This window comes from Populus trichocarpa, chromosome 1 (genome assembly GCF_000002775.5).
Source record: "Populus trichocarpa isolate Nisqually-1 chromosome 1, P.trichocarpa_v4.1, whole genome shotgun sequence".
Taxonomy (NCBI): domain Eukaryota; kingdom Viridiplantae; phylum Streptophyta; class Magnoliopsida; order Malpighiales; family Salicaceae; genus Populus; species Populus trichocarpa.
The window spans coordinates 44,915,011-45,033,483 of record NC_037285.2 but is presented as its reverse complement, the minus strand read 5'-3'; the positions used below and the strand labels follow the sequence as shown (position 1 = coordinate 45,033,483).

The following is a 118,473-nucleotide window of genomic DNA, read 5'->3' as shown; positions in this document are numbered from 1 at the left end:
CATCAGTGCACTTAATAAAAAGAGCATAATCATGACTACTACAAACAAATCCAGGAGACGAGATCACAACAAAGAATTTCTCAAACCAAGCACAAAGTGCTTGTTTGAGACCATAACACTAAATACACTCAAATAATTTTATTTCATAGTTTTATAATATTTTTGGAACCAACAGTTGTGTTGACTCTCAACAAGAAAAGGGGGATGAAACTATTTCCCTTTCCCTTTTAGTTTATACTGTTCCTATTTTATTTGGCCATGATCGAGTTGCTTAAGCTCCTGTCGTTTCAATTTTTCATCGCTTTCCATGTTTGTTGGTTTGTTAAGGGGGGTGCTGAGCTTCTTTCTTGCTACTTTTCGTATCAACTATCATATGATATGTGTCAGAGAGGATTTATCTGCCTTTTTTTCCCCACAAGTTTGTTTATTTTCATGGTTAGCTGCGTTTGCGAGTTCCCTGCTCTACCGTTTCGGCAGGTGTTTTGTTTTTTCAATTGGAACGGAATGTTTCGGTTTCGGAGTGTTTCGGCGTGCCGTTTCGGGATTGTACTGTTTATATATATATATATATATATATATATATATATATATATATATATATATATATAAATTAATTATAAATTATGCATTACAAAGTACAAACACAATATCAAGCAAACATAACTTTAAAATTTAAAATATTTCTAAATAGTCAAGATTAAACAAATGTAGGGTTGCAGGGGGACTCCTTCTCTGTTTTGTACTCTTATGGCTTATGAAGTGCTCTTCCAGCAAGCAAAACAGCTTTCATGACTACAGATATAACTTGAATAACTTCATCAGCCCTGCATTTGTTTCCCTTGAACGTCCGAGCACCTGTTTTGAAATTGCTCATACAACTGATGAAGTTTTGGCTACACTCTTGACTTAGATAGCTATCTGCAATATTGCACCATCAACACACAAAAACAAAAACAAAAAATTATTAGTTCTACAGTCACAAGCAACACGAAACACTACAGTCACAAGCAACACAAAACAGCAAATCTCCTATCAGTTACACACACAGGCAACCAAATTCATTGTTGCCCCATATCCCTGCTCTAATGGTGTTCCCATCTATAAAATCGGGCTTCCAGTTTTAACTTATTTTCTATATACCTCCATTGACACTAATCACCATGTTATCCCAGTTACTAAATCACAATTACTAGCCAAAAAGTTGTAGCTAAACTTTGCTGTATACCAAAATATTCCTGCAAGATAAATCGAATATCATGGAAGAGTACTTACTGTTCTTTGATTGGATACAGGCATCATGCTTCATGCAACAAGCATCAAGGCCATCACAAGGCTTCTCTCCTGGGCATCCACCGTATAGAAGCCCACAATACTTGCCGATTGAGAGATGAGGCTTATGTAATAGTTTGAGAGATGATCGAACGACCAAACCAGGGAGATAGCAGAATCAACTGTTTGAACTCCAATGGAAGGCGAGTTCGTGAAACTGAAAGACAAGATGCCGATTGTAATTGTTTTGGCTGGGAACTTGAGTCTGCGAGGAGGAAGAGAAATTAGGGATTTCGTTTAGTTTACTTTAGACTTCAAAGAAAAAATAGCGTGGGTGTACTACTGCAGTTAATGAAAATGAACCGGGTTTAATTTTGAGTCTTTGACTTTGACTCGGTGGCTTTAACCCGAAACGGAACACATGGAATTCGACCGGAACGTTCCGGCCGAAATTTGACCGGAATTTCCGGATAAAGCCGAGATTTTAAGCGAGGTAAAACTTGTTCCGTTTTGTTTCGTTTTTTTAACTGGTACGAGAGGTTCCGGGCATTCCGGCCGAAACGGAACGGAATTAACAACTCTGACCGAAAGAGATGATTCGCTTCAGTCTGTGAGTGTGAGGTTGGATGGAAAAAATTATTCGTACTGGAGTTATGTAATGAAGAATTTCCTTAAGGGTAAGAAGATGAGGGGATATGTTAGTGGAACTTACGTGATACCCAAAAATACTAAGGAGGGGGATGTTGTTATGATATATACATGGGAAACAAACAATGCAAAGATGATTACTTGGATCAACAATTCTGTTGAGCATTTCATAAGTATGTAGTTAGCGAAGTATGAGACAACAAAGGGGGTTTGGGATCATCTACAAAAATTATTCACGCAATCAAATTTTGCAAAGCAGTATCAGTTAGAGGATGACATACGAGCTATTCATCAAAAGAATATGAGTATTCAGGAGTTTTATTCTGCTATGACAGATCTTTGGGATCAATTGGCTCTTACATAATTGACAGAATTAAAGGCATGTGGTGCCTATATTGAGCGTAAAGAGCAACAACAATTGATACAGTTTTTAACAGCACTTCGTAGTGATTTTGAAGGACTTAAGGGTTCAATTCTGCATTGTTCTCCACTGCCTTCTGTTGACTCTGTTGTCAGTGAGTTATTAGCTGAAAAAATATGTCTTCAGTCTTATTCTGAAAAGAAAATTCTTTCTTCTTTGAATCCTTCTGTACTAACAGTACCTTCTAAGTCATATTCTCTAATCATCCGAATAAGCCTTACACAAAAGTTGGCTCTGACGAATGCAGTTTCTGTAAGCCGAAAGGTCATTGGAAGACCCAATATCCCAAGTTAAGACAACATAATCAAGCTTGGAAGCATGACAGTCAGTCATAATCTAATGTTCATAGACCACCTTAGGGTTATAGACCACCTCACCACAATACTGCAACAGTATCTTCATCAGGCTCTATCACAGATCCTAGTACTATGGCTGAGCAATTTCAGAAGTTTCTCTCCTTACAACCATAAGTAATGTCCGTTTCAACTTTCATAGGTTAGTTGCCTCATAGTTCCTCAGGTATGTCACATTCTAAATGGGTCTTAGATTCTGGTGCTTCACATCATATGTCTCCAGATTCTTCATCTTTGACCTTTATGTCCCCTTCACTTTCCATTCCTGTTATGACTGCTGATGGCACTCTCATGCCGTTAAGAGGTGTTGGTTCTGTTGTCACACCTCACTTGTCTCCTTCTAATGTTTAACTTATTCCATACCTCAAATTTAATTTTGCTTCTGTTGGCCAATTATGTGATTCTAGTGATTATTTAGTCATGTTTTCTGGTTCTTTTTGTTGTGTACAGGATCTGCAGTCTCAGAAGCTGATTGGGACAGGCCGTAGGGAGAATGAACTATACATTTTGGATGAGTTAAAAGTACAAGTTACCACTACTGCTACTACTACTGTTGATTTTTCTTCTTTTCATTTGAGTCTTTCATATTCTTGTTTTTATTTATGGCATTCTCATCTAGGTCATGTTTCGTCTTCTTGTTTGAGATTTTTGGCATCTATAGGAGCTTTAGGAAATTTGAAAACCTGTGACATTTCTGATTGTAGTAGATGTAAACTGGTAAAATTTTCCGCTTTTCCTTTTAATTGAAGTATTTCTGTTTCTTCTTTACCATTTGACTTGATTCATTCTGACGTATGAAAACCTTCTCCTGTTTTCATAAAAAGAGGGTCTCAATATTATGTTTCTTTTATTGATGATCATATTCGTTATTGTTGGGTTTATTTAATGAAACATCGTTCTAAATTCTTTGAGATATATGCATCCTTTCAAGCTCTTGTCAAAACTCAACATTCTGCTGTAATCAAATGCTTTAGGTGTGATTTGGGTGGAGAATACACCTCTAATAACTTTTGTCAGTTGTTTGCCTTAGATGGAACCATCCATCAAACTTCATGTATAGATACTCAGAAAAATGGAGTTGCTGAAAGAAAACATAGGCACATTATCAAAACTGCTCGTTCTCTCTTGTTGTCTGCTTCTATTCCTAGTAAGTTTAAAGGGGGGAAGTTGTCCTTACTGTTGTAAGTTTGATTAATACAATTCCATTGTCTTATAGTTCGGGTTGTCTCATTTTGTTATATGGGTATGTTCCTATTATTTCTCCTTTAGAGTTTTTTATTGTACTTGTTTTGTTCTTTGTCCTCATGTAGAATGCAGTAAATTGTCCTCTCGATCTGCTATTTGTGTCTTTCTGGGTTATGGTTAAGATAAAAAGGGGTATCGTTGTTTTGATTCAATAACTCAGAAACTTTATGTGTCTCATCTTGTTGTTTTTCTTGAGCATATACCTTTCTTTTCTATTCCATCAACTACTCATACCTTGATTAGATATGATATTATTCGTGTAAATCCTTCTTCTCTTATTTCTAATTTTTCTAGCCTTTCTTTCACTGGGTTTCATACTTTTTTTGCAGGGTGGTGGTTATTTTTGGTTTCAGCCATGATAGTTTGCCCCAGTCTCGTAAATAAATGTGTATCAGAGCATCTTCGTAACCAAAGATCCATCTCTCTTATGTTTTTCTGCATATACTTTTCGCCCACCATGCCTGCCAGAAATTTAAGATAAGTAGGCATTAATTCTCTTCGCTTGGCCTTTTCCGCACCATGATCTGTTCAAAAGCAACATGATTATCATTCTTCCAATTATATATGGAAAACCTCGGCTTCTGTTGTATTCAAGAGAATCGACGCAAGGTTCACAGCAGAATCAACTTCCTGTTTTTATCAGAATAAAAGGCCAATCCCAGATATAGATTTTTGGTTGCATGATTTTGCCATGAACACAGAGAAATGATCCCATAGCAAGGCTAGACATTATCTCATAGAAAGGGTTTCTCTTTCGAAAACCATTGACTTGAGAGGTGGGTTTTTCAATCCCTTTCCGTCATATTTTGGAACTATACAGAAAGAAATTCAACAAAGATAAGAAGACAGCTTATGGTACATCTAGTGGCCATCAATCTACGTGAATGCCGAAATCAATATACTTTGTGAGCACGTCTGCTGTCCATTAAACTTAGATTCTTTCCTACTTCGCTGGTTTGCTGATGCGGCTACGCCACTGCTTTTGCTTTGCAATCACACTCTTTGTTATCCGCCCGACATCTCTTCATACTGTGACTATGCGCCGAAAATTGCTGTTTCATATTCTAACGCTACACAGTTTGCTACGCAGAAAAAAACTATATTCAAGTCATGATAATTCAAGTCAAGCCGGGTAGCTTGATTAACGTGACTTAAAATAACAAAATTTTTTTAAAAAAAACTAATTTTAAAAACAATCAAAAAAAAATTTAAGATAAAAAATATAAGATGATGATAAACTCATAAAAATAAATATGATAAAAGCCACGAAATTCAAAACTCAATAACTTAATGTTGAAGGACTAAATCAAAAAAATTTATATTGAAAAAAAACATTGAAAAAAAACCTGAATAATCCTGGGTTAACCGGACAAGCCCGCAACCTGAAATATATAAACGGGACATAAAGGAAAGCGGGAAAAACCATGAAACTCAAGACCTAATGAGTTAAATGATGAAATTAAAAAATAATTAGTTTTTACAAAAAAGCATAAAAATAACAAAATTAAATCGGGCTAATCCTTGAATCTAGTGACCCGATTCATGAGATCGAGATTAGCCCATAGAAGAAAAACATTAAAAAATCACTAAGCAAAATCCCTAATCATCCAGAATTAAAAATCAAAACAAATAGCAATTAAAATACTGAGAATTAAATTTGACATAAAAACTAAATGGATAAAAACAACGAGGGACTAAATTAAAAAATAAAACAAATTTAAAAAACGACAAAAAAAACAATCATAAAAAGAATGGGGATTAAAATTGAATACAAAAATTAAATTAAATAAAATAATGATGGACAAAATTGAAATAAAAAATCAAGAAAATGACAAAGATAAAAAAAAATAGCAATAAAAAAGAATGAGGACCTAATTATAATTAAATGAAATGAAATACTTATGGACGAAATTGAAAAACAATTAAAGCTCAAAATGCATTAAAAGCAAAAGCAAACAACAATAAAAACAATAAAGACTAAAATAGATAGAAACAAATCGGAACACACAATTGATTTTTGAAAGAGATGACATGAATTTCTAGATAAAGAGAGAAAAAAAATAGAAGAAAAGAAAAATATTCACGGGGGCTCAATTGCACCTTCTTCTTGAACAAGCATCCCACCACCGCAAAAAGGATGACCCGTCATTTCAAACGTCGTCGTTGACAATAACATTTGACCACCGAAATGCACCGCACATATCACCTAAATAGCATGGGCACCTCCAACTTTTTTTAAAATTTTTTTCTATATATAATCAAAGACTTAATTGCCCCTCGTCCAAATGCATAATTACAAAACAGCCATATTAAAAAGACCTAAATGCCTCAAACATAAATTCTATCATTTTTTTTTTAATTTTATGGGCAATATAGCATTTTTACTATGCATTCAAAGTAGAAAGCGATCATTAAGCTCTTCTTCCCGGTTTTAAATTTAGTTACTTCTAAAAGTGTTCAAGTCATTGCACAATTTGTTTACCCCATTGGAAACGTTAATGACTAATGGATTATATATAAAACATCTTCTAACCCCTAAAATCAAGTTAAAATAGGTGAAAGGGCATGAACTCTTTTAGTTTTTTTTTTCTGCAGCTAGGTGAATTACGATTTGTTCTGCACATTTGGCTTTGCATTTGAGACTTGAACAATGCTTGCTACGTTTCTTTAACAGAAAGCTAGCATTGTTTAACCTCAATACTTCAAGTATTTTTTTGTTTCATTGTGTTTAATTCTGTCTGCCTATCTTCTTCTTCTTCGATTACCTCAGGTTATACTCAACCGAATGCTTATACCGTTTATATAACAACCGGTGGCATCGCCTGGCAATTCACATAGTATGTACTATAACTCAAAACATTCAACTCGGAACAGAGAACGCAAATCCTTTATCAAATGGAAACTTCATCAAAGGAAGAAAGATATTAAGGGAAGACTAATGCCAATACATATCTAGATTTAGGACTGATGATTTCATTTTAATAAGAAAAGACTATCAGGAGTGACTGCAAAGGCAAACTGCTCCTTGTTCTCCATGATCATTAGTCAGCCAACCAGGCCTGCCTTCCCTTGTTCCTGCTTTTCCATTTCCTCGCTGGCAACACAACGAATAGGAAACACAATGATGAAGAGAAAAATAATTATCAACAGTGCATCTTGATTCTTTTATTTTGAGTTCGTTAACTTGTGTTTCCCTCGATAGCTAGCATTAGCAAGATTAATTATGAAATCCGATATCCCAATAATTAAGAAAAGAAATGGCGAAGGGAATTTAACCAACCGGAGGAGCCCAGTAAGGTGATCAGCATGGGCAAAGTTGTTGTCTTCACGGGCTTTCAAGATGCTAAACATTAGGTTGATCCTGGTTTGGTTGTAATCACTCTGCTTGGCTATGTTCATCGTCTCCTCTTTGAGGCTGCGGCATTCAGATTCTATCTCTTCAAACTTTTGTCTTATTTCTCGTTGCCCTTCTCTTATGCGTTTTTGTCCCTCACCGATCTCTACCATATCTGTTTTCAATCGTTCCATCGTTTCCCTCCTCTCTCTGTTCTTCTTAATATATATATATAAGAATAATAATTATTTTTAATTTCTGGGAATAAGGACATGATATATAGCAACAACCAGTCAAGAAACAACAAACAACCATTAAGAATACTCTTTTTAAGAAAAACATAGAAATATAACTAGATTTGATTCGTACCCATTGTTTCCTGTGTTTGGACTTGGAAACCCTGCGGCTCGGGGCTAAAGGCTTGATCGAATCCATAGCCGCAGACACCCGTATTGACTGACTTCCTCCTTTCTATTGAAATTGAAAGTTGTGTTTACAATGACTAGGGCTCTTCACATTAGCACTTAATTTATACAGAGTCGGATCTGTAATCAATATCACGTCTTCCGTCCGCGCGAGCTTGGTAGATTTTCGCGTGGAATCGCACGATAACGCAAATTTAATGTTTATTTAAATGGGAGGTCGCTTTAATATTTTATTTTTATTTTTATTTTAAAGATGTGATTTATATTTAAAAGATATTGTACTATTAAAAAAAAATCATTACATCTCCAAATTAAATATACTTTTGGACCAGCCCATCCCTCGTGGGCCTATATATATATATATAAACAATTATTTTTTTTAATAATTTTTATAAATATTTAAATTTATTTTTTATAGGTAAAACAGATCTAATTTAATAACCAATAATAAATTTAGTTGTAGTAAAAATCTTCAATTATTGTTGTTATTTTTATATTATCCATTCCAGAATTATATATTACTCTCTTTAGAATTGAAAAATATTACGGTGATGGTTTATCATAATAATCTTTATTATTTTTTGTTATTATAATGTTTTTATAAAATTATTATAGTTTCAATTAAATATTATAATATTTAGTTAATGTTTAATTTTATAAATTTTTATTTTTATTATTATATATTTAAAAAAATAAAATTGTTAAACTGTTGAAGATACCACTAACAATTTTTTTGAAAGGTTAAACTATAAATATTAAATTAATTTTAATATTTAAAAAAAATATCTCTTTTAAAAAAAATTATATCAAAATACAAAACTTCAAATCAAGTCAAATCAAATCTTGTCAGAATCGGTGGGCAGAACAGAAAACGCCTAGTAGACTCTGCGTTGGGTCCAGCACACCTCATTTGTCTGCACACTGTGATAACTTCATGCCATGCTGCAATGGTTGCTATATTTATTTCTTTTATCCTTTTAACCTTCTCAAGATCCATTCTGAAAAGACACCAAACAAGTTAGAAGCGAATACAATAAGATGTGAAGACTGGCATCGAAGAGCTTCCGAGGAGTCATATTCAACTTCATTGGGGGGGGGGGGGGTTTCATAGTGACGCCATGCCTGACAGTCCAAAGCTCCACTACCATGTTAGTAAGCATAGCAAACAGAAGAAGAGAAGCCAGGAATTCAATCTCCCGGTCATGAAAAGCTAAAGCCCAAACACTTTCATCTGCTTCATTTGTCAAACTTGAGTTACTAATATAACTAGCAAAGCAAATAAAATCAAGCAAATCATTCTCACGAAGAAGGCTAGCTAGGTTAACAATTTAGTCTTAATCTTGCTGCTTTTATTCGTGTGATCATCTGCTCAAGCTCTTCAACAAAAGCTTCAAGCTCTATGCAATCTCAGGTCTGTTAATTAGAGCATTGACCAACACAACCCTGAAGATCTTCGTCAGTTCCGAATTGCATTGCAACCCTATGCGGTAAATACTGTTCTGAACAGCCACCTCCACCCAGCATTGAAACCCAGACGCATCGAGCCATTAATTCGTCATTCAAACAAGAACCAACAGTCGCCCACATTTCTTTTTCTCCATAAAACTTGAGGAAATCCCAGTTTTCCAGAGCTAAAACTCTCTTTATCCGAGTCTAGAACCAACGAAACATTCTCAACATCCTGTTTCAATTTATCCCACCCAGCCAACCTAGGGTACCCACTCTTCATCAGATTAGGCTCCGGCCGCTGCAGTTTTTTTAACCTCTTCCAAACCCGAACCTCAACTAATTGCATTGACGACCAAATCTTAACTGTTAAACCATCATATTTTCCCTATGGAACCCCCAACAAGGTTGACTCTGCGATTTTCCCTTTTCAACCAAGTCATATCTCTATAAATGCTGGAAAGAACAGCAGTCAGCAGGTGCAAGTGCAATTCTATTAGCTCTAGCGACATGAATTACAATAGAGAAAACAAGTTAAATGCTTCATGCTAAATCTCGCTGCCACTATCCATGAATTTCCTCATTCACGACAGATTACTGGCCTTCTTAGCAGGTGTCCTTGTCATTTCTACAGTTGCAGTCTGGAAAACTGGAACTTCTCATTACAATACGATAATTCTCCATCCAGAAATTTGATGCTTGTTCTTCTCGCTAATCTGATTGTTGTACTTCATCTTCATCTTCATCTTCCCTTGCATCTTCTTTTTTAATCTTAACCCTAGATTTCACCATGTTTTCCTTGAAAAAAGCTGGTTGTCGAAGAGCAGCGCCAGAAAAGTAGATGCTTTATAATTTTGAAAAGTTGTGTTTACAATGACAAGGGTTCTTCACAATATCAGTTAATTTATACAGAGGATTCAGATCTGTAATCAATCTACGATGGTATCAAAAGTTTTCCGCCCGCTCGGGCTTGGTAGATTTCTCGCGTGTAATCGCACGATAACGCCAGAAATTTGGACCAGTCCATTCCTCGTGGGCCTGCCTATATATATATAAAAGTAAAGAAACAGTTACTAGTTTTAGTAGCTACTTTTCGATTTAATAGAATATTTTAAGAAATTTTTATCTCATATTAAAAAAATATTATATTATTTTTTTAAATTAAAAAAAAATTTATCCTACATTAAAAAAATATAATTTTTTTCTTATGCATATAGAATATATATACGAAAGGATTTCAAATCTCACATTGAAAAAATAATTTTTTTCTTGGGAACCTGGAGTATATATATTAAAGAGTTTCAAATTTCACATTGAAAAGATATTATGTCATTCTTTTAAGTTAAAGTATTTAAACTAAAAAGTTTGTTATCCCACTTTGAAAAAACAAAATATTTTTCTTATGAACATAAAATATATATATATGAAAAGATTTCAAATCTCATATTGAAAAAACAACTTTTTTTTTGAAACATAGAATATATATGCTAAAGGGTTTCAAATCTCATATTGAAAAAATAACCTTTTGCTTGGGAACATAGAGTATATATACTAAAGGATTTCAAATCCCACATTAAAAAAACAACATTTTTTTTCTTGTGAACATAAAGTATATATATGAAAGGGTTTGAAATCCCACAACAAAAAAATAACATTTTTCTATAGGAAACTTTAAAAAGTGTTAATAACCAACTAAAAAAATATGAAAAAAAAAGAAATATAAAAGAAAAACCACATTTGAAAAAAAAACATCAGGTCTCGCCCGGATCATGGGTCAACCGAGTTTTGCCGAGTCATTGCACCGGCCAGTCTTTTAACAAACCTAGACCAGTCCAGCCACCGGGTTAACCGGGTTTAATAACTATCCCAAATTCATTCCTTTTCATATACGGACCGGTTATAACTCAATGATAAACATGTATAACGGATTCTACTTTTAATAAAAATCTTGAATTATTATTTTTGTTTGTACTTGATCATCGTAACAATCTTATTTTCAAAAAAAACATTTAAGTTAAGCTCATGATTTAAATTGTGGGTTTTACAATTTAAATAATAAAATTCAAGTTAATTTAATATATCATCATTTTAATATTAATTTTTTTTAATATTTAATTAAATTTTGATTTAATCATCATAATTTATTTGAATTTATTATTTATAATATTATCACAATATGAATCAAACATCACAATTAAATATGCTGAATTCTACTGGTTTCTATTGCCTTTATTTTAATTATTATATAAACAAATAAAAGATATTTTTAAAACATAAAATTATTAAACAAAAATACAAATCATATATTTAGGGAGTTAAACTACAAATATCATTGTTCTAAATATTAAAGAAAAATATCTCTTCCTTAAAAAATTTATATATCAAAACACACACTTCAAATCAACCGGATAAAATCAAATAAACTCTCAAGTGCTTATCTTGTCATGATTGGATGGGCAGAACAGATGGCGCCTTGTAGACTGTGTGTTGGGTCCAGCAGCACACGGCATTTGTCTGCACGCCATAGTGCATGGTTACTATATGAATATATTTATTTCTATTATCCTTTTAACCTTGTTTTGCATCTGTCGTCAATGGTGGGAGTTATCTATATAGGAACCTGCTGCGATGCCTACTACCATGCTAGTAGCATAGCCAACAGAAGACGAGAAGCCATGAATTCAAATAAAATAAAATCAAGCAAATCATTCTCACGAAGAAGGCTAGCTAGGTTAACAATTTTAGTCTTAATCTTGCTGCTTTTATTCGTGTGATCATCTGCTCAAGCTCTTCAACAAAAGCTTGAAGCTCTATGCAATCTCAGGTCTGTTAATTAGAGCATTGACCAACACAACCCTGAAAGATCTCCGTCAGTTCCGAATTGCATTGCAACCCTATGCGGTAAATACTGTTCTGAACAGCCAACTCCACCCAGCATTGAAACCCAGACGCATCGAGCAAATGCCATTAATTCGTCATTCAAACTAGAACCAGCAGTCGCCCACATTTCTTTTTCTCCATAAAACTTGAGGAAATCCCAGTTTTCCAGAGCTAAAACTCTCTTTATCCGAGTCTATACCCAACGAAACATTCTCAACTTTCTGTTTCAATGTTCCACCGAGCCAACCTAGGGTACCCACTCATCATCAGATTAGGCTCCGGCCGCTGCAGTTCATCGAACCTCTTCCAAACCCAAACCTGAACTCATTAAGTTGATGACCAAAGCTTAGCTGTTAAACCATCATGTATTCCCTTTGGAGTCCCCAACAAGGTTGACTCAGCTATTTTCCCTTTCAACATAGTCATATCTCTATAAATGCTGGCAAGAACAGCAGGTGCAAGTGCAATTCTATTAGCTCTAGCGACATGAATTACAATAGAGAAAACAAGCTAAACGCTTCATGCTAAATCTCGCTGCCACTATCCATGAATTTCTTCATTGACGACAGATTACTGGCCTTCTTAGCAGGTGTCCTTGTCATTTCTACTGTTGCAGTCTGGAAAACTGGAACTTCTTATTACAATACGATAATTCTCCATCCAGAACTTTGATGCTTGTTCTTCTCGCTAATCTGATTGTTGTACCTTGCATCTTCTTTCTTAGTCTTAACCCTAGATTTCACGATGTTTTCCTTGAAAAACGTTGATTGTCGTAGAGCAGCGCCAGAAAAGTAGATATGCTTTATAATTGAACCATGGGGCATGTTTTTATAATTTTGAGAAAACCATTTTGTAACTGTATTCATTAACTTTACATGCATTAATAGAATATATTTTATGTGTCCACAAAGAGAATTGGGCGGATGCGAACATTAATTATAATATAAATTAATTGTGTATTTGATATTACGTTGTGTAGTGTTTTTTAATTGAAAATATTTTAAAATAATTTTATTTATTTATTATTTATATCAACATACAAAACCATCCAAAAAAATTTAAAAGAAATAATTTAATGCTTTTTTTTTTGCAAAAATCAATTTTAAAAATAAATTGTAATGCAAAAACAAACATTCACTAATTAACATAGTTTTTTAAAAGAAAACAAATAGTAAAATAACACATTTTGAAAAAAATATATATATTAATGAAATAGCACATTTGATACACATCGTAGTTCTTGTTGAAAAAAAATTATTAATTCTCACTAAAAAGCATTAATTTAATGTTTTTTTTTTACGAAAAGCAATTTTAAAAACAGACTGTAATAAAAAAACAAACACTCACTAATTAACATAGTTTTTTTTTAAAAAAAACAAATAGTAAAATAACACATTTTGAAAAAAAAACTATTAATGAAATAGCACATTTAATACATGTCATAATAAAAAAATAAAAAAATAACATGACTTGAAAAATAATTGATGAAATAACACAATTGATATATATCGCAGTTGAAAACACGACATTCATAGTTCTTCTTAAGAAAAACATATAACATTTAAAAAAAAATTAAATGTGTTGTGCAAATAACAATAAGGAGAGAGAGAGAGAAAGAACAAAAACTTCATAGACACACTGAATCTTCGATTTTAACATTATCAGGTCTATAAAAAAGATTTTGGTGAAATGAATTCATTAACACCAAGAAAGATCATCAATACCAATAGTAATCGAAGTGGACCACACTCTTTGTCCAAAAACAGGTAAGCCACTCATCGCGTGTGAAAACTTCAATAATTGTTGATCACCTTTATTGTTATTATTTGATTTATCTCGCCAATACCGTTTCAAATATCATCATTGACGAAGTCTTTTAACCACCAAGAGGGGCGACACACATCACCGAAAGAGCGTGGACGCCTTCGTCTTGCTAATGTGTACGTGACACACATCAACCATTTTTTTAATCTTTTTTCTATATATGGTCAAAGACTTAATTACCCCTCATCTAAATACATAATTACAAAATAACCGTGTTGAAAAGACCTAAGCGCCCCTAAACACAAGCTCTATCATTTTTTATTTGAAGGGCAATATAGTCCTTTAACTAAGCCTTCAATCAAAGTACAAAAAGACCATAAAGCTCTCTTTGGCGATACTGACGCCATGCCTGACAGTCCAAAGCTCTACTACCATGTTAGTAGCATAGCCAACAGAAGAAGAGAAGCCAGGAATTCAATCTCCCATGTTAGGTTCGTCGTCGCTTTGGTCTTCTCTATTCTTTTATATTTTCATTGTATTTTATTTTTCGTTCAGTTCCACCTACTTAATGGAGCTGTTAAATATATAATTCACTGTTTACTATTAAAAAAAAAATTCAATCTCCCGGGTGGTCATGAAAAGCTTAAAGCCCAAACAGTACTTTCATCTGCTTCATTTTTCAAAACCAAACTTGAGTTGCTAACATAACTACCAAAGCAAAAAAAATCAAGCAAATCATTCTCACTAAGAAGACTAGCTAGGTTAACAATTTTAGTCTTAATCTTGCTGCTTTTATTCGTGTGATCATCTGCTCAAGCTCTTCAACAAAAGCTTGAAGCTCTATGCAATCTCAGGTCTGTAAATTAGAGCATTCACCAACACAACCCTGAAAGATCTTCGTCAGTTCCGAATTGCATTGCAACCCTATGCGGTCAATACTGTTATGAAAAGCCAACTCCACGCAGCATTGAAATCCTGACGCGTCGAGCAAATGCCATTAAATCGTCATTCAAACTAGAACCAACAGTCTCCCACATTTCTTTTTCTCCACAAAACTTGAGGAAATCCCAGTTTTCCAGAGCTAAAACTCTCTTTTTCAGAGTCTAGAACCAAGGAAATATTCTAAACTTCCAGTTTCAATTTGTTCCACTGAACCAACCTAGGGTACCCACTCTTCATCAGATTAGGCTCCGGCCGCTGCAGTTTTTTTAACCTCTTCCAAACCCGAACCTCAACTAATTGCATTGATGACCAAATCTTAACTGTTAAACCATCATATTTTCCCTTTGGAATCCCCAACAAGGTTGACTCTGCAGCGGTCGGAAATCCCCGACTCTATAGATCTCATGCTAAACTCTGAACTTCACAGCGTGAAAATCCTTATAGGTACTCACTTGCCGGAGATCCACGACTCTATAGATCTCATGCTAAACTCCAAGTTAGTACACATACAGCTAGATGAGATTGACCCTTTAAGATATCCAGAGGCAAAAGGAATTTCATACTCTATGACAGAATTTCAAACCACATTACTTCAGGGAGAAGATGCTGACAGTGACTCAGATGATGAAGTGTACACTGATCTGGCTTTTGACTTGGCAGGAGATGACAACATTTGCAGGCTGGCTATTGCTGATAAGAATTTTGAAGCTGATGACAAGGCACACACGCTGGAGGCAAGAAAGCACAACCCACATAGGACATATGAGGTCTACGATCATAGCTTTCCGGCCACAATAAATGTCATTGACAACACATAACAGCTACATATGGTTGTTGAAGATCTCTTTCCAGAAATAGCGGCTACTAGGACTCCCCACCACTGTTTCTCTACCAACAAGCTTTCCCAAAATCAACTCCAAGCAGAACGGGCCTTGTCTTATACGATGTGAATTCAGCAAGGCCACTGGAGCATTAAAGCTTGGCCTTCAAAAGAGACTCTTTCTCGCCACAACCTTATACCCCTGTCAGCAATGATAAATCTTTAGAATCCCACTGCAAAGCTCAAAACCTGCCTCTTACACCCAACCAACACTGGACCACAACAACCAAACAACCAAGACTAAAGAAAATATCCTCTACCGGGAGTCTCATCTCCCTGCACTCTTTAGCAAGCATATCTTCTATAGACTCTTATATCAGGGTAAATAATACCTGTAACCTGAAGGAATCTGCAGCGGAGTCGTCTCACAATGAAGTCAACAAAATGATCCATTTGGGAAAAGCTCTGGATCTTGGTAATTCAGCTCTCTTGAAAAAATTTTATGGGCTTATCATAAGGCAGCTAGAAAAGAAGAGGGAAAATTGGCAGAAACAACAATGAATAGTAAGTTTTCATTCATGTCCTTGCAGATAGATCTTTTAATTTTGTCATGAATATTCTTTCTTGGAATTCTTGTGGCTTGGGCATGATGAGGAAACGAAGAAGAATCACGAAATTAATAACAGAATATAAGATTGATATATGTTTATTGCTGGAAACTAAGCTAGCTAATTGTTTCATTGACTTTGTATCTCGTATTTGGAATGAAAATCATGTGACTTGGTTTAGTGATGATGCTCAGGGATCAAAATGAGGTTTGCTTGCTATGTGGAAAAACACTAACTTTGAAGTCTCTAATATTGAATATGGTCATGGTTGGATCGATTTATATGGTAAACATGTTCATAATGATTTTCATTGCTTTGTTATTGGCATTTATGCTCCTTGTAACTATCAGGACAGACAAAAACTTTGAGATGATCTCATTCTTCTTAAGCATGCTTTTGAAGTTCCCTGGATAATACCAGGAGATTTTAATGAAACACTCTCACAGAAAGACAGAAATAGTGGAATCTGTCATCCTGCAGGCTCAAATTCTTTTAGCAGATTTCTGCAGTCTTGTGAGCTCACTGAATACCCTTTAGCAGAAGGTTATTTTACCTGGTTCAGAGGAGGGTCCAAGAGCAAACTGGACCGTATGTTCGCAAACTCATCCTGCCATCTTCACTTCCCTAGTTTATCTCTTCGATGACTTCCAAGAGAGTTCTCGGATCATTGCCCTTTAATTCTATCTAACTTCTTGCAGGACCATGGATGGCGTCCTTTTTGTTTCTTGGACTCTTGGACTCAGTACCCAAATTTCAAGCACATTATTGAAAACTTCTGGAATGATGCATGCTCCCTTCACCCTGGCCGCTTTAAAGTTCTCAAAAAGCTCAATCATATTGCAGTCAAATTGAGGCAATGGAATAAGCTTGAATTTGGAAATCAAGAAGCTGCCCTTCAACGAACCTTTTTAGCTATCAACATACTAGAGGAAAAATGTGAAGAAGAAGGTTTAACCGACCAAGAGCAGGAGCATTTAGACTTTTTGTTGAAAGACCTTAGGTTCGCAACAATCACATTGAATCTATTTGGAGGCAGAAATCAAGACAGATATGGTGCAAATTGGGTGACAGAAATAACAAGTTTTTTCACGTGATTGCTAATTTCAGGAAGGCTAAATCATCTATCCTTAAAATCCACCATAATGGCAACACTTTTGATTCTCAGCAGGGTATTAAGCAGGCTGCTGTGGATTATTTCTCTGATCTGTATGACTCCCTCTTTGAAAAAAAGCTGTAGTTAAATCTTTTGGGTTTCAAATGCCTCTCTAAAGAATCCTCTGAGTGGCTGGAGCAGGAAATCACAATGGAAAAAGTGAAGCGCAGTGTATGGGGTTGTGATGGGTCAAAATGTCCTGGACCAGATGGTTTCAACTTCAAATTCTATAGATTAGCATGGGATTTTATTGCTCAAGACATCCTCGATGTAGTCTTAAGCTTCTTTAGAACAGGAAGGCTACCCAAAGGAATCAATACAACCTACGTAATTATCCTCTCCAAGACAGTAGAACCCATAGAGTTTAAAGATTTTCAGCCCATCAGCATGATTCATGGTATCTACAAGATCATTGCCAAAATCCTTGCATCCAGACTGAAAGCTGTTATGCAAGATATCATTAGCATTAACCAATCAGCGTTTATAGCAGACCGCAACATTATAGATGGCTTTATGATTGCAAATGAGCTGGTGAGTGATCTAAAAAATCGAAAAGCGGCAGGTCTGATTTTCAAGATTGATTTCTATAAAGCCTTCGACTCAGTCTCCTGGGATTACCTAGATTATATCATGGGTTATATGGGGTTTGGCAGAAAATGGAGAACCATGATTTATGAATGTCTTTCTTCATCAAAACTCTCGGTCCTCATCAATGGATCTCCTTCAAAAGAATTCCCTGTTCGGCGAGGACTGCGTCAAAGAGACCCGATTTCCCCTTTTCTGTTTGACATAGCTGCTGAGGGCCTCTCGGTCCTCTTTCAAAGGGCATCTAGTAGGAATATTATCAAAGGGCTGTAATTTGCATCAGGAATTTTCATCAGCCATCTACAATATGCAGATGACACGTTAATATTCATCCTGACAGATATTGATAAGTTAGTTCAAGTCAAAAGAATTTTAAGATGGTTTGCTCTGACTTCAGGCCTTCATATAAACTTCCATAAAAGCTCTATTATTGGTATCAATGTCGACGATCACTTGTGCTTGCGCTTGGCTAAATCTATTTTCTGCATATCAGACTCCCTCCCAAGAAAATATCTTGGCATGCCACTAGAAGCCAATCCATCTTGTATCTCTACATGGAAGCCAGTGATAGAGAAGTTTCGTAAAAGGCTTCATATGTGAAAAGGAAGATTACTAAGCATGTCTCATTAAAAGTGTCCTTAATTCCCTGTCTATATATTTTATGTCTGTATTCAAGATGCTAAAAGGGGTAGGCAGGCTTCTTTCATCCATCCAAAGACCTTTCTTGTGGTATGGATGTACCAAGCAAAGATCTTTCTACAAGATCCAATGGAGACTAGTGATGCGCAATAAGAAACAAGGAGGCCTCGGTGTAAGCTCTTTTATATCAAAAAACAGAGCCCTGCTGCTAAAATGGATTTGGAGACTCTCTTCCCCAGGTACAAGTTTATGGAAAATGATTATCTCTTCAATGTACAATCCAGCTTATGAGAATGGGATCCTAATTTTCTACAACCAACCCTCCAAGATCTGGAAGGATATTATGTCCATTGTTCAAACCGACGCTCACCACGTCTTCACGAATCATTGCAAATTCATGGTGGAGAATGGTAGTTTAACATCATTTTGGCTAGATAACTGGATTGGTGACTACCTCTCAAAACAGCCTTCCCTAAGCTATATCTTTTGTCTTTCTCTAAATCTGCTTTGGTGGCTGACATGGGTAGATGGAGCAATGGAATCTGGCTCTGGTCCCTACAATGGCGCAGACCTCTATTTCATTTTGAACAAGAACAACTATCATTTTTATCATCCTTGCTGGAATCCAAGCCAATGTTCTGCCACAAGATGGATAAGAAAATCTAGACCCTCAACAACGATGACCTCTTCAGTGTAAAATCTTGCTCCAAATGATGGACCAGCTGCTCTACGGTGGTGCCAAACCATTCCAATCTTCTATTTGGATAAAACTAACCCCACCAAAAGTGCAACTTTTCCTTTGGCTCCTTGTCCAAGACAAAGTAACCACAAGAGATTTTCTATTTCAGCATGACTACATCACCCTTCATGAGTCAAGATGCGCTTTCTGCAATAAAAGCTTGGAATCTTCAAGTCACCTCTTCATTCACTGCCACTTCACTTGGAATATATGGATGAAACTGCTTTCTAATCGGGGCTTTTGCACTGTTTTTCCAAAATCTGTTGTTGATATGTGCTACCAATGGTCTTCTATGGTTAAAGACAAGCAGCAGAATCTCTCATGGCATCTTCTTTTCTCATTCGTTGTTTGGAATCTTTGGCTTCACCGAAATGATGTTATTTTTAATGACGCTACCCCTAACCTTCAAATCTGTTTCTCCATGGTGCGCCAAAGTATTGCTTTATGGCTGAGGCTTGATTCCAACTCTTTAGAGCTTAATATAGAGAATGTTTAGTCGGGAGGAGTTGGTTTCTTATGATTTGTTTGCTCCCCCCATTTGTTGCTCTATCCTATTTCATACAACAGTTTTTGTGCTTTTGTTTTCTTTGCTTGTTCATCTGATGTAAGTTAGACTATTATTTTTGTAACCTTTTTCTTAATAAAATTTTAACTACTAAAAAAAAAAAAACAAGGTTGACTCTGCGATTTTTCCTTTCAACCAAGTCATATCTCGATCTATAAATGCTGGAAAGAACAGCAGTCAGCAGGTGCAAGTGCAATTCTATTACCTCTAGCGACATGAATTACAATAGAGAAAACAAGTTAAATGCTTCATGCTAAATCTCGCTGCCACTATCCATGAATTTCCTCATTCACGACAGATTACTGGCCTTCTTAGCAGGTGTCCTTGTCATTTCTACAGTTGCAGTCTGGAAAACTGGAACTTCTCATTACAATACGATAATTCTCCATCTAGAATTTTGATGCTTGTTCTTCTCGCTAATCTGATTGTTGTACTTCATCTTCATCTTCATCTTCCCTTGCATCTTCTTTTTTAATCTTAACCCTAGATTTCAACATGTTTTCCTTGAAAAAAGCTGATTGGCGAAGAGCAGCGCCAGAAAAGTAGATATGCTTTATAATTTTGAAAAGTTATGTTTACAATGACAAGGGTTCTTCACAATATCAGTTAATTTATACAGAGGATTCAGATCTGTAATCAAACTACGATGGTATCAAAAGTTTTCCGCCCGCTCGAGCTTGGTAGATTTCTCGCGTGTAATCGCACGATAACGCCAGAAATCTGGACCAGTTCATTCCTCGTGGGCATATATATATATATAAAAGTAAAGAACGCAGTTACTATTTGGACCAGTCCATTCCTCGTGGGCCTATATACATATATATATATATATACATATATATATATATACATATATATATATATATAAAGTAAAGAAAGCAGTTACTATTTTTAGTAGCTAATTTGGACTAAATGATATAGTTATGAAATCCGACCTGTTAGTTGGCTTGGTTAAGTGACCGGGTTTTAGATTTTATCGGTCAATTCGGGTTAACTTAGGTCAACTAAGAAAAATTTTAAAAAAAATTAAAATTTTTTATATTTTATATGAAAAAATTAAGAAACAATCTATATGAATATATGTTATACATATTGTAAATAATAAAGTTTAAAAGAATATTTTTTTAAAAAAAAATTATCACACATTGAAAAAATATTAAATTATCCTTTTAAGTTGAAGTATTTAAACCAAAAAAGCTTTTTTTTATCTCATATTGAAAAAATAACTTATTTCTTGCGAACATATAGTATATATATTAAAGAGCTGCAAATCCCACATTAAATAAATATTATGTTATTCTTTTAAGTTGAAATATTTAAACCAAAAAGTTCTTTATCCAACAATGAAAAGCATAAATTTTTTCTTATGAACATAAAGTATATATATGAAAGGGCTTCAAATTCCACATTTAAAAAGTAATTGTTTTCTTGGAAACATAAAGTATATATAATAAAAGGTTTTAAATCCCATATTAAAAAATACATAACTTTTTTCTTGTAAAGATAGAGTGTATATATAAAAATACTTCAAATCTCACATTAAAAAAATAACTTTTTTTTGGAAACATGGAGTATATATATTAAAGGGTTTCAAATCCCACTTTGAAAAGATATTATATCCTTTTAAGTTGAAGTATTTAAATCAAAAAGTTTGTCATCCCACATTGAAAAAACATAACATTTTTCTTGTGAATATGGAGTATATATATATACAAAAGGGCTTCAAATCACATATTGAAAAAACAATTTTTTTCTTGGGAACATAGAGTATATATACTAAAGGATTTCAAATCCCACATTGAGAAAACACAACTTTTTTCTTATGAACGTAAAGTATATATATGAAAGGGCTTGAAATCCCACATTGAAAAAATAACTTTTTTCTTGGGAACATAGAGTATATATTAAAGGATTTCAAATCCTACATTGAAAAAATAAAATATTTTTCTAATATTTAAATATTGAACTTTAAAAAATGTTAATAAACAACTAAAAAAATATGAAAAAAAGGAGTATAGAAGAAAAACCACATTTGAAAAAAAAAACACGGATCTCGTCCAGGTCATGGGTCGATCGAGTTTTGCCGGGTCATTGCATCGGCTGGTCTTTTAACAAACCTAGACTAGTCGAGCCACCAGGTCGACGGGGTTTAATAGCTATGCTAAATTCATTCATTTTCATATACAGACGGGTTATAACTCAATAATCAACAACATGTATAATGGATTCTACTTTCAGTAAAAATCTTGAATTATTATTGTTGTTTGTGCTTGATCATCTAATAACCTTAATGTTTTTTTTTTTATTTTTTTTTTCAAGTGGAGTTTATTATTTAAGTTATGGGTTTTACAAATTAAACCGTAAAATTCAGGTTGATTTAATATATTATTATTTTAATATTAAAAAAATCTTTTAACATTTGATTGATTTTAATTAGTTATCATAATTTATTTGAATTTGATATTTATAAAGTTATCACAAACATTACGATGTTTAATTAATGTTGAATTCTACTAGTTTCTATTGCTTTTATTTAAACTATTATATAAACAAATAAAATATATTTTTAAAAAATAAAATTATTAAATAAAAACACAAATTATATATTTAGTGAGTTAAACTACAAATATCAAATTGATATTAATATTAAAGAAAAATATCTCTTCCTTCCAAAAATTTTATATCAAAACAACACTTCAAATCAACTGGATAAAAAAAAAAAAAACTCAAGTGCTTATCTAGTCAGGATTGGGTGGGCAGCACAGATAACGCCTAGTAGACTCTGCGTTGGTTCCAGCAGCACACGGCATTTGTCTGCACACTGTGATAACAACTTCATGCCATATATAGTGCATGGTTAGTATATGAATATATGTAATTCTATTATCCTTTTAACCTTGTTTTGCATCTGTTGTCAATGGTGGGAGTTATCCATATAGGAACCTGCTGCAATGCCTACTACCATGTTAGTAGCATAGCCAACAGTAGAAGAGAAGCCATGAATTCAAATAAAATAAAATCAAGCAAATCATTCTCACGAAGAAGGCTAGCTAGGTTAACACTTTAGTCTTAATCTTGCTGCTTTTATTCGTGTGATCATCTGCTTAAGCTCTTCAACAAAAGCTTTAAGCTTTATGCAATCTCAGGTCTGTTAATTAGAGCATTGACCAACACAACCCTGAAAGGACTTCGTCAGTTCCGAGTTGCATTGCAACCCTATGCGGTAAATACAGTTCTGAACAGCCAACTCCACGCAGCATTGAAATCCTGACGCGTCGAGCAAATGCCATTAAATCGTCATTCAAACTAGAACCAACAGTCGCCCACATTTCTTTTTCTCCATAAAACTTGAGGAAATCCCAGTTTTCCAGAGCTAAAACTCTCTTTATCCGAGTCTAGAACCAACGAACCATTAATTCTCAACTTCATGTTTCAATTTGTTCCACGGAACTAAACCTAGGGTACCCACTCCTAATCAGATTAGGCTCCGGCCGCCGCAGTTCACCGAACCTCTTCCAAACCCCAACCTGAACTAATTGCATTGATGACCAAAGCTTAACTGTTAAACCATCATATTTTCCCTTTGGAATCCCCAACAAGGTTGACTCTGCGATTTTCCCTTTCAACAACGCCATATCTCTATAAATTCTGGCAAGACAAGTGCAATTCTATTACCTCTCGCGACTTGAATTACAATAGAGAAAACATGCTAAATGCTTCATGCTAAATCTCGCTGCCACTATCCATGAATTTCCTCAATTCACGAATGATTACTGGCCTTCCTAGCAGCCTAGCAGGTGTCCTTGTCATTTCTACTGTTGCAGTCTGGAAAACTGGAACTTCTCATTACAATACGATATTAATTTCTCCATCCAGAATTTTGATGCTTGTTCTTCTCGCTAATCTGATTGTTGTACTTCATCTTCATCTTCATCTTTCCTTCCATCTTCTTTCTTAATCTTAACCCTAGATTTCACCATTTTTCCTTGGAAAACGTTGATTGTCGAAGAGCAGCGCCAGAAAAGTAGATATGCTTCATCATCGTAAATTGTGAAGCCATTTAACAATTTTTTTTTTTTTTTTGAAAATCATGTTTTCCATAAAAACAACTTTAAAATATTAAATTTCTCAACTATTTATGTGATTCTTTTTGGAACTACCAGAACATACGGCACTCTTTTCTGCATAAGTGTTTTTGTCTCCACTAACACACCTTCATTGCTTCACAGACATAGCTATTTATAGCCAGCATTAGCCGACCTACACATGTCCTACACAGTACGACTGGTAAAATTAAAAAATAAAAACAAAAACATTGAAAGAAAAAAACTTTAATTTAACTCAGATTAGCTGGACTACCATCCGACCCGTGATGGGAGTTTCAGATTAAAAAAATTAATTTTTTAAAAAAACAACGACCTCGAGATGACGGTTAAATAAAAAAATATTAAAATAATTTAATTAACTTAAATTAATTTTACTAACTCATTATCCAGAATAACTTACAATAAAAAAAATAAAAAATATCACAAGTTGAATGTCTAATAAAATAACTTCAAATGATGAAATAAAAAAATTGATTTAAAAAAAATAGAAAACAAAAAAAAAAATTTGAGACTCAAGATTTGAGATCATGTTAAACTCATAGAAAAAAATACATAAAAAAACATAAATTTCAAGGCTCAATAACTTAATGTTGAAAGACTAAATTAGAAAAAACTAAATTGAAAAGAAACCTAAATAAACCTGGGTTAACTCGAAAAAAAACTCAATCTAAGATATAACACTGGAATAACACCACATAAAGAAAAGCAAAAAAAAAATAAAACTCTAGACCTAATAACCTAAAGTCAAATGATGAAATTAAAAAATAATTATTTTGTTTTTTAAAAAAGGATAAAAAGATCAAAGTTAAATCGGATTAATCCTTGAAAATAGTGACCCGGTTCATAAGATCGAGATTACCTCATAAAAAAACAATAAAAAATCACTAAGCAAAATCCTTAATCATCCAAAATTAAAAACCAAAATAAATAGCAATCAAAACAACAATGACTAAATCTAACATAAAAGCTAAATGAAAAAAAACAATGAGGGACTAAATTAAAAATGGAAAAAATTAAGAAAATATAAAAAATAGCAATAAAAAATAAGGATTAAAATTGAATACAAAAATAAAATAAAATAAAATAATGAGAGGTAAAATTGAAAAAACAATCTAGAAAAGTATAAAAACAAAAAAATAAGGATCAAGTTTGATATAAAAATTAAATGAAATAAAATTCTTATAGATGAAATTGCAAAACAATTGAAGATCAAAATGCATTAAAAGCAAAAACAAATGAAAATCAAAAGAATAAGAATCAAAATTAATATAAACACAAACTGGAGGACACAATAGATTTTTAAAAGAGTTGGCGTCAATTTCTAAAATAAAAAAAATAAAAAAAATAGGAAAAAAAATGTTCATAAGGAGCTCAACCGCACTTCTCATGAACCAGCGCAAAGAGGATGACCCACTATTTCAAACATCGTCGTTGACACAAACTTTTAACCATCGGTAGAGGAGGCACACACCACCCGAAGAGAATGAGCGTTTTCCATTTGCTAACGTGTCTGTGACACAAATCAACCATTTTTAAAAATTGTTTTTTTTATATGGTTAAAGACTTAATTACCTTTAATCTAAATACATAGTTACAAATAACCATGTTAAAAGACCTAAATGCCTCTAAATACAAGTTTTATTATATTTTTTTTAAGGTCAATATGATTTTTTTTCTATGCATTTAATCAAAGTACAAAAAAAAACCATAAAACTATTCCTACTAGTTTTAAATTTTTCTTACTTTTAAAAGTGTTTAAATCATAATTCGTCATTCAAACTAGAACCAACAGTCGCCCACATTTCTTTTTCTCCATAAAACTTGAGGAAATCCCAGTTTTCCAGAGCTAAAACTCTCTTTATCCGAGTCTAGAACCAACGAAACATTAATTCTCAACTTCATGTTTCAATTTGTTCCACACCGAACCAACCTAGGGTACCCACTCCTAATCAGATTAGGCTCCGGCCGCCGCAGTTCACCGAACCTCTTCCAAACCCCAACCTGAACTAATTGCATTGATGACCAAAGCTTAACTGTTAAACCATCATATTTTCCCTTTGGAATCCCCAACAAGGTTGACTCTGCGATTTTCCCTTTCAACAAAGTCATATCTCTATAAATGCTGGCAAGACAAGTGCAATTCTATTACCTCTCGCGACTTGAATTACAATAGAGAAAACATGCTAAATGCTTCATTGTAAATCTCGCTGCCACTATCCATGAATTCCCTCAATTCACGACTGATTACTGGCCTTCTTAACAGCCTAGCAGGTGTCCTTGTCATTTCTACTGTTGCAGTCTGGAAAACTGGAACTTCGATCATTACAATACGATAATTCTCCATCCAGAACTTTGATGCTTGTTCTTCTCGCTAATCTGATTGTTGTACTTCATCTTCATCTTCCCTTGCATCTTCTTTCTTAATCTTAACCCTAGATTCCACCATGTTTTCCTTGAAAAACGTTGATTGTCGAAGAGCAGCGCCAGAAAAGTAGATATGCTTCATCATCGTAAATTATGAAGCCATTTAACAATTTTTTTTTTTTTTTGAAACATCATGTTTTCCATAAAAACAACTTTAAAATATTAAATTTCTCAACTATTAATGTGATTCTTTTTGAAACTACCAGGACATACGGCACTCTTTTCTGCATAAGTGTTTTTGTCTCCACTAACACACCTGCATAGCTTCACAGACATAGCTGTTTATAGCAAGCATTAGCCGACCTACACATGTCCTCCACATTTCTTATGATACAACTTTTAGTTTTACGCTGCACAGTACGACTGGTAAAATTAAAAAAAAAAAAATTAAAAAACTTTGAAAAAAACTTTAACTTAACTCAGATTAGATGGACTCCCATGCGACCCGAGTTCCAGATTAAAAAAATTTATTTTTTTAAAAAAAACAATAACAGTAAGATCATGGTAAAATAAAAATTATTAAAAAAATTTAGTTAGCTCAAGTTAATTTAAATAACTCACTATTCACCAACTGATAATTTATAATAAAAAAATAAAAAATATCACAAAGTTCAATCTCTAATAACATAACTTTAAATAATAAAATAAAAAATCAATTTTAAAAAAGAAAAAAAAAATTTAAGACTCAAGATTTGAAATCATGTTAAGCTCAAAAAAATATAAAAAAATAAAAATTTTAAAGTTATATTAAAGGACTAAATCAAAAAAATCTAAATTATAAAAATTATAAGAAAAAACTCTGAATAAACAGAAGTTAACTTGAAAAAACCTCAACCTCATATATAACACTGGAATAACACCACATTAAAAAAAAAAAATCTATACCTAATAACCTAAGTCAAAATTTTAATTATATATTACTCTCTTTAGAATTGAAAAATATTATGGTGACTCTTCATCGTAACAATTTCATTTCAGGGGGGGGACCTCTCTTTGGCGATACTGACGCCATGCCTGACAGTCGAAAGCTCTACTACCATGTTAGTAGCATAGCCAACAGAAGAAGAGAAGCCAGGAATTCAATCTCCCGGGTGGTCATGAAAAGCTTAAAGCCCAAACAGTTTCATCTGCTTCATTTGTCAAAGCCAAACTTGAGTTGCTAACATAACTAGCAAAGCAAATAAAATCAAGCAAATCATTCTCACGAAGAAGGCTAGGTTAACAATTTTAGTCCTAATCTTGCTGTTTTTATTCGTGTGATCATCTGCTCAAGAAAAGCTTTAAGCTCTATGCAATCTCAGGTCTGTTAATTAGAGCATTGACCAAAAACTGGGATTTCTCCATAAAACTTGAGGAAATCCCAGTTTTCCAGAGCTAAAACTCTCTTCTGCCGAGTCTAAAATCAACGAAACATTCTCAACTTTCTGTTTCAATTTGTCCCACCGAGCCAACCTAGGGTACCCACTCTTCATCAGATTAACCGTATTCATTAACTTTACATGCATTAATAGAATAGATTTTATTTGTCCACAGAGAATTGGGCGGATGCGAGCATTAATTATGATATAAATTAATTGTGTAAATGGTATTCTGTTGTATAGTATTTTTTTAATTAAAAATACTTTTAAAAAATTATTTATTATTTATATCAACATATAAAATCATTCAAAAATATTTAAAAACAATAATTTAATATTATTTTATAAAAAAAATTTAAAAAACAGATTATAATGCAAAAACATACGCTCAATAAATCCCTTTATCTAGGGTATATTTCTTATCAGCATGGTTTTTTAAAAACAATAGTAAAATAACACATTTTGAAAAAATAAAATACATGTCGTGATTGGAAAAACATAAAAAGATATTTTTTAAAAAATAATAAAATAACTTAGCTTGAAAAATAATTGATAAAATAGCACAGTTAATACATGTTGCGATTGAAAAACAAGATATTTACAGTTATCATTAATAAAAAAAATAACTTAAAAAAAAAATTGTTAAATCTATTGCAAGAATTACAGTAAGGAAAGATAAAACAAAAAAATTTGGAGATACATCGAATTTTTTTATTATAGCATCATCATGTTAATAAAACAAATTTTGACAAAATGAATTAATGGACACTAAAAAAAAAAGTAAACCATGTATTGCGTGTAACCCACTCAAATTATTATTGGTCATTTTTATTGTTATTGTTTAATTTATCTCGTTAAAAAAAATTATGATACTAATAATATTGTAATTAGAGATTTATAATCATTTTTTTTGTTTTAATTTTGTTGGATTTATTTTGTAAGTCTTTTTTTTTTAAAAGATACAGGTGATAACCTAATTAAAGTCTTTATTTTATTCTTTCATCATCGTAAATTGTGAAGCCATTTAAAAAGAAAATTAAAATATCATGTTTACCACCAAAAACAACTTTAAAATATTAATTTTCTCAACTATGTATCTGATTCTGATTCTTTTTAAAACTACGAGAACATACGGCACTCTTTCCTGCATAGGTGTTTTTGTCTCCACTAGCACACCTCCATAGCTTCACAGGCATAGCTATTTATAGCCACCATTAGCCGACCTACACATGTCCTACACATTTCATATGACACCACTTTGGATATCCGGGCCGTGCAACTCGATTGATTTTATGTAATTTAAAATTAAAATTAAAATTTATAATTATTAAAAAGTAAATTTAAGATTTGACTATTTAATTTACCCTTCACAATTATAATATAACTTTTAATTTTAAGCTACAAGACTGGTAAAATTAAAATAAAAACATTGAAATAAACTTTAACTTAACTCAGATTAGTTGAACTACCATGCCATTAATTAAAAAAAAAAAACAATCATATCGAATAAAAGATTAAGGTGAAATAAAAAAATATTAAAAAAATTTAGTTAATTTGCCTAACCCACTATCTGGGATAATCTACAATAAAAAAAAATAGAAAATATCTCAAAGTTCAATATTTAATAACATAACTTCAAATGTTGAAATTAAAAAATTAATTTTAAAAAACATAAGAATTTTTTTTTTTAAGACTTGGGATTTGAGATCATGTTAAACTCATGAAAAAAATGAAAAAAAAAACATAAATTTCAAGACTCAATAATTTAATGTTGAAGGACTAAATCAAAAAAATATAAATTAAAAAAAGATTGAAAAAAATCCTGAATAAACCTAAGTTAACCCGACAAACCTCTAACCTAAGATTTAATACCGAAATAACACAACATAAAGGAAAACAAAAAAAAACATATATACCTAATAACCTAAAGTCAAATGATGAAATTGAAAAATAATCATTTTGTTTTTTTAAAAAAGCATAAAAGACCAAAGTTAAATCAGGTTAATCCTCGAAAATAATGACCCGGTTCAAAAGATTGAGATTGCCTCGTAAAAGGCAAACAATAAAAAATCACTAAGCAAAATTCATAATTATCCAAAATTAAAAACCAAAATAAATAGTAATCAAAACAACAATGACTAAATCTAGCATAAAAGCTAAATGAAAAAAAATGAGGGACTAAATTAAAAATTAAAAACAATTAAGAAAATGATAAAAAAAAATAGCAATAAAAAAAATAAGGATTAAAATTGAATACAAAAATTAAATTAAATTAATAATGAGAGGTAAAATTAAAAAAACAATCTAGAAAAGGATAAAAACAAAAAATAGCAATAAAAAAATAAGGATTAAGTTTGATTAAAAAAAATTAAATGATATAAAATTTTTAATGATGAAATTGCAAAACAATTAAAGATCAAAATGTATTGAAAGCAAAAACAAATGAAAATAAAAAAAATAAGAATAAAAATTAATAGAAACATAAATTGAAAGACATAATAGATTTAAAAAAAATTAGTGTCAATTTCTAAACTAAGAGAAAGAAAAGAGATAGAAAAAGAAAAGTGTTCATAGTAGCTCAACTGCATCTTATTTGTGAACAAGCATCCCACCACCACGAAGAAGATCACCCATCATTTCAAACATCATCGTTGACACAAACTTTTAACCATAGATAGAGGAGGCACATACCACCACACATCACCTAAAAAGCATGAGCGACTTTCATTTGCTAATATGTATGCGGCATATATCAACCATTTTTTAAAATCTTTTATATATATATATATATTTGTGTATGGTTAAAGATTTAATTGCCCTTTATTCAAATATATAATTATAAAATAACCGTGCTGAAAAGATGTAAGTGCCATCAATTTTTTATTTTGAGGGGAATATGATATTTTTACTATGTATTTAATGAAATTACAAAAATACCATAAAACTGTTCTTTCTAGTTTTAATTTTTCTTACTTTTAAATGTGTTTAAATCATTACACTGTTTATTTAAAACGCAAACAAACTAACTTGTCCCTATTAAAAATAATAATAATTAATAAATCCCATTGAAAACACCTTTCTACACATGAGACAAAGTTAAACAAGTTTTTTTTCCAAAAGAAAATAACAATTTCAATGGAATTCAAAGTGAAATGAGAATGCACGGTCAAAAAGCCTGGAGCTTTTTTTTTCTTTTCTTTTAATATATATATAATTGTAGATATTCAGTTGTTTTATATATATTTTAACTAATCTTTTAAAATTTTAATTTTAAAATTAATAATTAGATTAGTTTTCAGTGATTATAAAATTCATAATACTCAAATTAATAATTTTAAAAAAATAAACTTAAAATTTACTCAGTTGAATTAAACCCTTTAGATTAATTATAATTTGTTATACACATGTATTCGAGAATTTTTGAGATGTTTGTTATTGAAGCAACACTGTTTTTTTTTTTTTTGTAAAAAAGTGATTTTTTAATTAATAAATTAATATCAAAAATAAATTTTAATAAACAGAATAAAAAAACAACCGAATAATGCAAAGCCAGACAGGCTAGTTAAGACTTTAAGTTTCTCTAACATGAAGCATGTGGTTGCATTGTTTAACCTCCATGCTTTAGGTATTCTTTTCATTTTCTTCAATTCTGTCTGCCTATCTTCTTCTTCGATTACCTCAGGTTATACCCATCCGAATGCTTCTACCGTTTATATAACAACCGGCGGCATCGCCCGGCAATTCACATAGTATGTACTATAACTCAAAACATTCAACTCGGAACAGAGAACGCAAATCCTTTATCAAACGGAAACTCCATCCAAGGAAGCAGGATATTAAAGGAAGACTAATGCCAATACATATCTAGATTTAGGACTGATGATTTCATTTTAATAAGAAAAGACGATCAGGAGTGACTGCAAAGGCTAATTGCTCGTTGTTTTCCATGATCATTAGTCAGCCAACCAGGCCTGGCTTTCCTTGTTCCTGCTTTTCCATTTCCTTGCTGGCAACACAACGAGTAGGAAACACAATGATGGAGAGAAAAATAATTATCAACAGTGCATCTTGATTCTTTTATTTTGAGTTCGTTAACTTGTGTTTCCCTCGATAGCTAGCATTAGCAAGATTAATTATGAAATCTGATATCTCAAGAATTAAGAAAAGAAATGGCGAAGGGAATATAACCAACCGGAGGAGCCCAGTAAGGTGATCAGCATGGGCAATGTTGTTGTCCTCACGGGCTTTCAAGATGCTAAACATCAGGTTGATCCTGACTTGGTTGTAATCACTCTGCTTGGCAATGTTGATCGTCTCCTCTTTGAGCCTGCGGCATTCAGATCCTATCTCTTCAAACTTTTGTCTTATTTCACGTTGCCCTTCTCTGATGCGTTTTTGCCCCTCACCGATCTCGATCATATCTGTTTTCAATCGTTCCATTGTTTCCCTCCTCTCTCTGTTCTTCTTAACATGTATAAGAAAAATAATAATTTTTAATTTCTTGGGATAATGACATGATACATAGCCACAACCAGTCAACAAACAAGCATTAAGAATAATCTTTTTTTAAGCAAAACATAGAAATATAACTAGATTTGGTTCATACCCAATATTGTTTCCTGTGTTTGGACTTGGAAACCCTGCGGCTCGGGGCTAAAGGCTTGATGGAATCCATAGCCGCAGACACCCGTATTGACTGACTTCCTCCTTTCTATTGAAATTGAAAGTTGTGTTTACAATGACTACGGCTCTTCATAATAGCAGTTAATTTATACAGAGGATTCAGATCTATAATCGATCGACGACGTTCTCAAGTCTTCCGTCCGCTCGAGCCTTGTAGATCTCTCGCGCGTATCTTTTCGATATCGCACGATAACGCCAGAAAATGTTGTTTTAATTTCTACGATTTAAAACGGTTTCTCATAAATAATAGACTGCCAGGCTTTTAACCACCAGAGCTCGAGCAACACGCATTTTGTGTCCTACTTTCAATTAAGATTTTGAGTTATTATTATTATTATTATTATTAACATTTTATTTGTTTTTGATTAACTAGCCATATTTTATTTTAGGATTTTTTTTATATATATAATACTCTTAAATAAACACCCTAGCATCTAGTTGGTATTCAATTTTTACCAACATTTACGTTTGTTAATTATGACGCCATCAAACTAGAACATGGCAGGGCCATCGACACACACAGCATCTCATTGTGGAAAAATTGTGAATAAAGACATCAAAGATTAACAGCAATTAATCAAATTATTAAGGAGACTAGAAAGTGCGAGGCCTTGTTCTGTCAGGATCATCATGGTGGGAAGACACATCACATGCACATCGACCTTCGGGGATAGATTGGGGAGAGCCCAGAAGGGCCTCATTTTGATATTGTTAGCTGGCATGATTGTGCATTAGTTGGCGAGACATGTGTGGAATCCAAGATTGTTGTTGTTTCCTTGTACAGATAGTCTTACCTAGAATAGGATTTTAGGCCTACCAGGACGTTTTCTTACTTCCTTTATTTATATATATTTCCTGAAAAGATGAATACATTGTAGTGCACAGCAATATTTACAGAATGAAAAGCTTCGGTTGAATGTCGTAATCAACATGGTATATTTTCAGAGCAGGCTTGAAAAACTGGCGAGACAAACTATATGTTATGGTCGCAGTTGATGGAAATGCGTATTGGAACCCACAACAAGGTTGGGTATCTAACTGGAGCAGCGGTGAAACTTGCACCCAACGATCCGACCTATGATACATGGATTATCAAAAATCATAAAGTAGAGAGCTAGCTCATCGAATTAATGAGCCCCCACCTGATGTAGAGATTCATTCGCCTTGCTATAGCAAGGGAAATATAAGAGGCAGTGTCAAGGAACTTCTACAATGGATCTGATGAAACACAATTGTTCGAACTGAATCAAAAGTCTTTTTCAACCACTTAGAATGGGAGGCCTTTATCCACATATTATAATGAACTTGTTGCAATCTTTCAAGAAATCGATCATCGTAGCACATCCTATGAAGGAATCTATTGAAGGGATTGTACAACTTCATGCGGTGATGATGAGATTGCGAGTACATTTTATTTAAGCGGTCTTGATTCTGAATACGATCAAATTTATGGGGAAATTCTTTGAAAGGAACCAAAACTGGACCTAGAAGCAGCCTACGCATGTGTGAGAAGAGAGTCACAACAGTGACAAGTTATTGGAGTTTCTCGACCGGTCTCTGAAAATATAGTCATGATAGCTAACCGAAACCAGCGAGGGATAGGTTCTAGTTCTGCCAAAAGGAAAAATAGTCAAGGTTCAGGAAAGCCAAATAATTATGTTTGTACCCACTGTGGTGAATCTAGCCATTCAAAGCTGTGTTGCTATAAGCTTATTGCATATCCCGAATGGTGGGATTTTTCAAAAAAACCACGGAAGAACATTACTAAGAAAGCTGCAATGGCCAAATCAGGTGAAAGCCTTCTAATTCAAGAGGGGACTTCAATGCCTACTGCTAATTTAACTCAGCCAGGTAGTATTAGTAAGGCTAGTGTTTTTTCTGCTATTACTATGGATAATACTTGGATTATTGATACTGGTGCATCCAATCATATGATTAGAGACTCTAGTAAATTATAAAATCTTCGCTCATCATCCTAACAAGTCATATCTACAGTCAATGATGATATCTCCCCTATTACAGGAAAGGGCTCCATTGCTCTAACTACTGCCATAATCTTGATACAATATTGGTTGTTCCTATCTTGAATGTAGTTTGTTATCTGTAAGCCAAATCACTTTAGCACTAAATTGCACTGATACTTTTTGGCCTTTTTATTGTGTTCTTCAGGATATTTTGACTTGGAAGACTCTTAGTTGTGGTGTTAAATGGGACAACTTCTACTACTTGAAATTGACAACAACTAGCAAATGACAGTACATTAAGGCATGTTTTTGTGACGAAAGGTGATAAGAAGCTGTTTAAGGTGTAGCTCTAGCATAAGAGACTAGGGCATCTTTTCTTTAGTTACCTTTAGAAATTAAAACCTAATTTGTTTATAGAATTGCATGTTTTGGATTTTCAGTGTGACATTTGTGAATTGGCAAAGAGCCGTTGTAAATCTTATTTCCCCTCTTTCAACAAAAGCTCTGAACCTTTTATAGTTATTCACTTTGATATTTGAGGATTTGTAGCAATCCCGTCTATGCCTAAAACTCGTTATTTTATTACATTTATTGATAAATGCACTCGTATGACATGAGTATCCTTACTACATAAGATAAGTGATGCTAGTACTACTTTTTAGGAATTTTACAACATGGTGAAAACTCAATTTTAAAAACAGATTCAGGTGTGGCAATCTGACAATTCCATGGAATTTCTTGAGAACTCGCTTGGTGATTATCTTCGACAACAAGGAATTAGACATCATATTTCTTGCACCTGCACACCTCAATAAAATGGCTTTGCAGAGAGGAAAAATAGGCAGATCATGGAGGTGGTATGTGCATCTCTTTTTGGAATGAATATGCCTTTCTTCTATTGTGGAGAGGCTGTTAAGTCTACTGTGTACATTATCAATATAGTGTCTTCCTGGATGATTGATTTCTAGACCCTATACTAAAAATTACAAACCTTCTTTTACACACCCAATCAACCAAACTTGGAACCTAAAACCTTTGGTTGTATGATATATGTTCACATACTCAAAGTCTTGAGTAGCAAACTTGATCCTTGTGCCCAACATTGTGTCATTGTTAGTTATTTTGATTTTCATAAAGGGTACAGATGTTACTGTTCTTAAACTCACAAGCTACATGTATCTCTTGATGTCTCCTTTTGTGAAATGAATCCTTATTATTTAGCAAATGACTTAGGCTCTCCTCTTCAAGGGGAGAATGTGTATGAAAAGGGTAAGCTTTGCAATATTGTTTTTGATAAAAGTGAGGGTGATGGTGTTTTTATGTAGTTAGTGGCATTTGAAAAAAAGGATGAATAACAATGAGCATAATGCTACTTCGTTCATTGATACCTAAACTATTCCAAATGAGAGGAATTTATCATTGGACAATGACCTTTGTAAGGATTATATTGGTGACACAGAAGTTGTAAACCATGATGGGGAAGAAGCTGAGATGATTGAATTGTGTGCTGGTGACATAGAAGCTACGAACCTCAATGAGGAAGAAACTGCAATGAGTGACTTACTCGCACCATCAACCAGAGAGTCTTCTGCCCAAAATATCCTGGATAATCCCACCACTAAGGATAGGGGTGATCATTTTCAGTTTGGTTCGGTTTTTATAAAAAAAAAAATAACCAAATTGAATTTAAAAAAAAAAAAACGAAACCGGGTCAAACCAACTGGTTTCGGTTCGGTTCGATTCAGTTTTTTAGGGAAAAAACCGGTTCAAAATGGTTTGGCTCAGTTTTTCCGATTTTGCCTCGATTTTTTTCGATTTGGCTCGGTTTTTCCAGCTTTGCTCGGTTTTTCCGGTTTGGCTCGGTTTTTTTTTCTAGTTTTTTCGGTTTCGGTTCGGTTTGGTTTTTTCAGTTTTTTGCTTATAAAATCGAACCCGAACCGAACCGGCTGGTTTTTTCAAAATTTTAATCGGTTTTTTTTCGGTTCGGTTTTTTTGGTTATTTTTTTCTGGTTTTCTTGGTTTAATTGATTTTTTGATTTTTTTGCTCACCCCTAACTAAAGATACATGTCAACCCACTCCCAGGTATTCACAAAGACCTAATAAAGGTGTTACAAAGAAACAATATTAGCCGGACATTAAAACCAATGTTAAATATCCTATCAATAACTATGTCTCTTTTCATGGACTTTTGGAATCTTATGCACTAATCATTAATCAATTATCCAAATTATCTATTTCTAATATTGTGCAGGATGTATTGGCAGATTCGAGGTGAAAAAAGGCCATAAATGAAGAGATGGAAGCCTTGTAGAAGAACTCCACTTGGGAACTTGTTGTGTTATCAGCAGGAAAAAAAAAAGGTGATTGTGTGTAGATGGGTATACATTGTTAAACTTAAAGCAGATGGAAGCATTGATAGATATAAAAAGAGACTCGTGGCCAAGGGGTATGCCCATCAATATGGTATCGACTACCAAGAGACCTTTACACCAGTAGTCAATCTCACCACCATCTGTATTCTTATATCCATTGCTGCAAATCGAAATTAGCCCCTACAACAATTCAACGTAAAAAATACTTTCTTGAATGGTGGTCTAGAAGAAGAGGTGTACATAAAACTTCCATCTGGAATAAAACAAAGTTCCAAACACGAAGGTAGAGTGTGCAAACTAAAGAGATCTTTGTATGGTTTAAAGCAATCTCCTCATGCTTGGTTTGGGAGGTTTACTTTGGCAATGAAAGCAACTGGTTATCAATAGAGAAAATATAGATCATACGTTATTTGTAAAACATAAACATGAAAGGGTAACGACATTGATTGTTATGTAGATGACATGATTTTGATAGGTAATGATCCTAAAGAAATGAGGACACTGTGAGAGTACTTGTCTGTAGAATTCAAAATGAAATATTTGGGACAACTAAGGTATTTTCTTGGCATTGAAGTAGCAAGGTCCAAACAAGGAATTTCCCTTTCACAATATAAATATGTATTGGATCTTCTAAGTGAGATTGAGATGCTAGCTTGCAAACCTATTGAAACACAATACAAATGAATCATCGACTTGGGATCTTTCCAGATCAAGTCCCTACAGATATGGGTCGGTATCAAAGACTTGTGGGTAAGTTAATTTACCTAACCCATACTAGATTTGATATAACATATATTATAGGTATTGTGAGCCAATTTATGCATGCACCAAGTGAGGAGCATATGGATGTAGTCTACATGATCTTGAGATATCTTGAAGGTGCGCCTAACAAAGGTTTATTGTACTCAAAGAATGGTGTCTCAAATATTAAAGGCTATACTGATGCAGATTGGGCAGAAGATCAAACACCAAGGAGGTCTATATCTGGTTATCTGACCTTTATGGAAGGGAATTTGATTACTTGGAGAAGTAAAAAATAGAAAGTTGTAGCACGATCTAGTGTAGAAGTAGAATTTCAAGGAATGGCTTAGGGAATATGTGTGTTGTTATGGATCAAGAGTGTTTTGAAGGATTTAGAGATCAAGTATACGGATCCTATCAATTTGTAATGTGATAATAAGGCAGCAATTCAGATTGCACACAATCATATTCAACATGATCGAACTAAACATGTTAAAGTAGACCGTCATTTTATCAAAGAGAAGTTAGATAAAAAAAATTATATGTTTTCTGTTTATTAAATCTTTAAGTCATATAGCTGATATCCTCACTGAGGCAGTATCAAACAAGGATTTTTATAGTATGATTGGCAAGTTAGGCATGATAGACATCTATGCACCAACTTGAGGGGGGGTGTTAGCTAACAAGATTATGTATTAGCTGGTGAGATATGTATGAATTCCAAGATTGTAGGGAAATCTATTTGTTTCATTGTACATATTATTATCTTACCTAGAATAGAAGTCTAGGTAAACTAGGTTTTCTTACTTGTATATATATTTCTTGAAAAGATGAATACATTACAGTGTAGAGAAATATTTACAAAATGAAAAGCTTCGGTTGTATGTTTGTTGTAATCAATAGATATGTTTGGGAGTCTAGTAGCAGTTGTTGTTTAAAGTGTTTTTTGCTCAGCAATATATTAAAATAATATTTTTTTTTATTTTTTTAAATTATTTTTGATATCAGCATATCAAAACGATTTCAAAACATGAAAAAAAATTAAAACAAAAAAAATTATTTTTTTTGAAAAACATGGTTTCAATTGTGTTCCCAAACACACCCTAAGACAGTATTTGTCTAAGAAGTTGCGTATGCGTTTTGCTTAAAATGCAGATGCAACAACATTTGGTAACAAAAAAAAAACATAGTTTACTGTTCATGGGTCCCATGAAATGTTGCGTTTGAAACGCATGGAAAAAGAAAGCAGGTAAGAGATGCTTCTTACGGCTGCACCACGCTGCACTGTTCAATGAACAGTGCAGCATCCCTCCACAGTTGCATTGTTCACTAAAGTGAATAGTGCGAGTGAATTTTAAGTCACTCGCACTGTTCACGTGAACAGTTTTTTTCTTCGAAAAACCAGTGAACAGTGCGAGTGAATTTTAATTCACTTGTACTGTACGTGAACAATTTTTTTTTTGAAAAACCAGTTAACAGTTTTTTTCTTTTTGAAAAACCAGTGCAGTTAATTGATTTCACTCACACTGTTCACGTGAATGTGAACAGTAATATTTTTTTAAAAAAAATTAGTTTAAGGTGAATTAAATTTATTCGTACTGTAATCTCAATTTTATTCCCGATAATATTTTACCTAATTTTATTGCACGCTCAAAGAATCATGGAAACTGTAGTTCTTGCCAGATGAATTTTGTATGTAATGGAATTGTAGATAGTTTAATGGAACAATAAAAAAAAATTATATAAAGTATGATTTATTTCATGATGTAATAACAATAGTTAAATCTACAATATTTAAATTAAAAACCATAAATATTAATATATATTTTTTAAAATTATTTTATAACCTTAATTTTAAATGCATTCTTAATCAAACACATTAAACTACTTTTTGTTCAACCTCAATTTCAACCACAGTTTTAACCAAACAGATATTTTTTCAAACCAACCTAAATTAAAAGTACTTTTTATAAAAGAATTTTTTCCAAACCACAACAACTACCGCAATACCAAACACACCAACTTCTCACTTTTCATTTCACTTCAATAGGAAAGCAAACGGATGAAGGTTGAATAAATGAAGTTAATGATCAAGTTGTGTGTTTAATAGATTAAACTGCAAAACTTGAATTCATTAATATATTGTCTTTTCAATATTACAAAAAAAAATATTTTAAAAAATAAAAATCAAACAACATTTTTCTACTATTATCCCAATTATTTTTAGAGCATATTTTTTTTACTTACAATTTAAAAGTATTTATAAAAAAAATTATTTCCTTTAAATTAATTTCTTATATATATATATTTATAATTTTTTTTTTAAAAAAATATTATTTATATTTCACTTCAGGTTTTCGTTCGGTTGAACAGACAGCGCCGAGTAGACTGCGTGTTGGGTCAGCACAAGTCAATTGGTAACTGCACACTGTGACTATTTCTGGGGTGTTTTTTTAGTATAAGAGGTGTAAAGTGTCCTCTGCTGTAAGCAGCAGCCCATGCAATCTCAGGTCTGTTGGAGCATTGACCAGCACAACCTGAGAGATCTTCATCACTTCCGAACTGCATTGAAATCCTGACGCATCGAGCAAATGCCATTAATTAAATCTTCATTCAAACTAGAACCAGCAGTCGCCCACATTTGTTTTTCTCTATGAAACTTGGGGAAATCCCAGTTTTCAAGAGCTAAAACTCTCTTTTGCCGAGTCTAAAATCAACGAAACATTCTCAACTTTCTGTTTCAATTTGTCCCACCGAGCCAACCTAGGGTACCCACTCTTCATCAGATTAGGCTTCGGCTGCAGTTCATTGAACCTCTTCCAAACCCAAACCTGAACTGATGATTGCGTTGATGACCAAAGCTTAACTGTTAAACCATCATATTTTCCCATTGGAATCCCCAACAAGGTTGACTGCGATTTTCCCTTTCAACAACGTCATATCTATCTCTGTAAATGCAGGCAAGAACAGCAGGTGCAAGTGCAGTGCAATTCTATTGCCTCTAGCGACATGAATTACAATAGAGAAAACAAGCTTCCTGATGGAATCGCAAGTATATGGGAGAGTATACCTTGAAATTCTTCATGCTAAATATCGCTGCCAGCCTGCCACTATCCATGAATTTCTTCATTCACGGCAGTTTACTGGCCTTCTCAGCAGGGATCTTTGTCATTTCTACTGTTGCAGCCTGGAAAACTGGAACTTATTAAAATACGATATTTCTCCATCCAGACCTATGATGCTTGTTCTTCTCGCTAATCTGATTGTTGTACTTCATCTTCCCTTCCATCTTCTTTTTTTATTCTTAACCCTAGATTTCACCATGTTTTCCTTGAAAAAAGTTAATTATCGAAGAGAAGCACCAGAAATGGGTAGATATGCTTCATAACTGAAACATGGGACTTGTTTTTATAATATTGAGAAAACCATTTTGTAACTGTATTCATTGCTTTGCATGCATTTTAAGAGATATATATATAATTTAATATAATAGATTTTATTACTCCACAAAGAGAATTGTGCGGATGCGAACATTAATTACGATATAAATTAAGTGTTATTTTAGTATTGGGATGTAAAATGTTTTTTTAATTTAAAATATATCAAAATAATTTATTGTAGATTTTTTTTAATTTATTTTAAATATTAACATATCAAAATTATCTAAAAACATCTAAAAACAAACTTTAATTTAATTTTTTTAAGGAAAAAACAATTTTAAAAATACTTTAAAAAACATGTTGTAATGCAAAACAAAAGCAAACACTCACTAAGCCACTTTATCTAACATATTTTTCTTATTAGCACGGTTTTAAAAAATAGTTAAATAAAATAGTTTGAATTCTTTTTATAAAAAATATCACAGATACATGTTGTAATGGGAAAACACAACATATTTTTTTAAGGAAAAAAATTAGTAAAATAACACATCTTGAAAAAACAATTAAGAAATAACATGGTTGATATATGTCTTGATTGGAAAAAGTGATATTTAAAGTCGCCTCCGATAAGAAATGCAGTATTTTAAAAAGGAAATTGTTAAATGAATTGCACAAATTACAATGAGCAGAGAAAAAAGAAAGAAAGAAAAAGACCTTGAAGACATATCAAAGCTCTAATTATAATACCAGTAGGTCCATCAGAAAAATCTTGATGAGAAGAATTCAACGACACCATATTAAAAAGATCACCAAAGATGACCGGAGTGAGTCACACTTTCCGTCCAAAGATAAGTAAGTCACCCACCACGTACGACCCACTCTAGTCACCGTTTGTGACATTTCTTAGTATTGTTGGATTCTTATTATCGAGATCTTTTCAATGGTACTAATGATGTCATAATCGAGGTTTCGGTGTACATCCATGTCTCTTTCTTTCTTTCTTTATTTTTCTTTATCCTGTTTTCTCATTATAATTGCTCACTTGCACCATTGATGATCTTTTTTAGTGTCATTGGATTCTTTTCATAGAGTTTTTTCTAATAATACCGGTAGTATTGTAATCAAAATTTCGATGTGTTTCAATGTCTTTATTTTTCTTTATTTTATTTTTCTCTTTCATCTTTTCTTATTGTAATTTGTGAAGCCATTTAACAATTTGTTTGAAATGTCATACTTTCTTTGAGTGACAACTTTAAAATATGGCAATTTTTAATTGCGACATATACCAAATTATGTTATGTTTGCTAATTCTTTTTCAAAATATATTATTTTTTCAAGTGTTTTAAAAAACCGTGTTAATTTAAAAAAAAAAACTTTATCTAGCCCCTTGTTTTTGTCAATACCAAGTCCTTAACACATAACAATACTTAATTAAAAAACAAAAAGTCCATGCTAATCGCAACATGAGATATATATATCCAGATTATATGTTTACCATGCATCCTAAGTCATGAAATTGAGATAATTCAATAGAAAAGAAAATTAATGATAAAAAAAACGAAAAAAATTAAGAGATAAATGTAAATCAAGATATTTAATATTGCAATTCAAATTATTACCCGGTTGTATTTAATGAATTTGTCTATTAAAATCAATTTATAACTGAAATCGACACATATAAAATTTATTAAATAAAAAAAATATTATGCAAGGCTACACATATTAAAAATATTATAAAAATAAAACATTTTTAATATTTAAAAATAAATTTAATCTATGCAATATATATATATATAATTAAGTACAAATGAGTCATACTAACATCCTCAAAAATAAAATACACCCAATATAATTAAAAACTTATTGCCATTTTAAAAATGCTAAATAAGTTAAAAAAATAAAATAGGTTCACTGAAAAAGGGTATTAATTTACACATAAACTTAACAATTATGTAAAAAAAATATATAAAAAGATATTAATTAAAAAAAAAAAAAAAGAATGAGGCCAGGTAGTACTATGGTTTTGAAACCCATAAACCCCTTTCCACATGCATAACACATTTCAGATTTCAGAACCTAAATTATCAAATAAGAAGGGATTTCAACCGCTATGGTAGCATTTGTTTTAGATGTTTTTAAAAGTATTTATTTTAAAAATATATTAAATTAATATTTTTTTAATATTTTTTTTGATAATTTTAATATATTAATATAAAAATAAAAAATATATATAACAAATTATTTTAATATATTTTCAAAAAAATATATCTTATAATATATTACTAAACATTAAACAAGCTAGCTATCTTACCGATACGTGCCTATCATTTGTCTCCAATGACCCGTAAACAAATAAAAGATTTTAGGGTGGAGACCTAAAATCATCCTGTTTATACTTTATACTGAAAATATTCCATGATTTTACTTTTCACTGATTACAGTACTCGAGGCTGGGTAATACATCCAGAGAAGGTTTGTAATTCAAGCAAGTAATTTACACAGAAATGCAGAACTATTTAAGGATTACAAGTGTTACGAGCCTAGCAAGCATCAAAGGAAACATGCACTTAAATGAAATCATATAGACGAAAGAGTAGCTGAAAATGGCGCAGCACATCTCATACGTTTGGCTTTTGTAATTCATCAAATACTACTATGATACTGCTTAGTTCATCAGGGGAGCAGATTCTTCTGTGGGGTTTTTGACAAACATGATCTTGCTGCTTTTAACTTGGCCATTACTATCTCAAGCCTAGCAACCCGAGCATCAAGTTCATTTACTGGGATCTGAAAGACTGAGCCGTTGCTTTCTTCTGCATCTTTGTTGGTGCTCGCCATGTTGTTAGCAGAAGTCTCAACTATGCACACGTCTGCGTCTTCTAAGGCTCTTTGCAAACCATCCTTCCCAGCTTTAACCTGCGTGGTTTTTCCTTCTGGTTCTGTTAGCGACTCGATCTTTCGAAAACCTGCACCGCCTGTTTTTACAATTGAAGGACTGTGAGCGAGACCATAAGTATAAACAGATGTACCTTCCCTTCTGTCTAAACTGTTATGAAGGCTACAGTCTCTTAATATATCTTCCAAAGTTGTTTTTTCATTCTCAGCCGCATCCCCTTCTTTCACCCTGCCAGATTTGGGAGGAAAACCAGGGGGGACATTTAAATCATTGCCTTCATTCTTTATTGAAACCCATGGAACTCGATTTGATCTCTTTCTGAAACTTCGTTTCCTTCGCACAACACCTTCAGTCACATCCTTAGTCACCTCTTGCACCGACCCTCTCCACCAGTTCAAGTATCTAATGGTAACATCAGACTCGAATAACCGAGGTGGAAAATAGAATTTGGAATTGGAAAATGACCTAATGTAATTTTTCGATGCACATTTGCAGCATTCATTTGATCGAGCTACAAGAGCAGGAACATCTTGATCCATTCCGAATTGCATTGCCACTCGATGAGGAAGATACAGTTCTGAACAGCCTAGACCATCCATCTTGGATACTGTCAAGCATAGGGAAAATGACAACAAATCTTCATTAGATCCCAGGTCTAGCCATTCTCCTTTCTCTCTGTAAAACTCCGGGAAGTGCCAACCTCTTACTCCTGGGTTAGCATAAGGCCGCCATCGAAAAGTCTCCCCAGCTGAATCCAAAGCCAGCCTTGCATTCTCAACTTTGACACCTTTCACACTATCCCATAAAGCACATCTGGGATCACCATTCTTGAGGAAAAGGGGCTTCGGTTGGAACATCGGAAACCTCTCCCAACCCCAAATCTGGACTAACAGAAACGGTGACCAAATTGTTAGTGCCAATACACCATCCTCAAAAGTCTCTAACTTGGTGGTAAAAACAATTGTTTCTTTCAACAAACTCAAGTCTCTATAAATGCTAGCCAGAACTGCTGGAGCAAGTGCAATACGTTCCCCTCTTGCCATTTGAATTGCTATTGGAAAAAAATGGTCCTTGAGTGCAATATCAGAATCTCGAAAAACATACCTTGCCAGCCAAAGTGAAAGAAAAGCTTCGTGCTCGATTTCACTCCCGCTGTCCATGAACTTCTCCATCCATTTAGATTGGCAAGGCTTAATAACCTTACCCCTGCTGATATTCCTCCCAGCTTCAGCTAGTTTATCTTCAATTTCCTTCAATTCTCTGCTTTCATAATCAGAGCATGAAGAAACGGGGGAACCTAAAACAGAGTACCCTCCCAAAATGATCATATCCTCTAAGGTGATGGTTGCTTCTCCCCAAGGAAATACAAATGTGTTGGTTTTAGGACACCATTTCTCTGCAAGTCCAATGATAAAATCATAGTCTCTTACAACAATGAATGTAGAATGCATGATGGCTTCATAAATTCCAGCCTTCTTCCATAAAGACTGATACTTGAATTTCAACTTATGAACCCATGTTGCCCAGTTCAGTTTAGGCTTCTGCCAACCACTGAAGTTTATCTTCAGAAGCCATTCTTTAGGCTCGAAAGTTGAAGGTAGAGAAGATAGAGAACATGTAGGGGGCTTGGGGACTGACCTTGTACTAGTGGCCAAAGTAGGTTTGAGGAAATGGGCTGTTCTTAGAGTTGGTATGCTGTCACCAGTGAATGACACCATTTGCTCTTCTCTAATATCAAGCATAGTTTCTTTCACCTCTTCCATTCCTGGGTTTCAAGAGGTTTCCAAAGTGGTGAGTGGACCTATTATGTATTGATAAGAATCCCAAAAGTTTGTGTCGTGGGAGAATGAAGGAAACCGATTATTGCAGAAACTCTTCAAGGCGTTTTCCACAAAGGAAAGGCAAAGAGTTAGGTTTTGTTCTTGGGATCGAGAAATTGATAGACACTGAAATGTTAAAAAGAATAAAGACAACAACTATGGAGAGAGTGTCTGAAGTTTTTATTTACTTCTGCAGTGTGAGGATCAGAAAATGGTTGTTTCCTAAACCGTATGTGCTGCAAGGATGAGCAGTATTTCTGTAACAAAGCTGCAATCCATTTTTATGTTTTTGTCCTGTATTTTTGGAGTTTTTTTAAAATATAATAAAATAATTTTTTTTATTTTTAATATCAGTATTTTAAAATTATTAAAAAAAATATAAAACATTAATTTAGTATACATTTGATATTACGATACATGTATTTTTTTATTTTTTATTTTTAATATTAGTATATTAAAACTATAAGAAAACACTAAAAAATATCAATTCAAATTTTTATTTATTTTTAATATTAATACATCAAAATTATTTAAAAATATTAAAAAATATCAATTTGATATTTTTCAGGGCAAATATATTTTTAAAATACACTCAAACACAGTTTGAAACAATCTCGAAACACAGATTGAAACATTCTCAGCATTTAAAGTGTGTTTAAAAGTGTGATAGTAATTGTTTTTTAAAATAATTTTTATTTAAAAATATATTAAAATAATATTTTTTTATTTTTAAATTTATTCTTAACATCAATACTTGAAAACGATCTAAAAATATTAAAAAATTAATTAAAAATAAAAAAATTAAATTTTAATAAAAACAAGTTGAAACTCCAAACAATAACATAATACTTTTTCAAATTAAACACTCTCAGATACAATTTTAACCACAGCGTACACCATGGGCGAAGGACGATTTTGCAATAAGAAGGTTTCAAATTACTAGTTCAAACGTCAAATAAATGGGCTAACCTGTATTAATTTATTATTGATTTTCCGGTGTGCCAGAAAAGTTATGCCTTTTCACGATTACCAGCGGCACCCACCTTTGCTTTCTTCAGTCGTTGCTTTCCCCTTTTCCACTTAAACCTCGGCAAAACCCTTGCCACAAAAACCTCAAACTTTGACTTTCGCACCGAAACACAGAGTCCAAGCCCTAAACTTTGTTTTCTTCGCAATGAATGTTTCTCGAATCAAAGAAAGGCTATACTAGGCCATTTTTTTACTGGGAGCTATTGGCTTTATTGTAAATTTCTTTTCAAATGTATTAAATGAGTTTTTAGTATTTTGATGTATGATATTTTTTAAAAGTATTTTTTAAAAATATATTAAAATAATTTATCTTTTAGATTTTTTATTTTTAATATTAAAATTATAAAAAACTAAAAAATATCAATTTAATATATTTTAAAACAAATATATTTTTAAAATACATATAAATACAATTTTAAATGTAAAAAAAAAAAACACCCTCTTACAAAGCCACAGAAAGGCTCTATTGGTAATTGAGAAACGTTTTGTAGATTCCATCCCCGGTAGCATGTATTTAAAAATATATTTAAATAATATTTTTTATTTTATTTTAATATTAATATATTAAAAATAAAGTGAAAACACTAAAAAAATTATTTAAAGTAAAAAATATTATTAAAAAAACACTTTAAAAAAAATAAACAGAATCTCTTTTTATCCATTTTCAAAAGTTCTCTCCCCACTTCTTACGCATCCAAAAATTAAATTAATTATCTTATGCAATCATGATCTATGACTTTATATTGACATTTCTTCTGCCTTTATTTTTATTCTTTTTAATACATTATTTGGAAGAGGTGTAGTGGAGGTATAGATTCTAGAGGAAGCTTTGAATACTTGAAATTGTATCGTCACTTCAACTTCCTTTGCTAGTTCGAAACAATCATGTCAGCAACCTTTGGCTCTCCCTAAGCCCGAACCTCTCCTTCTCTTTCTCTGCAAGGAACTTCACCATTTTTTTCTATGGAGAAATCAGAAGGACCCATTGTTGAAACGAGAAAGGAACTCATGGTTTCACTCTCTGGTGATGCGAAGCCAACACTTAGAACGGCCCATTTTATCAAACCCTCAATTACCTCCTCCATTGATGAAAACACTCCCAAACACCCTTCACACTACAACTTCTCCTTGCCCTTTAAATTTGAACCCAAAAAGTGGCCTTTAAGAATAACATTCCATGGTTGGAGAAATGCACAAAGGAGGTGGAAAGAATGGGTTGATAAAATGGCTGCTTTGCATGAAGCAACATGGAGAAAAGTTGGAATCTATCAAGCAGTCATGAGTTCTCTTTACCAAATCGGAAGAGACGATGATTTCCTTATAGGGTTAGCAGAGAAATGGTGTTTTGAAACTAACACATTCATTTTTCCTTGGGGTGAAGCAACAATCACCTTGGAAGATATTTTGGTTGCAGGGTACTCTGTTTTGGGGTCCCCTGTTTTTACCCCTCTTGAAACAGAGGAATTGAAAGAAGCTGAACAAAAGCTTATGGAAATCGGAGAACTGTTGAGGCGGTCAAAAAGCAAAAAAGTGGACCATTCTTCCTGGATTAAATATCTCATGGAAAACAACAGCGAAGTCGAGCACGAGGCTTTTCTGTCACTATGGTTGTCAAGGTTTGTTTTTCCCAGTCTCCCAAATATGAGCATTCCCAAACATGTTTTTCCAATTGCTGTTCGTCTAGCTAGAGGTATCAAAATTGCACTTGGACCTGCCCTTCTTGCAAGCATTTACCGAGACTTGAGGTTGTTGAAGAAAAAGATTTTAGCTTTGTCCAATTTAGTGTCTTTTGAGGATGACAATGATGATCAAAAGGTAGAACTCACCATTTGGTCACCATTTCATATAGTTCAGGTTTGGGCCTGGGAGAGGTTTCCAAAATTGCAACCAAAGCCTAATGTGACTGACTTGGAAGTGCCGAGATTAGCTAGATGGCATAATGTGAATAGTTCAACCGTTAGGAATGTAAGATTGGCCCTAGATTCTGAAGGAAGTTTCCAGTGGCGCCCTTATGCCACAGCCGTGGAGAGTTTGTGCTACAAAATTTATGGTGATGAAGAGAAGTGGGTGCTTGTTGATGTTGATGTTGATGTTGATGAGGAATTGAAGTCTTTTACTCGATGCTTGAGAGCATGTGAACTAGTTGGAATAGGGTGTGTAGAACAGTACAGCCCGCATCGAGTGGCAATGCAGTTTGGCATGGATCAAGATCTTCCAGGTCCTGTAAAGAGAAGGAATGAAACTCAAGAACTTTCCTGGAAGCGTTTTGATAAGCAAATCAAGAATGCAATGCTATATATTCCATCAAGACATTGCAAGCCAGATGTTACTTTGAGATACTTGGAATGGTGGAAGCAATCAGTGTTTGGTGGGAAAGATGGAAGTGGAAATCCAAAAAGTTCAGAAATTTCGGTTCCATGTTTCAAAGGGAAGAAGTCAGATCATGATCCTCTGTATCCTCCTGGTTTCCCTCCTAAATGTCAACATGTTGAAGGCTTGAACTCTGATGAGGAGGATGATCTAACATTGAAGGAGTTGTTTACTCATAAAAAGCTCAAAATTGTTGATCATAGAATATATGGTTATCACAAGTCTTTGCCGGCTACTGCACATAATCTATTATCTTCTGCTGCAGAAAACAATGATGTTACAAATTTTGATGCAGAGATGAAATTGAAGGAAAACAGCTTTCAGAAGGAACCTAGGAGTGGAAAAGAAAGCACAGCCACGGAAAACTCCAGCAAAAACAAATTAGATAGCCCTAGTCCAGTACGTCATGGTGCTGGTTTTCTTAAAGATGATGAAAGAGGAAGTAGGAGTCGTTTTGATATTCACACAGATGGATTAGAACTTGAAGCTCGGATCGACAAGCTTAGGAAAGAAATTGATGGGCTAAAGGCTGCTAAATTTAGCCAGAAGAAGGTTTGTCTGACCAACAATATCAACTTGTAGTTAATACAAATAGAATTAACATGCCGAGTCAGGTCGATATATAAGTTCTACAGCTCTTTTGGCTTATGTTTTTAGTTACTTTTTGCACGAACTAAGTAGCAATAATTGCTTGGAGCCAACTTGTCTCATTGCAGAAATAATTGTATGTTTTATAGCTGGTATGTCTGTAATGATACATGTAAAGTGTACCAGCATTGTGCAATGGTTCATGTTTCATTCAGTTTCTTAGCTGAGTTTCTGTGTGTGAATGAAGCAAACTGATGGTGAAAATCTTTGCTTGCTTAGCCATTATCAGTGGATATAGGATCAGTTAACAAACTACAAGCAATCGCATAGGCTTGTTAGAATTATTCGTGGAAAAGGCTAGAAGGATCCTGTGAGGTCACTGGACCCATTAAATTGTGAAATTGGAAATACTAGGCAGACTCTTTTGCTGTTTTTTGTTCACAAGGCCATGGTCTTGTTTGGAATGAATAGAAAAGATGGAAGCTTGCAGTTTACACTGTGAAGTCAGTTCTAGCAAGGTACTAATTAGTATAGATCTAATTCCAATCACACAAAGGAAAAAGGATTAGAGAGAAAAGGATAATCCTATTCTCTAGCCTTCTAGCCTGAAATTCAATGGATTTCTTAATCAAATCTTATCTTAAATCCAATAAGAACTTTTTATTCAAATGGCATCATCTGTAAGAGCATCCTTTACCTAGTAGCTATCAGGCATGTAGCATTGTTGCTTCTCAAGTGCCTCCCCTGTCCTAGCTTTGTGAACAGTACACTAGATACAGCGAAAGGGATTCGCGGGAAAAAGGATAGTGGAGGGCAGCAGCAGTGTTCTTGTTGTCGGCGGTTGCGTCTTCTTGTTACCATTATAATCACCAAGAAACCACTAAACTGAAATACATTTCCTGTGGGCTAAGGACGATTTTGCAATAAAAAGGTTTCGAATTACTAGAGAGCATTTCGAAAATTGATAGTAGCTAACCTGTATTAATTTATTATTGATTTTCCGGTGTGCCAGAAAAGTTGTGCCTTTTCACGATTCCCAGCTGCATGCACTCTGCTCTCTTTTGTCCTTGCTTTGCCCATTTCCTCTCGAACCTCGGCAAAACCCTTTCCACAGAACCCCCAAACTTTAGACTTTAGCACCAGAACACAATCAGTCCAAGCCCTTAACTTTTTATCTCCTTTTTTTCTTCTCGAGAAGAATGTTTCTCAAGTATTAAAAATTACATCCATGAACTATTTTTTAAAAAAATAAACTAAATTTTTTCAAGTCTTAAAATTACATCTCTAAATTATAAAAAAACTCTAAAACTTATAAATTCTAAATAAATTTTTCAATAACCAATATCTTCTCAAATAAAAAGTACCACATAAAGCTGTTTTGTTAATAAATATAAGTTATTTTATTTGTTAAAAATAGAATAATATTTTAATTTTCTTTTCAATTTAATTTATATATAATCTCTTTGTATTTAGATCAAACTTATTCATTTAAATTATAGTAATCATAGAATATCAATGAAATCTTAGTCTCATCCTCTCTTATCTTTATATTTCTCTTTATATATTTGGATTGTTTAACATGTTTAAAGAAGAGATAACACCAACTTAGGTATAGAAATATGAATCAAATAATATTCTAAAACTTAACATAAAAACCAATCCTAAAACAACCAGAAAAATAAAAAAATCTTGGTCAGTTATTTTTTTGATCTAATTTGGGCATGTTCCCAAACTTGGATGATGTTGCCTTCATATTCTTATTAAAAAACAAGGCCTTTAGAACATTCTCTAAAATTTCAGTTTGATTCAACAATTGAATCAAACATTACGACTATTTTTTTTTGTGTAAAAAATGTCATTTAACACGTCCAAACTTCTTCTTAAGTTAAGACTTTTGTTGCACATCCCGTGTCAAGCTTCTTTACTTGAGAAGAACTCATTCACGAGTTTCACAGTTAGAAATTAAAATCTTCCATTCAAAAAAAAAAATACTTAGCATTATAATTAACATATTCACAAATTGAACCTCATTTACTGAAATGTCAACAAAATAAATTCTTTGAATCTCTTTCTTTTCATCCTTTAGAGAAAACTTTCTTGTGATTTCAGAAAGATAATATTTTTCTATCTTTTTTAATTTTAACTCCAATTTCCTGAGTAAATTAGTAACTTTTCTACATTTTCATTCGTTGGTTTAATTTCAACATATTCACTATCTTCATATTATTCCTTGAAATGTTACCTTTACGATGGTGATAATTGTGGTTCTTCTACTTTTTTAAAAATAAACTATAAACAATTAATTCACCATTAACAACGTTGGCCAATAAAGCAAGAACAATAAGTATGTTTAAGTTAGAAATTGAATTGTTCTTCAACTATTTCTTATTATTGACTCAAATAATTTTCGCCTTAAGCTACTTCTCCTCCATGTTTTGTTTCTGTGTTATTGTTGAAAGTTGAACATAAGGTAAGTAATAATAACTTGATTGCGATTATATGCCCAATATAAAATATCTTCTTATTCATCTTGTACAAACTCCAAAATTAGTATTTTTTTAAAAGTTTTTTTATAATAAAATTACAAATTTATCAATACAAGCTCCATCAACCACAAGATTGAACCACCAATCTTCAACGTAATAAGTAAATTTATGTATGGAAAATCTTACTTTTTGATAATAAAAATCTTATTCAAATAAAATAAGTTTCTAACTTTGACAATCATCTAACAAATCTTTTTTTAAAAAAAATTTCTCATCAACAAAAGGAATTTCATCAAAATTAGAAACATGTCTATGAAAGTTTAGCCATAAACGAAGTTTTTAGTTCATCGTTTATCGTACAAACTACTTTCTAAATAGACATGATGTCTTTATGAGTTTGCAAAAATAGATTTAGGGTTTGGTTCGCCTTGAGATAAGTATTTAAGTATGTCCCTCTCTTCTCCAGGTTTCTTATTTGCACCCTCCTAGTAGTTGATCCATCCCCTGAATTAAGTTTGCTATGGAATGCTCTTGCTAATCAAATATCTATATTAGGGTTATTTGTGCTACCTTTAAAACTCTTATAGTGCCCTAGAAGACCTTCATTTCTACATCATAAAGCAAAAAGTTATAGTTGATACCTCTATACATCATCAAACAATAATGATGTTGTGTTGATATTTTTATAAAGAATAAGGCTTTTAAAACGTTCTAGAAGTTTTTTATCTCGATTTAATTATTGAATTAAAAGTTATGGTCTGATTTTGTTGTATATATCATTTGATACACTTGACTTATTTTTAGAAAAGACTTTTATTATGTGTTCCACGTCAAAAACACATGCAAAGATTTAAAGCAATTGCAATTCTTGATTGTATTCATTTCAAAAGTTCACTCCTTACTTTTTAAAGAGCTCGTATGGAAGTGTGATAGTTTTTATTTTTAGATGTTTTTTAAAAGTGTATTTATCTTTAAAAACATCAAATTGATATATTTTTAGTGTTTTTCCCGATAATTTTGATGTGCTATTATAAAATAAAAAAAATATTTAAAAAAAATATTTTGATATATTTTCAAGAAAAAGATATTTATAAAAAATATTTTATATCACAATACCAAACATGTACTAAATATGATGTCGGGTTATTTTTATTTTTTCTCAACCTAGATTGATTAATATAGGATTAATTCAAGTTTGAAGTCATTTGAGTCACTAGTTAACCTATTAGGTTAATTCAAGTTTTATAAATATGATTTGTTTTTCAAATTTGTTTATATTTTTAAAAGGTGTTTGAGATTGTGGTTGTATCTTTTTTTAAAAAAAATAATTTTTTCAAATTAATATTTTTATGTATTTTTGAATAGTTTTGATATATTGTTTAAAAAACAAAAAATATTATCTAAATGTTTTTATTTTTAAATAAAAATAACTGTAAAAAATAACATAACTTTTATTACAACAAATACTAAAAGAGATCAGTGTTTCACTGTTCACCTAGACATATATTATTATGGATTGGAGTAGTATAATAACAAAATTGTTTTTGCCAAAGAAACTTGCTAAGCATGCAATGGGGGCATGATTATCTTTTCAATGAGATATATTTGACATTGAAAGAATGATTGAGGATAAAATGATTTATTCGAGTTTTTTTAGCTATAATATAGATATTGATTTGTCTTTCAGGGCACAAAATTTTAACCTTTGAATTGAAGCTTCTTTTGTCTTTTTAATACGAAGTTACCCTTAAGTTTCAACAAAAACAAGGTTGCATGTAGGGGTCTTTTTATCGTTTTCATATGGCTACCAGACCCAAGCACCTTGGGTCTGGCAGTCAGGCACTAGGGTTTTGCATGACTGTCAAACCAAAGATGTTGGGGTTTGGTATGACTACCAGACCCGAGACGCTCAGGTCTGGCTGCTAGACTCAAGGCGCTGAGTTCATGTTGGAGTGTTTTTATCGTTTTCATATGGCTGCCATACCCCAACGCTTGACTGTCAGACCTAAAAGCCTTAGGTCTGGTCTCGAGTCTGGCAGGGGCGTTAGATCCAGACATCGTGAGTCTGGTAACGATGCCAGACCCACGATCCTTATTATGGCAATGGTGCCAAACACAGGCACCTGGGGTGTGATATTGGTGTCAGACCCAGGCACCTTGAGTCTCAAATGACTACCAGATCCAGGATGCTTGGGTGTGGCAAGGCGACAGACCTCAGGCATTAGGGTATGACAATGTCTTGTCAGATCCAAACGTCTCAGGTCTGCCCCATACCAAACCTAAGGCGTTTGGGTATGATAATTATTCAAAACCCAAGGTGTTTTTGGTTTGATAGTATTGCTAGACTCGAGCATTTGAGATCTGGCAACCCTGACAGATTCGATAAATATGAATGCGGTATCCTTGTCAAACGCAAAAACTAGAATTAATCATTTTAGTTGGCCATTGTTACTGTTTAAAATTACAGGCGACTTACATAATTTTTAAATATTAAAATATTAATAAATATAACTTTTAATTACTATTAAAATAATAATTTATATTATTTACCAATCCATCTAGAAACAACGCACATGCCATCTATATAGTCATATTCAATAACACGGAGTTACTAGGGACTGGTTTGTGGAGGTTGCTTCTAGATGAAGCGAGTCTTGAAATTGTATGGTAATATCAACTTACTGTTGCTAATTTAAAACAATCATGTCGCTACCTTTGGCTCTCCCTAGGCCCTAACCTCTGCTCTTTTCTCTGCAAGAAACTTTACCATTTTTTTTATGGAGAAATCAGAAGGATCCATTGTTGAAACAAGAAAGGAACTTATGGTTTCACTCTCTGGTGATGCACAGCCAACACTTAGAACAGCCCATTTTATCAAACCCTCAATTACCTCCTCCATTGATGAAAACACGCCCAATCACCCTTCACACTACAACTCATTGCCCTCTAAATTTGAACCCAAAAAGTCACATTCCATGGGTGGAGATATCCTCAAAGGAAGTGGAAAGAATGGGTTGATAAAATGGCTGTTTTGCATGAAACAACATGGAGAAAAGTTGGAATCTATCAAGCAGTCATGAGTTCTCTTTACCAAATCGGAAGAAACGATGATTTGCTTCTTGGGTTAGCAGAGAAATGGTGTTTCGAAACTAACACATTCATTTTTCCTTGGGGTGAAGCAACAATCACCTTGGAAGATATTTTGGTTGCAGGGTACGCTGTTTTGGGGTCCCCTGTTTTTAGCCCTCCTGAAACAGAGGAATTGAAAGAAGCTGAACAAAAGCTAATGGAAATCAGAAAACAGTTGAGGCGGTCTAAAGCAAAAAAAGTGAACCAACATTCCTGGATTAAATATCTCATGGGAAACAACAGCGAAGTAGAGCACGAGGCTTTTCTATCACTATGGTTGTCAAGGTTTGTTTTTCCCAGTCTCCCATTTATGGGAATTTCCATACATCTTTATCCAATTGCTGTTTGTCTAGCTAGAGGTATCAAAATTGCACTTGGACCTGCCCTTCTTGCAAGCATTTACCGAGACTTGAGGTTGTTGAAGAAAAAGATTCTAGCTTTGTCCAATTTAGAGTCTTTTGAGGATGACAATGATGATCAAAAGTTAGAACTCACCATTTGGTCACCATTTCATATAGTTCAGGTTTGGGCCTGGGAGAGGTTTCCAAAATTGCAACCAAAGCCTAATGTGACTGACTTTGAAGTGCCGAGATTAGCTAGATGGCATAATGTGAATAGTTCAACCGTTAGGAATGTAAGTCTGGCCCTAGATTCTGAAGGAAGTTTCCAGTGGCGCCCTTATGCCACAGCCGTGGAGAGTTTGAGTTACAAAATCTATGGTGATGAAGATAAGTGGGTGCTTTTTGATGTTGATTCTGATGGTGATGTTGATGAGGAATTGAAGTCCTTTACTCGATACTTGCGAGCATGTGAACTAGTTGGAATAGGGTGTGTAGAGCAGTACAGCCCACATCGAGTGGCAATGCAGTTTGGTATGGATCACGATCTTCCAGGTCCTGTAAAGAGAAGGAATGAAACTCAAGAACTTTCCTGGAAGCGTTTTGATAAGCAAATCAAGAATGCAATGCTATATATTCCATCAAGACATTGCAAGCCAGATGTTACTTTGAGATACTTGGAATGGTGGAAGCAATCAGTGGTTGGTGGGAAAGATGGAAATGGAAATCCAAAAAGTTCAGAGATTTCGGCTCCAAGTTTCAAAGGGAAGAAGTCAGATCATGATCCTCTGTGCCCTCCTGGTTTCCCTCCTAAATGTCAACATGTTGAAGTCTTGGACTCTGATGAGGAGGATAATCTAACATTGAAGGAGTTGTTTACTCATAAAAAGCTCAAAATTGTTGATCATAGAATGTATGGTGATCGCAAGTCTTCTCTGGCAACTACGCATAGTCTGTTATATTCTTCCGCAGAAAACAATGATGTTACAAATGTAGATGCAGAGATGAAATTGAAGGAAAACAGCTTTCAGAAGGAACCCAGGACTGGAAAAGAAAGCACAACCACGGAAAACACCAGCAAAAACAAATTAGATAGCCCTAGTCCAGTACGTCATGGTGCTGGTTTTCTTAAAGATGATGAAAGAGGAAGTAGGAGTCGTTTTGATATTCACACAGATGGATTAGAACTTGAAGCTCGGATCGACAAGCTTAGGAAAGAAATTGATGGGCTAAAGGCTGCTAAATTTAGCCAGAAGAAGGTTTGTCTGACCAACAATATCAACTTGTAGTTAATACAAATAGAATTAACATGGCGAGTCAGGTAGATATATAGAGTTCTACAGCTCTTTTGGCTTTTTTTGTAGTTACCATGTTGCATGAAACAAATTGTACCAGCATTGTGCAATGGTTTATTTTTTAGTCAGTTCTTAGCTGAGTTTCTCTGTGTGAATGAAGCAAACTGATGGTGAGAATCTTTGCTTGCTTAGCCATTATCAGTGGATATAGGATCAGTTAACAAACTACAAGCAATCGCATAGGCTTGTTAGAATTATTCGTGGAAAAGGCTAGGGTCAAGTCCTGTGAGGTCACTGGACTTGACCCATTAAATTGTGAAATTGGAAATATTAGGCAGACTGGTTTGCTGTTTTTGGTTCACAAGGTCATGATCTTGTTTGGAATGAATAGAAAAGATGGAAGCTTGATGTTTGCACTGTGAAGTCAGTTCTAGCAAGGTGCTAATTAGTATAGATCTAATTCCATTCACACAAAGGATAAAGGATTAGAGAGAGAAGGATAATCCTCTTCTATAGCCTTTTAGCCTGAAATTCAATGGATTTCTTAATCAAATCTTATCTTATCTTAGAGCATCCACGTCCATGCTCTCAATTGAGGCTCTTTAGCTATAGTAACTCGCAGGTATTTTTTTTCCATCCATGGCATTGTTGCTCCTCAAATGAACTCCCTATCCAAGTTTTGTGAACACTACTCGCTACATATAGTGAGTACTACTGTAGCACTCTTTAATTTGCGTGGAGGTGACAGTAGCGGGAGAAGGAAATGATTCGCGGGAAAGGAAAGAGTGGAGGGCTGCAGCAGTGCTCTTCCTGCCATTAGCTGCTGCTTCTAGTTACTGTTTTGGTTGCTGCTCAGTCCATGGTGATGGCTGATACGGCGGCGTGGGGCTGTGTTGAGATGAGTTGGAGCTGTTTGGGTTGGGTTCTTGAGCAGCGAGGTGGTGGTGATCAAGGAGAAGAAGCTGGTGGGCTTTGTTCACTTTCTTTTACGCAGGTTTCTCCTTCTAATTCCACCTCAAATCCTGTATTTTTTTTTTATTATAAAGTTTTCTATTTTGCATAAACCCTTTTGGCTTTCTGGGTTTTCGTTTATGCAGTAACATAGAGCTTTGCAAGATGTCCCTTGCCAATGTTACAGGCTGCTACATCTTTTCTTCTTCGCAATCAGAACTTAAAGATTGAAATTATATTTTTAAAAACTTTATTTTTTTTCAATTTTTTTATTATTTTAAAATCATTTTAATATAATAATTTTTAAAATAATTTTTAAAAAATAAAAAAAATATTATTTTAATATATTCTATAATTATTATCACATTTTCGACATCTTTTAAAATTATACGAGATGCATGCCCGCGCGTTGCCGCGAGCTTATAAAACAAATATATTTAATAGTGTTATAATTGTGAACCAGCGCTAGATAAGTAATAGAAACTAAAGGTATGATGGAGCTAATATTTCATGACGAAAAAAAAAGTTGTATTGGTGATCAAACTTTAGAGACTGAACAAAATGATTTGTAGCAATCCACAGTGTTTTGAGAGGAAAGATACAGTGCTTTCGCCACATGATTTAGCTTTTCTGTTAATAAAAAGTAAAAAAAATTACAAAGTTAAATTCTCTACCAACTTAATATTAAAAAAAAACCAACAAAGATAATTTTGGAAGGAAAAAAACCCATGAGGAAAAACGTTGTAGCAATTGACAATGTTTTGTGAAGAAAACCACAGTGCTTTCTCCAATAAAATAAAATAAAAAGTCATTTAGAGAAATACTGTAGCAATCCATAGTGTTTTGTGAGAAAAACTACGACGCTTTTCCCATATGATTTAGCTTTATTGTAATTATAATTCTTAACCAACTTAATATTAAAAAAAATGGACAAAGATAATTTTGGAAAAAATAATAATAAAATCATATGGGAAAACACTGCAATAATTCACAGTGTTTTAAAAAAAAATTATAAAGCTAAATTATTAATCAGCTCAATATTAAAAAAATCAAATCGACAGAGATAATTTTAGAAAAAAAATATTAAAAAAAACACAAAAAAGGGAAAAAAAATCATGTTGGAAACACTGTAGTAATTCATAGTGTTTTGTGATGAAAGCTATAGTGTTTCTCCACATGATTTAATCTTATTTGTAATGACTTGTAATTGTAATTTTTAACAATGTTTTGTGAGGAAAGCTACAATGCTTTCCCCACATGATTAAATTTTATTACAAAGTTAAATTCTAACCAACTCAATATTAAAAAAAATAAAATCGACGAAGATAATTTGAAAAAAAATATTACAAAAAAAGAAAACACAAAAGAAGCTGGAAAATAACCATGTGAGGAAAAACTTTATCAATCCATAGTGTTTTGTGAGGAAAAACTTGTATTTACTTGTAATTGCAATTCTTAACCAGCTTAATATTTAAAAAATAAAATTGACAAAGATAATTTTAGAGAAAAACATAACAAAACATAAAAAAATCATATGAGAAAAAACATTGTAGCAATCCACAGTAATTTGCGAGGAAAGTTACAGTGTTTTCCTCACATATTGTAATTGTAATTTTTAACCAGCTCAATATTAAAAAATAAATAAAAAAAGATAATTTCGGAGAAAATCATAAAAAAAAAAAACAAAAAAAAACATGCAGAGAAATACTGTAGCAATCAACAATATTTTAAAGAAAAAAATTACAAAACTAAATTCTTAATCAACTCAATATAAAAAAAAATCGACAAATATAATTTTGAAAAAATAAAAAATAAAAAATAAAATAGAAAAACTATGTGGAAAAAAACCGTAGCAATCCACAGTATTTTAAAGGAAAAAAATTACAAAACGAAATTTTTAACCAGCTCAATATTTAAAAAGTAAAATTAACAAAGATAATTTTTTAAAAAAAAATTAAATGGAAAAAAAAGAAAAAAAAAAGCAAAGTTGGAAAAAAAAAAGAAAAAACATTGTGAATTACTGTTGTAATCTACACACTTTTTCTCCGCACCATTTAGATATTGTTATAATATTTTATGTTTTTTTGTTTGATGCGCCGACACAAACAAACAACACCTATAATCCTGTCTCTCTAGTTTTTCCACTATGACTGTATAATAAAAACCCAGCCCACGACAATTATTTTCTTCTTTAAAAGCATTGCACTGTAAATGTTCCTGAAGTCAAGTTTTCCACTCGCATCTATTTTACATAATATTTTAAATCTTTATAACTAAGACTAATTTGTTAAATATAAAAGAGGCCAGAATAAATGCAGAGATTGGTCCGCCTTTAACATTGTTGATGGACTGAGAGGGCAAAGGTTTTGTATTATTTTGAAGCTTGTTCAATGGCTGCTTGACTTTTTAAAATGAAGGAAGGAAATCTAGAAATCCAAGTTTCTTTGGAAATTATAAACATAGCTTGTTTGATGACAGTAACGGGGAGGATGAAGATGATCGAAGTTCATGCGTTCATATAGTTCATCCGTAGTGACTGACCGGACTAGACTACCATGGCTTTTCCGGTGAAATTAGGTCTCTAATAGCTTGATACAATTGCCTAGTGACATGCTAGACTATAGCTAGCATTCATATAATTTCTAATATCAAAGACGTTCTTCTCTAGCAAGCCTAAAACATGAGCCGTCAAAATAGTTGATGCTTTGATCTCATCCAATTTAACAATGCGTCAGTGATATGGAATAAGAAACGCAATTAAATGAAAAAGTAGTTGGAGAAGATCAGCATTCTTGTGTAGGTTTAATCAAACCTGTGCCCCAAGTCTTCTTGCTGCTTTCAGTTTAGCAACCTTTCTTTCAAGCAATCCAATCCAGTTTTCGAGCTCTGCTATATCAAGTTTGTAAGCATTAGCTTCTCCTGCTTCGCCATTGATGCCTACTCTATAAGAAGTCATATTGCCTGCTCTATTCTCTTGCGCAACTTCCATCTGATCCATGGCTCTTACTGATGCCCCTGTGGTAGCCTTGCTACCTGATATCTTTTGTGCTGATTGTGACGATGGTCCCATATTCCTGTCAGTTCCATCATGTGTATTTGAAGCAAAATTACTTTGACATTGACAAGGCAACTCACCATTAGCAATTACATCATTGCCAAAACTCTGCTGATTGTTACCAGTAAACATTTCCACAGCTGCTGGTCTGTCTTTCTCAGCTGAAATTCTTGATTGGTTCATGTTACTTTTGGGACGAAAACCAGGCGGCGGGACATCAGGATCAATGTTAGTTTGCTTTCCCTTTGAAGTCTGCAAATCCGGTTTTGATCTCTTTGCACTTCTTTGCTGTTGGGCAGAACCACTCACCTTCTTGTTCTGGCATAAAACCATTTGTTTCCACCACTTCAAGTATCGAGTGGTAACATCTGATTCAAAGAGCCGTGATGGGATATGAAATTTTGTATCACTAGTAGGCTTGCTATAGTTCATCCATGCAATTTCTCTCGTCTTATCAAGAGTAACACGACCAGGAAGATCCTGATCCATTCCAAATTGCATTGCGACTCGATGCGGAAAATAGTTTTCCATGTAGTCTAACCCAAAAATCTTGGAGACCCTCAAGCAACGAATAAATGACTCCACATGCCTATCGAATCCTGAATCAGCCATCACCAGCTCTTCGTTTTCTCTATAAAACTTGGGGAAACTCCAATTCTGCAAAGTTTTGGCATATGGCCGCCAAAGAAAACTCTCCTTGGCCGAATCCAAAGCCAACCTCACATTCTCGACTTCGGAAATTTTGGCTTTGTCCCATCGAGCTGATCTTGGATCACCCAAGTTGAGCACATCAGGCTTTGGCTGCAAGATCGGAAATCTCTCCCAGGCCCAAAGTTGCACCAGCTGAAACGGCGAGAAAAGTTCAAGTCTAGATTCAATATTACCCGCAACTATTGCCCTTTTCAGTTGACTCAAATCCCTGTAAATACTAGCGAGAACTGCTGGTGCAAGAGCTATTGGAATCCCTCTTGCTAGGCGGATTGCTATAGGGAAAACCTCTTTCCTAATTACGTGAGATGAATTTTGAAACACTAATCTTGATAACCACAAAGCAAGAAATGCTTCATGTTCGATTTCACTCCCACCGTTATTGAACATCTTCATCCATGAACCCTGGCATGCTTTCCTGGCTCTACTTCTTATCACTTCCTTTCTAGCATCCATCAACTTCTCTTCAATTACCTTCCATTCTCTGTTTTCAACAGAGCATGAAACAGGGGATCCCAAAACAGAGTAACCCCCTAAAACAATCACATCCTCTAAAGTAATAGTAGCTTCTCCCCATGGAAAAAAAAACGTATTGGTGTCAGTACACCATTTCTCTGATAAACCAATAATTAACTCAAAACATTTTTTAATGTGATAAGTAGAACTCAATATTGCTTGATCAATACCGGATTTCTTCCAAGCAGCTTGGTGCTTAGATTGCATGCGAGATACCCATGTGATCCAATTTTCTTGGGGGCGTGTCCAAGTTATGGATGAGACCTTCAGTGGAAAGTTATTGCGTTGCGATGTTTGTGGTGGTAGTGGAGAGATAGAGTCTGAAGGAAGGTCAGGTTCCTCCATGGAGGTTGCGGTAGGTTTCAAGAAATAGGCTGTTCTTAAAGTTGGTTTAGTATCACCAAAAGGTGAAACCATGACATCTTTCCTTTCTTCCAAGATTGTGTTACTTGAAGATGGTTCAGCCATTTTTAGTACTTGATTCGAAATTTTTTTGAGTTGGGTTCTAATAAGAGAGGGTTTTTGACATTTGCTGCGGTGAAGACGAAAGGAGAGGAGAGAAATGTAATTTCCCTGTTGGTGGGCTTAAAGGTATTTGTCTTAGCTTTTGTAGTGGAGGTTCTGATTGGATAAACTTAATTATGCATAAAATTTAATTATAAAAGCTAATTTTTTTTGTTTTTTTATTCTTTTTATGGGTCTCACATTCAAAACTCAACCTCAGAGGTCATCGTTGCCAGAGATGAACAGAGAGGGAAAAGAAAGCTTTTTTTATTATTATTTTTAGCGCTCTCTCCAAAAAGTTGACACAATTTAAAATAAAAAAGAGGAAAGCGGAAAAAATAATAAATAAAAAAGTTCAACATTAAAAAAAAAAAAAAAGAAACATGAATCCATAAAGATCATCAAGGTTTTAAAGAAAACCCTTCTCCATGGATAATGCTCACAAGCCCATGGGATATAGCTAGATGGAGTCAAGAAAACAAAATGCCATTCTATTTCTATAAACCCCGGCTAAATTCTTCAAAAAAAAATTGAAATTTAATTGAGGGAATTAAAACTTAATTTCAAGGGCAAAGTTGAATAAAATAATAAGAGAAGAAATCAATTAGAAAAAATATGGGACAAATTTAGAGTTAAATGAAGAGGAGGGGTTAATATGTAATTAGTTAAAAAAATTGACTCTAAAAACTCTCTCCCTTTCACTCGTTAAGGCCCGCCGGAAGAAAGAAGAAAAGAAGAGAGAAAAACTAATAAAATTGAAGAGAATTCTTAGGAAGAAAACCATGGAAAATTAAGGATTTGAGAGGAGATTCAGCTATTCTATTTGTTTTTGTATTTTAAAAATATTTTTGAAAAAATTTAATTTAATTTTTATTTTTTTTTCTTTACTTCAAATTAATATTTGTTTTTCATCCATAAGTAACGTTAGTTTTGAAATAAATTTTACTAAAAAAATAAGTAAAAATATTTAATAATTTGTAACTTAAAATTATTATAATTCTACTCCAAATGCTGTCTCCATTTCTTGTTATTTCAAAAAGGAAAAAAAAAATCTTGTTTAGGCCATGGTTAGAGCCCATCCATTTAGGCCAGCAATGGCTTAAAAAAAATTGTATATTCTAAGGGATTTTGGGGAGTTTGTAAGACTTGGAGAAAAAATAGCTCACAATCCCTTCTGGTAAATACTGCCTTTTAGTTATTTCATGAAATTTGTCGAGCAAATAGAGGTTTGGTGCCAGAAAAAAGCATCTCAAAAAGCCCTTTTTGCAAATGCGGCAGTAGCCATGCAAAAGACATGGCAACTGTTGCTATAATTAGCAGAATTTTGACCTAGTCTTTCCCTTTTCCTAGCTCCATGGATTTTGAGATAGATGATGAACTAAAAACAAGCATGGTGGCAAAAACTTTCTTCTGTTTTTCTGACAAGACCAGACGTATTGTTTTCTTGTGCACCTAGGCTAAGCTTTTGAGATTGGTACTACCCTTCTAAGAATTCCACTCATATTCTTATGCTGGTTGAAGAATTACAAGGGAGGCATGATGGGCTGCTTTAAATGTTGCATATCGAAGGAAAGATTATGCAAAAAGTCACTGAAAAAAAGCATTAAGGAATACCATGATGCCAGAACTTTAGCCTCATTTGCTAACATCTCATTTAAGACAGGTAAACTGTTCTGTTCTAATGATCAATCATTAAGTTTCACGAAGCCATGAATTGTCAATCATAATTTTGAAAGGTTGTAATTTGTCTGTATCACAGCCTAGATCTGATTGCTGTCAATCCATACATCTCATATCTGAAGAACAATTGTGTCCCTTTTGGATGGTATTTTTATGTGCTTGTGCTCATGATATATAATCTATCCATGTTGTAAGAGTTCCGTTTTTTTTTTCTCAGGGGACGAAATTACGAACTGAATATGGCAAGCCAAGTTTCATGTTAATGTTGTTTTTCCTTGCCAACTTGCTGTGTTCTCATATTGTGGATTCATCAACAATGTTTCCATGATATGTTGCAATTGTCCTCTTCATTTCATCAGAATGTAATTGTCATTTCTTGAAGACATTCAAGGATCTCATAATTAATATTTTGGCATCAGCAAATCAGAATATGTTGTTCAACTCTCCAAGTTATAATTCCGAAGCCCATTTGGAACTTGATAAAAATGTCTAATTCAAACTGAACATAATTTCTCCACAGATAGCAGCAGAAAAAGGTACATTGCTGAAGAAATCAGGCAAATTGGGAAGGGAAATATATCTGCTGATATTTTCACTTTCCGCGATCTAACTACGGCAACAAAGAACTTCAACCATGAAAATCTGATAGGCGAGGGTGGTTTCGGGAGGGTGTACAAAGGGATTATACAGAAAACAAAACAAGTACTACTACTCTTGCAGTATTATTTTAGCGTTCTTTCATTGTTTTTACTTTGCAAGAGACTGAGAATGAGTTAAAAGTTCTCGTGTTATTGCTGTTTCAATTAGGTTGTTGCTGTTAAGCAACTAGACAGAAATGGATTTCAGGGAAACAGAGAATTTCTTGTAGAAGTTTTAATGCTGAGTCTTCTTCACCACCCTAACCTTGTCAGCTTGGTTGGATACTGTGCCGATGGTGACCAGAGGATTTTAGTGTATGAGTACATGATTAATGGCTCCCTTGAGGATCACCTTCTTGGTATGCATGAAGTAACTTCATTTGGATATGCCCCACTTTTGCATACAAGATAGATTTCATTGCATAAATGGTTACAGGTTAAAGCAGATTCGATTCCTGTGGTGAAGCATTTCTGTCATTGTTAGAGAATAGGTTCCTGTTTCTTGCTAGTTTTTTACTCTAATCAGCTGGATTTTTCTTTCAGAGTTGGCACCAGATAAAAAGCCATTGGATTGGAATACAAGGATGAAAATAGCTGAAGGGGCTGCAAGAGGGCTTGAATACTTGCATGAATCAGCAAATCCTCCAGTAATATACCGTGACTTCAAAGCATCAAACGTATTATTAGATGAGAATTTCAACCCTAAGCTCTCAGATTTCGGGCTGGCAAAGCTCGGACCGACCGGCGACAAGACACATGTATCCACCAGGGTGATGGGGACTTATGGTTATTGTGCTCCTGAATATGCTTTGACAGGACAACTGACAGCGAAATCCGATGTCTACAGCTTTGGAGTAGTGTTTTTGGAGCTAATCACAGGAAGACGAGTCATCGACAATTCAAGACCAACTGAAGAGCAGAATCTAGTTTCTTGGGTACGTGTAGAATTCTTTTGATTCTCCATTAAATTTTTCCTCTGATGAGATTTCGTCGTGACGACACCAGATTATGTATTGGCATAACTTTCCATCCTGGTTTTTTTCTGATCCTGAACTGTTCTATGTGATTTTCCAATGCTCAATGACTAAAACATATGACTGCTAGAACCTAACAACTAAGGCCTTATCTTGACTTACATTTCTCTGTGCAGGCAACGCCATTATTTAAAGACAGAAGAAAGTTTACACTAATGGCAGACCCTTTGCTACAAGGCAACTACCCTTTAAAAGGTCTGTATCAAGCTCTTGCAGTTGCAGCTATGTGTCTCCAAGAGGAAGCTTCTACTAGACCATTAATGAGTGATGTTGTAACAGCTCTAGAATTTTTAGCAGTACATAATGATGCTGCTGAGGAGAGGGCAGTAGATGATGATGATATCAAGAAACCTTCTCCTGATAGTGATAGTGATTAAGATCCAATTGTGCTTCATAGCTCAGCTAACTGACGAACAGGGATGTAAAATCTGAAGTGATGCATGGATTAATTAAATATTGAAAAATTATATATATATATATATATATATAAACACTAACATCACCTCTAAAGAAACACAGAAATAATAGGGATCGTATTCTGCTGGCCTCGAATTTAGGAAGGAATGAACTTCTTGTTTTCGATTATGTTGGTACCACAAATGTTATCAAACAACCATTTTGATCCATTATGTTGGTATTTTAAAATGAAAATTGTGAGATTTCAACACAAAACTACTTAGTTATCAAAACTTTGATATTATATTAAATAATTAATTTAACTTAATAATTTAATTTATTAAATAAAATCTTAAGATATGATTTATATTATTATATAATAAATACTTGTTTAAATAAATATAAAATGCATGTTATAAGACTAAGGATAAGTTTAATATTAAGGATGCAACAAAGATATGTAAATATATCCCAGCACAAACATAAATAGTAAAATAAATTTATAGGTTTAAAGATCAAAACTACAATCTTATAGACAAAACATACACAAAAGAATATTATATAAAATATTTTAAATAAATTGTTTAGTTTACCTTTTTGTTGAAGCACATATATAAAATATATATAAATTATGTTGCTATCAAGAATTGTATCATTTGTTTTTAGAACTCTAGTACTCGTCAGTCACCTGGGATACAAAGAAAAATAGAGAAATGCTAGAAAAACAAGAGGAGAGAAAGACCTCAGATTTACTATTAACACTCTTTTATATTGGTTTTACCTTAATTACCCGCCATTAAAAAAATTAAAAACACCTATCACTTTTTTTATTTTAAAAACAAAATGTTTTTTTCTTGAAAATAGTTTATTCAATACAAAAAAGTTATTATTTTGATTGTTTATTCAGGCACCGGCAAAAAGATAATTTTTTAAGTGACAAAAAAATATTATAATTTATAAACTCAAGACTCATCTTTGAGCCCACGTGTGGCATAAGCCTAAAATCCACTTACTTTAGGAGCTCTTCTATTTAAAAGCTTTAGTACTTTATAAATTTAATTTTGACTTTTTAATTTCTCGTTATATAAAATTCTATAATTTTTTAATGTTGGATTAAGAGTTTTTGAGTTTATAAACTTTTCATTATTTATTTATAATTTCTTTTAAATAAGTTAATATTTCATGTTAGAGTAATGATTTTCAAAAAAATCTTAACTCTAAAAATAAGTTTGCATCACTTTAATTTAAACTCAAATACAACTATAAACTATATTTTTAAAAAATAAATTTCTAACAGTACTTTGTAAAGCTAGTCAACAGAATCACTTTTATGATTTTTCTTTGCACATTTTTTCTGCCTTTGAATGGATCTGGTATATATATATATATATATATATATTTTGGTTATGATGATCGAATATGGTGAGCATTTTTATTTAATTTGATTCAGTAATTTTCACTTAAGAAATAATTAGACCAAATTATTTTTTTAAATCAAAACTAAAATTGAATTAAAACCGGTAACCTATTTAATTTTTGTTGGGTTTTTTGTAGGAATTTATAGGTTTTTAGTTATAGACTTTCTATGGGTTTTTTATATGCTTTTTATAGACTTATTATGGACTTTTAAAAACTTTTTAATCGATGTAGAAAGCCTATTTTTATTGTTCAATTTTAATTAGCTGGAATTCTAACATATAAAGAAAGTTAATATTGTCTTCAAATAGCTTAAAAATAAAAAGAAACATAATGTTCATTCTTTTGAAACCAATTGTTTTTTTTTATTAGTTTATTCGGTTTGTTCTCAGGATTTTTTATTTTTTTTGTCACCTCTAATATTAGAATCACGTTCACTTTGCCTGGTATTACTGCATGATATTTACATATTTGAAGATGCCTTCTGCTTCTGAATGAAGAAAAGCTAGAATGCTTGACTTCAGTATTGCACATGGAAAGACTTTGGCTGGGCTTGTTTTAGGATCAGAAGGTAGCTTTTGCAGGATAAACCTGTAACAATTAGCAGCTCACTTTAATTTGAATTGAATCGTGTTTATCCACACGCATGTTCATCGCCATCTTTGTTCTCAGCTTTCTTAATTCTGAGGAAGCTGTCAGTCTTTGGTATAGAGAGAGAAGAGAAATGTTTAATTGGCAACAAGATTGTAAGAGAGAAGCAAGGGAATATGGATGCGTACACACGTTGCTGGGAAGAGCTCGTGTCTTGTCGTCAATGGCTGATTCAAGTTCTCGATCCTCAAAGAGATCTTATCGAATGAGCAGCTGTGAATATCCCCGGTGCAGGTTCTTAAATTCTTTAACTAATGAAGCCCACGCAATGCCATAATATTCCATCATTTCCTATGCATTTAAGTTTTGCACTTTACTCCTCTCCCTCACTCATATTTGGGTGACTGCCACAAGGGAGTACTGTTGCTGATGTTGTCATGTGTGCCATGTGAGAACACACGACTCTAGGAACTTAGATGGAAGCTGCTTTTTTGTAGCTTTCAGATTGCCATTCTCTGGTATGACATTGCAAGCTGCAACTACTTGTATATTAATTTGAGCCAAGTTGTCACTGTTATAGTTGATGGCATGTGATAAACCTATTTTTAATTTGCTTAAAAAATTCTTATGACCCTTTTTTATTGGACATGGTCAAGGGAAGGAGCATGTCTGGAATGAAGGTTTGGTAGCGTGTCAAGTACCGGGCAAGCTGGATCTGGTGTTGGCCAAACTCAAACGTGATTGGGCTTGATAGTGTGCCAAGCTCCAGGAATGCTGGGTTTGGCGCTAGCCAGATCCAACCGTGATTGGTTTTGGCAGTGTGTCAAGTCCCGAAATGCTGAGTTTAGCGTCAACCAAACCTAGATTCTTTTGGCCAAGTCTCGGGCACGCTAAGCTTGACAATATACCAAGCCCTTAGCATGCCCATGAGAATGCCTATTCCCTCTTGGAACGCTTGAGGAAATGACCATCTTCCCTTCACATGCTCAAGAAAATGATCGAGGTAATGTGGATCAGATAAATATGTCAGACCCAAGGTACTTGGACTTGACAGTCAACCAAGTTCAAGACAACATATGTTTGACAAATATACCAGACCCAAGGCACTTGGCAGTTCGTCAAGTCCGAGGTAACGTGAGACTGATTAACATGCTAGACCCAAGACATTTGGACTTGGTATTCTCAAGGGAATGACCATCCTCCCTTGACACACCCAAAGAAATGACCAACCTCTCTTGGATCTAACCTTGAGGAAGAACTCAGTCTCCAAGAACTTGGCTACTTTTGAAGTCTTGAACCCTAATCTTCATATACCTTTCAAGTGTATAAAAGTCCTTCAAGAACCCACCATATTCCCATCAAACATTAATATAGATATAAATGATATTTTTAACTCATTAAATACTATCATGGTAAGATTACACTCCAGACCCTCTTCTTCACAAAATAACAAGACTTATGGGCTATAAATATACCATGAGATCTTCAGAATAAATGTTCATTATCTTCATTCTCTATTGCATTTGTATTTTCAGAGCATCTCCCTCTATAATATTCTTGTATTTTCTCTCTCTAAAAAGACACTTATTTAAGCATTGAAGAGTCATCACCACTACCAAATAGTTGAGTTTTTTCTGGGCTTTTTATTGACCATATTTTTCAGCACTTTTATTTTTATACTTGCTTCTATTTTCTAGAAAATTAACTCCAATTTTTGTTTTGATAGATCCTTGCCCAAAAGTTAAACCCAGCAAAAAAATACACAAAACAAAACAAAAAAGAAGATATCCCCGGTTGCGACTGCTTTCTTTGCAGTTAGGTTAGCTAGTATGCTATTTCCTATTCTTCAAGCCCAATGAGCTTAGGGTGTCGTTGCACCCCTTCAATTAGAATAGATCTTGATTTAGTGTCCTTTCTTCCTGGGGTTTTGGAATTTCCTGGAAAGTGTGAAATAAGAGTAGTTAGAGTAGGAATCGTTGGAACTAGATGAAAGCCAGTGCCAATTCCCAAATATCGGACGAAGCGATTTCGAAAACTGCTTACAAAATTTTGTAATAGAATAGCCTCAAGACTGAAATTCTTAAACCTTTCTTTGTATATTCCCGTCGTCTGAGATGAGAGACAGAGGGAATGGAGGAGAAGAAGACAGATTTAAGAGACAGAGAGCATGGAGGAGGAGAAGACACATTTGAAAGACAAGAGACAGAGAGCAGGGAGAGGGGGCAACTGAGAATGCATTTAAGTTTAGGGTTAGAAGAAAATATGTTATTTATACTTGTTTTTTTTTCAAGTGCTAGCCTAGTTGAACCGGGCCGGTTCGGTTCGGTTCAATCGGTTTCAGACTTTAGAAACCAAAACCGAACCGAACCGGAAATGTTTTGTGATTTTCTAATCGGTTAATTCGGTTTTTTTTTTGTTTGATTTTTTGAGTTAATTGTTCTTTGGTTTTCTCGGTTTAATTGATTATTTGGTTTTTTTCCTTACCCCTAGTATAAATATAAGTATAAATATAAATATAAATATGTGAGGTTTTGTTTCTAGCTAGTCGGAAGAAAGCTGGAACATTAACGTGTGCAATTTATGCTGGAAACAATTACAGGAACAAGTAGGAAGAGAAGCATGGTGGGAGACCATTCTTGCACAAAAAATTAATTTGAATAATTACTCATAAATCATGTCAAATAGTAGATTTTAAATTCCCCTCTCCATTTCAATTAATATATATTAAAGGCAGAATCTACTTACAATTAGGTCAACTCTCAAAATTCTTTCATGCCAAACATAATCAACCTCCAATAATCTTATTTCTCTCTTTAAAAACTAGTGCTAGACTAATGTCTCATCCTCGTTGCAATATTATTTGTGAATTTCAGGCTATTCTTGCTACCAATGGCCAAGCATTTCATATTAGCATGGTTTCTTATCAAGATCATCTTCTACAAAGCTCTCCTCCTCCTTCTTCTTTTATTAAAAAAAAAACCTAAAGGATATAACTCAACCGATTAGGTCTTAGGTTTATTTTCTAAAAATCACCAATTCAAGTCTCACAAATCTTAGAGCCATTGAAGCTTATATGATCGTTAACTTCAGGACCCGTGGAATTAGTCGAGGTACGCGTAAGTTGACCTGGACACCTATATTAATAAAAAAATATATAAATTTCTTATTGTCAAAGTTAATTTTATATAGGTTTTATAACGTATCGAGAACTAACTTACAAGTTAGGTATATTGATTTAAATTAATTTTACAAAAATTTGTTTCAATATTTATTTTAGAAAAAAGAGTTAAAACAGAAATTATTTTGATTTTATCTTTAAAATTTTTAAATTAGATATTGACAAGCTAACTTGTAAAAAATAAATTAATGATTTTTCTAAAAAGAATAAGAAATAAGATATGAATCCACTGCACAACTAGACCACCAGACTCCGCATGCACCCCACCAATAATGGCATATCTGTAATAAACAAGTTTTCCAAGCCTTAATTCCCAAACAAAAAATTATAAAATGTCAAAATTATACACAAAGACAAATATTTGCCAGCCAATAAAAAAGATAAAATAATAATAATAATAATTGATCTTTTCCTTAAAAAAAAGAAAAAACGACACAAAAGGGTTTTAGTTTAGACCTCCTGACCTTCCCTCGTATTTGTCTTCTCCCTCTCCCTCTGCTTCTGTATCTTTCGCAGTCCCACTTGCAACCCCCCTCAGATAACACAAACCACACCCTCAAAGTTCCTTCTTTTTACTTTCTTTGCCACCAAAACCCTTACAAAACGGCTCTCTTATATAGTAGAAGTAGGGCTGCTAAGCTGGGGAGGTTTGCTGACGTTTTAGCTATGGGAATCACCTCCACCACCACTCAAATCAGTCCTTTTAGACCAATATGCCCTTCTTATTTCAAGTTATCTCGCTCTTGTCCTTGCTTTGCCTCCAGGGAAGGTTCTTCTAGGCCTTTCTCTGTTGCCCTTCACAGGTTTCTTCACTTTTATTATTCATGTCGAGACCTTCATTTGTTGTTTTTAAAGTTTTTCTACCTGGGTTTTGGAAATTATTTAACACCCAGTTTTTTTTTTCTTTGTTTGGGTTTTGAGTGCAGTGCAGTGTAATGTAGTGTAGTAAAGGTTTGTGTTGATAGAATTTGATGTTTTGTTCTGAACAACGTGATTTTTGTAGGCTTTTCAGTTTAGTTGATCCTCACATTTTTATTTGTTCATACCGTTCCATTTATGGCTTGCTTGATTATGAGTATAGAAAGCTTCATTTTGTACTATGTGTTTAAGATGTTGTTTAGACTTCATAGTTTTTGCTATCTGGGTGTTCTGATAATCTGGTGTTTGGAACATGCTAAATGTGTTTGCAAGTAAACCATTAAAAAGTTGTATAGAATCGGTTTATGTAGACCTCTTATTGGTCTTAACTAAAGAGAGTCAATCCATGTAAAAATTACACTTTCTGATTAAGATTTTGGTATTTGATGCTTCACATGTATAGAATAAAATTTGTGTTCCTTGTATTTGTTAGGTTTTGGGGGAAAATCCCTTTGCAAGTGATTGATGACATGCAAAAGAGAGATGAGAAGAGGAGGGTGGTTTCAAGAAATTCTAATGCGCCTCCTGGTCTTGAGTTCACTACGATCCTTCGTGATGGTACTAGAGCTTTATGGAAACAGGAGAGTAATGAACTGTTGAAGCAGAAATGTGAATATGATGGTAGTGTTTATTCATTTAAATATGAAAGGATGGATATTAATGCAATACAAACACAAGATAAACCTAAGAGTCAGAAACAACTAATTTCCAGGAATGTTGGTCAGCTGGTTGATAACAAAAGGCCAAATGGTTCATCTTTGGATGACATTTTAAAAGAGAGTGCGTGGAATAATGGATCATTCATGCAGAGAATGGAGAATGAAAAGCAGTTCCAGTCTAGTGAACTTGGACACACAGGTATTGGTTCAAATGAGCAAGTCCAGACCAAGGGAAGGCCTCACAAGCTAGACATTCGTGAGAGGCTTACTAGTATATATGAGAGTGTACTGGTTGTTGATAATGTCACTATGGCAAAGGAGGTTGTTAGTAAGCTTACAAATCAGTATAGGCATCTTATCCATGCTTGCGATACTGAGGTATGCAGTTACATCAAATCAAGTTCTTTCTGCTATTTTATTTTAAGATATAATTGCTCAGACAATAGAGAGGCATGCTGGTGTAGGACTGCAGGAATGCCCTAAACTGATGTAGACATTAACATAAAAAGTTAGATAAGTAGCTCTTTGAGGATTCAATGGAAGCAAACTAAGGCCAAAATTGCACTCTCAGATTTAGAATCCACCTTAAGAGGAGAATACATGAATATTGAGCTGTTCACAGTGCAAGTTTTTTAATGTGAGCAGTAATTTTAGCTTAAGTTTAATTTTTGAAGTTGATTGTGCAGTGGATTAAGGTTTTAAAAAGGACAATTTCTAGGGTTTGAAAGCTGGAAATCAGGTGGGTTTAAAACTGTTCAAATTGTTTTCAACAATTAAAGAAATTATTAAACCAAATTCTAATCTCAAAATATAGAATATTACTCAGGCTTCATATTGAAGTTCCTGTCAGCAGCAAGATGCTATAGTTGCGTCAAAGCTCAATAATCCTAGAGAGGTGAAAGTTTCTAAAACTTCTGTAAAATTAATCTTTATTCCGGAGCAAAACACTACAGACACATATTTAATGTGAAAGGGATATTACCTAGTTATGCAGAGATAGACGTTTCAAGCTTAATTTTAAGATTTATTTGGTTATATTTGGTTTGTTTTAAATTAATTTTTCTTTGTTTTTTAGCTTTCACCTTTACATGTATGTAATGGTCCTAGATGGCCCTGCTATGAATGTCAAGCTTAATCTTAGTATACCATGATATTTAAAACTCATCATTTCTGATTCTGATAAATTCCACATCACATACATTTATACTACAACCTCATTTTCTATGTACATGAATGTTAAAGGATATGCATGTCTCTGAGTTAATTGGAACTCCCATGTATTTATAATTTAAATTTCTGATAAAGTATCTTTATAGGTTGCCAGAATTGATGTGAAAGAGGAAACACCCATTGACCATGGAGAGATAACATGTCTCAGTATTTATTGTGGACCAGAGGCAGATTTTGGACACGGGAAATCTTGTATCTGGGTAGATGTTCTTGATGGTGGAGGCAGGGATCTTTTGAATGAATTTGCTCTGTTTTTTGAAGACCCGGACATAAAAAAGGTAAATTTTGTCAGTTTTAATTTGTTGTTGCTCTCTTGATCTACAGCTCCTTTAACATAGCTTGATGGTCATTTAGATAATTGATGTAACATCAGCATAGTGGGAGGTTGCTGATGTGAATAAGCTTGCCGTTGCAATTATTTTTCACCTTTATATATATTTGGCCTGGGCAGAGATTTGGACTCCGACATTGTTTTTCCCCCCTTGGAAGAGGCATGCTCTTTCTTTTTCCTTGTAAAGCAATGATCATTTTTTACTATGTTAAACAGTCCACAGCCTTGTCTGTACTTTAGAGAATTCAACTGCTCATGCCATGTTGTTTTACTAGGCTGCATTCACAGTCCACAAATACAAATTGAACCAACATTGAAGTTGCTTATCCTTTCTGCAGGTGTGGCACAACTACAGCTTTGATAACCACGTCATCGAGAACTACGGGTTTTCTGTTTCTGGTTTTCATGCTGATACAATGCACATGGCACGATTATGGGATTCATCAAGAAGATTAAAGGGTGGGTATTCTCTTGAAGCTCTTACAGGTGATCAAAAAGTCATGCGTGGGGCAGGATCATGCTATAAAGAATTGATTGGTAAAGTGTCAATGAAAACCATCTTTGGCAAGAAAAAGTTGAAAAAAGATGGATCTGAAGGCAAAATGACCATCATTGCCCCTGTTGAAGAGTTACAAAGAGAAGAGCGAGAACCGTGGATTTGTTATTCTGCTTTGGATGCAATAAGCACTTTGCAGCTTTATAAGAGCATGGAAAGCGAACTATCTAAAATGCCTTGGAATTTGGATGGAAAACGTGTTTTTCAAAAATCTATGTTTGACTTCTACCAGGAATACTGGCAACCATTTGGGGAGATTCTAGTTAGAATGGAAACCGAGGGCATGCTGGTTGACCGGGCATATCTTGCTGAGGTGGAGAAGGTTGCCAAAGCAGAACAGGAGGTTGCTGCTAACAGATTTCGTAATTGGGCTTGTAAGTATTGCCCTGATGCCAAGTACATGAATGTGGGAAGTGATACACAACTGCGCCAATTACTTTTTGGTGGTGTTCCGAACAGGTAAAAGTTAAACTTCCATCCTTTATTTAAAAATATCGAAATATTTGTGCCATGAATCAGTTTTTTTGTTGAATGTGCTTTCTAAGTGTAAATTTGAGGCCTGTCCTGGGAAGGGGACACATTCCTCTTGAAAGTTAATTTTCATTGCAATTTGAACAACAGTATTTGTACCATGGAATTCCTAAATTCGGAAATTATTGGGGTCAAGTTTTCTTGCATAAAATCCAGTGACAATGCGCACTAGTTAGTACTGAGTTTCATCTAAACCAAGGGTGGATGGAAAAAACACCTCATTTGTTTTAATTATTTTCATTTCAGTAAGGATCCTCTCCTTACTCTTCCAGAAGATAAAACATTCAAAGTTCCAAATGTTGATAAAGTGATTGAAGAAGGCAAGAAGACTCCCACAAAATATCGCAACATTAAGTTATGTAGCATTGGAGTTGATCTGCCTATTGAGACATATACCGCAAGTGGTTGGCCTTCAGTCAGTGGAGTTGCTTTGAAGGCCTTGGCTGGGAAGATTTCTGATGCTGTTAGCGATGCCAATGATGCTGCTGGCTTGCAGTTAGATGATGCTGTCTTGGATGATTCTGGGACAATGACAGATGAAGATTCAAATTCCGAAGGGTCCTATGTTGAGAATAAAGTAGAATCTGAGTATGTAGCAGGTTTGCGTAGGTTTCAAACACCAGAAGAAGGGATTGAGGCCTGTCATGCTATTGCTTCTTTATGTGAAGTTTGCTCTATTGATTCTTTGATATCCAACTTCATCCTCCCCCTGCAGGTGATTTTTACTGCTATTTTGATGTGCTATTCCTTTTGATCGTTGTGTTTGTACGTGAACTAACTCTGTGCCTGATTAGATGCATTTATTCTGTGCCGCCGTGGTATTGCAGTTGCCTCACTGTATTGGGGCCATTGTTGAGGTCTAAGATTTCTGTGTGCAATGGATATTTAGTTCGAGATTTTGATAAAAGCTGGAAAAGGAAAAAAAAAAGGGGGGGGCTGACCTAGGGTTTAAGGAATCGCTCCTTTAACGAAAGCATCGCACTGTCAACATATTAAGCTAAAAGACTGCACTTTAGTCATAGTAAGTTTTATACTGAAATTGAAAGACTGTAAGCATATTTATAGGCTGAGTTATTCCTTCTACTAATGGGACTTGGATTCCTAAATCATAAATCTACCTAAGAAAATAAATGTCTACCCCCTGCTAGTGAAATTGTCAACAATCTGTTAATAACGATTTCCCCCTAACTCTACTAACTAGAAAGCAACCTCAGCAGATACTGAAAACAGCCTGGAAAACTCAAACCAGCTCTAAGGTTCAAACAAAATAATGGATAAGACAAAAAATGGAACTCCAATATCCATTCCCGGTTCTTCCCAGAGCACCCAATCCCAAGTATAATATTATTATTATTATTATTATTATTATTGTTATTGTTATTATTATTGTTGTTGTTATTATTATTATTAATACATGTATTTATCTTCCAATGGTACTGTAAGCATTTCGATTTCAGTGCTTTCTCAGTTTAAGCAAGTTTGCTGTCCATGCATTTGTTTTCTACCTCTAATTCTTCAGACTAGTTCATACTGATATTGGTGTCTTTCTACCACAGAGCAGCGACATATCAGGCAAGGGTGGGCGTGTTCACTGTTCTCTGAATATCAATACAGAAACCGGGCGCTTATCAGCTAGGAGACCAAATTTGCAGGTCTTTTCACTCTTATTTTAACATCTTAGAATTAACTGAATTATATGACTTCAATGTTTCAACAAAGATGCCCTGGTGCTTTAGTTGAAAATCTTTCTAATTTTTATGTGCTGAATGGAATATGATTTCTATTGCCCGTGAAATAAGTTTGCTGCTTCTATCAAATATCTGTTTGGCTGCTTCAGTTAATCATAACAACTGTGAAACCAATTGTTTGCCTGAGCCTTTTACTTGCACGTCGAAGCATCTATGTATTACATCCATTATTCCAATTGCAACTGCAAAGGCTTTAATTTTTCTTTCTTGGAGGTATCAATTACTAAGGCATTTTGTAGGATAGTCAGTCAGGATGGTGTTAGAATGCACCATGGAGTTTTCATGGTGGTTTATCAGTTGATTTTATGAAATCTTAAGACAAGAAAAGAAACTTGAATATTGTTTTCTTTCTGAATGCAGTAGAGATTAAAGAGTGCTAACATCTTGTCTTCTATAAATCAGAATCAGCCTGCTTTGGAGAAAGACCGGTATAAGATCCGTCAGGCATTTATAGCTGCACCTGGGAATTCACTTATTGTTGCTGATTATGGGCAAGTAAGCGTTTGAGTTTATATACATAAATAAATCAGTGTGAGTGAAGGGTGATTGAAATATGTATTCGTATCGTAGCTGGAACTTAGGATTCTTGCACATCTTGCCAACTGTAAGAGCATGTTGGATGCCTTTAAAGCTGGTGGAGATTTCCATTCAAGGACAGCTATGAACATGTATCCGCATATTCGTGAGGCCATTGAGAAAAAGCAAGTGCTTCTTGAGTGGTATCCTCAACCTGGTGAAAACAAACCCCCCGTTCCATTACTTAAGGTGAATGGTTTATTATTCTTCCAATTTGCTTGTGAAAGTATCTCACAAGTGTAGTCAAATCATTTATTTTATTTTATTTGCATTTTTCTGATTTTAAAGATTTGGCAATGTTTCTCCTTTTGTTTGTGCATTATGATATGATCAAGAAGTAGAATTATAGAATTCAGTTTACCTAGTGTTACTGAATGAAACTTATTTTTCAGGATGCCTTTGCTTCTGAAAGAAGAAAAGCTAAAATGCTTAACTTTTCTATTGCTTATGGAAAGACTCCTGTGGGGCTTTCCAGGGATTGGAAGGTAACTTTACCGGATAAACCTAAAATAATTGGTGATTCGTCCTGATTTGAATCGAATCATGTTGATCCATAGGTGTGGTCTTTATCATCTTTGTTTCCAGGTTTCTGTGGCGGAAGCAAAGGAAACTGTTAATCTCTGGTATAAAGAAAGAAAAGAAGTGCTTAAATGGCAACAAGCTCGTAAGAAAGAAGCCAGAGAAAATGGACGTGTTTACACATTGCTGGGACGGGCTCGTGTCTTTCCTTCATTGACTGATGCTAGCTCTTCTCTAAGAGGTCATGTTGAGCGGGCTGCTATCAATACCCCAGTGCAGGTTCTTCCATTCTTTCCTTTTCACTTAAGTTTTCCCTTTCCTGCTCTCTCTGTCTCTCTTATCTCATGTGAGTGACTGCTACAGGGTAGTGCTGCAGATGTTGCTATGTGCGCTATGCTAGAAATATCAAAGAACACACGTCTGCAGGAACTTGGATGGAAGCTGCTTTTACAGGTACATATTTTTTTTGTCGTTAAAATTTGATGTTTGCCTCTGATGATTCTGCTCTGGCATGAGATTGCAAGCTGCATTCGTTCACTCGTGTCTTAATTTGTATCTTTGATTGGAACCAAGTTGTCATAGTTGTAGTCTTTAGAATCCTTCTTCCATCGATTTTGCATGCCATATATAACAGGATGCCATGCAACTTTGTTAATTGAGTGGTTTTTCAATAATGTTACTCTTGCACATTTTAATCTCCGGGAATGCATAATTACATGCGAGTAATTTTAAGTCTTCCAAGAAAAATTCATAACCGACAATTTGTTTGAATTAACAATATCTAAAACACAGGTTCATGATGAAGTGATCCTGGAAGGACCAACTGAGTCAGCTGAGGTTGCCAAGGCAATAGTTGTTGGGTGCATGTCTAAACCCTTTGGTGGCAAGAATTTTCTTAATGTGGACCTGGCTGTTGATTCAAAGTGTGCTCAAAACTGGTATGCTGCTAAATAGGTATATGGCTCCATTGCCACAATTGGATGTCGACATGGGCTGAAATCTCATTTGAGGTTTCTCCTACCTTGAGAATGGAGTTATATTCTCGCACCGTCCACATTGTCTATGTCGAGGCAAATTCCATCCTTGAGGCTATTTTGCTCTGGGAGCCATTCTCGATACAGCAACCTTGATATCAAATTGTTGCACTTGATGATGTAGCTGTACTGTTTTGGCCATGAATAGGCAAGGGAGTTTGCTGCCCTGCTTTGATGGTCTTCTAATCTCATATCCATGGTGAGGACATGTACGGACGCCCTCTGCATATTGATGTTATTTTATGCAACTGTTTCCTGTAAATTTTCTGGTGAGTTTGGGAGTTGGCGCCATGCAATTGTATCAAGAAGCATGTAAAAGAAATTGTTCCTCATTTTTTGCAAGAGTTTTGCTAGTTTTCAGCAATTAATGTGGCCAATGACCCCTTACGCATCGCATTGTAAGTTCAAAACATTCCAGTGTGAAACTCGAGTAAATCCATGTGATCATATATTTGTTTGAAAAACCTTGTCTTTCAATTTCCACAATTCAGGACGTATAACCACATGCCACAATCAATCTGTTTATAAAATACAGAATCCGAGCGTAAAATAGGCGCTTCAACTATTGATTACTTCTCAAACTGTTGTATTTCAATTCCCCAGGCAGATGCCAGTTGCAACAAAAGTTGGTCGGGTGCTGCACCTTCCCAGTCCTCTGGGGGCTCCATGGAGGTAGAAGCTTCATGCAAATTCAGCAAAATATCTTTCTTCAGTTCCATGGGAATGCCAAAGACATGGGATCCATTTTCTAACACTATTTCTGCCAACTAAACAAGCAAATTCAAACCATTAGTATGGGAAATGAGATAAATATAAGAACTCATTTACACGGGCTGGGGGGAGAAAGGACATTAGGGTATTTATAGAGGGTTCGCTGCAATGCCAAACAATAAACAATAAGAAAAGTTCAAAACCTTATCCATCAAGCTCCAAATATGCCTAGAAGAAATTTGTTCATATGGCTTGGCTATTGAACAATCGAAAACTGACGTTGGAATATAGCAGCAGCCATTTTTCTCTCTTTTCCGTTAAATCACACCTATGCCCTACATATGTATTTTATGAAATGCATAATTCAAGTGAGTTGGGGCTTTTGTGCTTTGTGACAACCGACATAATAGGTTATAGGCACTTCTACGACACTGCTGATTTTATAATGCACTCCAAGCAGTTTCCAGAAGCAACTCTAGGTGGAAGTTATAAACATTCCTCAACCTGATATAATCTAGGTTTGGGGGTGAGGGCGTTCCAAATGTTATTATTACATAGAGTTTGCGTAAAGAATGACTCAAATCATGCAACTCATAATATTCAGTGGAGAGAAAACCATACCTGCTGAATCCAAGACAAACATATGTCAAGCAAGTTCTGCTCCATTAGAAACTGTCCAATAGCATTCAAGACTTCGCATGCAGTCTCATTGGAAAGTTGGTCAACCACAGGACCTGATCTGTCCATAAGCTTCACAAGCAAGAGATCATCCCCTGTGGATACAACTTCAGCATAAGCTGTATCCATGTCACCCATTTTAAGGGCATCCATTGCATTACTCCAAGATGTCCAGATAGGGTCCCTTTCTTGCCCAGCATTATCATCTCCCATAGCTTCTGCGGTCATCTCAGGGATGGTCACTCTTGCTGTCCGAGCTAACCCACTGTCCTCCCCAGCCACCCGAATGGCTTCTAAGGTAGCTTCATCCTTTGAGGCTTGCCAGACACTTCTAGCAGAAGGTCCCTCACCATGCCTAACAGGTCCTGCCCCTTTCTCCCAAGCTCTCCTGTTGCCTAACTGATCACCTTCATGTTCAGATTTAGGTGATCTAACATTCAAAGAACCACTGCCTGGAGCTCTCCTTGAGACAGCCTGTCCATTCCTGGAAGCTCCATATGTGGGGAATTCCCAAGCATCAGATGTGTCTGATCTCCAATGAGAGCCCCTTCCCCTCATGCCTGAAGCTGTAACATCCGATTGGGAAAATCTTTCCCCATGGGGAACCCACCCATTGTACTTTGAACTAGAGTAGTCAGAGAAGCCATTATACTTCCCTAAAGGTCTATTAGAAGATCCCTCAAAACCCATAGCAAAGTTATTGCCTCTGCGGCCTGATGATATTGTCAAATCATGTGCCAGGTCTTCAACAACTCTCTCAAGACCCCTAACTCTGTTTTCCAATGTTACCATGCTGTTGTGAGACCCCCCCATAAAATCCTACAATGTAAAGCATCTCATTAGCAAAATAAAAACATGCATAATAACAATTTCCTTAATGAAAATTATATGCAGACCTGAAGCATGTTCATGAGATGAGCCTGTTGTCTCTCCAGCTGTAATAACTGTCTCTGGATGGCCAACCAATTTCCTTTATTATTTATGAAGGATCCCTCAGATTGACCATCAGATTTGGAGAAACCTGCACGACTGCCAGAAGACTCCCTATGGTTTATGTCAATCCTCTCATCATCAAATGTTCTGGTTCTTAAATCTTTTCCAGTAATTCCTCTTTCTATATTGCGGAATTTGTTGTTGAAAGCTCCATGAATATCATCTGATAGGCTGTTTCCCATGCGGTTTGGCCTCCCCCTTGATTCTGAATCATTTGGTTCTGATTCTTCCTCGTTGTTCAAATTGGAAGAATCGAGACATCTACGAGGAACAACTACTTCTACTGGCAAATCACCAGAACCCCTTTTTTCAAGTTTCTGGAAGAATTCTAGGTTTAACTCTTTATCTGTTAAAGCAGGAGTTTTCTTCTTCAATATTACAACTGCTTTGTCATGAATGCTTCCGTATTTGCTTTTTGATGCTGAATCTTTGGTTGGGGAAGTACCATTGGATGCATCCCTTGCCGATGACTCCTTTCTTTGGTCATTAGGATTTAGATTTTTATCTGACAACTCAGCTTGTTCATGACGCTCTCCATCTAAACATTAAATATAAAGAAAAAGGTGAAGAAGCAATGATTAGATAATTGAAATTGAAGGTTCATTAACAGTGTCGCTGTGACGTCACGCCCCTGTGATGAGGTAAGACAAACAAATAGAAAAATATTGCACGGATACCCACCCAGAGAGGAACTTTTCTGGTCATCAGGAACACCTTCTCCTTTACCAGCAATTTTCTTCCATAATTGCAATGCTTCTGTCATACTATCTCTGACGGGTTTTATCTGTTATGCCAATAAATGGTAATGAATGAATGGTAGTTCAAAAGGCAGAAACAGGTAACTTGAACCTATTTTCCATATCCTTATGTTCAAAATTAGAAACGAGATAATCCTTAAAACTATAGAATTTAACATGCACCTCTAAAGACTACAGCATATCTACCATATAAGAATCACAAGAATAATATATTTTTGTTAATTGGGAGCTTGTAGAACAGTTGAGAAAAGCTAGGCAGTTTAGAAGTGCCTTCTTTTCCTTCCATAGATTCATCATGTCATCCCAGATAATGCACAACAGATTTGATTGGACTTTCTAGCTGAATGTTCTTCTCTATCACCAAAATGCAATCAATTTTTTGTTGGAAGGGGATTCAAAAAAAGAGCAAACAAGAAGGGCCCATCTTCACCAAATGAGGAGCAGTTGGATACTTGCTTGAAAAGGATAAATATTATACCTATTATCAAGCAACTTAATTTTTTTTCCAAATCAATGTCACTTTAACAGAATAGAAAATGAGTTTTTTTATATCTCGAGAAACAAAATTTTGGAGTAGCTTCTTTTGTTTTTTCATCTTTTAATAGTTGCAGCATTTGTTTCACAAGGTGAGAAATGACACGTGTGAAACACAAGTAAATTTAAAGCTTTAACAAGGTTATAAAAAGTAATAAATAAAATGCATGCATCACACATCCATCACAAATTCAGCAATACAATCATAAAAACCGAGGGAAGCTCACTGATCTTGAAAATGATTGAAATGAGATAATCAAGAGGAGGCATTAATCCTGTAAATAAAATTTAAAAAAAAAATTGAGAAAAAAAAATGGTTCGAAGAAGGTACCTTGTCAAAACGACAAGCTTCAAGCACTGTCAGTGTGGAATTTGCAGCTCCATCTGCAATCAAGCGGCTTGAATGCAATGCTATAGCACTTAAAGCATCAGCTGCAGCTTTACGTGTAGCCCAATCTGTGCTCCCAAGGCAGTCATGAATGTTTTGTAACAATGATTCCAAACCTTGTGGTGCAATTGCTCCCACCTGTAAAAACAAATTCAATAAAACTCCTGGATTTTGCCTCTTTGCTACTAGAATTTACAAATATCCAATTTGAGTTGCTAATTTATAATCATGAGACAATTATAGTTACTTCAACAAACACTAGTAAGCTAGTTTAGTGAACTGAGAGAAACTTTAAACTGCCTAGAAAATATTGAATTGAAATAATCAGGAAACAAAGAAAGCTATTTAATAATTATCAAGAAAACTATTTGGAAATTATAGAAGTTTGGAATTTGTTCTCTCTCAAGCACTACAATTTGGAGGAGTCTGACAAATTATGAATCTAAACCGAGTCATGAAAGGTAACAAATGTTTCAATCGTGAAAGGTAGCATTATCACCAAAAGAAAACATTGTACATTTCAAAAACATAAAGATAACTGGACGACATTGCCCAAACCTGTGACAAACTTTTCACAACTCCCAAAAGATCAGCCTTGGCCAAGAAATTCTTACAATTCAACAACCTAGAAATCCTAGGACACAGCTTCTGAAATTCCCCAACTAGTATGCTATCTAGTTGAGTACATTCAACCATCTTCACCATACACATAGCTGCACCCAATTGCACACCTTTGTTTGGTGCCCGCATTGCATCAAACAATGGCTCAGTGAACAGCCCCACTCTATCCTTCAAATATGACCCTGACAAAACCCCAATGGCATCACAACAAGCAGTCCTAACACTTGAATCTGAATCTCTCAACCTTTTGATAATGTGGGAAATGATTTTGGTTAAACGGGGTAATTTTAAATCATGATGACATTGACAGTAGAGAGAGAGTAAGTGGAGAGATACCCTTTTAATAATGGGTTTATTGGTGGGGTCAGAAGAGGATTGATAGAGGGAGTTAAGAAGCACAGGGACTGCATAGGGGGGCAGGGATTGGGTAATGGAATGGAGATCTTCCAAAGCAACCTGATGGGTGTCATGGTCAGCAAGTTTACAAAGAGAGAGTAAGATTTGTTGCTTGAGTGCAATATTTGCTAATTGCATGGAAAGAGAAAATGATGTAGAGGAGGATGGGGTGGAGATTGGTTTAAGCATTTCACAGGTTTACGGGATTTGAAAGCTTGTGTGCTCATCTTGCATGGTTTGCAGAGAAATGGGTGGCATTTTAAAAGAGGAAAGAGAGTCTGAGCCAGAGAAAGAAAAAGAGAGAGAGAGAGAGAGAGAGAGAGATTTCAGTTAAGAATGGGATTGTAGAGAGAGACAGATTGTGGAAAACCTATGCCAATGTTCCAAATTGTCTATCCACGATTTATAAATTATCAAATGAGACCTGAAACCTTCACAAGTAACGCTATAAAATTCAACCTTTTCTTCTCTTTCCTGGCAATTTTTAGCCATTCAAGCAAGTCATAAATTTAGACTACCTAATCCAAGCATCTTGACAAACAAGAGGTGGCGCTTCTCTTTTGGCAACTTTTAGTTTACAGATCAGAGGAAAAAAATAACAAAAAAAAAAAAAATCCGGCCACAACTGATGCCTTCTTTCTTTAATGCTGATTGTCAAGATTAATAAACACAGTGCATCATGGAACATAACCAAATGCCAAAATCCCAAATTTCCATTCCTTCTCTTTCAATTCCGTTTAAGCCTTAACCAAAGATTGATCGATGCACAATGATAAAAACCCATATAAATCACACATGAAACAACCACACTATCAAACTTGGCAAACGCATATCCTACAAATCATCATTCACCATAATCACCACAGAGCTTAAATTCAACCACGCATCATCAGAACAATCCATTGTTCATTCTCTTTCCCAACAAAATATAATCGAAAACGCATCAGTACGAAACCCAAAAACAAAGCCGCAAACAGAATCTCATTTCATCCACAACTTCTCATAAACCAAACAGACTCACATAATTAACAATATACACACCAACCAAATTATAATAAAAAGCAACACAGTTTACACACATTGCTAAAATGAATAATAAAATCAAACAACCACATTTCACAAACCTGAGACAAACTCGTTACTACCCCCAACAAAGCCGCTTTCGCCTGGAAACTCTGTCCATTCAGCAACTTACAAATCCTTGGACACAGCTTATGAAATGCCCCAATGGGCACATTACCACCACTATCATCCCCTTCTGCAGCAGCACACTCCACCATTTTCGCCATACACATAGCAGCTCCAGATTGCACAACTTTATTTTGCTCTCCCATTGCTTCAAACAAAGGTCTCACAAACAACCCCACCATAGGCCCCGCACCATTACCATCCCCACCACCACCTCCTTCTCCACCACCACCATTACCCTTCAAATACAAGCCTGATAAAACCCCAATAGCTTCCCTACAAGCATCTCTAACACTAGAATCTGAATCTTTAAGCCTTTTAACAATGCAAGAAATGATTTTTGCCAAATGGGGCAATGTTAAATCTCTATGAGATTGGCAAGCAAGTGAAAGAAGATGTAAAGATTCTTTCTTAACCGAGGGTTTTGAATTGGAGGTTTCAGAAAGTGAGTCATAGTGAGAGTTTAGCAACATTGGCAACGCATCAGGAGAGATTGTTTGTGTTATTGTGTGAAGTTCTTCAAGGGCGATCTGGTGAGTGTCACGGTCTGCAAGTTTAGAGAGACAGGTTATGATTCTTTGCTTGAGTTCAACCATGGCTAAATGGGTTGACAAGGACGGGGATCTTGATGTGGGTTGGTTTTGGTTTTGGGGTTTTGTTGGTTTACTTGATTTGGGTGCTTGTGAACTCATTGATAATGGAATTTTTTAAGGAAATGCAAAATGGGTTTTGAAGGAAATGGAGGTTTTTAGAAAGAAGACTCTGGCTTTATAGAGAGAGGAAACCGGAACCTTTACAGAGAGAGAGAGTGAGAACTAAGGCAAGGCAGTGAGGTCTGGAGATGATTGCATTTGTTGGGGAGAGGACATGTGAACTGTTGAAGAGAAGGCCAGAAAAAGGTGAGATCTTTGTGAGGTGTGAGAGTGAGGGAAAACAAAAGGGATTCTGTTTGTTTGAAAATCAAATAAGACTTTAAATTGCTAGTTACAGATCAGATTAGATCACAATAATCACCATTGAGATGGGAACCAGGAGGAGCCTTCAACCTTTGTTTTTTTCCAAGTTGTCTCTTTGGGTTCATCATGGTGGGGTAACACAACGGTCTGATCAGATGATTTTGACCCTTGATTTGTATGACTAGTCAAGATGTCAACATCTTATCGGTTGCGAGAGTCCAATTTTATGGGTGGGACCCTTTTGCCTGAGTTCTTTACTGTATATTTAGATTTGTTTGGAAGGGAAGATCGTAAGAAGAACAATTCCTTATAATGAATTCTTAAATAATGAATTGCCTGAGGAGTTGATGAAAAGAAAGGTGGCGTCCACGTTTTAGGATTGACGAGGATGTTCTAACTTGCACTACCAATGTTCTTGCAAAAGGAAACACCAATTATAAGTTGTTTATTGTGACTTTTAGATAAAAGCCCATTTTCATGTTCTACCGTGACTTACGGAGGGTGGTTAAAATTTATTTATTTTTATTTTAAATTAATTTTTTAATATTTTTTTAATGTATTATAGCTTGTTTGGGAGTATGGTTGCGGTTGAATTTTTTTTATTTAGAAATGTATTAAAATAATATTTTTTTTATTTTTTAAAAATTATTTTTGACATCAGCACATCAAAATAATCTAAAAACACTAAAAAATATTAATTTAAAGCAAAGAAAAAAATAAAAAATTTTAAAATTTTTGAAAAGCACTCTTGAAACGCGAAAACAAACAGGATTAATAGTATCAAAAATAATTTTTTAAAAAATAAAAAAATATTATTTTAATATATTTCTAAGTAAAAAAGCACAAAATAACTATTATCATACTTTCAAACACAAATATTCTCAATTAAGTTATGGTTTTGATGGTTGCATTTCTTTTATTATAGTTATGATTAGTGGCAGGCTACTGTTGATATAGTCTTGGAGCTTGTTTGATATTGTGATAAAATTTATTTTTTAAACTGTTTTTTATTTGAAAATTTATTTTTGATATCATCACATCAAACGATCTAAAAACACCAAAAAAATTAATTTGAAGCAAATTAAAAAATATATTTTTTAAAAGCACTTTTAAAATACAAAAACAAACGAGCTTTTAATTCTTAGAGTTAAGCTCCATTGGATAATGGGTAATGTGGTTAAATTTATTTTTTAAAATTTTTTTTAAATTATTTTTTATTAAGTGTTTTTTCCAATGATTTTCATATAATGATGTTGAAACTTAAAAGAAAACCTAAAAAAATACATTTTTAATTAAAAAATATTTTTACAAAAACATTATATATTGGATTATAAAACTCATTTAGAAGTAATTGTATTTTTAGATAGCGTCTGAGAACATGGTTAAAACGATGTTTTCTAAAAAATTGATTTTTTTATGGTTTTAATATGCTAATGTAAAAAACAATTCTTAAAAAATAAAAATAAAATATTATTTTAAAATATTTCTGAATAAAAAATATTTTGAAAAGTAACTGGTATTAATTCTCTTTTAATTATATATGCATGATTAGTGACTTAGTTATTAATATTAGAGGGAAAGGGTATCAAGCAAGCTTAATACTAATTGAGTGCAGATTAATTTAACCATCACAGCGAGGAGTTACCTTTGACCTGCTGCATGCAAATAAGTTTAATTTAATGATAAATTCAATAATTTATTACAAGCTGAGTTGGAAATCCATTGCCATAATAATCTTCTTCGTAATTTAGCTTAATAAAAGGGAGTCTCTGCGCTGAGCAGAGAATTTATCCTATTTCTTGAACAAATTAATGTCTCAATTTATATTAAATCTTCCTTTCAGATAATATTAAATTCTTCTATATACTTGTTATAAAATTAGAATCCAGATTGCTCTTCTTTAACCATCATTTTTTTTTCATTTAATTTTCATACCATTTTGTGTATGCTTTAGATTAAATACCTCCTTTGTCCATAAATATATCGATTTAATAAATAAATTATTTTTTACTATTTAAACTTACCAAATATTTTTTTTTTTAGCAAAACTCGTTATCACCGAAACCTATATGAGGTGCACCAAATACCAATACACGAAAACAGTGGCTTCTATTGTTTTTGAAAAATATTAATATTTTTTATATTTTTAAATTATTTTAATATATTAATATTAAAAAATAATAATAATATATTCTTTTAATAAATATTACTTTAAAAAATAACTGTTATTTTTTTTTATTTTCAGAACATCCCACTTCTACCAAAGTTAGCTCTACCTTTTTCTTCTGTGTTGGACTTCCAGTGTGGGCTTCTATTTTGGGCTACATCTAGTCTGGCAAATGCCCAATGAGCCTAGCACTGCACGAGGATTTGAGGAGGACTATTCATGATATATGTATAAGTATATGTTTTTTTTTGTTTTAATTAATGTGGGTGGGTGTTCGGGTTAGCTTACGTGTATCTTGATTAATCCCATGAATTCTGAAGTTAACAATCATGTAAGCCTCTAGTAACCATCATATCAGCAATTATAGAATTCGAATTTGAGATTATATAGAAAATAAATTTTTTAATTTTAAATTTGTATCACTAGTCATCTACTATATATGATTATATAGTAATGTTTATTATTTATATTTCAGGTTTTTTTCCTTATAAATTTTGATTTGATGCTAAACATCACGTTAAATTCCTTTTTAGGAGTTTGCTAATGAAAGTGGACGAAATGACTTTAATGATAAATGGATAAAATGTCATTATATAAATAGTAACAAACTAATCATACCATTTTTAGTAAGCAAAAAGAATTATTCTATTTTGTTCCATGAAAATTGATGGTTTATTTTAGCATATGAAATTCTTTTTGCTTCAGTTCACGACAAAGTGCATGTTTTCGTAACGTTTAATGGTTATTTTTTATTATTATTTTTTTAAAAAAAATTATTTTTGATATTAATATATAAAATAATTTAAAATACTTTTAAATTTTTTTGAGAATCCGGTACACTCCAAAACACAGCCAAAATTTTGTTAGCTAGCGATTGGTAAACTACCCCAACGGTCACAACTATTACTGTTTGGTGGTCACCGCAAGAGTCAGAATTCACTGCGACGTGATTGGTTGCCGTGCTTTTCGAGCAGTCCTCGACAAAACGCAGAAAAAGACAAGAAACACCACCTCAAGAAGTCAGATTTCATAACAAAAGTCAAGACTTTAGATATGTCTTTGAATGCGACATCGTCACACGTGGTATAAGCAAACACTTTTAAGTGAAAAGATCTCAGTTTCACACAAAAAAAAGTTCTCGTTTCTGGGTTTTGTTTCATTTTCTCGGTTGAGGTCAGATTCTTGATTTTTGTTGTCATCTTCGAATTTGGCTTGGCTAAAAAAATATTAGTGTCACTGGCTTGCTTTTGATCTAGGGTATGATCATCTTTTTATCTCCTCCTTTTATGACATTGCATTTGACTGTTCGTGGTTTGATTAAAGGTTGTTGGGGTTCTTTTGTTTATATATTTGATGTTAGAAAAAAACAAGGAATTTATGGCCTTCTTTTATGTCCAATAATTACTGGTAGTTGTTCCTGTTGGTGTATATCTGATGTTCTTAGTGCGATTGATGACTCCCTGATATCTTTTAGGTCAACTTAAATGATATTAATGGTTTCTGAAATCTGGATAAATCTATCTATCTGATGTTTTCTCATTGTAATTGATAGCTCCGATTCCAATGGTCGTAGAGTATCTGGAACTTAGGGTATCATTTTGGGGTTCATTTTGCTTTCTGCATTTTATATACAAATGTGGATTCAAGATCTATTGTTGACCATGTTTTAAACCCTGCAATTTCTGGAACCTAATTGATGTTAATATGAACTCTTATGAGCTTATTACTATGTCAAAAGTTGCTGGATGTTTTCTCATTTCTTTACCTAGCTCATGTTTGATGAATGTTTGCTTGGAATCAGTTGCTAGATTATACCGATCCAAATAAACCCTTTCCCTTTCTTCCTTGCAACTCTTCAGGGAAGATGTTCACTAATCTGTTGTTAATCCTTTGTTTTTTACACGGTGCGATTAAAAAAAAAAAAAGGTCTTCATTTTCAATTTGGGATGCTACCATTCTGTAAAGTATTCTGCCTCTAAATGTCCCAGCTAGTTTATTTTAAATTTTGATGTTTGTGTGTGTGTGTGTGTTTAGCTCTCCTCTTGTTGGCATAGACTCAAAACCATACATGCAGATTTCAACTAAGAAGTTCCATGTACATGCAGGTGTCAATTGCGAACAGGCTATTGAACTTTTTTGGCTGAAATTATCTCAAGAAGCTCTGAAGGTTAATAACTATAATACTAGAAGATCGAACTCACACTTCTGATTGAACGGATATAGAAACATGGTTCAGAAACTAGAAGCTATCAAAGGGGGTGGAGGATCTATCAGGGTGGGTACCACTGGAACCATTGGTGATCTGATGACAAGGGAGATGGAATCAATAAAACCATCCCCACAAGCATCAGCATCTGGTCAAGGTAAGCCTAGAACTTTTCCTGTTTCGATGCCCTGTAGTGCTACTACTCCTAGAAAACTACAAGCAAGAAAATCATTAGATGAAGCAAGCAGCAGTGGCTGTCGCAGCGGCATTGGTCATAGAAGCCCTGAAACTACTCGGAAAGTGAAAAGCTTCAATAAAAGCACCCATCGAATGCCAATGCTTGGCTCTGATAATAGTACTTTGGATAGAACTCCTAGTAGGGAGAAATCTGACAAGAAAGCAACTCATATTGTGGAAATTGTGGACATAAAATGTGGTAACCCAGATAGAGCATGGGCTAACCCTATAACAAATAAACTGAAGAAGCTTGGTTTCTCAAAGCTATCTGAGAGCATTGACTAAGCTTGCAACTTCTTGACATCAGATTTCAGGTTTCTATAACTGAATCTTGAAATCGCATTTGGCCGACTGCTATCAGACACTTCGACCATAGAACAAATTCTCGGTAGACGCCTGCTGCCTCCTTTCATTTTCTTTTTCGGGGTTGTTATTACAGATCCAAGAGTGGTTTTGAATTGATTACTAGTTGAAGCCAGGGAAGTAACATGAGGCTGGGGCTTCTTTGAGCTTTCTCGGCAGCTTATTTCAAGCTGGCTGAAGTACTTGATTTCTTGCATTACGAGGGACCCAACAGTGCCTCTAGTGCCTATTTGTACTGGGTTTTGTGCAGCCATGTCTTCGGAGACTCTTGTGGGAATGATGCTGGATTTATGCATGTTGTGTTTGTTCAGTTGAAGGAGGCTTGCAGATGAAGAGAGTTGGTTGATGGTCTCTGTCTTGGTGGGCAAATTGCTTTGAGACCGTGCCATCTAGTGATTGCCCTTATACTCGGTGTTATCACTTGAATTCTTCTTTATCTGAAGTGAACAGCATTACATTTTATAGATTAGATGGTGACATTGTCATTGTATTCATGTGCTTGCAGTTAAAACATTTAATTTGCTAACCACTGTACTTTTTTTTTTATTGGCTCTCTTTCACATGTTGATGTCTCCATGTTTTGGCTATGACCTTAGATTAGATTGGCAACAGCACTAAATTATCTGATAACAGCTGCATAACAGGGCCATTACATGCCATCCAAGACCCAACAATCCAACTTAGCTCCCTGGTCCTTGTCAAAATGATTATGTGAGAGACCCAAAGGGAAAGATGACTTCTTTCTTCTCCATTTTTAGAAGGTTGTTATTTTCTTCTTGTCTTGAATGGTAAGTGAAGAAAGGGTAAAGGAAGGATTGTAGTTTGGTGCATCAACTTGAGTGCTTTTGAGGAATGGGGGGCAGTCGTTGCTTGTTCTGCTCATCGTGGAAGGGCATGGGAAAGATAACAGTGGCGTTCCTCATCCATCACCGATTGTACATGTGACGGTTGATTTCCTCAGCTGCTTGTTCTTTACTTGCTTGGTGAGAGAGTAAATGGCATTAAAGAAACCACCTCACAATTTGGTATGCCTGCAAATCAAAGTTGACTGTTGGAGTAGTTTTTGGGGCTAAATTCACTGACACCTCTTTAATTTTGCAGAACAAATGGAAACCCACTTTTCTACCCAGAAAACTTTGTTAGCACAAGTTAAGGGAACCACCACTGCATTATTAGTTTTGGACTGGCTCCATTTCACCCTTGCAACGCTGTATCTTCCTGTTTGTTGTCCATGAAAATGTAAGAATATGTTCTGAATAAAACCATTCACATAGAAGAAAATACATAAGGTATAAACATGAATAAAAAATTTATTCAAAACCACTAAATTTTAATGTGATTATATTAGCACTGTAATTTTATTAAAAGATTTTTTTTTTAGTATACATGAGCTAAGTATTAATAATACAGGTATGAATAAAAATGTTGATTTGTTGTTTGACCAAGAATTTTTTTTTTTTTTAATATTTTTAGAATTTTCAAAATGTATAAATCCTTTTCTTTAAACGAGCAAGAGATAATATAAGAAAATAATCAAGGGTCGCTTATAAGAATATAAGAAGGGACCAATTTAATAATTTATTAAAATTTAATGTAATTTTATTATTTTTGAATTTAATTACATATAAAATGTATAAAATTAAAAATATCGACATGATTTATGATTTTTATTGTTTAAAGGAGTTTTTTTATATATAAATAGTGGTAATGATGATGGTAATAAGAAATAACAAAAATTTTGTCATAATTCAAATTTAATTTTATTTTCAAATATTTTTTTTAAAAATAAAAATTCTCAAAAGATCATAGAGAAAAAAGAGGTACAAAAAAAATTATAAGATTAGGAGAGTTATTAAAGGATTTAAAATTTAAAACTTAAATTTAAATTAAAGAAATATAAAATTTTAAAAGATTTTAAAATTAAAAAAATATGTACACAATAAATAGAAAACGGGAGGAGAAAATTTGGAGTGAATAAAATAGCAAAATAGGAGAGGAGATAAAAAAAAAAAATTCAAGGGTGAAGATCCAAAATTTTTAGAGAAAAGAAACAAGAAAAAAAAATTACTAGAAAAAAAAAAAACCTAGCCTATCTAAGAGCTGTACTCCAAAACAAGCTCGCTCTCTTCACCCAAATTGACCAAATTCAAATCAACAAACCACCGCGCATAGCCAAGATTAGTGGCTGCAACCACCGCACAGCGTAAGAGCTTTTCTCAGTATTTATTTATTAAAATATTTTTTATTTTAAAATAATATTTTTTATTTATTTATTTTTAATATCATCACTTCAAAACAATATATAAATACTCAAAAACAATTAATTTAAAACAAAAAAAATTAGACTTTTTTAAAATTACCTTTAAAATACAAAAATAAATAGATTTTAAACCACACAGTAACCATTTCTGACGAGTTAGTACCCCTTGCAAACACTTTTATGAATATTTATTTTTGGATTCGAGAAAAACCCTATCTCCCGGAAAACACACTTTGTAGGTCCAGGTAAGCGAGTAAAACTTCGGCTGTCCCAGACTCTTACAGAAGGTGCACGTCTTAACCCGAACTCGAGACCTGCTATGCCGATCTCAAGTTTTTTGTCATCACGCTACACCTCTTAAAAACAAACACTTTTTTGTTTTATTCGTTTCATCTAAAAGAGTAAATGGTGATGAAAAAATAACAAAGAATCTCATTTGTGTGTGTAATTCAATAATCTAACTTAATAGTTTGATAAATTTTATTATTATAATTATTAGATTTTTTTTTAACCTATTTTAAAGCATTTTCAAAGTTTTAGGTCAAGATAGATAGATAGAGTGTCAATAAGTAACTATATAATTTAAGAGATTTAAGAAGTTTACTCTATATTATTTAAAATATTATGTGATGTATAAATAGATATATATGAGAATAACATGATTAACATATTTTATAGAGATTATATTAATATTACAGTCCTTTTCTTGTAATTATCAATTAGAGATAATGTTTATTTCTTATATAAATATTGATATATATTTTATACTGTGATGTTAAAAAATATTTATTTAGTAGAAGTCTTTTTAATTTTAGCTTGTAGAATTTATTAAAATAAAATAATGTATTTGATATTTATTAATATAATTCTCTTAATACATATAATAATTCTTAAAATCTAAGGATATTTTTGTCGAATTTTCGACAGAATTAGTAACTTTTTTATATATTTATGAATTTAATTTTTGAGTTGGGTCATTAGAAACTCATGGCCCATAAAAACAGCCCACTAGCTATCTAGCAAAGTAGCAAACGAATCCAGGAGATGAGAAGATTGAGGATCATTGTTAGCCATCTGATCAGCATACTATAAATTAAGGTTGATTTCTGGATTCCCACCATGTAAGGAAAACACTCAATCCTAGCCTCCACTTCACTTGTGCCAAAAAAGATGGAAAAAAAAGAAAAGAAAAAGAAAATGAAAAGACAAGACATGTGTGGATAGAAAGTGAAGTTGATAACATCAGTTCCACGGTCCTTTTTTTGAGTTCTTAGAAAACACAGTTTAGTTGGTTATGGCTTCAATCCTAAGTACAACCCATCTTACTCTCGCTTCCAATCCTCAAAGTTCTCAACCTTTTTTGCCTAAACTCAACTCTCAGTTTCTGGGTCTTCAAAGTAATGTCGGTTGGTTAAGACCCTGTAGAATTGGACCCTCCAATGGGTCAAGAGCAAAGTGCTGGTTCAAATTTGGTAAAAATGGTGTTGATGCTGAAGGTGCTGGCATTTATGGCAGCCAGACCCGTGATGACTTTGACAGAGATGATGTTGAGCAGGTCCTCTTTCCTTCTCTCTCTTTTGACACTTTAGCTGCTATGAATTCATCGCATTGTTTGGTACTTTATGGAGTATGTAGTTTACCTGGTTTGTTAATGGCGATTTCAAAGAGCTGGTGTGGACTAATCATGTTGTGCTCTCAGGCTTAATGACATTCTAGTACTAAATTTAACAGTTTCTAGATTATAATTGAGACTGGAGCTGTGAGATTATGGGCAACTTCTCTCTGGTAGCTTTGGAATGACAAGTTTCTTGCTTGTTAGTGTCGCTTTTTCTGATAATCTAAAATTATTTAGAAGAAACAGATCTATTTTATATTTCTATTTCGGTCTCTCTTTTTTATATCTGGAACACTAAACTATTAATATTGTCGGTTTTATTTGTAATAAAACTTACACTCTTGGAGTCTCCAGCATTTCTGGGAGAAAAAATCACGAAACTTAGAGAAGTTGCAGACAGATTAAATGAGAACATCATATCAAATTACAAGTTAAAACTTGAGTTTCCTTAAGGTTTAGCGATCAAGCAAAGGTTAAGTGCCAGCAGAGTTCCAACAATAGTTATCATCTCCTAACATTTCTGCTTGTACAAGAGCTTGAACATTGTCGTCACTCATGCCCGGGCTTGCCTAACTGCTTCAATTGGCTTATAAAGGATAACTGTCAGGCTTGTGTATGTGAAGTTAATACTGATGTTACTCCATTGTAACTCTCTTTCTATTTCATTTGAGGATTCTGAATTATAATGCATTTGCATCATTTTCTTTGTATTTCATCTGGGAATTCTGAATATTCTCATGTTCTTTTTTCCTTGGAGTTATTGACATAGTTGTAAGACCCGGCATAGTCCGACCTGGTAGAGGGCTAGGGTCATTGGGTTGCTAGCTCAACCCGCGGGTTACCTGTCAAACCGGATCCATTTTTTCTATCAAAATAAGGTTGTTTCGTTCTTTTTTCTTCTTTTCAATGTTCTAACAACTCTTTGCTTTAATTAACTCAGCGTGTGTAACTATTATGACCGTGGAAATGTTGTCTTGGCTAAAAAATCTGTTCTAATTTGCAGTACTTTAACTACATGGGGATGCTTGCCGTTGAAGGTACATATGACAAGATGGAGGCTCTTCTGAGTCAAAACATTCATCCAGTGGACATCTTATTAATGCTGGCTGCTTCAGAAGGTGACAAGCCGAAGATTGAAGAGCTTTTGAGAGCTGGAGCAGTTTACGATATCAAGGATGCAGATGGACGAACTGCACTTGATAGAGCCAATGAAGAAACCAAGGATTTCATCCTCGGTTTATCTGTTCGCAAGGCGTGATTTAGATAAATGTGCTCCCTTCCTTTACTGTTACTGTAACATGTCGATTTGGCTGTTTTATTTTGCAACAAAAGTTTTCTTATAGCCATGGATATTTTTTATTAGACGGCTGGTATCATAGTTATAAGATCCAATCCCCCTTTATTTTTTAGCCATGTTCAATAGACAGAGATATCAGCAATATTTTCCCACTTTGCAATGAAAGAGTGAAGGCAGAGGAAGTTGTGAGGGATCTCAGCGCAAAGAACCCTATTGGAAAGATTCGATTAGTTGGATTAATTGTCAAGGAAAAGCTCAAATAAGAATTGTAATGATGAAATTATGAAGAGGGTGTAGCTCAACTAGTCAGGTTCTAGGTTTGTTCTCTAAAGGTTACTAGTTCGAGTCTCATAAATCTTAGGACCACTAGAGGTTTACATAGTCATTAATTTCAGGACCCGTGAGATTAGTTGAGGTGTGTGCAAACTGATTCGGACATTCATGTTAATAATAATAAAAAAAAATTATAACAAGGAGACCTAGAGACTTACATTGGAGCAAGCCGAATTCAAAATCTATATACGATAGGCAATCTATTTGTAGATTTATTCCCAATTTTGATGAAATTTTTATTCTTGATGAAATTGTTTTGGAAAAAAAAAAAAGATTTATTAGATGAGAGTTGGAAGTGCATTTTCTATTGAAAAAGATTCCAAGTTATCTAAAGGTAGGATTTGTAAGATGCAAATTTATATAGGATACTAAAGGTTATTAGTATGATGTTTTAGAAGATAAAGTTAATACTTATAAGCTCGTAATTCAACAAACTATGAGAAAATTATTAATTTTAAAGGTTATACACAATGATTATGTATAGATTACATACCAAGTATAGCTATTACTTGCCTTCCATTTAACTTTCTCAGGTAGCAAGGAGGCAAAACGTAGATGAGAAGTAGTTTGAGGTGACAATTGATCAAGTTGATGATAAAAAAAGAGCTGGAAAAAGATTTCTTTCATGACTGGCACACGCCTAGTGTTCTAGCTCCAAAGACTAATGTTATTGCCATATTTTGAAGGAAATACCACAGGAAGAACCGAAAACAGTTGATGTTCCATAATCATTAGAAGAAGCCATTAAGAAATCACAAGGCAAAATACACTAAAGATTCAACAATGTTATAAAAAAATATATGACAAACTCGAATCTGCGGTTCCTGAGATTAAGCTGAAACGAAAAATATAACCTAAAGTTACTAAGTAGACATCACTCACATTTTTACTATATTTCAGACCTCCATCTTTACATTTGAAATATACCACCTTCTACCATCTAAAATGGGAAGAAAGCATAGAAAACTGAAAGCAAATACCTCAATATGAGAACGAGATAGAGTTAGCCATCAACAACTTACACGTGTTTGATAGTTTGGACTTTGTAGTTGATCTTGATTGAGAAATTACCAGGAAGAGTTCACAAACGGTAGAGAAGATTAACAGTATTGGGAAAGAGTTATGTATCTGTTGCTCTACGTGGAGCACAGAAGCAGGGTTATAATGTACACAAACTTCATTTTTCTATTTGAAATAAAGCTCCAGTAGCTTCTTCAAAGTATCAAACACGCTTGTGAAGGGATTAAATTGGACAGAGCTCCTTAATTCTAGATCAGGAAATTCATTTGTAAGTGCCTTTTGCATCCCAGGCATAGACATCATGGCAGCAAGCTTACTGTTGGACATAACTTCACAATCTTGTGGGGTGTCCTTGATTTTGCTTGGATCATACCCAAAGTTTGCCAAATAAGCTTTGTATTTCTCAATGAATGCAGGTCCAGGGTTAGGTGTTCTTGAGTATATCTGTAACATTGATGCCAAAACACAAAGCTTTAAGTGATCAATCATATATATAACTTGATGCAAAGCTTGGTTGCTGCATCTCAGAGATCAAACGGCAGCTAAAGAGTAGAAGAATACATGTCAAAGTTTGTTAATTAGTCCAAAAAATATGAGCAACAACCCCAATCAAGTCAAAGTATAGTTCCTCGTTCAAATACTATGAGATATTTAGCTATTACAAATTCATAAACCAAGGTTCTATTTGGTATGACATTTACAAATTAATTTAAGTTGTTTTTTAATTAAAAAAATTCATGGTATATATTTGACAAGAAATAAGAATATGTTGGCATATTTTTTGAATTATGAGTTTTGACTTTCAAATATAATTCAAAAGTTAATTTTTCATAGATAATTTGTGACAAAAAAGAGTTAAAAAGACTTTAATTTAGAAACATGTTTGATAAAAATGTCTCAAATCCAACTCTTTTTTAAGAAAGAATGTAATATAAGTTATAGTTAAAAATTTTAACTTTTTATTAAATCAAAATTTTGACTTAACTTTGTAATAAGCTTTGATTTAAATCAAAAGTTAATTCTAGTCAAAACTCGTACCAAATATAATCTAAATTTTGACTTATATCAAAATTTGTTATAAAATTGAGTCAAAACTTTACTTTAATAAAAAAATAAAATTTTTAAATTTTAACTCATGATATAATTTTTTCTTGAGTAAAAAGTCAAAAAACAACTTAAATTAATTTGCAAAACTTGAACCGAATATAATCAAAATTTGGACTTAAATCAAAAGCTTGTTACACAGTTAATAATCGAAAGTTACTTTAAATTATGACTTAAAGTCAAAAGTTACTTTTCATAAATGATGCCACAGATACCCTAACTTCAAGTCCACAAACCCATGTTCTTCAATACAACAGATAATGTAATCGATGGTCGTGCTCTAGCTGTAGCAATGGCAATGACAAAGATAGTTGCATTTTCTTGAGCATAGTTGTTTAATGAGGTTCAGTTCAGATGAGCATGATAGAAAGGAGAGATTTTGACGTCCATTTTTTTTCTATCTGAAAACTATACTGCTTTGTAAAACTTTAACATGAATAGCAAACATAAATTTCCATCTAATATGTGCAGAGCTCTTCGTTAAATGGGTGATTACCTGAATAAAACTTTTGTCTTTTGCTCCCGAAACAAGAGCAAAGTTATCATAGTCAGTAGCAATCACGTCATAAGGCTCCTTGGGGATAAATGGCAAGGTTGGAAAACGGAGGTAACACTTCTCTGCAATCATTTCTTGCTTCTCTAGCTCAGTAGCTTGCTTCTCTAAATCGTCCCCTGACACGCACTGAACCTTCCCCCTTATACCTGTGATGTAACCACTAGGGCCTCCATGAACACAAAAGGTATCTACCTGGATAGCTGGTGTTTCCAAATCTAATGTATACACGCCCTGCAGATTATCAATTTACATAAGAAATCATGCATTAGAAGCTATGAATATTTGACTGAGAAAACCTCAAATTAAATAAAGATGAGACTTTCAAGATAGTGTTGAGTTGAGCACAAGTGCTTGCAAGCCTGATATGTTTAACAACAAGAAGGAAACATAGGAGGGATGGCCTAAAATTTTCATAGAAAACAATTCGTGCTAGGATGATTCTTAACAATAATCGGATGTCGTCCGACATACCCTTCGCAATTTACCTGCGTGCAATGGCAGTCTCCTTGACCTTGCCCAGCAAATCCACCTTTTAGTGAAGCTACTTCAAACCACCTTCCAGAATATCTGACAGGATCAAAATCCTTAACTGTCATAGCTCTCATCATCATTAGTTTTCCCATTCCTCCACCAGAACTGTCATCAAGTGGAAGGGGGGTTATTTTATTTTCTGCAGCGCTTGCGAGCTGGCAGATATTGTGGGATTGAAACACATCTGCTGCAAGAACCTAACAAGAACAATGAGAGATTACTTAGAAACCAGAATACTCCTGCTCATCATGCAGAGATATGTTCTAGTTAAATTAAGCAAAAATCTTATGAATCCAAAAACTGCACATGGAATTCTACTTCTTCCATCGACTTCCTCGGAATAACACTTGCTGGATCCAAATTTTCTGTGAAGAAACAATTTGGCAAGCTTAATTGCAACCTCATAACTAAGAACCGAATCCCCGACATCTTTTCTTTAGAAGCTCTCTGAACGATTGAGGTTCTGGAGAAAATTGAGATACTCTTAGTACCTCTTTTTTTCTCAATGGTTGACCTATAAGCTTCTAACACTTGATCACTAGCCTATGTTCTCTGCAACTAAAAATGTTCGTTACATTGTAAATCCCTACGAGCTTATTGATCTTCATTTCGTAAGAATTAGGACTGCAATTATGATTGAAAAATCCGATACTAAATGCTAGAAAAATAAATCAGCCAACCTGATTTGTCTGGGAAAGAAATATTAATGAGGCTGCAAATCCAGATAGCACATGCCTTACTGCAACATCACTTGAGGTAGTGTTCTCAAATGAACATTTTAACAAAAGCTTTCCAGGCACTCCCCTACAGAAGAAGAACGATTAAATAAGGAATCACATTTTATAAAGCCAAACAATTGAAATATAACTTTCCATAACTCAGAAGAATCCATAATTCCAAGAAATTAAAGATTGTAGCAGTGTTTTTCTTTCGAAAGCTCCTAAAACGTGATTCAATAACATACTCAAATCTCTAATTTAAATCTCAATTTGGGTACTGATCTTTTATTTCAAACTACAAACTTCTCAATCTTAACCGAATTCCCCTCAATTAATTTTCTCGAGCTTTCCCAGCAACCAAACATGCATAGTTGTAACTTAACCAGACACCACAGAATCGAAAATGATATTTTGAACTGGATTAAAAGTGAATTCACCACAAGCATATTTTCTTTTAAAAAAATCCATCCATCCTTGCCGGCATATAATACATTTTATGATACTTATCAAAATTCAACAAGAAATAGAACCTCAAAAAAAAAAAAAAAAAAAAAAAACATAGAAAGATTAAAAAGAAAGTGAAATGAAAAGAGGGTGTGTGACCTTCATGTACCTGGTGAAATGAGGAGGAGCAGAGGAGCGACATTGAAGTGGAAGAATTGGCGGTGTTTGATGATGATGATAAACATTTACAGCATTTACCATTTCTTTCTTTCTGTCTGTAGTATGTGCTTCGCAGTTTCTTCTGGTGATATCTGTACTTTCTTTCTATTTCTATCAGCGGTGTTCACTCATGGCAGTGATTCAATACCGGTAACATACTATTTTCGGATTAGTTATTATTTTTTAAAGTATTTTTTATTATAAAATATATTATTAATTAAATATATAATAAGAGTAAAATATAAAACGCACCACGTGACACTATAATACCATATAAAATCTTAATTTAAGTTCTTAGTTAAATTAAATAAAATACTACCTTGATAAAATACATTTGACCTAACTAAATTCTTAATGATATAATTGTTCATTAAACTTGACCGTATTAATATTAATTTTTTAATAAAAAATCGTTTTAATAAAAATTATTGATCAAGAGTGACCTTATAACAAAATCTCAATGGCCCAAATTCTTAACCCTTGTCCCTCCAAACAATTCATTGCCGACAATACCGGCAAGATATTATTTGGAGAAGGTGCTACACCTGTCCTTCAAACGACACCGTCCAATTCCTCTGTTGGGTGCTTCATACTCAAGATAGGTATTTTACTTTTCAGCCTATTTATTTTTGTATTTTAAAAATATTTTAAATTTTTATTTTTTTGTTTCAAAAATAATTTTTTTAATATTTTCAAATTACGTGCTAATATAAAAAATATTTTTTTAAAAAATATATTATTTTAATAAATTTTCAAACAAAAATAACTTTAAAAAATAATTACTATCGTATTTTTTTAAATACTCTTTACAAATACTTTCGCACATATATTGTGACATCATCCTCCCCAGCACATGTACATACAATAAAATTTAGAATATTTAAGTTAAATTTAAATATTGGCATAAGAATTAATTAGAGATTAAAATATGATGAGATTTATGCATACACTTGGAAAATTCAAAACCATTGTGTTCCATATTTTAGAATGACAGAACACAAAATTTGATATATAATTATATTATATAGTATCATCAAGTTTTCATTGGAATTGTTTTAACAAGCTTTCAATTATATTGCAGTTTTATTTGATTGATTTTGGTTTATTTAGACACAGTTTATTTTATAGTTGGAAAACATTTTTGCGAAAACTTGATTTTTTTACTTCAATTTTTTTTTTGTTTTTAGATTGTTTCAAGGTGTTAAGTTAAAAATAAATTTTTAAAAATAAAAAAATATTTTAAAAACAACCGCTACTACAATAACAAAACGAACTCTTATTGTTATACTCAATTTTAAGATTTATTTTTATTTATTTTTTTTAATTGTTGGTTTGTGCCCATCCTATGGGTTTGCTGTACTAAAAAATAGCTTCTTACAAGAATTGTCAAGATCTATAGATAGAGAAAATTTTTTTATCCATAATCAACTATTACTATAAAAGATGAGGGAAAAAAAAATTAAAACAGACTGAAAGAGAAAATCTTACTATAATAACTCATTATAATATAAAGTCTGTTCAGCCTTGCTGAAAGTCACAGCATAATACCCATGCTTTTAATTACGAATAGTATAGTTTAATTGGTCAGGTTCTAAATTTGTTTTTTAGAGATCATCAGTTCGAGTCCCACAAACCTCAAAATCATTAGAAACTTACATGATTGTTAACTTCAGGGCCCATGAGATTAGTCGAGGTACGTGCAAAATGGCTCGGACACCCACGTTAATAGAAAAAAATAAAAAAAATACAAGTTTTTGGTAAAATCAAGCCTCTTTTTATTATTTTTAATTTTTTTAAGCAATAAGGACTTAAGAACTTGAAGTTTTAGAAGCATGAGATTACTTGCTTTTTTAAAAAGTGAGATTTGTTATCACAATTAACAATTAGTTTTTATTTTTATATGACAAATTAAGCTATCTTTCAATCTTTCAAATATTATTAGTCTACATATATATATATATATATATATATATATATATATATATATATAGAGAGAGAGAGAGAGAGAGAGAGAGAGAGAGAGATGAAAAATTACTTATACTCTTACTTTTCATTTTGATTTTCAACAATATTCTTAATATAAATTTAACCAAACACGTTTTAATTGTTTTTAAACATCATTTGTAATTCTAATTCTGTAGAAAAGAGTGTAAATACTTTTGAATATTGGTAATTAATTGATAAACCGATGCATTTAAATGAATTAAATAAATTCTTTTGAATATTATATGTATAATTTGTTTATTAACTCATCAATCTCATTTCATAACCATCCATCTGATTAATATGTTAATAATTAACCAAAAATAAATAAATTCAATCCAGATACCAATAAATGCTTAGAATCTTTTTTATTTTATTTAATTTTACAATAATAATTTAGATTCTAGAGTAAAAAATATTGTATTTTTTTATGCAAGAAAATTGTTCAAATAATTTTGCAACTACTGAAACAAAAGATTAATTTAATTTAACCTGAAGCATAACCTGTGTTTAATAATCATATATATTCATGAAATGTAAGGATCTCATCTCATAATAACCTTAATTTTCCATATCCTAAGAGGCAAGCTAGCATATATGCTATGCTAAGCACCACAAAAAGCCACAAAGCTTGTCGTCTATATATATATACCTCATGATCAGGTCAAGCAGCCATCGGCATGATGAACTGTCATGCTTTCACTTGGGTTAATTTAATTAGTCACTACTTGATTTCGAGGAATATTGTACCATTGGTCACAAAAACACCTTATCAGATTCCGGATAAGGCCGCCACAGCTGGCCTCTTTTTCATTTTTCTTAGAGCCATATTGTTTGTATGTTCTATATAAAAAAAATACTTAAATTTTTCTGGTGTTTTGATATGATTTTAACGTGCTAATATTAAAAATAATTTTTTTAAAATATTAAAAATATTATTTTAATGTATTTCTAAATAAAAAATACTTTAAAAAATAATCATTACTATATCTTCAAACACCCTTTAAATACATTTTGCTTACATGCTAATTTCTACTTTTTGTCTTATCACTTGTATAGAAATCATTTAGTTAGTCAAAATAGTTTCTGAAACTAAAATAAGCTGTTTAATTTATTCATGAACAGCTAAAATCCCATTAACTTTCGCATTATTGAATGCTAAATGCCAAATCAGTAAATGCTAGTTAGCAAAGCATTCCACAAGTACTTTTCCATTCGAATTGGTATCAACAAAAATCAAATTTATTATATGAATTTGCAGCTCAATCATATGAGCATGCAGATTCCGTCTCTCACAGTCACAGGTTATCCAGTCGTGCTATATACACTTGTCTGTAAAGAAAATAAGGTCCGAATGAATTAATGAGAAAGCAACAAATGTATGAGAGATTATTATGAAATATACTTGGCTCTCACGACTCATCATGGGAATTATATGGAGTCTCACCACCATGGTTAATTAGGGTATCTGATATTTTCAGAATGATCACCTGTTTGTAATTAATCAAACTTACAGGCTTCCATGATTTGAAGGGTTACAAAGTCTCACATTCAAGTAAAAGGATTGACAGAACCCAAAATACAAAAAAATGAGTGTCCAGTATGACTAAAAGTTAAAATTACAGGGGCTCAGGGTGGTTTTTTCCACTGAATAATTCGCAGATGGATGCGTGCCCAAACCCAGTGGTGGATCCCTTAAGAGACGGGGGAGGGGGGGCGGCGGCAGATTTTCAATGTAGTTTTCTAATAATTAAATTCAGTCCTTGCATCTCAATATTTGCTTGCAAGTGGATACTTGATTTCAGATTTTTCTTCTGTTTTTTTTTAAAAAGATAGAAGTCTCTCTCGATGTGTATGTGTATAGATATATAGCAAAATATTGGTTTCAAGAAACAAAATAATCTCTTTCTACGTAAAATTTAAGAGTAATATCTGTACACTCGTAACATTAGACAACCAAAATCACAACAAAAATTTTGGTAATTTAATTTATTAATATTTTTTTATGGATGGAATTCAGTGCTAACATAGAGGTTGAAACGTATTTTTAATCATTTTCTTGCCTCCTATAAACTAAATCTTCGTGTAAAGAACAGAAATTGAAGTTTTCCTACGTTAAACCTTCATGAATCTTTCATTTGTAAATCTGGCATGATCCTAGGCAAATATTCTGCAGGGGGGTAGATGCTCCAACTGTTGCAAAAATTAATGGTACAGAAGACACATCTTGCAATTCAGAAAACTTTCCATGTGATTCGCTTATAACAGACTGTACTCTTTGAGACTATCACCAGTGAGCAAATTAAAAAAATGAGTCGTTGAAATGTGTATCATGTTTTGTTTTGGCAGTCTGGGCCTTTGGGGTAGCCTACCTTGCTGCAAACTGCGCCTAAAAAAATTCCTCGGCCTCGCATTTTAGCTGACTGCACAGCCTTGGCATAGCACAAAGCAGATACAGCATTATGAATTATGATCAGCGTAGCGGCAATATATTGCATTATCCGAGACTAAGATAAACAAAGAAAATGAAATCCAAATGACAACAGTAAGAGGAAATTAGCAAACAAGGAAGGCTGTAGGATAATTGTGCAATAACGCATCATAGAACTCACAGCTGACCCTTTCCCGAACGAAACAATACACTAACATAACTGACTGCAGGGTGGCTATCGGGGAGGCGGATACGAAGAGGTCGGGAAGTGTAGGGCGAGAGAAATGAAAAGAAACAGAAACAAGAACTTGCTCTGCATTTTCTTACCTCCTATTTTAATCTTGTGGCTTGAATGCACGGTTTTTTATGCGAAAGAAGCATATAACGTATATGCGACTACTGTACAAAGCTAATCATTTGCATTATTGGATTCAGGAACACATCTAGGAAGATGGGCTAATTTTCTAATTACTGATACAATGCAGCTCCAAAACATTACTCTCAGTTTTTGTACGTTGAGATATATCAAAATGCCTTTGCTATCAAGAGATGAAGAAAATATCAACTCCAAAATATGTGTAGGAAAATAAGTGAAATCACAATAAAACAAGAAAAACCATTGTTCTTTACCTGTGACAGGAAGCATGCAGCTCCTAGAAGTCGCTCCATAAAATCAGGTGTTCCAGACTCACATTTTTCAAACTGTGACAAATGAAACATAAGAAATATTAAAAATATAACCCATAAGGAAAAGCTGAAAGATATTATTCTTGTATTAAAAATTAGTATATATAATCCAATACAAACCACCAATGCAGTGTAGATGCTCCACAAATTAAAGAGAGATACATTTGAGTCACAACAATAACCTCCCTCACATTGGATGCGAGGGAGCTACAGCACCTGGTACTAGTCTTATGCGCCATGATTTCACCAAGGCCTGAAGATTCTCATGATGCGCAATCCCTACCTCCAGCGTGCAATTTTTGTTGCCTTGCTATTATTCAAGCTAGACCTTGGTTAATTGCTTGATATTCATTGATCACTTGTTTTTTGTTTTTGTTTTTTTTTTTGTTTTGTTAATGACAATGTTGTTAGTTACTCTACTAGAAAATTGGTTAATATAAATAAAAATATCGATGGAATATTTCTATCAGTAGATTGCGATGAACTTTATTAATAGACTATTTTCCGCTGTGTTCATCGGTAACCACCAACATAATTATTCTTTTAATATATATCAAGAGAATTACAGTGAAAAAAAAAGAAAAAAAATGCAAAAAAGTGTGATGACATGTCATTTTTACAGACATAATTACCAATGGCATTAACCCGTCAGTAAATCTGTCTACAATATTTAACTTATGACCTGGTGAGCAACCATCCTCTTCCCCTCCCCTATTTCTTCTTCTTCTTCCTTCATTTTTCTCTACAATAAACAACAACCTCCCTAATTTTATCACAAATCAACCTCCCACTATAAATTCGGTCACCCCAACACTCAGTTTGTTAGCATCCTTGTTCTTATTTAAATTTTATTGAAGATTTTCCATTTCAAGTAAGAGAAACTACCCTTTTTTTATTTGAATTCAATTTTAAAATGTTAATTTTTATTGTATATTTTTGTAGTATATGTATTTTGTTTGGGTGTTTACTTGTTTTATAGCTTTTTTTATATATATAGAAACTTATTGTATGAATGTATGATTTGTACATGTTAAGGTTTGTTTGAGATTTTATAAAATCGTATTTGTTTGTAAATTGATGAAATTTATTTCGAATTTGTGACTTAGGTGTTTTGTGATGAAATAAATAATGTCTTATTTAATAGGTCCATTTTATATTTTGTCAATTTTAAATTTATTGTTGAGTTAATTTTTTTTGTTAATGTATAGAAATTTAAGTTTATGTAGATAATTGATAATGAATTAAGAGTACTATTAAAATAGATTGAATAAGTTTGAGTTAAACCAATATTTATAAATTTATTTAGTTTATATAATTAATTAATATATGTTGTCATCAATATTCTATATAGGTTTGATATAAGTAATGGATGATCATTCATGAATGTATCGAGATTCACTCAAAGGGTTGTATATGATGCATTATTGTAATGAGATTCAGAGTTTTATTAATTATATACTTTCTAATTCAATAAATATTAGTGGAGGCAGTATTAGATATCCATATAAGAGGTGTAAGAATAAAAAATTTATCAATCCAGATTTTGTAACGATGCATTTTCTACAAAAGAGTTCATGGATAAATATATGTGTTGTTTTGCACACATAGAACCATATGTTCCTCACGAGACCATGATTAAAAGGATAGTTAGGTCAACTTCAAGTTCTAGCAATGTGCATGGAGTTGTAGATGACAATCATAATTCTTATAGGAATATGGTTATGGATGTGATGAAAATGAATCAGAGTTATACCGATAAATTTTCAATCATAGATGAAGAATCTAATACAGACGCGACCAGGTTTTTTGATCTTTTAAAAGATTATGATAAACCATAATGAGACGGTTGAACAAATCATAGTAAATTATCAGTTGTTGCACATGTGTTCACCATCAAGTCTGATCATGGGTTAAGTGAGGCCAATTATGATAGAGCTTTGGAACTGTTCACTTCTCAATTTCATTATTCATGTTGTACATTACATACGGGATCATCAACGGTTGATGTCCGTCGGTATTTTCCGGACAGACATCTACTGTTGAGGGAAGGTTCATTCACAATGGGATCTATTTACCTGGAAGTACTAGGCTTAATGGAAGATCAACCTTTTAATGTAAGTTTGTTTTCCTTTCACAACGACATGTTAATAATTTTTTTAAAAAATATAATTAACGAATGCAATTTCAGGTTTACAAATTTTGAGGCTTCCAGAATCATAATATTGGCGATGAAATCATTGATGGAAATTTCATTGTTTTAATGGAATCAGGTTTCTAAACATCCTGAATTGTTTACATGTGATTTTTGGCACAAGACACAAAGAAAAGCCAAAAAAATATATGAAAGAAAGAGAGCTTTCAGGCTGAAGGACGTGAAAGTTTGGAAGGATTTTAGACCGTTGTACGTCTCAGATGTTGTATGGATAGAATATATTCAGCAAGTGATGTCTGAGTGATTCGTGTGACGATCATAATCTGATGTAGAGAACCGAAATCGATGAGTTCACAGTTTCGTTACCATGTACATCAGCGGTTCTGTTTTGTTCATTTCATATGCGAAGCGGTTGGTATGATTCTTTTTTTATTAGATCAATTTTTTAATTTTTTTTATAAATATTTTTAACTAACAATAGTTTTCTCTTGCAGGCTAAGGTTTTTGGATGTGAGTCAAGCATGATGAAGCTTTTTGTGAAAACACACGTGTTAATTGATGACCATAAAAAAAGGATACAACAGCTCATGGATAACCAAGCTCAGTACTTTGTGGTATGTTGGTTTTCAACTATTTTTTTATTAAGTTATTATTTTTTTGAATTTGTTGACTTTTTTTTTAGGATATGTATAACACCAGGTTGAAGGAGAGATACGAGGACGATCCTTCGACCCATCCGGATCTCGATCTGGATTTGTTGTTGAAGGTAGGATCATTTGGTGGAACTGATAGAAATTGAGTGTACATTTCATCTAACACTACAGCCGAGAACTTGCGAATGACTTGCAATGTTTCAACCATTGGATGCTTACAATCAGTTCTGAGCACTCAAACTCCAAGTTTGAGATGATTTTAGACCAACAAGTTCAAGCTCGGACAATATATCTTAGTATTGCAAATGTAACTGTCATTCTACACTCACAGATGAATTACATATTATTTTTATGTCGGTGATATATTATACTCACCGATAGAAATATCATCAATAAATCCATATGTGGTTTTATAAATACCAAAAGTATAAATACTGATAGAAAATTTTATTGTTAAATCTAAAAACTCTAGTAGTGTTACATGTATTTTATTTTGCTATAATATTGTTAATTTGTTTCAGGAAGCTTATCAAACAGCTGGTGGTGATACTAATAGGTATTGTCAAACATTCAATTCATATATTGTAATTAAATTAAGATTTCTCATGCAATTCGTCTTATTGTAACCGCAAGGGATATATTTTGATTGTTAAGAATGTTGCTCCTATGTAGTAGTATTCAAATAAATTTATTTTTTAAAATATATTAATTAATATAAGAAGACTGAGTTGTTGAAATATGAAATAAAAAAACTAAAAAAAAAAACACAAAATATTATTTCAATGTATAATAATTTGTTAGTATGGCTAGTGTTTTGTTAATTTTAATGGTTGAGAATAGAATCTTAATACTAGTTTTCAGATAAATTTATTCTCTTAATTAAATATATTAATTAATATAAGAAAGAGTTTTTAAAATTATTTGAAAAGGGGTTTAATGCCCCTTCGAGTTGTGAAGAATTAATATAAATATATTCTTCATTTTCAAATTAAAAAATATAGATATTTGATTATTGTATACGAGAAGATTATCTATATTATCCTATGTACTAGATTATTTCTGAAATATTAATGCCCCTTCGAGTTGTGAAGAAAGATAATTCCTTATTTTAATTTAAAAAAAAAAAGAAAATCAAAGTTTGATTTTGAACCCAATTAACAATATGATTAAAATAGCCTACGAGCATGATTAATCTATACAAATAGAGAGTGGTTGGCCTGTAAAATCATGTTAGTCATTTCTAATGACTTTTCTCCTAACCCTGCATGGCATATTAAGAGATTAATGCTTGTCGGCTAGAGCCTCTTAATCAGCATGATTGCTGCTAATTAGATTTAGTTTTACGATTTGAACACAAATAAATTAAGACTTGTTCCTTTTTACCTCTGAACTTGATTAATTAATATATTTCTTAAGCATGCACTGGCTGGCTAGCTAGCTACTGTCTAGACCCATTCATCAGTTGATTGAGATTGTTCCCAAGCCAAATGGATACTGCCTGTACGGTCACTTTCATGCTCCAACAAATCTAGAAAGCTACTGGGAAAAAGCTTTGCCTTAGTCAATGTCTGTTTTCTGATGCGGTTTAATTGTTATTTTTTTATTTTTTATTTTTTATTTTAAATTATTTTTTAATGATTTTAGATTATATTAACTGATGTTAAAAATAAATTTTAAAATATAAAAAATATATTATTTTTATATATTTCAAAATAAAAAATAATTTAAAACGTAATCTTTATCACACTTTTGTACAAGCAATAATTCTTTTTTTTTTTACCCCATATCATATTTTCAAAATAATTCAAAACTTGATTTTTGTCAAAAAAAAAAATCAATTTAATATAATAGCTTAAATTGTTATCTGAGATTTCAAGATATGATTTATATAATTTTTTTAAACTTGAAACTTGCACAAACACACATTACCTTGTGCATATTTTTTTTTTTTATCAAATAGAATAAGGGTAGTGAGATTTGAACTCGTGATCACTTAATCAACAAAACCATGATACCATGTCAAAAAACCAATTCAACTCAATAACTTAAATTATTAGATGAGATTCTAAGATATAATTTATACAATTCTCTAACAATTTCCACCTTACTTTCAAAAAACAAATTACGCAACTTTCTGCTTGTTTGGGATTGTGGTAATGGTTGCGGTGCAAAGTGTTTTTCGCTTAAAAATACATCAAAATAATATTTTTTTATTTTTTAAAATTATTTTTGAGACCTGTATATGAAAACAATCTAAATATATATAAAAAATAATTTTTAATAAAAAAAATTAAAAAAACACGGTGCAAACCGTGTTTTCAAACAGTAAATAATGACACAGGACTAAGAAGATTAACCTTCTAAAGAGGGTAATACAAATGTCCTCTAGCGATGGGGATTCTTTCTTTGTGGACAAAAGGGGTGGTGCAACACAGCCAAAGATTTGATCAATATGGATGATGACATTTGCAGCAATTGCATTCTTTCATTTATTTTTATTTGAGTGATTGTACTATTTTTTTATTTAAATATTTATATTTATCGAAATATTAATGTGGTTGTTAATTTTTCGTTAAATGGATTCAAGTTAATATTATTTTTTATTTTTTTAGGGATAATGACATTTGAGTAATTGCATTCTCTCATATATTTATCGAAATGTCTCTCTTTAAATACTTATATTTATAAAATTTGATAAATCAAGTAGTTTTATTAGTTTTGTTATTGAAATGTTAAAGTGGTAGTTAACTTTTCATTAAATGGATTCAGATTAATATTATTTTATTCTAAAATTTAATATAATTAATTTTTTATTCTAAAAATGCCCTTAACCTGTACAAGAATATGATTTTACTTATTCAAATAAACAATTTCTCAAGAATTTAATGGTTGAGTATTTTTTATTTTTCATTTTATTTTTTACGATATTTTGAGATTTAAAAAAAAATTAATCTAGGCCACCTGACAGGGACTAAATTGATCAGATTTCACAAGTATAATTACTCAAATAAAAAAATAAAAGAGTACAACTGTACAAGTATTTTGAAGAGATCATTACAAATTTCGTATTTAAACTTTTTTATTTTTTCTATTCAAGTATTCTAACTTTTATTTTCACTATTTGAAGGTGTGAATTTTCAAATTTTTTCTATGCAACTATTTTTATTAGATTCTATTAATTACATGTTGACATGGCTGTTAAATTGACATGTCATCATGTTAAATTTAAATGTCATCATGTCATCATGCTGACATGGCTGTTAAATTGCATAAACATTTCACTTTATTTCTTAAGTGTCTATACACATTTGATTTTTTTTTCTATTTAAATGTACACATTTCTTTTATCTTTGTTTTTTGATAGATACACATTTCTTTTATCTGTTTGAATGTTTGTACTTTTAAAAGAGTTATCAATTGAGTGCATTTAATTTTATGGAGTCCATATTCGACTAAGAAAATAAAATATAAAAGATCAGTAAAAAACAAGAAAACATAGAGTTTTGATGAAGCTTTGTGGGTTAAAAAGGCAATAAAAGCATAGTTTTTATACCTGGCCTGGTGGCCGGTAGGGTCCAAGATTCGGGTTTCAGGTTTTGACCAGGTCACCGGGTCGCCCGAGTCATTTTTTTAAAATCAAAACGACATGATTTTAGTAAAAAAAATCAATGAATTGCAACTGGGTTTTTTCTTCAACCCAGTCCGGTTTCAGCCCCGGGTCGGCCGGGTCCCGGGTTTCAAAACTATGAATAAAAAAACTAAAAAAAGTATAGGGTTTTCATGAAGCTTGGTGTGTGCATGTAAATTAAAGATTTTAACGAGACATCAAATAATAAAAAATAAGATAAAACGCTTAAACAGAAAGAATGAAAAGCTATATATCCAATTGTAGCACGAATATTCGGCATGGTGATGGGATTTCTTCAAGGTTAGGAGGTTGATAGATGAACGCAAGAATTGTCCAAGAGAAAAGCCAGGAAAAGGCACACTAATTTCAACAAATTGATTTTGACATGAAGCAAACTCTTCTTAGTAACCTTCAGAGATCCATCACTCAATCGCATCTCTTGTGCCCGCCATGATTGAATTCGGTGTGGCAACACCTACGGGGTTAAACTCTTTTAAAATTGTGATTATAATTATTTTTTAAAGTGATTTTTATACTGAAATACATTAAAATAATATTTTTTTTTATTTTTTTAAAATTATTTTTAAGATCAGCACATCAAAACAATCCAAAACATAAAAAAATTAATTTTTAACAAAAAAAATTAAATTTTTATGGAACGTGATTTGCACTGCGTTATCAAACGGTGGCTAAGTTTGGCAACAAAAACCCAACACGTATTCATTCGAAAAGGAATTAAGAAACCATATTCAATGATACTCGGGTATTGTTTGAGAACGTGATTGAAATTATGTTTTTAAAAATTAAAAATTTTCTTGTTTAAATTTTTTATATATATATTTTTATATCGTTTCAATGTAATAATGTTAAAAATAATTTTTTAAAAATAAAAAATAAAAAATATTATTTTGATGTATTTTCAAGTAAAAAATACTTTAAACTGCAACTGGTATTACACTCCCAAATACTCTTTTAATGTGATTTGGTTAAGAAATTTGTTTAAAAAGACCCAAGAATCCATGCATAGGACTAAGAGCATTGACATTATTGCACATCATGTAGCTTTATAAGAACAAACTACATTCTTTAATAATTGAAGTTTGGTGTTTAATTTTTATATCCTAAACACCACCACCTACCTATATATGGCCTTCGTAGCACACAACATAGTACATGTAAGGTAGTTAGGTGGTTTTTGTCTTGGTGTCCACCGTGGACCTCTACGAGGTATCCTCAACCACAAGTGCACCACCAATATATATACCCAAAAAACTTATTAATATGAGTTCAAGGGAAGGTTAATTAAACTTATTAATACATCCTCACCGCCCATGCAAATAAAAATAACAATTAGCTGGTTTATTTTTTCTGTGGTTTCAGGTTCAAGCTCTGTAGTTGCTTATATGATGGCCACTGGAGACTTACAGGATTAGTCGAGGTACGCGCAAGCTGGTCCGGACACCCACATTAAACTAAAAAAAAAATAACAATTAGCCTGGTTGTCATGTATATATTCATATCTTATGGCTGAGTCATGATAATGTATATTCTTTTTTTTTTTATCAAGACTAATTAATTAAATCTTTTTATTTATATTTTAAACATATTATTTATATTCAGACTATTGTATTCACGTAAATATTTTCTTCACAGCATATAGAAAGAATCCACGTATCTTAAATGAAAAAGACACATCTATTGTTTAATTTTTAATGCAATGAGATAGCACTTTAAGCTTGTTTTCGTGGTTGTTTCTGCATTTGAAGTAAACCATAAAAAATACATGTTTGATAATATATAAACAAATGTTTATTATTTGTGAATCCCAGTTAAATTTTGTTGGAAACACAGGTGAAGGAAAAGCTACTCCAAACTGCTTCTCAGCTACTATAGCGGGAAGTGCAGAGTGAATTTCACTCTGCATGTACCATGAATAGTCTTCACTGTTCATGATCGGACCGGGTCCGGTCCGAACCTAAATGTATTAGACCAGGTCCAATAAAAACTCCATTTTAAAATTGTGCGTCATCACTACTGATTAGTAACAATAACACCATGATTCAAAATATACTCTACTTTCATTTTCCTGTTTCTCAGCAATACTAAACTAGCATAACAACCATGATTCTTTTTCTCCCCCCTCAAATCATCTTAATCATCACTCCTCTACCTCAACATGAGTTACATCCCACCAAGAACAAGAACAAGAACATCCCTTCTTCATTGTTGCTCTAATGGGCTCTCTTTAATTTCCCTTTATATCAAATCTTCAATTTAAGATTTTCTCTCTTGTATTTGTGTGCTTAATTTTTTTTTTATACAATGTAATTGGTTTGGTAGCAGATTGAGCAATGAGGGTTTAGAGGAGAAGTGAGAATGGGTGGTTAAGTGGATGAAAAAAGGAAATTTGTTTTTTAGAAAACGAGCTATCTAGATTTTGAATTGTTGTGCTTTAATTGTGTATTTGTTTTTTAGGCTAATGATAGTTGTTTTTAGGTGGTGATATGCATATTCATTAATGTTTTTGTTGTTATACCATATATGGGCTATGCTAGGCTATTTTAATTCTCCATAAAAAAAATATGAAATTTCAAAATATTAAACAAAGCTTGGTTTCTTTTTATCAAAGAATCAACATTTAGATAGTATAATCTTTAAAAGGATTTTGTTATCGTGAAGTTGAATTTTGTTGTCTAAAAATATAACTTTGTTTTTTTTTCAAAAAAATGTGTAAATAATTATTATTTTTACTTTGTGTTTTTTTTTTAAATATTACTTTTTTGGTTGAAAAATTAACCCAGGCATGATAAAATATTTAACAGGGTAGGGTTCTATATTCGTGAAGTTAAAACTTCAGTTTTTTCAAAAAAATATATAAATACTTTATTATAAATGTTATTTGATAGTTTTTGTTTAGATCTTGTTCCATCTTCCATTCCACCTTTGCAAGGATACTTGGATTGGGTGAACATGATAACTTCATTACGTATTTTATTCCTGCAAATCTTAATCAGCTCTGCGACAAGCAGGAGATATGAATGATTTTCTGTGGGTTATCATCATGTTGTTCATATCAACTAGGTGAAAAAAAGTGAAATTTATATACACCAATTCTTGTGAGGGTGCCTTTGGAAATTAGTCAAGTTTTCTTGACGATCCATGGAGTGCACATCTCGCCAAAGAGAAAGCTTTTTTATAATGCAAGGTTGATTAAAGAGGAAGACTGATCGATCAGGGCCACTACCACCAACCCAACTAAATTACAAGTTGTTTTTTTTCGTTTTTTAACCATGTCCTCATGGTTTTGGTGATGGAGAAAGGGGTTTTTGCGAATCATTGTGCATGATGGTATGAGCAACTTTTGCTTTGGTGAAGGAGAAAAGGTTTTTTTTTTTGGTGAAGAACTGAGCCTTATGGCATAAGAAACTTTTGCTTTATTCCAAAAGGCGTAAAGCTAGCCCCGTGATCTAGATCCACCAATGAAAGGGAAACATTTTGCTAGGGTTTATGCCATCGATCATGCCATGTCTCAGCTTTCTTGAACTCTTTCGACTTTTTATTTATTAGACATGGATCATGGCTTGAGTATTTTTTGCCCTATCTTATGCTCAAGTACAGTCTATCTCTCAGAAAACCAGATAAGTAATGATGGTTGAATCTATACTTCGTTATAGTGCTGAGATAGTGAATCTAATTGTTTGTTTTTGTTAATTAGTTCATCATTAATTGGCTTTTAAATTCTGTGTCCAAGGAATAAACACCAGATCTTGAAGCTATAATTATTTATATATATATATATATATATATATATATATATATATATATATATATATATATATATTTGTTCAAATCAAGAATATATATAAAATATAAAGAGAAAATCTGAATAAAGAGATTAGTCTGATTACAAGAAAAAAAAAACAAACAACTCTATTAATAAAACAACAACATAAAAAAATCAAAAAAACAAACAACTCTATTAATAAAACAACAACATAAAAAAATCAAAAAAAAAACACGTATGTATTGAATAGTTTTAGAGATAATAATGAAACCACAGCTACCAGCTTATGGTGTAGAATGGTGCATTATATGGAAAACTATTACAGCCTAATAATAATAATAGTATCGAATATAATCTGATAATAATAACAGTATCAGCTCTTATAAGGAAAGCTATTTAAGATTCTATATACACAACTAATCAGCTCCTCATAACGTCTTGATTTCCATGAATTGATCCTTGATGTTAGGAGTGATTTTCTCGTTGATTGCTGCCTTGATTATCTCCAGAGTGTAATGTGCTATTATCACCAACATCCCCCCTCAAGTCAAGCGTAGTTGGCAACACGCGAAGCTTGGATCGAAACAGCAGAAACAGAGATTTGGATGGACTTTTGGTGAAAATATCTGCTATTTGCAAAGTGGATGGCACATGTTTAACTTGCAATATACCATTGCAGACTAATTCTCTAACAAAATGAACATCAATATCAATGTGTCTAGACCTTCGTTGAGCTACTGGATTCCTAGTCATGAAAATAGCACTGGTGTTGTCACAGAGTAAAGTTGGTTGTGCTGGTAGTTGAATACGTAAATCATGAAGAATGTTGAGCAACCATTTAACCTCAGCTGCAGTGAGTGCCAATGCTCTATATTCTGATTCTGCTGAAGATCTAGAAACTGTGGTCTGCTTTTTAGAGGTCCATGAAATCAAATTGTCACCCATAAAAATTGCATACCCTGATGTTGAGCGACTGGTTTCTGGACAACCAGCCCAATCAGCATCTGAAAAAGCTGAGATATTGAGATGACTTGATGAACTGATGTTGAGGCCGAAATGGAGAGTGTCTTTAACATATCTAAGAATTCGTTTGACGGCCTGAAAATGTGATTCTCGTGGTGCATGCATGAATTGGCTTACTGAATTTACTGCATGTGTAATATCCGGTCTGGTGATGGTGAGATATTGCAGCGAACCAACAAGAGATCGATAGATTGTTGGTGAATGAAATAGAGGACCATCAGAAGTTAAATGATGAGAAACAATCATCGGTGTT

The 118,473-nt window shown here is 33.3% G+C and overlaps 11 protein-coding genes and 2 long non-coding RNA genes across 20 annotated transcripts; 6 read left to right on the top strand and 7 right to left on the bottom strand.

Annotated features, from left to right (window-relative positions):
* Nucleotides 1-6,795: 6,795 nt before the first annotated feature.
* On the bottom strand, nucleotides 6,796-7,856 carry LOC127903869 (uncharacterized). Of its 2 annotated transcripts, none has more exons than XM_024601702.2 (3): nucleotides 7,640-7,856; nucleotides 7,217-7,488; nucleotides 6,796-7,030 (listed from the first exon to the last, which is right to left on the bottom strand). In XM_024601702.2, the coding sequence occupies exons 1-3, from the start codon at nucleotides 7,703-7,705 to the stop codon at nucleotides 6,982-6,984; spliced, it is 387 nt and encodes a 128-aa protein (XP_024457470.2). In that variant the 5' UTR covers nucleotides 7,706-7,856; the 3' UTR covers nucleotides 6,796-6,981. The 2 variants fall into 2 exon arrangements, with proteins under 2 accessions (XP_024457470.2, XP_006387650.3); XM_006387588.3 differs by having other exon boundaries at nucleotides 7,217-7,485; nucleotides 7,640-7,845.
* Nucleotides 7,857-12,354: 4,498 nt separating this feature from the next.
* LOC127904891 (uncharacterized) lies at nucleotides 12,355-23,714 on the top strand. Its single transcript, XR_008058321.1, has 3 exons — nucleotides 12,355-12,476; nucleotides 20,021-20,154; nucleotides 23,634-23,714. It is a non-coding gene; the product is annotated as an uncharacterized LOC127904891 (long non-coding RNA).
* A 7,549-nt stretch (nucleotides 23,715-31,263) lies between these two features.
* On the bottom strand, nucleotides 31,264-32,653 carry LOC18109373 (uncharacterized). 2 transcript variants are annotated; one of them, XM_024601698.2, is made up of 3 exons: nucleotides 32,331-32,653; nucleotides 31,917-32,188; nucleotides 31,264-31,730 (listed from the first exon to the last, which is right to left on the bottom strand). In XM_024601698.2, exons 1-3 carry the CDS (start codon nucleotides 32,397-32,399, stop codon nucleotides 31,682-31,684), a joined length of 390 nt encoding a protein of 129 aa, XP_024457466.2. In that variant the 5' UTR covers nucleotides 32,400-32,653; the 3' UTR covers nucleotides 31,264-31,681. The 2 variants fall into 2 exon arrangements, with proteins under 2 accessions (XP_024457466.2, XP_052305909.1); XM_052449949.1 differs by having other exon boundaries at nucleotides 31,917-32,185.
* A 10,885-nt stretch (nucleotides 32,654-43,538) lies between these two features.
* LOC18095947 (uncharacterized) lies at nucleotides 43,539-45,524 on the bottom strand. Its single transcript, XM_006370612.3, has one exon. It carries the CDS (start codon nucleotides 45,522-45,524, stop codon nucleotides 43,539-43,541), a length of 1,986 nt encoding a protein of 661 aa, XP_006370674.1.
* A 1,946-nt stretch (nucleotides 45,525-47,470) lies between these two features.
* LOC112326264 (protein MAINTENANCE OF MERISTEMS-like) lies at nucleotides 47,471-57,950 on the top strand. 4 transcript variants are annotated; one of them, XM_052451145.1, is made up of 2 exons: nucleotides 47,471-49,532; nucleotides 57,439-57,950. In XM_052451145.1, the coding sequence occupies exons 1-2, from the start codon at nucleotides 47,574-47,576 to the stop codon at nucleotides 57,499-57,501; spliced, it is 2,022 nt and encodes a 673-aa protein (XP_052307105.1). In that variant the 5' UTR covers nucleotides 47,471-47,573; the 3' UTR covers nucleotides 57,502-57,950. The 4 variants fall into 4 exon arrangements, with proteins under 4 accessions (XP_052307105.1, XP_052307108.1, XP_052307107.1 ...); XM_052451148.1 differs by having other exon boundaries at nucleotides 57,429-57,950; XM_052451147.1 differs by lacking the exon at nucleotides 57,439-57,950 and adding an exon at nucleotides 56,843-56,944 and having other exon boundaries at nucleotides 47,471-49,594.
* LOC112326612 (uncharacterized) lies at nucleotides 50,167-50,729 on the bottom strand. Its single transcript, XR_002980359.2, has 2 exons — nucleotides 50,545-50,729; nucleotides 50,167-50,453 (listed from the first exon to the last, which is right to left on the bottom strand). It is a non-coding gene; the product is annotated as an uncharacterized LOC112326612 (long non-coding RNA).
* Nucleotides 57,951-60,263: 2,313 nt separating the features above from the next.
* LOC18110199 (uncharacterized) lies at nucleotides 60,264-62,607 on the bottom strand. Its single transcript, XM_024611075.2, has 2 exons — nucleotides 62,217-62,607; nucleotides 60,264-62,096 (listed from the first exon to the last, which is right to left on the bottom strand). The coding sequence occupies exons 1-2, from the start codon at nucleotides 62,512-62,514 to the stop codon at nucleotides 60,574-60,576; spliced, it is 1,821 nt and encodes a 606-aa protein (XP_024466843.2). The 5' UTR covers nucleotides 62,515-62,607; the 3' UTR covers nucleotides 60,264-60,573.
* A 1,222-nt stretch (nucleotides 62,608-63,829) lies between these two features.
* LOC18095944 (probable serine/threonine-protein kinase PBL23) lies at nucleotides 63,830-66,356 on the top strand. Of its 2 annotated transcripts, XM_024601729.2 has the most exons (6): nucleotides 64,076-64,213; nucleotides 64,448-64,592; nucleotides 64,751-64,932; nucleotides 65,038-65,227; nucleotides 65,412-65,803; nucleotides 66,019-66,356. In XM_024601729.2, exons 4-6 carry the CDS (start codon nucleotides 65,107-65,109, stop codon nucleotides 66,277-66,279), a joined length of 774 nt encoding a protein of 257 aa, XP_024457497.1. In that variant the 5' UTR covers nucleotides 64,076-64,213; nucleotides 64,448-64,592; nucleotides 64,751-64,932; nucleotides 65,038-65,106; the 3' UTR covers nucleotides 66,280-66,356. The 2 variants fall into 2 exon arrangements, with proteins under 2 accessions (XP_006370671.2, XP_024457497.1); XM_006370609.3 differs by lacking the exon at nucleotides 64,448-64,592 and having other exon boundaries at nucleotides 63,830-64,213.
* Nucleotides 66,357-71,939: 5,583 nt separating this feature from the next.
* On the top strand, nucleotides 71,940-80,049 carry LOC18095942 (DNA polymerase I A, chloroplastic/mitochondrial). The gene is made up of 12 exons (XM_006370607.3): nucleotides 71,940-72,286; nucleotides 72,835-73,438; nucleotides 74,377-74,568; nucleotides 74,960-75,636; nucleotides 75,955-76,423; nucleotides 77,265-77,360; nucleotides 77,859-77,951; nucleotides 78,027-78,221; nucleotides 78,425-78,517; nucleotides 78,618-78,830; nucleotides 78,915-79,004; nucleotides 79,344-80,049. Exons 1-12 carry the CDS (start codon nucleotides 72,150-72,152, stop codon nucleotides 79,503-79,505), a joined length of 3,021 nt encoding a protein of 1,006 aa, XP_006370669.2. The 5' UTR covers nucleotides 71,940-72,149; the 3' UTR covers nucleotides 79,506-80,049.
* Nucleotides 80,006-87,071, bottom strand: LOC18095941 (microtubule-associated protein TORTIFOLIA1). Its single transcript, XM_024595151.2, has 6 exons — nucleotides 85,789-87,071; nucleotides 83,591-83,785; nucleotides 82,649-82,751; nucleotides 81,871-82,505; nucleotides 80,918-81,793; nucleotides 80,006-80,352 (listed from the first exon to the last, which is right to left on the bottom strand). The coding sequence occupies exons 1-6, from the start codon at nucleotides 86,542-86,544 to the stop codon at nucleotides 80,155-80,157; spliced, it is 2,763 nt and encodes a 920-aa protein (XP_024450919.2). The 5' UTR covers nucleotides 86,545-87,071; the 3' UTR covers nucleotides 80,006-80,154.
* A 2,866-nt stretch (nucleotides 87,072-89,937) lies between these two features.
* Nucleotides 89,938-92,327, top strand: LOC18095940 (uncharacterized). 2 transcript variants are annotated; one of them, XM_024605811.2, is made up of 2 exons: nucleotides 89,938-90,148; nucleotides 91,081-92,327. In XM_024605811.2, exon 2 carries the CDS (start codon nucleotides 91,203-91,205, stop codon nucleotides 91,701-91,703), a length of 501 nt encoding a protein of 166 aa, XP_024461579.1. In that variant the 5' UTR covers nucleotides 89,938-90,148; nucleotides 91,081-91,202; the 3' UTR covers nucleotides 91,704-92,327. The 2 variants fall into 2 exon arrangements, with proteins under 2 accessions (XP_024461579.1, XP_006370667.1); XM_006370605.3 differs by having other exon boundaries at nucleotides 89,943-90,232.
* Nucleotides 92,328-95,113: 2,786 nt separating this feature from the next.
* LOC18095939 (protein LHCP TRANSLOCATION DEFECT) lies at nucleotides 95,114-97,065 on the top strand. The gene is made up of 2 exons (XM_006370604.3): nucleotides 95,114-95,596; nucleotides 96,660-97,065. The coding sequence occupies exons 1-2, from the start codon at nucleotides 95,336-95,338 to the stop codon at nucleotides 96,912-96,914; spliced, it is 516 nt and encodes a 171-aa protein (XP_006370666.3). The 5' UTR covers nucleotides 95,114-95,335; the 3' UTR covers nucleotides 96,915-97,065.
* Nucleotides 97,066-98,247: 1,182 nt separating this feature from the next.
* LOC18095938 (chloroplastic lipocalin) lies at nucleotides 98,248-102,284 on the bottom strand. The gene is made up of 5 exons (XM_006370603.3): nucleotides 101,830-102,284; nucleotides 101,178-101,301; nucleotides 100,452-100,694; nucleotides 99,907-100,197; nucleotides 98,248-98,750 (listed from the first exon to the last, which is right to left on the bottom strand). Exons 1-5 carry the CDS (start codon nucleotides 101,919-101,921, stop codon nucleotides 98,472-98,474), a joined length of 1,029 nt encoding a protein of 342 aa, XP_006370665.1. The 5' UTR covers nucleotides 101,922-102,284; the 3' UTR covers nucleotides 98,248-98,471.
* Nucleotides 102,285-118,473: the final 16,189 nt, after the last annotated feature.

Bases quoted from the DNA above. Each gene is read 5' to 3' on its own strand.
- LOC127903869 (XM_024601702.2), bottom strand. From the start codon at position 7,705: ATGGATTCGATCAAGCCTTTAGCCCCGAGCCGCAGGGTTTCCAAGTCC. The intron at 7,489-7,639 runs GTACGAATCAAA...ATATATATTAAG, and splicing joins CCAAACACAGGAAACAATGG to AAGAACAGAGAGAGGAGGGA. The intron at 7,031-7,216 runs GTTGGTTAAATT...TTGTGTTGCCAG, and splicing joins CACCTTACTGGGCTCCTCCG to CGAGGAAATGGAAAAGCAGG.
- LOC18109373 (XM_024601698.2), bottom strand. From the start codon at position 32,399: ATGGATTCCATCAAGCCTTTAGCCCCGAGCCGCAGGGTTTCCAAGTCC. The intron at 32,189-32,330 runs GTATGAACCAAA...ATACATGTTAAG, and splicing joins AACACAGGAAACAATATTGG to AAGAACAGAGAGAGGAGGGA. The intron at 31,731-31,916 runs GTTGGTTATATT...TTGTGTTGCCAG, and splicing joins CACCTTACTGGGCTCCTCCG to CAAGGAAATGGAAAAGCAGG.
- LOC18095947 (XM_006370612.3), bottom strand. From the start codon at position 45,524: ATGGAAGAGGTGAAAGAAACTATGCTTGATATTAGAGAAGAGCAAATG.
- LOC112326264 (XM_052451145.1), top strand. From the start codon at position 47,574: ATGGAGAAATCAGAAGGACCCATTGTTGAAACGAGAAAGGAACTCATG. The intron at 49,533-57,438 runs GTTTGTCTGACC...AGTAACTCGCAG, and splicing joins CTAAATTTAGCCAGAAGAAG to GTATTTTTTTTCCATCCATG.
- LOC18110199 (XM_024611075.2), bottom strand. From the start codon at position 62,514: ATGGCTGAACCATCTTCAAGTAACACAATCTTGGAAGAAAGGAAAGAT. The intron at 62,097-62,216 runs GTATTGATCAAG...CATGGGGAGAAG, and splicing joins AGCTGCTTGGAAGAAATCCG to CTACTATTACTTTAGAGGAT.
- LOC18095944 (XM_006370609.3), top strand. From the start codon at position 64,087: ATGATGGGCTGCTTTAAATGTTGCATATCGAAGGAAAGATTATGCAAA. The intron at 64,933-65,037 runs GTACTACTACTC...TGTTTCAATTAG, and splicing joins TTATACAGAAAACAAAACAA to GTTGTTGCTGTTAAGCAACT. The intron at 65,228-65,411 runs GTATGCATGAAG...TTTTTCTTTCAG, and splicing joins CCTTGAGGATCACCTTCTTG to AGTTGGCACCAGATAAAAAG.
- LOC18095942 (XM_006370607.3), top strand. From the start codon at position 72,150: ATGGGAATCACCTCCACCACCACTCAAATCAGTCCTTTTAGACCAATA. The intron at 72,287-72,834 runs GTTTCTTCACTT...TGTATTTGTTAG, and splicing joins TTCTCTGTTGCCCTTCACAG to GTTTTGGGGGAAAATCCCTT. The intron at 78,518-78,617 runs GTAACTTTACCG...CTTTGTTTCCAG, and splicing joins GGCTTTCCAGGGATTGGAAG to GTTTCTGTGGCGGAAGCAAA.
- LOC18095941 (XM_024595151.2), bottom strand. From the start codon at position 86,544: ATGAGTTCACAAGCACCCAAATCAAGTAAACCAACAAAACCCCAAAAC. The intron at 82,506-82,648 runs GTGGGTATCCGT...TTTAATGTTTAG, and splicing joins CCAGAAAAGTTCCTCTCTGG to ATGGAGAGCGTCATGAACAA. The intron at 80,353-80,917 runs GTATGGTTTTCT...TTGCTTGTTTAG, and splicing joins GTTTGTCTTGGATTCAGCAG to TTGGCAGAAATAGTGTTAGA.
- LOC18095940 (XM_024605811.2), top strand. From the start codon at position 91,203: ATGGTTCAGAAACTAGAAGCTATCAAAGGGGGTGGAGGATCTATCAGG.
- LOC18095939 (XM_006370604.3), top strand. From the start codon at position 95,336: ATGGCTTCAATCCTAAGTACAACCCATCTTACTCTCGCTTCCAATCCT. The intron at 95,597-96,659 runs GTCCTCTTTCCT...TCTAATTTGCAG, and splicing joins ACAGAGATGATGTTGAGCAG to TACTTTAACTACATGGGGAT.
- LOC18095938 (XM_006370603.3), bottom strand. From the start codon at position 101,921: ATGGTAAATGCTGTAAATGTTTATCATCATCATCAAACACCGCCAATT. The intron at 100,695-101,177 runs GTTGGCTGATTT...TGTTCTTGTTAG, and splicing joins TTCTTTCCCAGACAAATCAG to GTTCTTGCAGCAGATGTGTT. The intron at 100,198-100,451 runs GTAAATTGCGAA...GATAATCTGCAG, and splicing joins GAGACTGCCATTGCACGCAG to GGCGTGTATACATTAGATTT.